Source organism: Oryx dammah, unplaced genomic scaffold (genome assembly GCF_014754425.2).
Source record: "Oryx dammah isolate SB20612 unplaced genomic scaffold, SCBI_Odam_1.1 HiC_scaffold_14, whole genome shotgun sequence".
In the NCBI taxonomy this organism is placed as follows: Eukaryota; Metazoa; Chordata; class Mammalia; order Artiodactyla; family Bovidae; genus Oryx; species Oryx dammah.
The window spans coordinates 12,785,915-12,930,093 of NW_024070198.1; the positions used below are offsets into that span (position 1 = coordinate 12,785,915).

The window sequence follows — 144,179 nt, forward strand, 5'->3', positions numbered from 1 at the left end:
ATTTTCATACCTCCATTCAAAACTTTCAAGCCTCACCTGTTGCAACACCTCCTCTACCCTATGTCTGTTTCTTTGGCTTAGAATTCTCATTCCTTCCCAGCCCGTTATCCTAAACCCCCACATCTCCATCAACTCTTGCCCTCTCTGCTCACCTGTGCAGGCAAACATCTCACCCGGCAAAACCCCAGCCAAGACCCCCCACCTCTATCCCTAGGCCTGCTCCCAAACAGCTGGTGTAGCTGGGAATATCACACAATTGCACGGACTCATCTCCCTTTAAATTAGTCACCAGCAATCTCATATGGCCCAGAAATCCCAATAACTGCCCTGGTAACCTTGCTTTCCTACTTAAAAACAAATTATTTATTAATTTATCTAGGCTGTGCCGGATTTTCATTGCTGTGTGGGCTTTCCTCTGGTTGCAGAGAACAGGGGCTACTCTCTAGTTCTGTGCACAGGCTTCTTGCAGTGCACAGGCTTCTGAGCCCTTCGTACTCTGTGCCAGGCATCTCTTGTTCCGGAGCATGGGCTCTAGGGCTCAGGGGCTTCAGTAGTCGAGGCATGCAGGCTCAGTAGTCGTGGCTTCCAGGCTCTGGAGCACAGGCTCCATAGTTGTGATGCCTGGGTTTAGCTGCTCTGCAGCGTGTGGCATCTTCTCAGACCAGGGATGGAACTTGTGTCTCCTGCATTGGTAGGTGGGTTCTTTACCACTGAGCTTACCAGGTAAGCCCTTGCTTTCCTACTTTTAAAGACAATAATTTCATGTGAGATCATGTCTACCAACTGGATCCACTTCAGTGTCTTGCATTCACTTTTCAATCTCCTTCCATCTTCCCGCTTTGCTGACCCACTCTAATAAATTTTTCATACTCAGGATGCCAAATTCCATAGATCTCTGTCAATCCTGATCATATTCAGCCTCTCAATTGACCATATCCTCCACGATGAAACACCCTTCTCTTCCGATTCCATGAAACTTCACCTCCTTTGTTTCTTACTTCCCTGCTTTCTCTATCTAGGTCTCCTCTTGGATAGCCTTCCCTTCTCTTTCTCATTACTAAAGAGCGTGGAGTTATTCCAGGCCTCTCTTTGGAGGTCTTTTCACTTATAATGGATGATCACACCCATTATTGTTTATTCCAATTTCAACTCTCTGCTATCAACCCCCCCAGATTTTTATCTCCAAAGCAGGTTTCTATCCTGACCTCAAGACTCATATCGCCCCTTGGATATCTCACGAATCTCTCACAGCTAATAATGTTCAAAACAGAACTCATTCTTTCTAAACCTCCTCCATCCAAGCTTGTTGCTCTACCTCTCAGTAAATGACACCTCCTTTAAACCAATAACTCCAACCAGAAATTTGGAAGTTATGATGATTGTTATTTCCCTCTTCCTTACTCCCCAAACCTAACTCCACCAACTCCTGCTGATTCTGCCTCCAAAATATATCTTAAACCCATCTTCTTCTGCTGAGTATCGGGCCTCATCCATGCCACCTCTCTTTCCCTTCTTGACTACTTTTGTAGCTTTCAACTGATCTCACTTTGACTCTTGCCCCTCCCAATCTATTCATTACACAAAGGCCAGGAAAAAATGTTCTTGAAATATATAATCCAAACTCTTCAGTGGCTTCCTATTAAAATTAGTGTAAAAATCAAAAGTCCCCACAATGATTCTACACACTCTGTCTTCTTGTACATTTTAGGCTTCATCTCATATCCTTTTCAATGACTTTTTCTCCTCTAGCCACTCTGTTCTTCTTTCAAGTCCTCAAATGTATCAAAACTTCCCACTTCAGGAAATTCACTTGTGTTTTTCTCTCTACTGAACTGGCTCTTTGCCAGTCTATCTCTTACTTATCCTTTAGGGTCTCGGCTTAAATGTCATTCCTTGAAAGAGGCTTTCACCGACCACCACCACCCTCAACCTCAGTTAGATCTCTCTAAATGAACTTATGGTTGCTAGGGGGGTGGGGGGATGGGGGAAAAGATAGGGAGTTTGGGATCAACATGTACACTCTGTGATATTTAAAATGTATAACCAACAAGGACCTTCTGTTTAGCACAAGGAGCTCTGTTTTATGTGGCAGCCTGGATGGGAGGGGAATTGGGAGGAGAATGAATGCTTGCATATGTATGGCTGAGTCCCTTTGCAGTCCACCTGAGACTGTCACAAGGTTGTTAATTGGCTGTACTCCAAAACAAAATAAAAAGCTTTATTTAAAAGTTTTAAAAAAATAAAAAAGTAAAGTAGGTCTGTCTAGTATACCATCTGGAGAAGGCCATGGCAACCCACTCCAGTACTCTTGCCTGGAAAATCCCATGGGTGGAGGAGCCTGGTAGGCTGCAGTCCACGGGGTCTCGAAGAGTGGGACATGACTGAGAGTCTTCACTTTCACGCGTTGGAGAGGAAATGGCAACCCACTCCAGTGTTCTTGCCTGGAGAATCCAGGGACTGGGGAGCCTGGTGGGCTGCCGTCTATGGCGTCACACAGAGTCGGACACGACTGAAGCGACTTAGCAGCAGCAGCAGCAGCAGCAGTATACCATCTTGTACCTTGCCTCTGTCTAGTTTACCTTGGTTTGTTATGAATCTATTTATATAATTATTTCTAGTATATTTTCCCACTAACCAGATCTTATCCTGCATGAGAATAGGTGCCAGGGAGTACTTGTTTGGCTCATCACTTTTCTATATTCTGCACTCTGCCAGCACCTGGCACGTGATCTTGGGCTTTTTTTCAACAACTGGATTAATGAATACACGAATCGTTGGCCCAAGCCTCACTTCTGTAACTCCCTTCTCAACCACCCTCTCTGCTCCACCACACCAATAGATTTCAACACATGCGTCCCTGTTCACCACCAAGTACTATACCTATAATCACACTGAAAAAACAGCCTCACTGAACTTATTTTGGATTCTTCTTCTTTACTTTCATTTATTTATTTTATTTATTTATTATTTTTGGCTGTGCTGGGTCTTCGTGACTGGAGGCAGGCTTTCTGTAGTTGTGATGAGGGTTGGGGAAGGGAGTAGGAGCTACTCTCTAGTTGCATTGTGTAAGATTCTCATTGCAGTGGCTTCTCTCGTTACAGAAAATGGGCTTCAGGGATCATGGGCTTTAGTAGTTGTGGCACGCGGGCTCTACGTGCAGGCTCCCTGGTTGTGATGCACAGGCCCAGTTGCCCTGCGGCATGTGGAATCTTCCCAGACCAGGGATTGAACCCATATCTGCTTCATTGGCAGGTGGATTCTTAACCATTGGACCACCAAGGAAGTCTTTTGTTGGGGTTATTAAATAAGCCAGTGCTCCATGTCGCTCCTGAGCCTTCACGCATGTTCATCCCTCTAAGTGGAATACTGCTTTCCTCACTTAGCCAAATGATCCAGCTCACATGATTAGGGCCAGTTAATGTTAGAGAATGAATCAAGAACCTGCTCAAATTGTTCCCACTCCCTAGGAAGGTGAAAGGATATCTGTTCCTACCTTCTTAAACTAATCCTTTTCAATGTGGAAAACACATATGGAAGACGAAATTCTAAAATGACCTGCTACTTGCTCCAGAATCACACTTTGCTGCTGAAAAGACTACAGATTTTACTCCATCTCTTACCAGTGGAGGAGAAATAAATAGACGAGTTTCTCTAAAATAGCTTCAAGGATAGTGCCAGTGCTATCTGTGTCAACAAAATTTCAGGTAAAGAAAAAAATCGATGGTTATGTAAGACGAGAGTGCCTAATTTTCTACATGGTCGATTGGCTCTTTCAGAAGCACAGCCTTGAAAGTATCCAGAAATCAATTGCTTGGGTAATGTATACTCCGCAACCTCAAAGTAGACACAGGGCTTAAATCACCAAATGAAAATGAGGGAGGCCTTCATAGGCACTGACCAAGCAAAGATGTGCCTGAGAACAGAGAGAAAATGAGAAGGGTTGACTGGCACATGCCAATACGAACTCAATCAGCAATGGTATTGCATGTCCCATTTTTTTTATACTATCAATGTTGCGGGCATCCCAGATTGGCTCACTTGGCATTCATCTCTACTTTTTCTTCCCGGTTTCCTCCAGTAAAGAAGCTTGGAACACTAAATTAATTACTTTCTCAGCTTCTAAAAGAACAGTTTTGGCTGAAGAAGCCTTCTCCATTCTCCCAATTGCTTACATCAAAAACTGGGAGTCTGACCCCTCTCTTGCACATCCCATGTTTGATCTATTAGCAAATTCGGTTTGCTCCGCTTCCATACTATACCCCAGATCTAACTATTTGTCACCACCTCCACCACTGCTCTCTTCATCTAAGTCAGCATGGTCTATGGCCTGAGCCACTTGCCATAGTCTCTGCCTCCATCCTTGTTCCCTATGATCTATTTTCCAAAGAACATCTCTGAAGTTACCTCTTAAAAAATGCAAACCTCATCATATTACTCCTTTGCTCAAAGCCTTCCAACATCTTTAAAGAATAAAAAACGAACTCCTTGCCATAACCTATAAGGCCTTGTATGGTCTGACTTCTAGCTATCTCATCAATATTCACGTCCACCACTCTCCTACATGCTCACTCTGCTGGCCTCCTTGCTGTTACTCAAACATGTCAAGCATGTTCCTCATTGCTGCTGCTGCTAAGTCACTTCAGTCGTGTCTGACTCTGTGACCCCATAGACAGCAGCCTACCAGGCTCCTCTGTCCATGGGATTTTCCAGGCAAGAGTACTGGAGTGGGTTGCCATTGCCTTCTCCGATGTTCCTCATTAGGGCCTTACTATTTATTGTTCTCTTTCCCAGGAACACTCTATTTTTTTTTTTGTGGCTGTACTGGGTCTTTGTGGCTGCACGTGGGCTTTCTCTAGTTGCAGAGAGTGGGGTCTACTCTCGTTACTGTGCAAGGGCTTCTCATTGTGGTAGCTTCTCTTGTTGCAGAGCACAGGTTCTAGGGTGCACGGGCTCAGTAGTTGCAACCTGTGGGCTCCAGAGCATGCACTCGGTAGTTGGACACACAGGCCCAGCTGAGCATGCACTCGGTAGTTGGACACACAGGCCCAGCTGCCCTGCAGCACATGGAATCCTCTCAGACCAGAGGTTGAACCTGCGTCCCCAAAAATGGCAGGTGGATTCCCAGCCACTGAACCACCAGGGAAGTCCTTCCTGAAACACTCTTCTGCCACATATATCTTTCCTTCATTGATTAGGATTTTTACTCAGTCATCATCCAATCAGAGGCACCTTCTCCAAATATTGTACCTAAAATAGCATTCTGCCCATACTTCTTACTGCATTGCACATATTACAACTCGACTTCATCATTGATATGAATTGGTTTATTTCTTTATTGTCTTTCCAACACTTACACACACTATTCTATTTACAACTGTATCTTCAGCATCTAAAAATGTGCCAGACATGTAGTAGGAACTCGGTCACTGTGTTTGTAAAATTAATAAGTTTCCCATAGACCTCTGCCCAAATTTGAGTTATCCTCTATTACCATTCTTTACCATATCTTCTACTTTTTCTAAGTTAATAAATATGACACACATAGTTTGTTGTCCATCCATCACTTCACCCTCATACCTTATTTCCATAACAATAAAACCCTGATTTTTTTTCAACTATAGAGTTGTTGATCTATCCCAGTCCCCAACAATAAATCATGATTTTCCTAAATCAGTATACTAATCCTATTCCACTTTGGAATAGACTGTTACATAGTAAACATGTCATCTGCTTTTTTTGCAAGGGAGGGGAAAATTAACTAAACTATTTCCCATCTTAAATAAAAAGTCTGAGCCTTACAAGCAACTATTATTTGTACCTGTCTCTTCCTTCCTTCTTAGAATATGGATCTGCAGATACAATGCTCAGAGCTGTGGCAGCTACCTTGTGACAATGAAGTGACAGGCATGAAGACTAAAAGTAGACTCAATGAGAATAATACAATGGAAAGACAGGAAAACCTAGGTCCTGGTGACATCACTGAGCCAGTGAATAAGCCTGTAACTGCCAGCTTCCAGTGCTCTTACTAAGGAAACAACAGATGTTCTTATAATTTAGGCTATTGTTAGTTAGGTTTTCCTTTATTAACAGCCAAATGAAATCTAATTCTTTCCATTCTTTTATGAATGAGTTTGTGAGGACAAATGTGTTTTTCTTTTATGTAGAACAATCTGGATAAGAAAACAGAAGGAAAGAGGGAGAGAGGAAAGGGAATGATAAACTCAGCTGACATGGATGAAATAATCCTGGAAGTGGAGTGGATTACAGGAAGGATAAAGAAGCAAATATACACATGTATTTTCAAATATCTTCCCCACTCATTACATAGTCTCAACTTCCTCCAATCTGTCTTTATCTGAGCCTTCCACTAATACATAAAGATCATGAACTAAGTCACTGCTTTCATAAATCTGTGGTGTGATTTCACGCCATCACACAGTAAAACCTTTAATGACTTCTCATAACCTATCAGATAATATTAGTTAGCATTCAATGATTTTAAAATTCAATCACACCAATTGAATTTATGTCCTATCGTGAATAGTGAAGTCACTCAGTCGTGTCCGACTCTTTGCGACCCCGTGGACTGTAGCCTACCAGCCTCCTCTGTCCATGGGATTTTCCAGGCAATAGTCCTGGAGTGGATTGCCATTTCTTAATTTAAATCTTCCCACTCAAAAACAAATAGATAAGAACAAACTCTCCTTATTCTTCTCCTATTCTTTATTACATCTAAGCCATGATCTCCCCATTCCAAACTGGTGGATAATGTAATAGACAAAGTAAGTGGGTCTTTAAAACACTAGCAAAGCAGAGGAGAGAGAAAATCAACCATAATGAATTTATCCAGAATTTGCAACCAGAAAAATGGAATAAACTGTTTAATTTCATCGTGCATACATGTTTTGTGCTTACAGTTTTAGAATTGTTTTAAATTGTATATGATATACATACATCATAAATTTTTTTCTAAAGGTTAAATCAGGCCTTGACCATTTAGAATGCATTTTCTCTCCTCCTCTCTAAATCTGGCTCCATCGTTTGAACACAAGTCAAAATCTAACCTTCTCCAAGTAACCTTGCCAGACTACAGTGGAGTCTTCTTTGAATGAATTTTTTAAATCTGTAGATCCAAGTTTTCTCTTAAATACATATGTATTTGTTTGTATTGTAAGCTGTTCTACTTAAGTTGTAGCTTACCTCTCTTATTATACTCAGAGTTCACTGCTCACAGGTAAACCCTTAGAATGCATTAAACTTTTTTTTCAGTCTCCCACATCACAGCTAGAACAGTGAGAATGCAATGAACACTTGTTTGAATGAAAAAAGTACACACCCTTGACCTACCAGTTTACATGACCGAGGTGCAGATGAGTGTTTGAACATAAATGTTTTATGTTTCAAGAGTTACCAACAATAGATTGGGTCAAAGATAAATCCTGGGCTAAGCTAGAAAGCAAGATACTATAATCAGCATCAATCAATGAAGACCCTCCTTTGGGAAGTTCTGTAGGACTCTACCAATTTTAACCTTGCAAAGTCTGGCCTAACAGGCAAAGGAAGAGCCACCCAGGCCCACTCCTCCTCCTTCACCCAGCACCACTTCTACCCCAATCACCGAATCAAAAATGCATGTTTTAAATGAGAATATTGACCAGCAATCAATTGCACTTATGCCATACCAAAATTGATTGCCATCCCATGCCTACCTCTTTGCTGCCTATGACAGTCTTATTACCTGCCTCAGTGACAGAAGTGGGCAGCCGATCTGCGTCTCCCTGCACGTCAGCATTAGTGAGCTATTCTGCTCCCTCTCTGTCTGGAAATCAAGGCCAGCTGCCTCCAAAAATGCCAAAGGGAAGGGAGTAGGAACTCTGGCACCCTAATTTTAAAACGATGTCAGTCTATGATGTAAAAGGAAGACTATCTTCTCCTCCAAATGTGGCCACTGTCTATTTCTTTACTGTAGTCATTAGCTGATGTCTTTGGCAGTGAACATATCAAGTAAGCTTTTCCAGGATGGGCTTGTAGCTTTGGAAATAAAGCTTCCAAAACAAAAAGTCAAACTTCTAATTGTTTCTCAGTTTGTACCCACACATCCACCAACACACTTCATTTTTTAAAATATTTTTTGTAGCCAAGAAAACCAAATTCATACTCCATTCTGTCCCCTTAATAATGGCAAGTCATTCAGATTTTTACTTCTTTTGGCCCGTTTACTTTCCCTTCTCAAATTAAAACCAAACAAAACAAAAACAACTTTTTTTGGTCACCAGTCATTACTGCATTTCCCGTTTTCCCTTTTCTGTTCTCTGGCTCCTTTTTCCTGTCCCCCTTTCTGAACAACAGAAATTTTAAAATAAAAACTGAATTGTGAGTAATCTATACTTGAAATTTTATAACTGGATATGAATAGAATTTGACTCAACAGATCATTTATTTCTTTATAAATCAGAGTATAGATGTATTTCGTATTCACTATAAGGTGTTTGGGGTTCTTTGGTAGCTCAGATGGTAAAGAATCTGCCTGCAGTGCAGGGGAAGTGAACTGAAGTGGCTCAGTCGTGTCCGACTCTTTGCGACCCCATGGACTGTAGCCTACTACGCTCCTCTATCCATGGGATTTTCCAGGCAAGAGTACTGGAATGGGTTGCCATTTCCTTCTCCAGAAGATCTTCCTGACCCAGGGATCGAACCTAGGTCTCCCACACTGTAGGCAGATGCTTTACTGTCTGAGCCACCAGGGAAGTTCAATCCCTGGGTCAGGAACATTCCCTGGAGAAGGGCATGGCAACCCACTCCAGTATTCTTGCCTGGAAAATCCCATGGACAGAGGAGCCTGGTGGGCTACAGTCCATGGAGTCACAAAGAGTTGGACACGACTAAGCAACTTTTATTTCATTTCGTAAAGTGTTTTAAGGAGAAATGGAAATTTTTTTTCTCAGGAAACTTCTGTTTTGGAAGGTTGCATACTCGTAGTCTTTAAATATCATGTTATGATATGATAATAAATATGAACTACCATAAACTTTTCTCTGCTGGATTCAATGACACAAGTTTAATAGGTAATCAGAGCCCAAATTTCAGTCAATTCCAATGTCAAATGTCTGATTATCACATGCTCTACCTAGTGAGTAACTAGCTAGAGAGTAAGATCTCAACTTGATTGCAGCAATGATATGTACAAATCACTGGATTTTCTATTTTTAACACAGTTAAAGAGTAACAGATTTGTTTTAAAAGGCCATGGAAAAATACCACAAAGCTGGGAGAGTTGAAAAATGCTAATACTTCTAATTACAAGTTAAGTTCCTCTCGAGATCCTGGGCTTGATTTTTCCTTAGGATCTCGGGAGGATGTAATATAATATATCAAACTACAGCAACAATAAATAGCTTTCACCAGTGTCTATATTATTTAAGCCATAGTTGTCTAGGGTAAGGATTAAGCCAAACAGATTCAAGCATTCCCTTGGTTTTGATTAAGTGTTTTCTCAGAATTAATCAAGATTTGAGTCCCAATTCTATCACTCAAGAGTTACGTGACACTTTGAATGCTTTTCTGGGTCTCAGTTTTCTTTTTTGTAAAATAGAAATAATAACCTACTCCACAGAGCTGGTATAAGAATTAAATGAGAGAATCTATATGAAATATCTATCTCAACGCCTAGAATCTAGTGACTTTCCTTTGACCCTCTCCCCATCTCTAGACATTCTTACTATTGTGAACCAATAGGGATGTATGGGGGGCTTCCCTGGTAGCTCAGCTGGCAAAGAATCCGCCTGGAATGCAGGAGACCCGGGTTCAATTTCTGGGTGGGGAAAATCCCCTGGAGAAGGGATAGGCTACCTACTCCAGTATTCTTGGGCTCCCCTGGTGATTCAAATGGTAAAGAATCTGCCTGCAATGCAGGAGACCTGGGTTTGATCCCTGGGTTGGGAATATTCCCTGGAGGAGGGCATGGCAACCCACTCCAGTGTTTTTGCCTGAAGACTCCCCATGGACAGAGGAGCCTGGCAGGCTACAGTCCATGTGGTCACAAAGAGTGGGACACAACTGAGTGACTAAGCATAGCACAGCACAGGGATATACATGAGCACCCCTTCCCCTCCTCTCCAGCAATGAGCGAATGAGTATCTTTCTGTTTGTAAGTGCTGTTGCAAAATATATTGTTTTGTGTGAACGTAATTTTATTTCTATAAATAGTATCATATATTTCATTCTATTTTTATTTAATTTTCTTTTGGTTTTGGCTTGGAGGAGTTGTTTTTTTTTATTATTTCTTCTTATTGTGGTTTGGGAAAAGCATAACATCTATTAACTATTAGTCCTTCACAATTCCTCTTCAAAGACAAACTCAAAGGCAAGATTTTCTGTCAGGTCTGCCTAAACTTGCTTGGAACAACTCTATCTGAAGAGATGAGATATACATGCAAAGCTAAGACATAATGAAAGGGTGTAGACCTTTTTTTTTTAATCATGTCTTTCTTTTGTTTTGTTTTTTTAAGGAGGTGGGAGGGTGGAATGGATGCCCCAGGTGTACAGGGTTGAGTTAATCCTATTCTTGCTTTACGGTACATTATCATCACTGGTCTGTTCAAGGCCTTGCCCTTATTTTATTTATTTCCTTTAACCCCCTTTCTTCATGCCTTTCTCCTTTATGCCCCCAGAGGCAATCATGCCAATGAGTTGAAAGAGTATCTTTTTGGTTCTTAAGTGCACTTACAAAATATATCATTTTGTGTAAATGATAATTACATTCCATTATCTTTGTATAAAGATAATTTTGATTTATCTAAATAGTATTTTGCTACATCTTTCCATTTCTTTTATTTTTTCACTCTACACTGTACTTTTTAAGTTCCTCTACACTAGCATGTAAAAATGTGCTTAGCTATTTCTGCTTATTCTGATGTGGAACCACATACCCAGCCACTTTCCCAGGAATGGACTCTTTTTTTTATGATAGCATTTTTTAAATTTTCTGTTTATCTTTTTTTAAATTAATTAATTTATTTTAATTGGAGGCTAATTACTTTATAATATTGTAGTGGTTTTTGCCATACATTGACATGAATCAGCCATGGGTGTACATGTGTTCTCCATCCTGAACCCCCCTCCCACCTCCCTCCCCATCCCATCCCTCAAGGTCATCCCAGTGCACCAGCCCTGAGCACCCTGTCTCATGCATTGAATCTGGACTGGTGATCTATTTCACATATGATAATATACATGTTTCAATGCTATTCTCTCAAATCATCCCACCCTCGCTTTCTCCCACAGAGTCCAAAAGACTGTTCTTTACATCTGTGTCTCTTTTGCTATCTCACATATAGGGTCATCATTACCATCTTTCTAAGTTCCATATATATGCATTAATATATTGTATTGGTGTTTTTCTTTCTGACTTACTTCACTCTGTATAATAGGCTCCAGTTTCATCCACCTCATTAGGACTGATTCAAATACATTCTTTTTAATAGCTGAGTAATATTCCATTGTGTATATGTATGACAGCTTTCCTAAATTCATCTGCCGATGGACATCTAGGTTGCTTCCATATCCTGGCTATTGTTCTGTGATGAACATTGGGGTACATGTGTCTCTTTCAATTCTGGTTTCCTTGGTGTGTATGCCCAGCAGTGGGATTGCTGGGTCATATGCCAGTTCTATTTCCAGTTTTTTAAGGAATCTCCACACTGTTCTCCATAGTGACTGTACTAGTTTGCATTCCCACCAACAGTGTAAGAGAGTTCCCTTTTCTCAACACCTTCTCCAGCATTTATTGTTTGTAGACTGTTTGATAGCAGCCATTCTGACTGGTGTGAGATGGTACCTCATTGTGGTTTTGATTTGCATTTCTCTGATAATGAGTGATGTTGAGCATCTTTTCATGTGTCTGTTAGCCATCTGTATGTCTTCTTTGGAGAAATGTCTGTTTAGTTCTTTGGCCCATTTTTTAATTGGGTCTTTTATTTTTCTGGAATTGAGCTGCAGGAGCTGCTTGTATATTTTTGAGATTAATTCTTTGTCAGTTGCTTTGTTTGCTATTATTTTCTCCCATTCTGAAGGCTGTCTTTTCACCTTGTTTATAGTTTCCTTCATTGTGCAAAAGCTTTTAAGTTTAATTAGGTCCCATTTGTTTATTTTTGCTTTTATTTCCATTACTCTGGGAGGTGGGTCATAGAGGATCCTGCTGTGATTTATGTCAGAGTGTTTTGCCTATGTTTTCCTCTAGGAGTTTTATAGTTTATGGTCTTACATTTAGATCTTTAATCCATTTTGAGTTTATTTTTGTGTATGGTGTTAGGAAGTGTTCTAGTTTCATTCTTTTACAAGTGGTTGACCAGTTTAGGAATGGACTCTTACTGTACACCTACTGAAGGAGTCTTTTGGGCCTAGAAAAGAAAACAGCAGTTTCAAAGGCCCTTGCCGAATCATCTAACTTCGGAGAAAACAAAACAGAAATTCAGGTCCCGCCCTGATGCTCCAGGCCAGTTGCATCTATCTGGGACTTATCACCCCCTGTCCAGAAACCTTCCACCCCCTACACCTGCCCAGAAGACTTATCACCCCCTGCCCAACTAAAAATGCCATCTCAACTAAAAAATACCCAAAGCATCCTGCCTGATTAACGTTTCCCTTATCGCTTCCACAAGCCTCCCTACAAATATGGAGCCTCCCTGATCCCTCTCTGAGCTCAGCCTGGTCGTTACGCGGACTGTCGGCCCTCCTTGCTTAAATAAAGGTAACCTACTTCTGTTGAGGTCGTCTTTCCTCTTTCTGCCTCGGCCCAAACTATACCTTACACCTACCGGTACAAATAATGCTGAAATTAAAATTTTTATATGAGTTCCCACATTTACCTATGTGGGATTTCCTCAGCATGCATGCCCAGGAACAGAACCACTATATACTAAGATACATAACTTTTAATTTTATCAAGTACTGGTGGATTATACCTGTATACTGGTTCCAGCAGTACCTGAGAGTTCCTGTAACTCTAAGCTTGGCCTGATACAGCTTTCTAATAAATGGAAACTGATATTTCACTGTTTTAATTTCTCTGATTATTGATGCAGTTAAGTATTTCTTATACATGCATTATATGGAAAATAGGAAAGAGGAAAGTAGAAGAAATGACAGATTTTATTTTCTTAGTCTCCAAAGTCACTGATGGTGACTGCAGCCACGAAATTAAAAAACACTTGCTCCTTGAAAACTATGACAAACCTAGTCAGTGTATTAAAAAGCAGAGACATCACTTTGTCAGCACAGTGATGTCAAAGTTATGGTTTTTCCAGTAGTCATGTTCTCCTCAAAGTCATGAGAGTTGAACCCTAAAGAACACGAAAGAACCTATGCTTTTGAATTGTGGTGCTGGAGAAGATGCTTGAGAGTCCCTTGGACTGAAAGGAAATCAAACCAGTCCATCCTAAATGAAATCAACCCTGAATGTTCATTGGAAGGACTGATGCTGAAACTGAAGATCCAATACTTTGGCCACCTGATTTGAAGAGCTGACTCATTGGAAAAGACCCTGATGCTGGAAAAGAATGAGGGCCGGAGAAGAAGGGGATGACAGAGGATGAGATGGTTAGAGAGCATCGCTGACTCAACAGACATGAATTTGAGAAAACTCCAGGAGATAGCGAAGGACAGGGAAGCCTGGCGTGCTACAGTCCAGAGGGTCACAAAGAGTCGGAAACGACCTTGTGACTGAATAACAAAGCGTTTCTTCATTTGCTTGCTAGAGTTTCCTACACTGTAAGTTAGACAACTCATGTTCTTATCCTTTGCACATTTTCTTATTAGAATTGTTGTCTTAGTCTCCAGAACATTACGTGTTTTGAAAACTGGTCAAATCATTCCCTGCCATGGAAACATTAGGGTCTTTTCAATTAAAATAGCACAATCTCTTTAGTAAGCTACTGCTACTGCTAAGTCGCTTCAGTCGTGTCCGACTCTGTGCAACCCCATAGACAGCAGCCCACCAGGCTCCTCTGTCCCTGGGATTCTCCAGGCAAGGACACTGGAGTGGGTTGCCATTTCCTTCTCCAACGCGTGAAAGTGAAGTCGCTCAGTCGTGTCCGACTCTTTGCGACTCCATGGACCACAGCCTACCAGGTTCCTCCGTCCATGGGATTTTCCAGGCAAGAGTACTGGAGTAGGGTGCCAGTGCCTTCTCTGTTAGTAAGCTAAGTATCTACCAAATAATGCTTCCCAGCTTTAAAATCAGGAGTTTGGTTGCTAGAGACAAAAAAGGGAAGGCAAAATTAAAGAAACATTCAAAATTTCATTTCTCATAGTAAAAAGTTATGTTATAGTATTAGTACAATGTTTGTGCTAAGAGCCATATCAATAAAATTGATACTTTTCTCTTAGAAAGCATTTAGAAAAATTTATTTATTAAATAACACTTGAATTCTGAATATCTGGAATACAGCTATGGAAAGCAATTAGTATCACATATCCAATTTAGAAGATAACTTCACTCTGCACTTGCTCAAAACCACTGAAATTATGACTCACCTCTTGACTTCCCTTGTGGCTCAGACAGTAAAAACGTCTGCCTACAATGTGGGAGATCTGGGTTCGATCCCTGGGTCAGGAAGATTCCCTGGAGAAGGAAATGGCAACCACTCCAGTATTCTTGCCTGAAGACTCCCATGGAGGAAGGAGCCTGGTAGGCTACAGTCCATGGGGTCGCAAAGAGTCAGACACGACTGAAAGACTTCCCTTTTCTTAACTCTATATGTAGAGATGCACATGATGTCTTTATGCATTTAATGCAGAAAATGCATGCTGCAGGGGAAGAAACTACGCTTAGCAACTATTTTGTGCATCTGTGATATGAAATGGAAAATGTATGCTGGATTTATTAATGATGGAGTACCAACTATATTACAGCAAGAGATGTGTTGCTATCCCAATAAAAGAAGCAGCATCTAAATTCAGATCCACAGCACAACAGGAAATCTACATATACCTGGGGGTCTTCACTCATTGTTGAAGAAAACAGTAAGCAAAAAAAAAAAAAAGAAAAAGAAAGAAAATAGTGGCAATTGTGCCAAGGAACAAGAGCAGCTAATGAATATTACTTCAAATTTGCAGTGAGAAGAGATATTTTAAAGAATAAAACTTTTTTCATGCTAAAGTTTGCCAACTGATCACACAAGTGTTTAACATGAAGACTGAGAATAAAATTTTGGTCTAGATTCTGATAATGCTAGTGAACTACATTTTTTAAGGTTTCAGATGGCTTCCTTAAGCTGTATATCTCAGAAACATGCCTAGTATTTTAACTTCCCAGAAACTTTCATTTTAAGATGTTGTTTATAATGCTGGAGTTACGGTACTGAGATTTCATAAGAAATCTGAATTGTAGTGAAAGTGATTCAAAGTCAAGATTTTCATTCTGCCAATCCGTGATTCTTTTTTTTCCTCAAAGAAAAGAATCTATGGTCTATTGGGTGTCTATTTTAAAACTATAACCAGATGTTGCAACAGATTATCAAGAAATATTTCTTAGAGCCTCATACAGTAAAAGAGTGTGTTATTAGACAGCCAAGTGTTTGAAACATTTGAAATGTTAGCATCTGACCGAGAAAAGAACCAAATGTGCTGTTCCGAGAAAAGTCTCTCCTACACTTTTGGATCTCTGTTCAACCCCCAAATTCAAAACTATCTGACAAAGTCAGCAAACATTTGTTCCCACTTCTGATGACTTATAATTATAAATTAGCATCTTCTAATTTAGAAGAAAATAAAGAGTAAAAAAAGAGACTATGTGCATATAACAACCTATAGTTTAAGTCATCCATGATCAAGCCAATCAGAGATTATTATCAACAATTTCAATATGCCTTATTTTTAATGCTAATAGATTTTAAGGCTAAATTTGATGATTTTTCTCTATATATGAGTCATGGGAGTGGGTATTTTTTACTATACTAACCTATTTTTATAAATAAGAAAACTAATTTAGACAAGTAAAATGAGAAGAGTCATGTCAACTTTACACAGAAGCAGACTAAACTCAGGTCTTCTCACCCCTAATTCACACTTAATTCCTTCTCAGAACTGGAGCCTTTGGGGTGAATCTGGTATGTGTGTGTGTGTTAGTCACTCAGTTGTGTCCAATTCTTTGTGACCCGATGGACTGTAGTCCACCAGGCTCCTCTGTCCCTGGAATTCTCCAGGCAAGAATACTGGAGTATTCTTTCTCCAAGGGATCTTCCCCACCCAGGGATCAAACCCAGGTCTCCTGCATTGCAGGCAGATTCTTTACCATCTGAGCCACCAGGGAGGCCCCAAATCTAGTATAGCACAATGTTTTTGTTATTTAAGTCATCAACCTAAAAGAACACTCATCCTGGAACTCTCACTGGGTTGATGACTACTAGCTAACTGAACTTCCGACATCACCACTAGATGCTCATTTTTTAGCTATCATTGTGAAACTTCCTGCCATCCTGAAAAATTGTCTTCTTCCTGTTCCTTGAAAGAGCATTCAGTGCAGCTCAAAGCAATGTATATTTGGGTCCCACGGCTCTCTATTCTAATGGCACTCTATTCCCTGGATCATATACAAAGGATCAGTTTCTCTCCCTACCCCACAACTTGCCTTCTCTCCCCCAGCTCACATAGGAAGTGGCCATAAGATCAGGATGCATCTGAATACATTTTAATATTTGTTTTTAAGCCTCAAACCAGCATCACATTTTGCAGTTGGGCTAAAGGTTCACGTTAGTGTCACTGAGTCACGTCCGACTCTTTTTTGACCTCATAGGCTGTAGCCTGCCAGGCTCCTCTGTCCATGGGATTTCCCAGGCAAGAACACTTGAGTGGCTTGCCATTTCCTTCTCCAGAAAGTGAAAGTGAAAGTCACTCAGTCATGTCTGACCCTTTGCAACCCCATGGATTATACAGTCCACAGAATTCTCCAGGTCAGAATACTGGAATGGGTAACCTATCCCTTCTCCAGAGGATCTTCCCAACCAACCCAGGGTTGAACCCAGGTCTCCTGCATTGCAGGTGGATTCTTTATCAGCCCCAAAGTTTATTCAGTTCAGTTCAGTCGCTCAGTGGTGTCCAACTCTGCCACCCCATGAACTGCAGCACGTCAGGCCTCCCTGTCCATCCCCAACTCCAGGAGTCCACCCAAACCCATGTCCATCGAGTCGATGATGCCATCCAACCATCATCCGCTTCTCCTCCTGCTCTCAATTTTTCCCAGCATCAGGGTCTTTGCAGTGAGTCAGCTCTCCACATCAGGTGGCCAAAGTATTGGAGTTTCAGCTTCAACATCAGTCCTTCCAATGAACACCTAGGACTGATTTCCTTTAGGATGGGCTGGTTGGATCTTCTTGCAGTCCAAGGGACTCTCAAGAGTCCACTCCAACACCACAGTTCAAATGTATCAATTTTTCGGCACTCAACTTTCTTCATAGTCCAACTCTCACATCCATACATGACCACTGGAAAAACCATAACCTTGACTAGATGGACCTTTATTGGCAAAGTAATGTCTCTACTTTTTAATGTGCTATCTAGCACGAGTGCAGCGGCTGCAACGGTGCACGAGTGTGGCCAAGAGGAGCTACCCTGAACCAGAGGTCAGGGGCGGCAGCCAAGGTTCATCAGTTCAGTTCAGTTGCTCAGTTATGTCCAACTCTTTGCGACCCCATGAATTGCAGCACGAGGGTCTCCCTGTCCATCGACAACTCCCACAGTTCATTCAAACTCACGTCCATCAAGTCGGTGATGCCATCTAGCCATTTCATCCTCTGTCGTCCCCTTCTCCTCCTGCCCCCAATCCCTCCCAGCATCAGAGTCTTTTCCAATGAGTCAACCCTTCGCATGAGGTGGCCAAAGTACTGGAGTTTCAGCTTTAGCATCATTCTTTCCAAAGAACACCCAGGACTGATCTCTTCTAGAATGGACTGGTTAGATCTCCTTGCAGTCCAAGGGACTCTCTAGAGTCTTCTCCAACACCACAGTTCAAAAGCATCAATTCTTCGGCACTCAGCTTTCTTCACAGTCCAACTCTCACATCCATACATGACCACTGGAAAAACCATAGCCTTGACTAGGCGGACCTTTGTGGACAAAGTAATGTCTCTGCTTTTTAATATGCTGTCTAGGTTGGTCATAACTTTCCTTCCAAGGAGTAAGCCTCTTTTAATTTCATGGCTGCAATCACCATCTGCAGTGATTTTGGAGCCCAAAAAAATAAAGTCTGACACTGTTTCCACTGTTTCCCCAACAATTTCCCATGAAGTGATGGGACCGGATGCCATGATCTTCATTTTCTGAATGTTGAGCTTTAAACCAACTTTTTTACTCTCCTCTTTCATTTTCATCAAGAGGCTTTTTAGTTCCTCTTCACTTTCTGCCATAAGGATGGTGTCTGAGGTTATTGATATTTCTCCTGGCAATCTTGATTCCAGTTTGTGCTTCTTCCAGCCCAGCGTTTCTCATGGTGTACTCTGCACAGAAGTTAAATAAGCAGGGTGACAATATACAGCCTTGACGTACTCCTTTTCCTATTTGAAACCAGTCTGTTGTTCCATGTCCAGTTCTAACTGTTGCTTCCTGACCTGTATACACATTTCTCAAGAGGCAGGTCAGGTGGTCTGATATTCCCATCTCTTCCAGAATTTTCCACAGTTTACTGTGATCCACACAGACAAAGGCTTTGGCATAGTCAATAAAGCAGAAATAGATGTTTTTCTGGAACTCTCTTGCTTTTTCCATGATCCAGCGGATGTTGGCAGTTTGATCTCTGGTTCCTCTGCCTTTTCTAAAACCAGCTTGAACATCAGGAATTTCACGGTTCACATATTGCTGAAGCCTGGCTTGGAGAATTTTAAGCATTACTTTACTAGTGTGTGAGATGAGTGCAATTGTGTGGTAGTTTGAGCATTCTTTGGCATTGCCTTTCTTTGGGATTGGAATGAAAACTGACCTTTTCCAGTCTTGAGGCCACTGCTGAGGTTTCCAAATTTGCTGGCATATTGAGTGCAGCACTTTCACAGCATCATCTTTCAGGATTTGAAATAGCTCAACTGGAATTCCATCACCTCCACTAGTTGTTCGTAGTGATGCTTTCTATAGCCCACTTGACTTCACATTCCAGGATGTCTGGCTCTAGGTGAGTGATCATACCATCCTGATTATCTTGGTCGTGAAGATCTTTTTTGTACAGTTTTTCAGTGTATTCTTGCCACCTCTTCTTAATATCTTCTGCTTCTCTTAGTTCCATACCATTTCTGTCCTCTATCGAGCTCATCTTTGCATGAAATGTTCCCTTGGTATCTCTAATTTTCTTGAAGAGATCTCTAATTTTTCCCATTCTGTTGTTTGTCTCTATTTCTTTGCATTGATTGCTGAGGAAGGCTTTCTTATCTCTTCTTAGAACTCTGCATTCAGATGCTTATATCTTTCCTTTTCTCCTTTGCTTTTCACTTCTCTTCTTTTCACAGCTATTTGTAAGGCCTCTCCAGACAGCCATTTTGCTTTTTTGCATTTCTTTTCCATGGGGATGGTCTTGATCCCTGTCTCCTGTACAATGTCACGAACCTCCGTCCATAGTTTATCAGGCACTCTATCTATCAGATCTAGTCCCTTAAATCTATTTCTCATTTCCACTGTATAATCATAAGGGATTTGATTTAGGTCATACCTGAAAGGTCTAGCGGTTTTCCCCACTTTCTTCAATTTGAGTCTGAATTTGGCAATAAGGAGTTCATGATCTGAGCCACAGTCAGCTCCCAGTCTTGTTTTTGCTGACTGTAGAGAGCTTTTCCATCTTTGGCTGCAAAGAATATAATCAATATGATTTCGATGTTAACCATCTGGTGATGTCCATGTGTAGAGTCTTCTCTTGTGTTGTTGGAAGAAGGTGTTTGCTATGACCAGTGCGTTCTCTTGGCAAAACTCTATTAGCCTTTGCCCTGCTTCATTCCGTATTCCAAGGCCAAATTTCATATTTCATATTCCATATGAAATTCCATATTCCTTGGAATTTCATATTCCAAGGCCAAATTTCAAATTTCACCAAGGTTCATAGTGAACACTATTTCAGTCTTTATAAAATGAGTAAAGCTGTTTCCACTAGGTGGCTGTCTTTACCAAGAACTGTAAAAGCCATGACCACTGGTAGCAATTTGCAAATTTTAAAGCCTACCTTTTACAGAGAACTATATACAGAGCCATTTAGTAGATCTAATAATGCAAAGCTTCTATGATTCCATTTTTTTAAGCCCCCACTTTGGAAAAAGTCAGTAAATGTTAAAAACATGATATGCTTTTTAAAAAATACATAAATTTTGTTTGTTGCTAGTTGAAATTTTTTTATTTTTTCTAATTGAACCTAAGATACTGTGTAAATTTTAGGTGAAAGTGAAATCCCTCAGTTGTGTCTGACTCTTTGTGACTCTAGGGACTGTAACCCACCATTCTTCTTTGTCCATGGGATTTTCTAGGCAAGAATACTGGAGTGACTTGCCATTTCCTTCTCCAGGGAATCTTCCCAACCCAGGAATTGAACTGGGGTCTCCTGCATTTCAGGTGGATTCTTTACCAGATGGGCCACAAGGGAAGCCCGAGAATACTGGAGTGGGTAAGCTTTCCCTTCTCCAGGGGATCTTCATGGCCCAGGAATCGAATCAGGGTCTGCTGCATTGCAGGGAGATTCTTTACCAACTGAGGTATCAGGGAAGCCCACCAGGGAATCCCAGATTTATGCTGTAAGGTTAATTTGTTATATTGATATATTGTAATACAATTGCCATTGTAGCAATAATTTAGCACCTCTAACACATTATGTGATTCTTTTTAGTGGTTGGATCAGTTAAGTTCCAGTCTCTTAGCAAGTTTGATAATTATAATACAATATTGTATCTGTATTTACCAGACTGTGCTAATGCACAGATTTCCAGAACTTGTTTACTATTCATTGCAAGTTTGTAGACTTAAACAACAGCTGAAAATTTTCTTAAGGAAATAAGGGATTTTACCCAGAATAAAGACTGAGAGACATATATAAATGTTTTCTCTTTGTAATGTTGTTCATATTCTCTGATCAAAAAATACTCGTTGATTATAGAAATTAAGTGTTTGGTATTTGGGAGAAAAGATTGGCTATTGCCATTTATAGTTGACATTCGTTTTACATTTCCCACCTCCCACCCTGGTCAATAAAGATACTTTTAAGTTAAAACATAATCAATTCAGCAAAATTTATCATATGCTTGAATTTCTACTCTGATCATCAATGAGATTGTTTGTTCCCCGTCACATGCTTTGCTATTGATTACTATTTGATTTATTTGATTAGCATAAAAATTGTATACCTTGTAAACTTATTGAACAATAACTAAAAAGAAGTACACAAGTTTTAAGTGTATATTCAATGAAAGTGAAAGTGTCCAACTCTCTGTGACCCCATGGAATGGATCTCCAGGGAATCTTCCCAACCCAAGGATTGAACCCAGGTCTCCTACACTGCAGGCTGATTCTTTACCAGCTGAGCCACAAGGGAAGCCCAAGAATACTGGAGTGGGTAGCCTATCCCTTCTCCAGCGGATTTTCCCGACCCAGGAATTGAACCGGATCTCCTACATTACAGGCAGATTCTTTACCAACTGAGCTATCAAGGGTATGAGTGAGTGAGTGAGTGAAGTTGCTCAGTCGTGTCCGACTCTTTGTGACGCCATGGACGGTAGCCTACCAGGCTCCACCGTCCATGAGATTTTCCAGGCAAGAATACTGGAGTGGGCTGCCATTTCCTTCTCCAATCAAGGGTATAGTCGATACATTTTTACAAAGTGAAATGAATATAAATGTTTTTGTTTAATTGTAGATTTCATCTTTTTAGATTTTGTTTGCTATTTGTTTGGTTATACTCAAGTTATCAGCTCCTAGATCAAGAAATAGAACACTACAGCCACCCAGAAGCCATTCATTCTCCCTGCTGGTCACCTGCCCACAGTGGTGACCGTTACTGACTTCCAATGCTATATATGCCTCTTGCCCGTTTTTAAAGCTTACATGAGTCTTCTCAATTCTTTGGCTTCCCACTGTGTGTGTGGGTCTCATCCATGTTGTTTCCACTGCTGTATATCACAACTTTTTATTCATTCTGTTATTAATGGATACGTATGTGTTATGCCCAAGTCGCGAAATCTCCCAACGACCACCAGGGAGCCGATATCCGACGCAAAAGCAAGAGAGGTTTTATTACCAAGCTCGAGCTGGGGCTCCCACCGATACCACCGCGCGGCTATAGGGAGGAGCCCCGGGTCTTGGATTACATTGCTTATATAGGGAGTATACTTGGAAAAAAGGATTTCTAGGCAGGGGGACGTCTGATTGGTCACTTTCTTTCGAAGGGTTGTGTGTTGGTTCTTGATTGGTCCCTATTGTCTAGGTAGACCACGAGTTCCTGAATGTTAAGTCAGGAGATTTTGGTCTGGGGTCCGATTGGCTCGTGGGTGGTGGGGTGAGGTCAGAGGATTTCCAAAGGCTCTTTTCCCAGAACCTTACAAAATGGAGTTTTTCTGTTAACAAAATGGAGTAGCTTAGATTCTTCAGTATGTTTTTCTGTTTGAAACTATTATGAATAGAGCTTCTATTCAGTTCTTGAATGACAATGCATTTCTTGGGGTAAGTATCTGCCTAGAAGTGAGATTTGCATATGTCATGGGATTTGCATACATTCAGCTTTGAAAGACAATGCCAGTTTACTAAAACGGTTGTGCTAGTCTACACTCTCACCAGCAAGATATAAGAGCTGCCATGTTCTATTTCCTCCCCAGCACTTGGTAGTTAGTCCTTTTATAGTGTAGCCATTCTGATGGGTGATATCTCATTGTGATTTTAAACTGCATTTCCTAATGAAATTATTTATATGCTTATGGATTAAGAATGTCCCAATCTTTTTTTTTTTTTTCATTTCTCTATAGTTTTTTATATCATTTTATTTTATTTATTTTTGGCTGTGCTGGGTCTTCGTTGCTGCCTGGGCTTTTCTCTAGCTGCAGAAAACGGGGACTACTCTGGATGTAGTGCACGGGCTTCTCACTGCCGTTACGTCTCTAGCTACCAAAGCCCAGGCTCTGGGCACAGGGGCCTCAGTAAGTTGCAGCACTCGGGCTCAGTAGTCATGATGTGCAGACTCTAGAGCATAGGCTCAACAGTTGTGGCAAATGGGCATAGTTGCTCTGCAGCACGTGGGATCCTCCCAGATCAGGGGCTGAACCCGTGTCTCCCATACTGGCAGGTGGACTCCTCGTCACTGAGCCAACAGGGAAGCCCTATTGTCATTTTAAAAATTAATTTGCATAAGTTCTTTATACATCTGAGGCTTGTCGAATCAGTGGTCAGATACAAATATATTGTAATCATCTCTTCCCATTCTAGGGTTTAACTTTTTACTGTCTCAATAATCATTGATGAACACAATCCAATTTGTCATCTTTTTTTCTTTATTGTTGACACATTCTTTTTTTTTTTTTTTTTTAATTTTTACTTTACAATTCTGTATTGGTTTTGGCATAGATTGACATGAATCCACCACAGGTGTACATGCGTTCCCAGACACATTCTTGGAGTCCTGGTTTTAAAATTCTTTGCCTATTCCAAATTCATGAATATATTATTCTATGATTTCTTCTTGGAGATTTATTATTTAACTACTTATATTTAGATACAATCTATCTGCAGTTGCTTTTTGTGTATGCTGCCACGAAGGGACAAAAACTCAGTTTTTCACATAGATATCAAGTTGTCCCCACGCCATTTATTAAAATGACCATCATTTCACTATTGTACAATAATTTTGTCTTTGTCACAAACAAACTATATATATTGTTGTTGTTGTTGTTCAGTCACTAAGTCATGTCCAACTCTCTGCAACCCCATGGACTGCAGCATAACAGGCTCCCCTGTCTTTCAGTATCTCCCAGAGTTGGCTCAAATTCACATCCATTGAGTCAGTGAGTCTATCTTAACCCTCCCAGCCTCTGTCATCCCCTTCTCCTCCTGCCCTTAGTCTTTTCCAGCACCAGGGTCTTTTCCAATGAGTCAGCTCTTTGCATCAGGTGGCCAAAGTATTGGAGCTTCAGCTTCAGCATCAGTCCTTCCAATGAATATTCAGGATTGATAGCCTTCAGGATTGACTGGTTTGATTTTCTTGCAGTCCAAGGGACTCTCAAGAGTCTTCTCCAGCACACAATTCAAAAGCATCAGTTCTTTGACTCTTGTGTATGTGTGTGTATCTGTAGATAAGTATGTATATATAATATATACATTAGGTATATATGTGTATATGTTTATTTCTGGACTTTCTATTCTCTTTCATCTTTCTATTTTTCTCTCCTTGGGCCCATTATCTTCATTATGGTAACAATAAAACAAGTCTTGATAACTGGTAGTGTAAGTCCCCAAGCCTTGTTTTTCTTCTTCTAGGTTCTATTGACTGCTCTTGGTCTTTTACATTTGCAGATAAATTTTAGAATCAACTTGTCAATTTCTACAGAGAGAATAAGAACATCTACTGGGATTGTTTTTGGAATTGGATTAAATCAATAAGTCCATTTGGGAGAAAACTGACATTGTTGGTGGCTTTATTTTTTTTTAACTTTTATTTTATATTGGAGTATAGCCAATTAACAATATTGTGATAGTTTCAGGTTAACAGCAAAGGAATTCAGCCATACATATACATATATCCATTCTGCCCCAAACTATCCTTCCATCCAGGCTGCCACATAACATTGAGCAGAGTTCCATGTCCTATAAGGTAGATCCTTGTTGGTTACCCATTTTAACTATAGCAGTGTGTACTTGTCCATCCCAAACTCCCTAACTTATCCCTTTCCCCTATCCTTCTCCCAGGCAACTATATGTTCACACTCTAATTCTGTGAGTCTCTTTCTGTTTTGTAAGTAAATTTATTTGTATCATTTCTTTTTAGATTCTACATATTACTGATGCTAAATGATGTTTCTCCTTATCTGTATGACTTATTTCACTCAGTATGACAATCTCTAGGTCCACCCATGTTGCTGCAGATGGCATTATTTCATTCTCTGTAATGGCTGAGTAATATTCCATTGCATATATATAAAACTCAGCAGTGGCCACAGGACTGGAAAAGATCAGTTTTCATTCCAATCCCAAAGAAAGGCAATGCCAAAGAATGCTCAAACTACCGCATAATTGCACTCATCTCACACGCTAGTAAAGTAATGCTCAAAATTCTCCAAGCCAGGCTTCAGCAATACGTGAACTCTGAACTTCCAGATGTTCAAGCTGGTTTTAGAAAAGGCAGAGGAACCAGAGATCAAACTGCCAACATCCGCTGGATCATCGAAAAAGCAAGAGAGTTCCAGAAAAACATCTATTTCTGCTTTATTAACTATGCCAAAGCCTTTGACTGTGTGGATCACAATCAACTGTGGAAAATTCTTCAAGAGATGGGAATATCAGAACACCTGACCTGCCGCTTGAGAAATCTGTATGCAGGTCAGGAAGCAACAGTTAGAACTGGACATGGAACAACAGACTGGTTCCAAATAGGAAAAGGAGTACGTCAAGGCTGTATACTGTCACCCTCCTTATTTAACTTCTATGCACAGTACATCATGAGAAACGCTGGGTTGGAAGAAGCACAAGCTGGAATCAAAATTGCCAGGAGAAATCTCAATAACCTCAGATATGCAGATGACACCATCCTTATGGAAGAAAGTGAAGAAGAGCTAAAAAGCCTGTTGATGAAAGAGAAAGAGGAGAGTGAAAAAGTTGGCTTAAAGCTCAACATTCAGAAAACGAAGATCATGGCATCCAGTTGCATCACTTCGTGGGAAATAGATGGGGAAACAGTGGAAACAGTGTCAGACTTTATTTTCTGGGGCTCCAAAATCACTGCAGATGGTGATTGCAGCCATGAAATTAAAAGACGCTTACTCCTTAGAAGGAAAGTTATGACCAACCTACACAGCATATTAAAAAACAAAGACATTACTTTGTCCACAAATGTCCGTCTAGTCAGAGCCATGGTTTTTCCAGTGGTCATGTATGGATGTGCAAGTTGGACTGTGAAGAAAGCTAAGCACCAAAAAATTGATGCTTTTGAACTGTGGTGTTAAAGAAGACTCTAGAGAGTCCTTTGGACTGCAAGGAGATCCAACCAGTCCATCCTAAAGGAGATGGTGTTCACTGGAAGGACTGATGTCGAAGCTGAAACTCCAGTATTTTGGCCATCTGATGTGAAGAGCTGACTCATTGGAAAAGACCCTGATGCTGGGAAAGATTGAGGGCAGGAGGAGAAGGGGATGACAGAGGATGAGATGGTTGTATGGCATCACCGACTCAATGGATATGGGTTTGGGTGGACTCTGGGAGTTGGTGATGGACAGGGAGGCCTGGTGTGCTGCAGTTGGTTGGGTCGCAAAGAGTCGGACATGACTGAGCGACTGAACCGAATTGAACTGAATATGTCAATGTATTTGTAAACAAAAACTACATCTCCCATGGATATATGTAAGGCTGAATCCTTTTACTATTCACCTGAAACTGTCACAACATTGTTAATCAGCTATACCGCCAGTACAAAATAAAGTAAAAAGTAAATCTTGCTGCAATTTATGTCAGAGTATTCTGCCTATGTTTTCCTCTAGGAAAACCCAGCCTTACACTTGGGTCTTCCATCCATTGTGAGTTTGTTTGTTTGTTTTGGGTGTTGGGGAGTATTCTGGTTTCATTCTTTTACATGTAACTCTGTAATGGCATAAGGCTTCCCTGAAAATTCAGTTGATAAAGAATCCGCCTGCAATGTGAGTGACCTGGGTTTGATTCCTGGGTTGGAAAGATCTGCTGGAGAAGGGATAGGCTACCCACTCCAGTATTCTTGGGCTTCCCTTGTGGCTCAGCTGGTAAAGAATCCACCTGCAATGTGAGAGACCTGGGTTTGATCCCTGGGTTGGGAAGATCCCCTGGAGAAGGGAAAGGCTACCCACTCCAGTATTCTGGCCTGGAGAATTCCATGGACTGTATAGTCCATGGGGTTGAAAAGAGTCAGACGTGACTGAGCGACTTTCACTTTTACTGTAATGGCATATATGGGAAAAGGATCTAAAGAGCATGGATATATGTGTGTATATATATATGTGTGTGTGTGTGTGTGTATATATATATATCACTGATTCACTTTGCTGTACACCTGAAACTAACACAACATTGTAAATAACCTGTTCCAGTTTTTAAAAGTTTTTAAAGAAAAAACTATATCTCCCAGAATTCCATTCCCTGATTGCTTTGCTTTTTGGTGGGAAAGAGCCACAGCAGACTCTTTTTTTGGCCTGAGACTTGGAGGGCAGAAGTGAGGCAGTCATATTTTTCATGTTCAAAATTCCAGAGCGGGCATTGTTAGAGCTCATGCACAATACCACTTATCCCTTGGCTCATTTTGTTGGGGTGGAAACAGCAGTTCAGCCTGTGATTACTCTAACTTCCTCTGAATCCTCTTTCAGCTTCTCTGACTCCTTGGCAGTGGGCACCAGTATCTCCTACAGGATGCCCACATCATCAAGGTTAGAGGCAGAAAGAGTTGAGTTCACACCTGTGCTCATGTGTTCCAGCTTGTCCTTGTTCTACCCACTTATAGACATCCTCTCTTCTCCTATAGAGATTTCAAGGTCCAGCATGAGACACAAAGACAACAGCTTTACAGAGACTCTTTAATCAGCTTCCACATCATGTAAGGTCAAATTTCTATAACAAATCTCACATATATACACATAAACATAGATACACATGTGTGTATATATAATATGTGTTATTTATTCATCATCTTAGTGATTCTGCTTTTCCGATTGATCCCTGATTGATACATTTTTATAAATTGAGTCTTCCAATTCATGAACATGATATTGATTTCTGTTAACTTGATCATTTTAAATTTCTTTGAATAATGATTTGTAATTTTGTTTATTTATATTTTATTATTTAGTTTTGGCTGCACTTACTTATTTTTGTTGCTGCACACAGGGTTTCTCCAGTTGTGGCAAGCAGGGGCTACTCTTCACTGCAATGCATGGGTTTCCCATTGAGGTGACTTTTCTTGTTGCAGAGCATGGGCTCATTAGTTGTGGCCCCTGGGGTTAGCTGCCCCACGGCATATGGAATCTTCCTGGATCAGGGGTCTAACTTGCGTGCCCAGCATTGGCAGGCGCATTCCCAACCCCTGGACCACCAAGGAAGCCCTGATTTGTATTTTTCAATTAAGGTCAATTCAGTTCACTTTTTTTTTTTTTTTCCATTTAAAGTAAGTTAGAAGTGTTCCATCTTTTGCTCTTTCCTGGAAGAGTTGTATAAAATAGTATTTCTTTGTTAAATATTTGGGAGAATTCACCCATAAGGCCATGTGGGGCTAAAGACTTCTTTATTGGAAGGTTTTAAATTATCGAATCAACTTGTTTAGATGTGAGACTATATAACATGTGTTGTATATATCATCTTATTATATTTTTAATGTTTATAAGATCTGTAGGAATTTATTTTATTCCTGACATTTAAATTTTGTGTTTTCTCTCTTTTTTTCCTTGACTTATCTTGATAGAGGTCTGTCAAATTTACTAGTCTTTTCAAAGATCCAACTATTTTTTAATGTGATTCATTTATGATAAAATAACTTTGCTTCTAGGATTACCAGTGGCCCATGCTTTCTCCAATTCAGGACAATACTTGTCAGCATCTCATATAAACTCTATATTGTCACACCCCATGGTCACATCCCTGTTCTCATCTTACTCATTTTTGACATAGAAGATATTCCTAAAAATAACCTTCTTTCCTTACTTCCTTATCTATTTCTCTCCAACTCACTTGGTGTTTTCTTCCCTCTTCAAAGCTGCCTGGGGCTGATGGTCTCTCATCCCTTCATCTGTAAGCTTTCTCAGTGAGTCGTTTCAGCCCATCATGTGCTGCTGACTCACGAATCTGTATCTGCAGTCCTACCTCTCTCTGGAGCCCTGGTCTTTTACAAACAACTGCACACTTGGTATCTCTCCACAGATATCAGATACCTATATCACATCTAACATACCCCATATATCTCTTGACGTCGTCTCCCAACTTAGTTCTATGTGTTAAGAAACACCAGAATTCACAGAGTTGCTGAGATTCCAAGCTTGATTCAAAAGATCTAACTTTTTGCTCTGTTGGTTTTCTCTATTGTGCATTAGTTACATATTTAATTATTTCTGCTCTTATCTTTATGTACTCTTCTACTTTTATAGGTTTGTTTTGCTGTTTTTTTCTAATTTTTCAAGATAAATATTTAGATTGTTCATTTTCAGTCTTTCTTTTCTGATTATGCATTTAAAATTATATATTTCCCTATAAGCAGTTTAGTAGTAGCTGTGGATAGTAACATGTAATATTTTCATTATCAGTCAATTCAAAATACTCGCTAGTTTCCATTATGATTTTCATTTGATCCATGATTTATTTAGAATTATATTGTTTAATTTCTTAAAGTAGGGGTTTCTGTAGTTAACAGTTTCTTATTTCTAATTGAATTCACTATGGTCAAAGAAAACACTCTGTTTTATTTCAAACCTTTGAAATTTTTATAAGGTAAGCTTTATTTATTTTTTTTTTTAAGGTAAGCTTTATAATCCAGCGTATGGTCAGTTTTGATAAGTGTTCCAAATGCACTTGAAATTAATGTGTGTTATGTTGTCATGTGTGAAGTTCTGTGTATGTTAGTTGTTTTGTTAATCACATTATATACTTACTGATATTGTGTCTGCTTGTTCTAACCAATACTGAGAGATCCCTGTTAAGGTATTTCACTGTGACTATGGATTTTGCTGTTTTGCATGTTAGTTCTGTCAAATTTTTGCTTCAGATAATTTGAAGCCATCTTATTGAGTATACATAAATCTAAAATTGTATTTTCCTGAAGGATTCACCTCTTTAAAATTATTAACTGTTTCTCTTTATTCCTAGTAAAGTTTCTTGCTGTAATGTGTTCTTGTCTGATATTGATGTAGCTACATCAGTTTTCTTTTCATTAATTATTTTTAATTCTTTTAATTTCACATTTTCTGTGCTCTTATATCAAGGTGTATTTCTTTTAAGCAGCATATAATTGGATTTTGCTTCCTATCCAATATGAGAATCTTTTCACTGGAACCTTAAGTTCATTTATATTTAATGTAATTAAATGTACTCTTAATAATTAATATATAATATAATGATGTCTTCTATTTTATAACTTATCACATCTAAATACCCCATATATCTCTTGACATAGTCTCCCAACTTAGTTCTATGCTCTCCCCATCTTAAGAAACACCAGAATTCACAGAGTTGCTGAAATTCCAAGGTGATTCAAAAGATCTAACTTTTTGCTCAGTTGGTTTTCTCTATTGTGCGTTAGTTATGTATTCAATTATTTCTGCTCTTATCTTTATGTACTCTTCTACTTTTGTAGGTTTGTTTTGCTGTTTTATATAACACCCAGATGGTTTTATCTTTCATTTCTTATTTTCGTTTAGTTTAGTCAAGCAATGCTATATTATTTTTAATATTAAATAACACTATATTTTCCAACTATTAGTTACTTATACTTTTAAGCTATTCTTTTAGTGGTTAGCCTAAATATTGTAATTTATTACAGTATGCACTAGTTTCCTAGGGCTGCCATAAGAAAGTACTACAACCTAGATGGCTTAAAACAACAAAAATGTATTCTGTCATCGTTCTGGAGTCTAGAAGTCTAAAAACAAAGGTGCCAGAAGGGTTGATTCTTTCTGAAGGCTCTGAGGGAGAACTATTCCATGCCTCTCCTCTAGATTCTGGTGATAGACAGCAATCCTTGGCATTCCTTGGTTTGTAGATATATCATTCCAATCTTTACCTTCATCTTCATATGACATTCTTCTCATGGCTCTGGGTCTTCACATGACTGTTTTCTTACAAGGATACTATACTAGAATAGGATTCTACTAACTCCAGTATGACCTTATCTCTATTTCACTCATAGTTCTCCAATGACCCTATTTCCAAATAAGATCCCAGTCTGAGTATCTGCAGTGAGCATTTCAACAGATCTTTTTGGAGAAACACAATTTAGCCCAGAACACAGCCTAAAATTAATTATTACTTTTATTATTTCCCTGACAATGCTAAGACTTTCAGTTCAGTTCAGTTCAGTCACTCAGTCATGTCCGACTCTTTGCGACCCCATAAATTGCAGCACGCCAGGCCTCCCTGTTCATCACCAACTCCCGGAGTTCACTCAGACTCATGTCCATCGAGTCAGTGATGCCATCCAGCCATCTCATCCTCGGTTGTCCCTTTCTCCTCCTGCCCCCAATCCCTCCCAGCATCAGAGTCTTTTCCAATGAGTCAACTCTTCACATGAGGTGGCCAAAGTACTGGAGTTTCAGCTTCAGCATCATTCCTTCCAAAGAAATCCCAGGGCTTATCTCTTTCAGAATGGACTGGTTGGATCTCCTTGCAGTCCAAGGGACTCTCAAGAGTCTTCTCCAACACCACAGTTCAAAAGCATCAATTCTTCGGTACTCAGCCTTCTTCACAGTCCAACTCTCACATCCATACATGACCACAGGAAAAACCATAGCCTTGACTAGAAAACGGACCTTAGTCGGCAAAGTAATGTCTCTGCTTTTGAATATACTATCTAGGTTGGTCATAACTTTTCTTCCAAGGAGTAAGCTAAGACTTTAGAACACTTTAACTCAATTTACCATTTCCTGTCTGTTGTATTATTGTTATCATGGATTTAATTCCACATATTTTCAATTGTAAACAACATTGCTATTCTTTTATACACTCATAATCCTTTCATTTATCCATATACTTAGCTTTTTCACTGCCTTTCACTTTTTTTTGCATTTTCTTTTCCATCTTGGAGCATTTGCTTTTTCCCTTAGTCTGATGGAACTATAGTTATATATGTTTTACACCTATGTACTATGTCCTTTATGTTCAGCAGTACGTGAACCGTGAACTTCCAGATGTTCAAGCTGGTTTTAGAAAAGGCAGAGGAATCAGAGGTCAAATCGCCAACATCCGCTGGATCATCAAAAGAGCAGGAGTTCCAGAAAAACGTCTATTTCTGCTTTATTGACTATGCCAAAGTCTTTGACTGTGTGGATCACAATCAACTGTGGAAAATTCTTAAAGAGATGGGAATACCAGACCACCTGACCTGTCTCTTGAGAAATCTATATGCAGGTCAGGAAGCAACAGTTAGAACTGGACATGGAACAACAGACTGGTTCCAAATAGGAAAAGGAGTACATCAAGGCTGTATATTGTCACCCTGCTTAGTTAACTTCTATGCAGAGTATATCAGGAGAAACACTGGGCTGGAAGAAGCCCAAGCTGGAATCAAGATTGCTGGGAGAAATCTCAGTAACCTCAGATATGCAGTTGACACCACCCTTATGGCAGAAAGTGAAGAGGAAACTAAAGAGCCTCTTGATGAAAGAGAAAGAGGAGAGTGAAAAAGTTGGCTTAAAGCTCAACATTCAGAAAACGAAGATCATGGCATCTGGTCCCATCACTTCATGGGAAATAGTTGGGGAAACAGTGGAAACAGTGTCAGACTTTATTTTTGGGGGCTCCAAAATCAGTGCAGATGGTGATTGCAGCCATGAAGTTAAAGGATGCTTACTCCTTGGAAGGAAAGTTATGACCAACCTAGATAGCATATTCAAAAGCAGAGACATTACTTTGTCCACAAAGGTTCGTCTAGTCAAGGCTATGGTTTTTCCAGTGGTCATGTATGGATGTGAGAGTTGGACTGTGAAGAAAGCTAAGCACCAAAAAATTGATGCTTTTGAACTGTGGTGTTAAAGAAGACGCTTGAGAGTCCCTTGGACTGCAAGGAGATCCAACCAGTCCATCCTAAAGGAGATCAGTCCTGGGTGTTCTTTGGAAGGAATGATGCTAAAGCTGAAACTCCAGTACTTTGGTCACCTCATGTGAAGAGTTGACTCATTGGAAAAGACTCTGATGCTGGGAGAGATTGGGGGCAGGAGGAGAAGAGGATGACAGAGGATGAGATGGCTGGATGGCATCACTGACTCCATGGACGTGAGTTTGAGTGAACTCCGGGGGTTGGTGATGGACAGGGAGGCCTGGTGTGCTGCAATTCATGGGGTCGCAAAGAGTCAGACACGACTGAGTGACTGAACTGACTATATCCTATTTATTACTGGTGAAATTATCCTTCTCTCTTTTTTAAAAAAAAATCTTTTTAATTTATTTGGCTGCACCAGAGCAAGACCTTTAGTTGCGGCACATGGGATCTAGTTCCCTGACCAGGGATTGAACCCGGCCCCTGCCTTGGGAGCATGGAGTTTTAGCCCCTGGACCACCAGAGAAGTCTCCTGTCCTTTTCTTAATCTAGTTCTTCCTTCTTTTTCTCTGTTTTTATGACTATATTTATCAATATTATATTAAAATTTTTTTACTAGTATCTATAATTCTGAATCACCTGTCTGATCCTGTCTGGTTTTCCCCTTATGTTTTTGGTTATTGTGTCCTATTTCTTGGCATGCCTAATATTCTTAGTTGATGGTCAGAGATTGTGTTGAGAAGTTGTAAAAATTCTGGATGATGAGGAACTCTCTAGAGAGTTCACGATTTCCTCTGCTAGGCAGGCTGAGTTAGGACTGATCACCTTAATCCAATCACATGTTACCATGTTAATTCACTTCAGTCGTGTCTGACTCTTTGTGACCCAATGGACCGTAGCCTGCCAGACTCCTCTGTCCATGGGACTCTCCAGGCTGAAGTGGGTTGCCATGCCCTTCTCCAGGGGATCTTCCCAACCCAGGGATGGAACCCACATATCTTATGTCTCCTGCATTGGCAGGGGGGTTCTCTACCACTAGCACCAGCTGATGCTGCAGTTTTAAAGCTCTTCCTTCATCACTCCCACCTGAGGGCACAGGCTGCTGTTGTTCAGTTGCTCATTCCTGTCCTACTCTGTGACCCCACAGTCTGCAGCACACCCGGCTTCCCTGTCCTTCACCACCTTCTGGATCTTGCTCAAATTCATGTCCATTGAGTCGCTGATGCCATCCAACCATCTCATCCTCTGTCTCCTCCTTTTCCTCCTGCCCTCAAACTGAGGCCCAGCATCAGTGTCTTTTCCAATGAGTTGGTTCTTAGCATCAGGTGGCTAAAGTATTGGAGCTTCAGCTTCAATATCAGTCCTTCCATTTCCATTCAGCATTGATTTCCAAACCAAATTTCCATTAATTTCATTGACTTGTTTGATCTCCTTGCTGTCCAAGGGACTCTCAAGAGTCTTCTCCAGCACCACAGTTTGAAAGCATCAATTCTTCAGTGCCCAGCCTTCTTTATGGTCCAGCTCTCACATGTGTACATGACTACTGGAAAAACCATAGCTTTGACCAATGGACCTTTGTCAGCAAAGTGACGTCTCTGCTTTTTAATATGCTGTCTAGGTGTGTCAAAGCTTTTCTTCCAAGGAGTGTCTTTTAATTTCATGGCTGCAGTGACTGTCCACATTGATTCTGGAGCCCAAGAAAATAAAATCTGCCACTGTTTCCATTTTTTCCCCATCTATTTGCCATGAAGTGATGAGACCGAAAGCCATGATCTTCATTTTTTGAATGTTGAATTTTAAGCCAGCTTTTTTTACTCTCCTCTTTCACCTCCATCAAGAGGCTCTTTAGTTCCTCTTTGCTTTCTGCCGTTAAAGTGGTATCATCTGCATATCTGAGGTTGCTGATATTTCTCCTGGGAATCTTGACTCTAGCTTGTGATTCATCCAGCCCAGCATTTCACATGATGTACTCTGCATATAAGTAAAGTAAGCAGGGTGACAATATACAGCCTTGAGGTACTCCTTTTCCAATTTTGGACCAGTCTGTTGTTCCATGTCCAGTTCTAACTGTTGCTTCCTGACCTGCATACAGTTTTCTCAGGAGGCAGGTCAGGTGGTCTTGTATTCCCATCTCTTTCAGAATTTTCCACATTTTGTTATGATCCACAGAGTCAAATGATTTGGCATAGTCAGTGAAGTAGGACATGTTTTTCTGAAATTTCCTAGTTTTTTCTATGATCCAGTGATGCTGGCAATTTGATCTCTGGTTCCTCTGCTTTTTCTAAATCCATCTTGTACATCTGGAAGTCCTTGGTTCACATACTGTTGAAACCTAGCTTGAAGGATTTTGAGGATTACCTTGCTAGCATGTGAAATATATATGAAGAATGTGCCCTCATTTTCTCCTGTGAGAACACTAAAATCACAATGATTGCTGAACAATCATTGACAGAAGGATGTTGGAACCCACCAAAAAAGATACCCCAGGTCCAAGGACAAAAAAGTCACAACGAGATGGTAGGGGAGCCGCAATCAGATTAAAATCAAACCCGAAACTCGCCAGACACTTTTGGAGAGCACAGACAAAACCATGGGCACACCAGGACCCAGGGGAAAGGAGCAGTGACCCCCACAAGAGACTGAGCCAGACCTGCCTGAGTGTCTGAGAGTCTCCTGCAGAGGCATGGGTCAACAGTGGCCTGCTGCTGGGACAGGGGCACTGGCAGCAGCAGTCCTGGGAGGCACAGCGTGTGGCATAAGGCCTCCTGGAGGAAGCTGCCATTAGCCCCACCATAGGGCCTGCAGACCTACCATAGAGCCGCCAGGCAAGCGACTCACAAAGTGGACAACAATCATACCAAAGAAGCTCTCACACTGTTGGTAAGGTTCTAGGCCCCACATCAGACTTCCCAACCTGGGGATCCAGCAAAGGGACTGGGAATCCCCAGGGAATCTGACTTGGCAGGTTGGCGGAATTTGATTACAGAACTTTCACAGGACTGGGGGAAACTTAGCCACCTGTCAGAGCTCCCTCTAAAAGCTTGGGTAGTTCCCCAGGGTCCCTCCTCCATGACTTGAACTCTAATCCTTGACTGCTGAGTAGCCTAGGGCAGTCAGAAACTCCACTCTGCTTTTCAGAAACCGTCTGCCCAGCTTCTTAGCCTCCTATATTTCACAGCTTCAGAATTCAAAAAACTGCTTTAAGAAAAAAAAAAACCCTGACCAGTTGGATTCAGTTTTCTGCCCCTTCCAGCTCTAACTTGTTTCTTTAGGTGCACAGGATTATCAAATACTCAGATGGCTGGTTTCTCGGCCTTGCAGCTGCTGTTCTTTGCCCAAGACTTATTGCACATTCAGCCACATTCCCTGAGACCAGAATTGTGAAATATCCCTTGGAAAAACATGTCTGCACAATGTCAGTTCAACTATCCATGGTTTTTCCCTCTCCAGAATCTTGACCTCTCAAGTTCGAAGTTGGCTTAGCAGCTTTCCCAATACCCATAAAAAGATTTTATTTGTTGTTGCTATTTTATCCAACTTCTCTCTAGTTGTTCTAAAAGAATGCATTTTTTGATGTATGGCAAAAACCATCACAATATTGTAAAGTAATTATCCTTCAATTAAAATTAATTTTTAAAAAATGAAATGTAAGAGAAATGAAGTTAAACAAAAAAGAGCAATCAATTCTATCAATAGAAATTCTATGAAATAAATTACAGTAAAATTATGCCATAAAAAGAAAGAATGCATGCTTTCTGCCAAAGTTACTCTATCATGCTAAAAGTAGAAGCTCCAACCAGAGTTTAAGAGCTTCCCCTTCAGTGAAGCTACGGATTATGCTTTAGAAAGTTAGATTGCTCAATAAGAGAGGGTTACTCTCTCTCTTCTTTAAATCAGATATATGATGGTCTCTAAATTTAATTAACTATATAGTAATTAGTGTGTCCTTTGGCAAAATGTGAATTTAAATTAATTAAGAGAAATATTCATTGGACTATTTTCTCAAGAAACAAGTAAGAAAAATAAGTATACAAAATAAAAACAAACGTAATTAATAAAGGACACTGAAAGCAAACTTTATTCAAGATCGAAGCAAAAAGAGAATTTGGCAAGGTTTTCATGGAAATGGAAGATAAATAAATTATACAGTTGGTACTCAATCGGTGTTCAAAAAAAAAAGCAAAATGTTAATTTTATTCATATTGGTATAAATAAACTAAAATATTTATAAAACAAAAATAGAATACTTTTTAAAGTGTTATACCTTAGTAAACTAATAACAGAGGTTTCTTTTTTTACCTCAGGGATATAGAATTGAATTAATATTACTTTCATGGCAAGTTATCATTATCCATCTAAGTTAAGCCTAATTAACATTTTTAATGTATTTATTCTCTTTTTCCCTTATTTCTGTCCCCAGTCTCCAATTCTATTTTCTTTCTACATCATAAGCTCTGTCCCTCATGTATTAATATAATGTATGGCCTTACAGTCTACTTTCCATACATGTATTATCCTTGAAAATATGTGGTATTATTTTGTGTATTTCTTAAATTACAAACATGAAACTATGCTATCAGCTGCACTCTTTCTCAGCTTTTGTACAATCTTGTTTATGAGGTCTATCCATGTTGCCCCATGAAAATTCAGTTCATTCCTTCTGGTCACCACACCATATTCAATCGTATGCATATATATTTTCCTTATCCATTCCCTTATGAAGGACACATAAGTTGTCTCCAGCTCTTGGCTACCATGAGCAACTGCAGAGAACATCCTGAGCATGTCTATTTGGGCCTTAGGTAAAAACTCCTGAAAGGAACTGCTACATCATAGCATATACACATATTCAACTTTATTGAATATTGACAGTCCGCTCTCTAGAACAGCAGCATTGTACCACCCCACCATAAACAGTTTCCTAGTATTTCCACCTGCTCCTAATATTATCTGATGATCTAATGAGTATACATCAATCTCTCATCTTAATTCACATCATAAATGTCAGTCTTTCCCACAATCATTAATCAATAAAAGCTATTTTAATTCGAATTCCAGAATTTTTGAGGAAACAAACATTTTCATAGCCCGCCAGCTTCCTCTGTCCATGGGATTCTCCAGGCATGACTGGAGTGGGTTGCCATGCCCTCCTCCAGGGGATGTTCCCAACCCAAGGATTGAACCCACGTCTCCTGAGTCTCTTGCATTGGCAAGTGGGTTCTTTATCACTAGCACCACCTGAGAAGCCCCAATATATATGTAAAAAAATTAATTCCACATATAGAAAAATCAGTTTTATAAAAGAAAAGAGGAGGAAAGTTAACCTACAAGATATGAAAGTATATTACACAGTTACAATAATAAAAACAGCTGCTTCTATTGCAGGAATAGACCATTGAAAGAGAACTGAAATTAAAAAACAGACCATGGGTATATGGGAATTTTGAAAATAATAATAACAAGAACATATGGAAGACAATATTGTCACAATTCTTCCTTTCATTTTGGCCCTTGTCATAGTTTCACTGGGCTTCCCTTGTAGCTCAGTCGGCAAAGAATCTGCCTTCAGTGCAGGAGACCCGGGTTCGATCCCTGGGTTGGGAAGATCCCCTGGAGAAGGAAATGGCAACCCAATCCCGTATCCTTGCCTGGAAAATCTCTCAGAGGAGCTTGGTGGGCTGCAGCCCATGGGGTCGTCGCAAAGAGTCAGGCACGACTGAGCAACTAACACTTACTTATAGTTTCACTGGGGCTTACCAGATGGCTCAGTGGTAAAGACTCTGCCCACCAGTGCAGGAGCCAAAGGAGACGTGGGTTCCACCCCGGGGTCAGGAAGATCCCTTGGAGGAGGAAATAACAACCCACTCCAGTATTCTTGCCTGGGAAATCCTGCAGGGGAACCTGGCAGGCCACACTCCATGGGGTCACAAAGAGTCAGACGTAACTGAGTGACTCGCACTGTCACTTTCTTTCACTGATTTGGCCATGGGACTTGCTTTGGTCAATGGAATGTGAGGGAATGTGACATGAGCAGAGGCTTTACATGTGTCCCATGGCTTGGCTTCTCTTGTATATCTGCCACCTGCCATGAAACACACACACAGATGATACACATATCACAGAAAGAGCTAACACAAATAGTAATAACCAACACTTACTATAAACTTTTTATTTACCAGGTACTGTTCTAAGTGCTTTAGTTGTAACAACACAATTAATTACTTACCCCAGTCACCTCATGAGGTAAGTGCTATTATTATCATCATTTTACAGAAGAGGCAGCTGAAACATAGAACTTGCATAAGATTATAGAATGAATCGGAATTCTAGGTAATACCACAATACAGAGGGGGAAATGGATTGCTTACTACATGCTATTGGGAAAATAGTTTATCCTATTAATTTTGATAATTTCACATCAATTTTTAAAAAGGTAAATTTGATATTGATCAAAGGCCTAAGTGTGAAATGCTAACAGAATGAAGGAATATATCTCTATGATCTTTGAGAGTGGAAAAACTTGTTTAAAAAGGCCCCAAAAGCACAAATCTTAAAGTAAAAATGAAAGGCTCTGACTACATTAAAATAAAGGATTTTTAAAAATAAGAAAACCATAGAAAAGTTAAACATCCAGGGATCCCATTTGCAGAAGATATTTGTAATGTCAACAACAACAAGGTTTTACCAACTAGGCCAGTGGTCAGCAAGCTTTTCCTGTAAAAACCCAGATATTCAATATTTTAGGTTTTGGGAATCAGACTGTTGCAAATACTCAATTCTGTTATGGTAAGAGAATCCCATGGACAGAGGAACCTGGCAGGCTACAGTCCATAGGGTCGCAACGTGTCAGACACGACTGAAGCAAATTAGCATGCACGCACGCACAAAAGCAACCACAGACAAGCCATAAATGAGTGAGCATGACTGCGTCCCAGTAAAAACTGAACAAGTCCCATATGATATCAGCAGTGCAAGAGGATTCTGGTTTCTGGTTTCTCCATATCATTCCCACATCGAACTTTCTACTTCTGTCATTCTGATCAATATAAAGTGGTAAGTCTGTTGTTTTAAATTTTCTAGTAACCACATTTTAAAAGTAAAATAGAAACTGGGTAAATTAATTTTAATGATAAATGTTCTTTAACCTAATATATCAAAATATTTTCATTTTAACATGTAATATTAATGAAATACATTTATGCAGATGTATTTTAGGTTTAAGTCACATCTCAATTCAAACTAGCTAAGGGCAACCTTAGAAGAAACTCAATGTAAAGTCAGAATTTCTAATTTCTATTACCCTGGATCCCTGAATGACCATGTGGGGAAAAAAAACCTTCCCTCCATACAGCCTGTGTGTATTAGTCACTCAGTTGTGTTCGACTCTTTGCAACCCCATGAACTATAGCCCACGAAGGCTTCTCCGTCCACGGAATTCTCCAGGCAAGAATACTGGAGTGGATTGCCATTCCTTTCTCCACCATACAGCCTAATCACATAGAATTTATGTATGTAAGAAATAAATTTCTATTAAGCCACTGCAGTTTTGATTGTTTGTATCCCTGATGAATATAGAAATTAGAACATGGAAGTTGGGTGTTGTAAAAGAAAATCTAAATTGTATGGCATTGGCTTAAACGTGGAGAGGTAGTGAGGAAAATACTATGATTTGGGGAGAGTGGATATCCCATTCATGCAATGGTGGGATCCCTGGTGGTTCAGATGGTAAAGAATCTGCCTGCAATGCAGGAGACCTGGGTTTGAACCCTAGGTCAGGAAGATCCCCTGGAGAAAGGAATGGCTACCCACTCCAGTAGTCTGGCTTGGATAATTCCATCGACAGGGGAGCCTGGTGGGTTACAGTCCATGGGGTTGCAACGAGAAGGACACAACTGAGCAACTAACATACATACACATAAGCAATAGCAAAATATTTGGCAAACTACTGTCTGAGATACCTTGAAAGACAAACCAGGTATCTATGAGGTCCATAGCTTAGGGGAAGACATTGGGAAAACAAAAAGTTAACTAAATGTTACAGTTCTTACTGATTATATTTAGCAAATTATTAGAAAACAAATGATCTCAGGTAAAATTTAGCTAATTTCAAGCAGAAATAAAAATGAATAAAAAGAACCCAGAATATGGGGCCTAGGAGGATTACAAAAGCTAGACAGAAGGAAATAGGATTGAGGAAACTCTTATGGAACCAAGGTAAGACTTGGCCAGGTAGCAGAGAATAAATTAAGATGGTGGTTCTCCTTCTCAAGTCTTATGGCCTTAATGTAGCTATAATTATATTAAGAGAAAGAGGCATGGCATCAAGGAAGCAAAAACTAAATTAAGATTGAGAATTACGTCTGTGAAAGAATTAGCTGTGGTTACAGGCCCAAGCAATTGACTAGAAGCAAATTGGCCAGAAACCTATAATGTTTTGGAAGGAATTATTTGTCTAGAACCAAAAACAGAGTTAAAAATAGAATCTACTAAAAATGCATTGAAGGAGCTTCCCAGATGGCTCAGTGGCTAAGAATCTGCCTACCAAGCAGGAGACATGGGTTCAATTCCTGGGTCAGGAAGATCCCCTGGAGAAGGAAATGGCAACCCACTCCAGTATTCTTGCCTGGGATCACAAAAGAGCCAGACACTTAGCAACTAAAAACCAACAGCAAAAAGCATTGACTCTTCTAGTCTTCAACCTTACAGTCTTCAAGTTTACATAGGTGCAAGCAGGCTGAGAAAACTATGTAATCCCCAAGAAAAGTTTACTCCTCAACTGCCTCTTCAACTACAGCCGTGAAGGAGGTCTGTGTCTGTGTGTCCTCATCTTTTCTTGTAAGGACTTAAGTGATTGTATTTAAAGTGAAAGGTGAAAGTGAAGTCGCTCAGTCATGTCCAACTCTTTGCAATCCCATGACCATGGGATTCTCCAGGCAAGAATGCTGGAGTGGGTTGCCATTTCCTTCTCCAGAGGATCTTCCGGACACAGGGATGGAACCCAGGTCTCCTGCACTGCAGGCAGACTCTTTACTGTCTGAGCCACCTATCCTAATCCAATATGACCTCAACTTAATCACATTAGCAAAGACCCTATTTCCAAATTAGGTCACATTCTGAGGTTGAAACTGGACATGAGTTTCGAAGGGACAATATCAGTATAGTCTATCATCTGGTTCCTCTGAACTTACATCCATCCCGTGTACAAAATACATTCACTCATCCCACAGACCCCCAAAGTCTTAACTCACTGCAACATTAAATCTAAATCCAAAATATTGTCAACTCATAATGATTCCAAATCTTGTCATCTAAATCAGATATAGGTGACACTCTGAGTATGGTCCATCATGGGACAAAATCCTTTTCTGTCCACAGACCCATGAAACTAGAAAACAAACTGTCTGCTTTCAAAATACAATGATGGAACAGTCAGGGGGTAGAAATTCCCATTCCTAAACTAGGGGAAAAAAATACATTAGGAGTACACAGATTACCTTTCTAAAACAGTTCACCACCCAGAAAGACAAATTATATTAGGTTTCAAGGCTTAAGAATAATCCTGTGTTGGCTTGATGTTCTGTACCCTCAGCCCTTTTAGGTGGCAGCCCCACCCTCTCTGGCCTCTGCATTCACAGCTCTGCTCTGAGAGGCATTCTTCCTTCCTTCACCCTGTCTCTGTCCCCTTCTGTCCAGGCTGGCAGTGTTTCTGTTGGTGCAAAATTCTCCAAAACCTTGTCAGTCTTCCATGAGTGTCAAGAGAATCCATCAAACACAAGGGTTCCTGGATAACCTTGTCTCTATTGCTGGTTGCTGCTGAGATGGTTGATAAGATCCATAAGTCACAGACACCTGATTGCTACAGCAAAGTGTTGTCCACTCACACCCTTGGCCCTATTCCAGAGTATGCTACCTGGGTAGACTAAGAATTTTCCAATTCACCATTTGCAGGTTCTGTTTTCCTTAACCTTTTATGTCTCAAATTTACATCTTCTCTTATTTTGTATGTGTGCATGCTAAGTCATTTCAGTTGTGTCTGACTCTTTGTGACCCTATGGACTGTAGCTCACCAGGCTCCTCTATCCATGGAATTCTCCAGGCAAGAATAATGAAGTGGGCGATCTTCCTGACCCAGGGATCGAACTCTTGTCTCCTGCATTACAGGCAGATTCTTTACCTGCTGAGCCACCCAGGAAGCCCCTCTCTTATTTTCTGTAAGTGAAAAGGCGAAACTAGTCTCCACTTTCTACATGTTGCTTGGAAATCTGCTCATGTTCACCTCTTTTTTAAAAAATGTTGTATTTTTCTTTTTTAAATTTTTCTTTATTTATGCTTTTTTGGCTGTCTTGGGTCTTTGTTGCTGCACGGGTTTTTCCTCTAGTTGCAAGTGGGGGCTACCATCTACTTGCAGTGTGCAGACTTCTCAATGCTGTGACTTCTCTTGCTGCGGAGCACAGGCTCTAGCTCCTGTAGTTGCAGCTCTTGTGCTCTAGAGTGTAAGCTCAGTCGTTGTGGTGCACCAGCTTAGTCACCCCATGGCAGGTGGGATCCTCTCAGACCAGGGACAGAACCCACGTCTCCTGCGCTGACAGGCAGACTTTTCACCACTAAGCCACCAGAGTAGCCCCAAGTTCATCTCTTATAAATTATTTTCACTCAATAGCAGAACATAATTCAGCCAAGTTTGTTGTTGCTGTATTAGAAGGATTAGCTTTCCTATAGTATTCAATAACACATTCCTCATTTACGTCCGGGACCTCACCAGAACTATTCTATCATTCATGTTTCTAATAACATTCTGTTACTGATATCTGTATGCCCTAAGAGAAGAGAAGCTTTCTCTATAGGGTTCTCTTCCTTTTGGACATTCATCAGAATTATGTTTTACTTCTTTTTCTACCAACTATCTCTCAAGGCTATCTAGGTTTTTTTCTAAGATGCACTTAAAAATTCTTCCAGCCTCAAAAAGGCTGGAAGTGAAATCATATAGTCTTTGTCTTTTTGTGACTGGCTCATTTCACTTAGCATCATGTCCTCAAAGTTCATCCCTGTCATAGCATATGACAGGTTTCCTTTTTTTTAAACTGAATGGTATTCTCTTGTACGTAAATACCACATTTTGTTTATCCATGCATCTGTTCATGAACATTTGGGTTGCTTCCTCCTCTTGGCTATTGTGAATATTGCTGCTATGAACATAGGTGTGCAAATATCTGTTCAAGACCCTGCTGTCAATTCTTCTGTGCATAGGCCCAGAAGTAGAATTCCAGGATCACATTGTAATTCAATTTAAAACTTTTTGAGGAAATGTCACACTGTTTTCCTTAGCAGTTACACCATTTTACAGTCACACCAGCAGTGCACAAGGGTTCTAATTCTTCACGTCCTCACCAACACTTCTTATTTTGGTTTTTGCTTTTGGGGTTTGATAGTAATCATCGTTATCTGCTGCATGGCAAAATCACGATGGTGTGATCACTCACCTAGAGCCAGACATCCTGGAATGCGAAGTCAAGTGGGCCTTAGGAAGAAGCCTCACTACAAACAAAGCTAGGGGAGGTGATGGAATTCCAGTTGAGCTATTTCAAATCCTAAAAGATGATGCTGTGAGATGCTGCATTCAATATGCCAGCAAATTTGGAAAACTCAGCAGTGGCCACAGGACTGGAAAAGGTCAGTTTTCATTCCAATCCCAAAGAAAGGCAATGCCAAAGAATGTTCAAACTACCACACAATTGCACTCTTCTCATATGCTAGTAAAGTAATGCTCCAAATTCTCCAAGCCATGCTGCAGCAATACATGAACCGTGAACTCCCTGATGTTCAAGCTAGTTTTAGAAAAGACAGAGGAACCAGAGATCAAATTGCCAACATCTGCTGGATCATCAAAAAAGCAAGAGCGTTCCAGAAAAACTGACAATTCCAAAACCTTTGACTGTGTGGGTCACAATAAACAGTGGAAAATTCTGAAAGAGATAGGAATACCAGACCACCTGACCTGCCTCTTGAGAAATCTGTATGCAGGTCAGGAAGCAATGGTTAGAACTGGACATGGAACAACAGACTGGTTCCAAATAGGAAAAGGAGTACGTCAAGGCTGTATAATGTCACCCTGCTTATTTAACTTCTATGCACAGTACATCATGAGAAACGCTGGGCTGGAAGAAACACAAGCTGGAATCAAGATTGTCGGGAGAAATATCAATAACCTCAGATATGCAGATGACATCACCCTTACGGCAGAAAGTGAAGAGGAGCTAAAAAGCCTCTTGATGAAAGTGAAAGAGGAGAGTGAAAAAGTTAGCTTAAAGCTTAACATTCAGAAAACGAAGATCATGGCATCTGGTCCCATCACTTCATGGGAAATAGATGGGGAAACAGTGGAAACAGTGTCAGACTTTATTTTGGGGGGCTCCAAAATCACTGCAGATGGTGATTGCAGCCATGAAATTAAAAGAGGCTTACTCCTTGGAAGGAAAGTTATGACCAACCTAGATAGCATATTCAAAAGCAGATATATCAATTTTCCAGCAAAGGACCATCTAGTCAAGGCTATGGTTTTTCCAGTGGTCATGTATGGATGTGAGAATTGGACCATAAAGAAAGGTGAGTGCTGAAAAATCGATGCTTTTGAACTGTGGTGTTGGAGAAGACTCTTGAGAGTCCCTTGGACTGCAAGGAGATCCAACCAGTCCATCCTAAAGGAGATCAGTCCTGGGTGTTCTTTGGAAGGACTGATGCTGAAGCTGAAACTACAGTACTTTGGCACCTCATGCGAAGAGTTGACTCATTGGAAAAGACTCTGATGCTGGGAGGGATTGGGGGCAGGAGGAGAAGGGGACGACAGAGGATGAGATGGCTGGATGGCATTACTGACTCAATGCACGAGTTTGGGTGAACTCCGGGAGTTGGTGATGGACAGGAAGGCCAGGCGTGCTGCAATTCATGGGGTTGCAAAGATTCAGATATGACTGAGTGACTGAACTGAACTATGGCAGAAAGGGAAGAAGAACTAAAGAGCCTCTTGATGAAAGTGAAAGAAGAGAGTGAAAAAGTTGGCTTAAAGCTCAACATTCAGAAAACGAAGACCATGATATGTGGTCCCATTACTTCACGGCAAATAGATGGGGAAACAGTGGAAACAGTGTCAGACTTTATGTTTTGGGGCTCCAAAATCACTGCAGATGGTGATTGCAGCCATGAAATTAAAAGATGCTTAATCCTTGGAAGGAAAGTTATGACCAACCTAGACAGTATATTAAAAACCAGAGACATTACATTGCCAGCAAAGGTCTGTCTAATCAAGGCTATGGTTTTCCCAATGGTCATGTATGGATGTGAGAACTGGACTGTAAAGAAAGCTGAGTGCCGAAGAATTGATGCTTTTGAACTGTGGTGTTTGAGAAGACTCTTGAGAGTCCCTTGGACCACAAGGAGATCCAACCAATCCATCCTAAGGGAGATCAGTCCTGAGTGTTTATTGGAAGGACTGATGCTGAAGCTGAAACTCCAATACTTTGGCCATCTGATGCGAAGAACTGACTCATTTGGAAAGACTCTCATGCTGGAAAAGATTAAAGGCAGGAGGTGAAGGGGACAACAGAGCATAAGATGGCTGGATGGCATCACCAACTCAATGGACATGAGTTTGAGTAAACTCCTGGAGTTGGTGATGGACAGGGAGGCCTGGCGTGCTGTATTCCATGGGGTCACAAAGAGTCAGACATGACTGAGCGACTGAACTGAATTGAATTATCCTTATCAGGGTGTGGTAATATCTTGCTGCGGTTTTGATTTGCATTTCCTTAACAGAAAATTAGAAATTCTGTATTTTTTAAAAATGGCGACTAATATTTCTTTGCAATACCACTTACACTCACTATATGGAGTCGTGTCCAACTCTTTGAGACCCCATAAACTTTACAGTCCATAGAGTTCTCCAGGCCAGAATAATGAAGTGGGCAGCCTTTCCCTTCTCCACAGGATCTTCCCAACCCAGGGATCAAACCCAGGTCTCCCGCTTTGCAGTTGGGTTCTTTACCAGCTGAGCTTAGGGAAGCCCAGTTCTACAATACCAAGGGTTAATGAGAACAGAGATTTTTAAAAGTCCTACACTTTCCTGGTAGCCATGTACATTATAAACAATCTCTTTGGAGAACAATTTGGCTTTATTTTGTAAAATGAGCATTTGCTGCCTATGACTGAGTGACTGCTCTCATGGGTAGTCCATTCCTACTCCTGCAGTTTTTCAAACCTTTTGTCACCACTCATTTGTATGTTCTGTGATCACTTAACTGGGAGTCATAACTAGCATTTTTGTAAACACTGAAGAGGTAAATATCATTTCATTATTTTGTGAAACTTTTGTTTTATATATGTGAGCATGTTTACTGGTTGAATACAGCAATCACCTTTCTTATGCTATGAATAATGGTCAAAAAGTTCAAACACTTCTCATTTTACACGTATGCACCAGGAGAATGTGTAAATGTTTGCAGCAGTACTTTAGAACAAAACTTGGAAACAAATCAAATAACCAGTAGACTTCTAAGTCTGTGGTATACTCACAAGACAGCTCTATAAAACAATAATGACTGCTTGAGACTTACAAGCATCACAAGTGAAAAAAGACCTCATAGACTGATACTTTCAGAAAGCTCAAGAACAAGTAAAGGTGAACAATATGCTGCTGAGGAATACACACATGGTAAGGGATTAATAACTACAAATTAATAATTAGAGAATAAGAAAATTAGGGAATACACTTGGTAAGTAGATGATGGCACCCCACTCCAGTACTCTTGCCTGGAAAATCCCATGGACGGAGGAGCCTGGTAGGCTGCAGTCCATGGGGTCTAAGAGTCAGACACGACTGAGCGACTTCCCTTTCACTTTTCACTTTCATGCACTGGAGAAGGAAATGGCAACCCACTCCAGTGTTCTTGCCTGGAGAATCCCAGGGACTGGGGAGCCTGGTGGGCTGCTGTTTATGGGGTCACACAGAGTCAGACACGACTGAAGCGACTTAGCAGCAGCAGCAGCAAGTAGATGAAACATGGAAGAAAAAATGATAGATTCAATACCATTGGTGGTGTACCAGTTCTTTAGGTGGATTCACAGATACTTATCATTATGCAGCATAATTTAAATCTATACTTATCGTGTGCATATATAATTATGTAATTTACACATTTATAAAAATGCCCCCATCCACATAAAGCCTCTACCTTTTAGCACAATAGTGAGTTGATGATCCCAAACAAACGAACGAACACTGAATTTGAAAAAAAAAAAAAAAACAGGTTAAGAAGTTAAGACAACACAGGCGGGAGGCGAGCTGGGGAAGATGCTTGTCTGCATGCCAAGGGTCACATGTACCCGTTAGGTAACCATTTGTTGTTGTTCAGTTGCTAAGCCCTGTCCAACTCTTTGCAACCCCAGGACTTCAGCATGACAGGTTCCTCTGTCCTCCACTATTTCTGGAGTTTGCTCAAACTCATGTCCATTGAGTTGGTGATGCTATCTAACTATCACATCTTCTGCCGCCACCTTATCCTTTTGCTTCAGTTTTTCCCAGCTTCAGGGTCTTTTCCACATGTATGTAACCATAGTTTTAAACAGTTTCTTAAGACCAGGGCATAGGTTAGGGAATGATCATGAACAGCTGTTATCACTTACTACCTTAGGCATGAGAGTTAATTATGTGCTTTTCTTGCTTTTACGGCAAAAAGAAAAGAAATCACAATTAATTACACTTTGTCAGAGATGTGTATACCCAGTATATGCACACTTCAGCCAAGTCAGCATAATATATAGACTCATGACGGGTCCTTTAGTCCTACGCTATTAACTATGGAAAGAGTAATTCATGTAAGCCATACCTCTCAATCATTAATTTAGAATTGGAACAAACTTTCAGTGCTTTCCTAATTTTCTTCACATTATCTTGGGGCAACTCATCCAAACTTCCCATCAAGCAATTCATTCACTTCTGAGAAGTGGTTCACAAAAAAACAAAACGGCAGTTGCGGGGAATGGAAGAGACAGTGGCAGGGAGAAAACCCCAGGACAAAGGGGTTGTGGGAGCTGAAAATATGGAAAATGTCCACAGTAAGAAGTCCAAAATAACATCCAAAATTGGGGGAAAACTTTCAAAGGTTCTTTTCTGTGCAATAAGGAAATTCAGATTAAGAAATCCATTTTTTAATAAAGACATTAAGCAAAACATTAAACTTCAGCAAAACCCACCACAAAGATGGCGATGAGACGAAGCCCCTACTCCACCCGCGGCCAGAGGCGCTCGCCTCACATTTCCCACAAACCCCTCGGCGCGGCCCGCTGGCCAAAACCTGTCCCGCCTGCCTACCACCACCGCGCACGCGCGGCGCGACGTCACGTGCGCTCCCAGGGCTCAGCGGAGCTGGCGGGAGGGGCCTTGCCAGCTTCCGCCGCCGCGTCGCTTCTGAGCTCGAGCGGCGGGTTCTCCGTGCCTCCGCCGCGGCGGGGCAGTCGGGGGTCGCGAGGCCGATCGAGGGATGCGAGGTGGCGCGGCCATGGGACTGCGCCGAGCCCGGTGACAGCAGGGAGCCGAGAGGCCCAGGCCCTGAGCGCGTCTCCTCCGGGGAGCCTCGCCCTCCTGCTCGCGGGGCCGGGGCTCCTGCTGCCGTTGCTGGCGCTGCTGCTGGCGGCGGCGGCGGCCAGAATAATGTCGGGCCGCCGCTGCGCCGGCGGGGGCGCGGCCTGCGCGGGCGCGGCGGCCGAGGCAGTGGAGCCGGCCGCCCGCGAGCTGTTCGAGGCTTGCCGCAACGGGGACGTGGAACGAGTTAAGAGGCTGGTGACGCCCGAGAAGGTGAACAGCCGCGACACGGCGGGCAGGAAGTCCACCCCGCTCCACTTCGCCGCAGGTAAGCGGGACCAGCGCCGCCTTGCCTCGCCCAGACCCCACCTGCGCACCCGGGTTCGCAGGCCCGAAACCAGACACAGTGCTCCTCTCCCCCCGGCCTTTCCCCCTGGGACTCCGGTCCCGGTTCTCTTGATGTAGTCGAATGGGAGGTGAGGAGTCCCCTAGGTTTTAGGGGGTGAATGTGCCACAGTCACTGGAAGTTGTTAATGGTTTGTTTTTTTTTTTCTTGCTTTGTTTTGTTTCGACAATACCTGTACCCACTTCCGGTCTTACAACCCTAAAAGGCCTCTACAGGCTAGAAGGAGTAGGGGACGAAGTAGATAGACCTTGTGAATTTTAAAGGCCAGTTATCTCCCAAACCTATCTTTCTTGCACTTTCCACTATAACTCTTAAAAGTCCTTTGTGTTACATTCTTGAGGCTTTTGTCAAATGCAGGGATGTAATTTAGGAGGATCAGCTTAATGGTCCATTGACACATTAGCATTAATGGGTTTACGTGGGTAGCACTCATTGGCAAGTTTCTGGAGACGAGCTGGAAATAGTCAAGTTTGGAAGAACTGAGGTGTGGCTTAGGCTGGGTGCGGGATGCGTGAGGGTAGTCTCTGCCAGACACAAGTTGGGATGGAAAGTAGTATAATGCCAGCAAAGATGGTGCAGGGACTCTAGCTTGGGTCTAGATTTTAAATCGGAAGTAATCTCGCCTCATCCTGAGATTTAGATCGTTTGAATTACACACATACACACATATTTTTATATATGTTTACTAGGTTCATTTTATGATAGGTGTATTAAGTTTAATTGAAGAATATAAAAACTAGAGATGGGACACAGCTCATTTCTATGAAGCATTTATACTTTTCTCTTGGAAGGATTGTGATTGCACTCTGGAATGATGCGCCGAGAAACAAAGATTTCCTTGTTCACAAGCATTGCTTTTATGCTTTCAGTGGGAAATGTGTTTGTCTTAACCTGTACCTGATTTAGAATGTAAATACTACTGGGAAGTATGCTTTCTCCGTCAATTACAAATTTGTTGGGTTCCCGTTGAGGAGCTTTGGAGAAGGTTTGGAGGACCATTGGTGGGAGAACTAGAAACAGCCTGTAGGCAGTGGAAAGAGAGAAAAATACTAAAGTCTAATCTCACGTTTAGCTAGTTTTGCCTAAAATTTTGATGATCACCGCTGTCTCTGACTTGAATTGTCCTGCTTGTCCATGTAGTCAACATTTAAGCAACTGATTTGGGAAACTGTCATAACGGACTGATACATAATCCAAAGGGTAGTGTTACTCAGATTCTGTTTGCTTGATCTGTGGGATAAAAATAACCAAAGAAGATCTTAGTTGCTACCTTTCAAGAATTTGTTGTATTAATGAGTTCATATCTGAAAATAGTAATATTTAGAGCCTTAAGGTTATGGATTAGCTTCCTATTGACCTTGTTCCTCCCAACCATCCCACCCTGAGCTCTGTCCCAACATCAAAGCACTTTTTACCAAACTGAAGTGGAAAACTTTGTGGTTTATTCAAACTGAAATGGAAAACTTATTTTAGGAACCAGTTACGCCTCACAATTTACCCAAATTATCAGGTACAGGTTATAAGATTAAGAATTTGAGATATAAAAGTAATAAAAATTACTAATGGTCTATATTAAACCAGAGTTTTAAAGCGCTGCATTTAAACCCAGGTGTAAAAGGAATTTTAATTAACTCTGTAAATTCAATCTGAGTTACTACTTAAGATTAATGAGAGAGAAACTTCTTGCTCAAATTTTTAAATAAATGCATCCAGCTGCATTTTTTCTTAATATGTGGAAAATATATTTTATAAGCTCTTTGTAGGTAGTGAGTTATTAGTTATGTTAACATGCACGTCAGCATGTCATTGGAAGTTCAGTGTAGGTGGGATTATGTAACAGCCTGACTGAGCAGTGTCCTGTGTTTGTACATTATAGGGTAAGCTGTAGGGGAACTTTTTTTTTTTAAGCCAATTAAAACTTGGACATTTTATGGGAGGTGGACATTTTATTTTGTCTTTTTGTTTCAATTCCAAGGAACAGGAATGAGAGATCGGTGCAAAGGAAAATGAATCACGATAGAACAGTTTAGAGAATTTGGTCTGTCTTTTCATTAGTTCAGTTAAAGAATAATTGCTAGTCTAAAGGAGTTAAGTTCTTGTGTCAAATGGAAAAAATAATCAGATAAACAGTAACTTTTCTATTATCAGACTAGATTCCATTTCTTAAATAAGTATGTTTCAAGAAGTCACTGCTTGTCAGAAGTTTCCTCTTCAATCCCCCTGCCACCAGCCCCTTACCTATCCCCTCCCCTCAACACATACACACAGGGTGTGAATGAGTTTTTTGTGACACATTACAAAACTTGTAGAGGCAAGTTGGTGGTAGGAAAGCTGCAGCTCTAATTTTGCTAAAAGCAGTAACATCTGAAATTCTTGACAGTATAATCCCCTAGAAAACAAGCAGGTTTCAGTAAAGGAGATTGCTTCTCTGAACTTGCTTCTGAAAAAATGAAGAGGGCCAGAATCTTTGGGAGAAGGTCATCTTTTTGTCCATCATAGCCAAAGAAAGAAATGCACAGCCTTCTCAAGAATCTTAGAACAGGAGAACAGAATTTTCTGGCTTGAGAATCTTAAATATGCTTTAAGATGTGCAGAGAATTGTTCAATGGAAAAAAAAAATGTAAAATATTCAGTTCAAAGAATTCAGGTATAGAGATGGTAGAAAGAGATGATATATATGTATGGATATAGTTGTAGTTGGAGAAGACAAGTTGAAAAATAACTTGCATTGTTAGAGTTCTAGTTAAAGTAACTTTTGTTTTGTACTTAGTATGTTACTTTTCTGTATTTATAGTATGTTACTCAGCCATGTACTTTGGGCTAGTCAGACTTCAGTTGCTACATGCAATTATGTATAAAGTATGTATATGAATTGCATATAAGGTTTCCCATTCCCCCACACCAAGTGTGAACTAGAGCACCTGGAATTTATTTTACAATCGGAAACCTACTTATTCTAGAGAGAAAAGAAGACTGAGGCTAAACAATGTTGCTATCCACATATGTGGAAGAAGTCAAGTAGACAAAGTGAGAGGGTATGACTTGTGTGGCCTTTGCAGTCAAAGCTAGGGGCTAGTAGGTGAAAGGTTACAAGGAGTCAGACTGCCTTTAACAATCTACTGAACTGTGGGATTGGCTGGGAGCCTCCTTACAGTGGTTGAATTGGGCCCTTTGAGAGGTGTGGAAAGGATTTCTGTATAGGGAAGGCAATTGGACTGGTAGGTCAGAATCTGACTTGTATAAAAAAGTGAAATGATTTCTCCAGTTGAAGATGTTAATAACTTAGCTGCCAAGGGGCTTCCCTGGTGGTTCAAATGGTAAAGAATTCGCCTGCAGTGCAGGAGACTCAGGTTCAATCCCTGGGGCGGGAAGATCCTCTGGAGAAGGGTACGGCTACTCCCTCCAGTATTCTTGCCTGGAAAATTCTGTGGACAGAGGAGCCTGGCAGGCTACAGTCCATGGGGCTATAGAGTCAGACACACTGAGCAACTGACACTTTTACTTTCAGCTGCCAAAGACGTAATAGCTTTTGTGATTACCACTGATACCCTTTCCCAAAGTGGTGCTATTGAAGCCCTCCATTAATGTTGCAAAAGCATTTCCTTCTTTTGGCTGTAGGCCAACATCATAATTATGGGAGACCCACAAAAAGTACCCCCATTTCTTACCTAGGGCTAGAATTATAGACTGTTTTCAGGATTGTTTTTTGCTGTGGGGGATAATTCAATCCTGTATCAGTAGAAAACCCCTGTATCAAAGACCAGTCTATTTCAGACTTCAGAATTTTTTTTTTTTTTACTACCAGATCTCTGTTATAGTATATTATCAACACTTGAGTTGCATCTTTTTCCTCAGCTGTTGGTGGATTTAGAGATAGGCAGTAGACTTCAGTAGCAACCACTTTGGAGTACTTGTTTCAATATTTCTGCACTCAGATTGTTAGACTTTCATCACCCCAGAGGCCATGGCATCCTTTCCAGAGTTTCTCCTACTCTGACCAGACTATTTGTCCCAAGTTGAACTAGACAAAGCCTTCTCCTGTGTATTCCTCATTCTCAATAAATATGTGCAGAAAGTACTTCTTTCTGGATCTTAGTAAAGTTATTAGGTGGGTACAAAAGTAATTGTGGTTTTGGGCCATGAAATTTAAATCATCATAACTAGGCTCAAACACATGCCTATTAATAAAAATAGAAACCATTACAATCAACACATTTTTGCCAGTGAGAAATAAGTTTATTCCTGTAGTGTAAAAATCCATACTTAGGGGTTTGATGAGCTTTTGGAAAGCATTTTCTGCCTCCTCCTGATTGTGGAAGTGTTTTCCCTGCAAAAAGTTGTTGAGATGCTTGAAGAAGTGGTAATCAGTTGGCGAGAGATCAGGTGAATATGGCGGATGAGGCAAAACTTTGTAGCCCAATTCATTCAACTTTTGTAGCGTTGGTTGTGTGAGGTGCGGTCAGGCGTTGTCACGGAGAAGAATTGTACCCTTTCAGTTGACCAGTGCCGGCTGCAGGCATTGCAGTTTTTGGTGCATCTCATTGATTTGATGAGCATACTTCCAGAGGTGATGGTTTCAGAAAGCTGTAGTGGATTAGATGGGCAGCAGACCATGAAACTGACCATGAATTTTGGGGGTGCAAGTTTGGCTTTGGGAAGTGCTTCGGAGCTTCCTCTCAGTCCAGTCATTGAGCTGGTCCTCTCCGGTTCTTAAATAAAATCCACTTTTTCAGTCTGATTGAGAAATGGCTCTTTGTTTTCGAGTAGAGTAAGAGAAGAAAACTCCTCACAGTGATGGGCTGTTCTTTTTATTTGCAGTCAGCTCATGAGGCATCCACTTTTTTTTTCATCTTTCCGATTTGCTTCAAATACCAAACAACCATAGAATGGTTGACGTTGAGTTGTTTGGCAACTTCTTGCGTAGTTGTGAAAGGATCAGCTTCGATGATTGCTCTTGCTTGGTCGTTGTCGACTTCTGATGGCTGGCCACTACGCTTCTCATCTTCAAGGCTCTGGTCTCCTTAGCAAAACTTCTTGAACCACCACTGCACTGTGGTTCTTGGGCCATAAGGCATTGTTGATGTTTTGAGTTGTCCCCACTGCTTTATGACCCAGACCCATGTTGAACTTGAATTAAAAAATTACTCAAATTAATTTTTTGTCTACCATCATTTCTGTAGTCTAAAGTAAATATAAAATAACCAGCAAGTAGTAAGTCATTAGCAAAAAAAACATAAAAGAAGACATGTGCGTTAAAATGATGTATAACATAACCACATTTATTTAAGAATGTATTCCACTATCAAATGGCAAAGTTCAACAATGTAAAACTGCAATTACTTTTGAACCAATCTAATAATAGTAAATGAAAAGTATAAAATGATAGCCTTTAAAAAATCTGACAAGAGTCCTGGCTGTGTAAGTCAAGCTGAAGGCTGCTTGATTAAACATTCCCATCTTCTGGATCACAGGAGCCTTCTCTCTTTCATGGCATTTGTTGATATTTTCTTTTTTTTAATGTTTCCTTCTGACAAAGCTCTGTGTGATGCCTTGGGTTGGCAACACATAACTGTCATTGAATATTGGACCAGCTGTATCATCAGTGGCTCATTCTATCTTCATGCTGTAAAAAGGGAGAGATGGGGGCTCTCAGTGAAATTTCCTGAGTCTAAGTTGGTTTCTCTGTAGCGACTTCCAGTGCTTCATAACTTTTTGGAAGCCATTCAGATGAAAGCATGTTTCCAGTATAGCAGGAAAATATGATACTGTTAACAGTAGTCATGGTTGGCAAGACAGCTCGTGGGACTGCAGAAACTGATGGCATCTGGATGGTAATGAAACAAAAGGGAAATTGAATAGACTACTTTCTTAGTTGTCACAAATCATTAACTTCATATTTTCTGTGGAGGTTGTTTGCTTACTGTTCTAGCCAAAGTATCAGCTATACACTAAATAAATGTTTATTAAGTCCTCCTATATATCCAGTACTGGCCTTGTCCAGTGAACAGAAATGAACAGGACATCTTGCTAGCTATTTTATTGATCAGCAAATTTAGTTTCCAAGTAAGCCTGTTTTGTTTCACTGTCAGGGCTCTATAGTGAATTCAAACTCAATGTATGATTTCATCAGGATTTTCATGTTTGAAGATGAGTGCTATTACATAATTGTAAAATAAAATCACAATGTAACCTGAGCAGCCATAACCACTGACTGTAGGCTTCTGATTCCTTTGTAAAGAGATCCTTAGGATATGGAGCTGGTTATCGACTCTAAGGCTCTAAGGATATTCCTGTTCATGTTTTACCTGGCCAGTGAGAGCGTGATCAGAACATACCTTGCAAAACTGTTTTTTTCTTCCAAAAATGAGTACATAACAGAAATGCTTTGAATTGTTCTTGAGACTGTAAGAATGGGGATTGTATCAGGGATTAGCTCTTAGAGTTTGGGAAGCCACTTAAATCTAAAGGTTTAACCAAACTTCCAAAAGTAGATTGTAAAATTTGAAATAGCTCCCTACTGACCCCTTCTAAATAATTCCTTTCATGTCAAGAAGTGACTTCAAACACTCAAACCTCAGACTTTTTATCTACTCTCAGAATAGCAGCATGACCTCTATACACATATTATAGTATTTACACTGTGACTTGGAAAACATGGTGATCTCTCTGTCAGTCTCCAGATGGGTTTCAGACCTCTTAATGGCTAGGAAATCATGTTGTTACAGTTGTTGAGGTGAAAGTCCTCATCCGTGTCTTGGACTGTTGGTAATTATGTAGATAAAATCACCTTAACCCTTTCTCCCCATATCTCCTCCCTAGCTAAAACTTCAGTTTCAGTATTTAATCAAACACATCAGTATTGATTCTCTCTTGTTATCTCTGGTTTGAAGCAACCATCTTCTTTTCTCAGTGGTGTTTTAACAAAAGGCTGCTCTTGATCTTTGTTCAGCTTGCTCACTAATCCTTTGTAACAGATAGCTTCCTGACAGTATCTCATAAAACAGCTAGATGTTCTGCTACAGCTATTTCTGTGCCCACCTCACACCCCTTTTTTGGGAAGTTACTCTGTGAGTCACCATTTTGACTACTTCAGACAACATTACCACTGAAGAAATAGTGATGCTTCTCAGGGTCCTTGAGTACATCAAGTAACTTTCCAAAGAAAGAGATATCTTTACTAACTTTTCTTTATTCTGATTCTTTTTCTCTTATTCCCCAACTGAAGTCTTTAATAAAACCTTTTCTTCCAGGTGGATGCTGAGTGGCTGGAATAGCTGAACTGCTGCTGGGGGCAGCTGGGGGTGGCTCACTTGGGAGGACAGTGTGATCAGCAGTGCCCAGGCTACGATAAGGAATATTCCGGTCAGAGACCTTTCTTCCTGGAAATTTTCCTTCCTGGCTTTTGCAGTGCTATTCTTTTCTAAGTTTTACTTCTCAGTCTCCTTTTCTCATACCATGATGTATTTTTTCAGCAAATATGAACAGATTTTTTTTGTTGCTGTGTGCCAGGCAGTGTGCAGGACACTGGGGAGGTAGGGATGAATTAAGATAGATGTTGACCCTCCTGTTATAGAGTTCAGGAGATTAGTACTGAACAGTAATTACAAGTTTTAATAAGTACCAGAGGATACTGCTGTGAATAGCAAAGGCAAAACCCTTGTGTTTTTTCTGGAGCTTGAGTTCTAATGGAGGAGAGGGGGAAACCAACTGAATTGATTGTATGACTGTGCAGAATGGACCACTTTAGATAGAATGATCAGGGATGGTCTCTTTAAGGTGGAGACATTAGACAGTGAATAGAAATGCAAAGAACAAGGGAGAAGGAGGCCAAGCAGACAGGCAGCATATGCTAAAGTAAGGTTAGCACACTTGGTGAACCGAAAGAAAGCTGGATCATGGAAGTGTAGGACAAAAAAAAAAAAAAGAAAGCTGGATCATGGTTCAGAAAGGGACAAGTGGTTTGAAATGAAGTTAGAGAAGTAGGTAAGGGCCAGTTCAGGCAGCAGGCCTTGTAGGCCATGGTAGCAGGGTTGAATTTTGTTCTAAGAGTGTCAGTGGGAAGCCAATGAATTACCTTAAATGGGGGTATGATATGAGGGTTGTTTTTAAAAGATCGCTGGGAACAGTGAAAATGTGAGGCCCGATTAAGGAGACGTTTGCAGTGGTTCAGGCTGGAGACATTTGGGCGGGGGCGGGGGGTGGTTGGGCAGTGTCAGTGGAATGAAGAGAAGTTAGGGAACGTGTTGAGTTTGAGATGCCTTCAAAATACCCAGGTGAAGGTATGTCTAGTAAACAGTCTGGAATTCAGGTGAAAAATCTGGACTGGAAATTTCAATTTGCAGGTCACGTATCTAGGTGGTGTTTAAAGCCATAGGAGAAGATGAGGGAAAACAGGGAAGAGAACTGAGTCTTGAGGAGTCCCAGCATTTAAAAATCAGGAGGAATAAGCAAGAAACCCCTAAGGAGGCAGGACATGGCCGAAACTTGAATTTCTCACCTTCTGCCACAGAGCTCTTTAGTCTGTAACCTCCCTGTCTCAGCTGATGCTGACCCCACTCCTCCATTCCTCAGTCCCAAAACCTTAGAGTCAGCCGTGACTCCTCCCTTGCCCCCACCTTCTCTTAACCTCCTCACCCTCTCACCCTTAGCCTCGCCCTACATCCAGTCTGAGAGCAAACTATGGTGGCTCTACCTTCAGAGTACCCAGAACCTGTCACTTAATATTCTGACAGGTGCCACCACATTATGGTCCAAACTACCATGGTCTTTCATTGGTTTCTAACCTCAGTTCAGTTCAGTCGCTCAGTCGTGTCCGACTCTTGGCGACCCCATGAATCGCAGCACGCCAGGCCTCCCTGTCCATCACCATCTCCCAGAGATCACTCAGACTCACGTCCATCGAGTCCGTGATGCCATCCAGCCATCTCATCGGTTGTCCCCTTCTCCTCCTGCCCCCACCTAAACCCCCTTAAATCTTGTCTCAACCCAACAGCCAGAGGGTACTTTTCAGATAGGTCGTATCATTTAATTTACCAACTCGGAATCCTACGATGACACTCCCTTTTTCCTCACAGTAAAAAAGCCAGAATGTGTGGGTCCTGAAGCCTCTGTAGCTGGTCCTCATTACTTCTGACCTCACCTCCTCTTCTGCTTCCCCTTGTTCAGCTCCATTTATTCTAGCCTTCTGTCGGTCCGTAGGGCTAGTTCTCTCTCCTTCAAGTCTTGGGTCAGATGTCACCGTCTCAGCAAGGCCTGTGGTGACCTCACTGTTGTACCTTATGGCCCCCTCCGTATACACACTCTGATCCCTTCTTTTTTTGCTGGATCTTCGCTGCTGCTCGGGCCTTTCTCTGGCTGTGGTGCTCGGGCTTCTCACTGCGGCGGCTGTTTGCAGAGCGTGGGCTCTACCTTATGGCCCCCTCCATATACACACTCTGATCCCCTTTTTTTTCTTTTTTTGCTGGATCTTCGCTGCTGCCTGGGCCTTTCTCTCGCTGTGGTGCTCGGGCTTCTCACTGCAGCGGCCGTTTGCAGAGCGTGGGCTCTAGGGCCCTGGGCTCTGGCAGTTGCAGCTTCTGTGCTCCAGAGCGCGGGCTCGACAGTTGTGGCGCGTGGGCTTCGTTGCTCCGCAGCACTGGGTCTTTCTGGGTCAGGTATTGAACTTGTGTCTTCTGCACTGGCAGCCTGATTCTTTACCACTGAGCCACGAGGGAATCCCCGATCTCGTCTTCTCTTTTTCTAATTACCTTCTAACATGCTTACTTTGTGCATTTGTTGTTCATCTCCTCCACCTCCATGGAAGTTCCTCAAAGGCAGATATTTGGTCTGTTCTGTACACTAGTAAGTCAGAGGCACCCCGAAAAGTGTCATCACATGGTTGATTCCCTGATCATTTGGGTTTTTTGTTTGTTTAAGTCTTGATTGAATTTGTCTCAATATTATTTTTGTTTTTCATTTTGTTTTTGTTTGGCTTCAAGGCTTATGGGATCTAAGCTCCCCAACCAGGGATCAAACTTGCACCCCCTGCATTGGAAAGTGAAGTCTTAACCACTGGACTACCAAGGAGATCCCTCCCTGATCATTTGTTAAATGAACAGATGAGGCAAGAACCAGAAAGGTGTGATGACATGGAAACTCAGAGATATTTTTCACAAGAGAGGGATTAGTCAGTTGTCAAGTCAGTTACCAGTTGTTGCTGAGAGATCTAGTCAAATGAGAACAGACGTGTGTCCTTTGGGTTTGGCAACATGGAGGTTGTAGGTGGCCTCGATGAAAGCAGTCATAAAGAAGAAGCCAGACTGGATTTGGAAGAGGAGTAAATGCGAAACAGAGAATTAGGGACAGTCTGTAGGGTTTCCCTGGTGGTTCCGATGGTAAAGCATGTGCCTACAGTGCGGGAGACCTGGGTTCGATCCTTGGGTCGGGAAGATCCCCTGGAGAAGGAAATGGCAACCCACTCCAGTACTCTTGCCTGGAAAATCCCATGGATGGAGGAGCCTGGTAGGCTACAGATGGTGTCCCAAAGAGTTGGATACAACTGAGCAACTTCACTTTCACTTTCTTAGAGGGTTGAATATGCAGGGGAGCAGAGAAATGGGCATGTGAATTCAAAGAGAATATTTTTAATAAAATGGAACATAAAGAACATGCTTAGACACTGTTGGGAATGATCTGGTGGAGAGGGAGAGATTGATGTGGATAGGAATACCTTGAGAAGGTGAGAAAGTGTAAGATGAGAAGGGATTGATCTTTGATAAGAAACATACTTCTTTCAACAGAACAGAAAACTAGTGTTCTCTAGTCAGCTTCGTTTTCTTGCATGGCTTCAAACACCATCTTTACGGTCAAGACTTCAAAATGTCAGTTGTTAGTTCATACTAATTTCCTTAGTTAGAAATACACAGAACCTTCTACTTATTGGACATTTGTCCCTCAAACAGATGTCCAAAAGCATTTAAGCATTTCCAAAAACAAATACTTACCTAATAAACATCCTGTTTTCCTTTATATTTTGGTGTCCGACTGTCATCTTCTTTCCCCAAATTAAAGAAGTTGTCAGATACTGTCAGTTTTCTCTTCTCTTTAGTTACTCCTGGCAACATTGTATGTAATAGGAAAAGAGTAGAAACAACCCAACTATTCATGAGAAAGGAACTAGTTTAATTTTGGTTGTTGTTGTTCAGTCACCCAGCCATATCCAATACTTTGCAACCCCAGGCCTCCCTGCCCCTCAGCATCTCCCGAAGTTTGCCCAAGCTCATGTCCATTGCATCGGTGATGCCACCCAACCAGCCACCTCATCCTCTGATGCCGTCTTCTCTTTCTGCCCTCAATCTTTCCCAGCATCAGGGACTTTTCCAATGAGTCAGCTGTTCCCATCAGATAATCAAAATACTGGAGTTTCAGCTTTAACATCAGTCCTTCCAGCGAGTATTCAGGGTTGATTTCCCTTAAGATTGGTTTTATCTCCTTGCTGTCCAAGGGACTCTGAGGAGTCTTCTCCAGCACCACAGTTGGAAGGCATTAATTATTTGGCAGTCTGCCTTCTTTACTGTTCAGCTCTCATAACCATATGTGACCACTGGGAAGACCATAGCCTTGACTGTCCAGACCTTTGTTGGCAGTGTAATGTCTCTGCTTTGCAACACACTGTCTAGGTTTGTCGTAGCTTTCCTGCCAAGAGGCAAACGTCTTCTGATTTCATGGCTGCAGTCACCATCCACAGTGATTTTAGAGCCCAAGAAGAGGAAATCTGTCGCTGCTTCCACCTACCGCCCCCCCATTTGCCATGATGTAATGGGACCAGATGCCATGACCTTAGTTTTTTTAATATTTAATTTTAAGGCGACTCTTCCACTCTCCTCTTTCACCCTCATCAAGAGGCTCTTTAGTTCCTCTTCGCTTTCTGCCATTAGAGTGGCAGGTTGAGGTTGTTGATGTTTCTCCCGCCTATCTTGATTCCAGCTTGTAACGTATCCAGCCTGGCATTTCGCATGATGTGTTCAGCATATTGATTAAACAGAGTGACAGCAGACAGCTCTGTCATACTCCTTTTTCGATCTTGAACCGGTCAGTTGTTCCATATAGGGTTCTAACTGTTGCTTCTTGACTCACATACAGGTTTTTCAGGAGACAGGTGAGATGGTCTGGTATTCCTATCTCTTTAAGAGCTTTCCACAGTGTATTACAATCCACAAGTCAAAGGCTTTGGCGTAATCGATGAAATAGAGGTAGATGTTTTTCTGGAAATTGCCTAGCTTTCTCTGTGATCCAGTGAATGTTGGCAATTTGATCTCTGGTTCCTCTTCCTTTTCTAAACCCACCGTGGACATCTGGAAGTTCTTGTTTTGCATAATGCTAAAGCCTAGCATGCAAGACTTTAAGCATGACCTTGCTAACATGGGAGATGAGTGCAATTGTCTGATGATGAGAGCATTCTTTGGTACTACCCTTTTGGGAGAATTAGGATGAGGATTGACCTTTTCCAGTCCAGTGGCCACTGCTGGGTCTTCCAGCAGTGGAGGTAATGAATAGATTCAAGGGATTAGAACTTGTAAGTAGTGTGCCTGAAGAACTATGGATGGAGGTCTGTAGTGCTGTACAGGAGGCAGCCAACAAAGCCATCCCAAAGAAAAAGAGAAGCAGAAAGGCAAGGTGGCATCTGAGGAGGCCTTACAAACAGCTAAAGAAAGAGAAGAGAAGAAAACAAGGGAGAAAGGGAAAGGCACATCCAACCAAATGCAGATTTCCAAAGAACAGCATGGAGAGACAAGAAGGCCTTCTTCAATGAGCAGTGTATAAAACTAAAAACAACAGAAGAAAGACTAGAGAGCTCGTCAGGAAAATGGGAGCTATCAAGGGAACATTTTGCCCAAAGATGGGCAAAATAAAGGACACAAACGGTAGAGACCTAGTAGACGCTGAAGAGATGGAGAGAATACATGGAAGAACTGCACAGAAAAGGTTTAAATGAACCAGGTTACTAAGATGGTGTGGTCAGCCACCCAGAGCAAGACCACCTGGACAGTGCAGTCGAGTGGGCCTTAAGAAGCACTGCTGTTAAGGCTAATGGATGCGACGGAATTCTAGTAAAAACCCTAAAGGATGGTGCCATCAAGGTGTTGCACTCAATATGTCAGCAGATCTGGAAGAAGATTCATAAGAAAGGAAATAGTTTTTAAATTGTTTTTTTTTGTTCAGTTGCCCAGTCATGGTCTTTGCGACCCCATGGACTGCAGCACGCCAGGCTTTCCTGTCCCTCACTGTCTCCCGGTTTGCCCAAGTTCATGTCCATTGCATTGGTGATGCCCTAAAACTAGTTTAATTTTGATACTTGAAATCAATAAAATGTGTGGCTATCAGAGTTGATTTGTAGGATATTATTAGCTTTTTTAAAAGGCAGATGCAAAGCAAGGTTTTAAAATATATTCATTAGTAGGCAATTTGCTTGTCCTTCAGTGACCATTCATATTTTACAGCAGTGTTTCTCATACTATTTCTTTGAGATGCCTCTGAAGTAGAGGGATAATTTCGTTTGGGTCTTTGAGGAGAAGAAGGCAGATTCAGCCTGAATAATATTATTTTAAATTGAATTCAGTTAATTTGCAACTCTGTGAGTGCCAACTGTGTACTAGGCATTGGGTATTCTTGCAGCAAACAAGACACATTGGGATTTTACATAAGATTTCATTAGGAAGTGTTCACTCAGAAAGGCTTATGCACCTCCACGTTCACTGCAGCATTTTTTCTTTTCTTCCTGTTTTTTAAAATTGAAGTATAGTTAATTTATAGTGTTGTGCTGGTTTCTGGTGTGCTGCACAGTGATTCGGTTTTGTGTGTGTGTGTGTATATAAATTCTTTTTCATATTGTTTTTCCATTATAATTTATTACAAGACATTGATATAGTCCCTGTGCTATATAATAGGTCCCTGATAATTATCTGTTTTATAAATACTAGTTTGAATCTGCTAATCCCAAGCTCCTAATTTATTGATCCCCGCAATTCCCTTTTGGTAACCATAAATTGTTTTCTTTGTCTGTGAGTGTGTAATTCTTTGCAACCCCAGTGAACTGCATAGCACTCCATACTCCTCTGTCTTCCACTATCATACCATATTTTAGAAGTGATACTTGATATTTGTCTTATCCATTCCTCTGTCAACGGACATTTAAGTTGCTTCCATGTCTTGGCTATTATAAATAGTGCCATTGCAACATTATTTACAAAAGCTAAGACATGGGGGAAAAACCTCAGTGCCTGTCAAGGTATAAATGGATAAAGAAATTGCGGTGTATATACACGATGGAATATAATTCAGCTGGAAAAAAATGATATCTTGCCATTTGCAATAGCATGAATGGACTTTCAGATATTAAGCTATGTGAAGTTAAGTCCTGGGGATGTAATATACAGCATGAAGACTATAGTCAATAATACTGCGTTATGTATTTGAAAGTTGCTAAGAGAGTAGATCTTAAAAGTTCTCATCACAAGAAAAAATACCTATATGTGGTGGTAATGTTAACTAGATTTATTGTGTTCATTTTGCAGTATATACATGAAGGAAATGGCAACGCACTCCAGTACTCTTGCCTGGAGAATTCCGTGGACAGAGAGCCTGGTGGGCTGCTGTCCATGGGGTTGCACAGAGTCGAACACGACTGAAGTGACTTAGTATGCATGCATGCATGCGGTATAGACAAATCATATCACGTTATACACCTGAAACTAATATAACCTTATACATTAATTATGTCTCAGGTTTTTTTCCTAGACAAAAAAAGATTTCCTTTAAGTCTGTTGCCTGAAAGCAGCTTGAGAAACACTGTAGTCTGTAGGACAAAATCCAGATACCACCTTAGTGTGGCTTAAAAGATTCTTCCTTTTTTGACTTCTGCCTACTTGGCCATTCTTTGTCCTAGCCACTATAATGATTTGCTCTTTCACACTTGTGTACATTTTGTCTCTTCTGCTTGAATTGCTGTGTTCTTTCCTTATTTAGCTTCTTCCCACTCCCTCTTTTCTCCTAACCTCTCTTCTCTTCTCACCTTTCTTCTCTCTTCATTCTAGTGATCTCTTCATTTTTAATGGAAGCCTTCAGCTCAAGTGTGGATGATACTGGACTCTTCTCTGGGATTGTCCTTCCTGTTCTCTGCTTTCCACTAATTTAGATAGTCTCTTCTTTGAGCTCTAGTAGCATTTTATATATTCCTCTTTTATGAGTTATAGTATATTGAAATTACTAGTTCTAATTGTTTTTCCACATCCTAAATTGTAAGCTCTGTGAAAATAGGAGATCAGTCCCAGGTGTTCATTGGAAGGACTGGTGTTGAAGCTGAAGCTCCAGTACTTTGGCCACCTGATGCGAAGAGTTGACTCATTGGAAAAGACCCTGATGCTGGGAAAGATTGAGGGCAGGAGGAGAAGGGGACGACAGAGGATGAGATGGTTGGATGGCATCACCGACTCGATGGACATGGGTTTGGGTGGACTCCGGGAGTTGGTGATGGACAAGGAGGCCTGGTGTGCTGGGGTTCATGGGGTCGCAAAGAGTCAGACATGTCTGAGCAACTGAACTGAACTGAACTGAGGATAGGAAGAGTGAAAGACTGAGAACAGGGGGAATCAAAGATACCCATGTCTCTGACATAGAGCTTAGCAATATTTAGACGAAACAAAACAGTCAATGTCTTCAGTCATCTAACTTTTCCCTCAGCTACAGCCAGACCAGTCCCAGATGTACCCCTTGGAAAGATTATGTTTTTGCTTTCTCATTCAACTCCATTTTGGTCTTAGAAGGACTGCATTCAGTCTTGATAGTTGTAAGAATATTCTGGTAAAATTTCAGATGAGTGAAAAGGTCTGCTCTCTCTATCCCAATACTCATATATATCTTCCCATCTGCTTTAACATATATCTGAAGTCCTTTTCCTTTAACAATTAATTGTAAAAAGATTTTAGGTGCTATTATATGTAAGAGATTGAAACTCATCGGTACTAAACCTGTAAACCATTATAAACGAGTTGTCAGACTTCTTCGGGTTTGTTTGGTCCGGGGGCAGTTGCAACAGAACTGTGGGACATGGGTTTTTAAAGGAGGCCTCTTGCTAGGCAGAGTTGCTTGTGTTGTGCAAGTGGCAGAGTAGGCGCTCCTTCAAAGATACCTCATGTCACACTTTTGGCTAGTATCACCTCTCTTTGTCTTCAGTACAAACTTTCTGTTGCTTTCTCATAGTCCCCCAATTCAGTAGAAATGTTTTATGAGATGGGATGTGGGAAAGGGAGTCTAGCAAGAGTTCGTCAGTGTATACTTTGAATACTTGAAAATGTATGCATACAAAATACGCAGAACCCATTATTTGCAATTAGGAATGCTATTGTAGAGTGGGAAACCTTTGAAATTCGGGCTTTCAGTCACTAATTACATAACCTTCCTCTGAAGTTAGTAGTAGTACTGCCTAATGCATCAGAGAGACCCTTTGGCTTTCTCATTAAGATTAGTTAGTGATGTATTTCATCAATGAATTTTTGTATCTGTTAATGTTTTGCATCCCAAAACACTTTAGTATGATGTGTGTTTATTGCTTCTATCTTGATATGTTTTCTTTGGAGAACTTAAATGTGGATGATTTATTTTCTTCCAGGTTTTGGTCGGAAAGATGTAGTTGAATATTTGCTTCAGAATGGCGCAAACGTCCAAGCACGCGATGATGGGGGGCTTATTCCTCTTCATAATGCATGCTCTTTTGGCCATGCGGAAGTGGTCAATCTCCTTTTGCGACATGGTGCAGACCCAAATGCTCGTGATAATTGGAATTACACTCCTCTCCATGAAGCTGCAATTAAAGGAAAGATTGATGTTTGCATCGGTAAGACTGTTTACATTCCAGAATTTTGCAGAAATAGTTTGCAACTATTCTGAATCTAAATTGAATATATTTGTTAATGTGATCAAATTTTGCCAGACTGAATTTAAATATTTAAGAAGACTTAATGATTAACCTAGTCACTGTTTACTGAGTGTCTTTTTGAACGTGGTACTGAGCTTAAAATTTTTAGATGATAGAGTAGTACAGAATTTCTCTTCTTCGGAAGTGTGGGTTCCCTTGGGACTGATACCCACAAAGAACCAGATGAAGGCATGGTGGACGTGAACAGTGTTAGAGGATAATAGTGCAGTGAATGGGCTAGAGTTGAGTCACTCCTTTATAAGTCTTCCTAGGAAGTATTGGGGAGAAAGGTTGCAAAGGGAAGTGTATTGACTACTTCATAAGGAGCTTTGAATTCCAGATTAAGGAGCTTTTTGTGTGGATAGTGTGGAATCATTGATAACTTTTAAGGAGGGGGCAGTGTGATGAGAGCAGTGTATTTAGAAAGAGTGATTTGGTAGAGGGCTGAGTGGGCTGCATGATACTAGGAAGACTAGGAAGCTGTAGAATAACGCAAATGAAGAAGGATGAAGGCGTGAACTAGGATGGTTGTGGGAGAGTAGAAATGGTAGCATAAGTAAAGAAGTGTTTGGAGAAAAAATTGCCAGTCATGTAGGATACTTTAATGAAATAGAATTTGCCTAACAGGTTAATCACTGACAAAAAGTTACATGTGAGAAGGCTGCTTATTTGAGAGTTGTCATTAACCCAGTATTGACTTTTCTGAGCCTAAAGAGTCAGAGATTTTCAAAACAGGGACATTTAAAATCCTTTCTATCTAGAAAGCCAGTTCCATGCACTAGGAAAGGTCTAGGGAACCTATTTTGTTCTCTCTCCCCTCCAACCCAACCTCAAATCACTTTATACGAAAGTCATGAGCTTAGTTTGAATTAGGTTAGGTAATTTATAAAGATAAGAAAGATTACCTAGTAATGTCTGTCCAGTTCTCCTTTCCTATGTGTTACCTTTTTTGGTTTGTTTTTATCTTTTGTGTTATCTGTCCTCTGCTCAGAATCCTTTTCTGTTAATGTGAGTTTCAGGCCTATTGATACTTAGTTTTAATGATGTAGAGTTTTTCAAATGTAGTTATGTATCTGCACGGTCTAGTGTGGGCTTCCCAGGTGGCGCTAGTGGAAAAGAACCAGCTTGCCGGTACAGAAGACGTAAGAGATGCAGGTTTGATCGCTGAGTCGGAAAGATCCCCTGGAGGAGGGCGTGGCGACCCACTCCAGTATTCCTGCCTGGAGAATCCCATGGACAGAGGAGCATGGCGGGCTATAGTCCATAAGGTCGCGAAGAGTCAGACATGATTGAGCTACTTAGCACATACGCACACACGTCCGGTGTGGTAGTTGAAATCTTGTAATGTGGCTAGTTCAAATTGAGATGTACTATAAGGGGAAAATACATACCAGATTTCAAAGTCTTTGTATGAATAAAAGGAATACAAAGTTACCTCAGTTTTGTATGGATTGCAGTATTAATGTACATATTGAAATAGCAATATTTGGGGTATATTGACTTAAATAAGACATGTTAAAATTATCCTCTTTTTGTTTTCATAATCTGGAAGCTGCTAAGTTGCTTCAGTAGTGTCCGACTCTGTGTGACCCCATAGATGGCAGCCCACCAGGCTCCCTCGTCCCTGGCATTCTCCAGGCAAGAACACTGGAGTGGATTGCCATTTCCTTAAGTGAAAAGTGAAAGTGAAGTCGCTCAGTCGTGTCCGACTCTTAGGCGACCCCATGGACTGCAGCCTACCAGGCTTCTCCGTCCATGGGATTTTCCAGGCGAGAGTACTGGAGTGGGCTGCCATTGCCTTCTCCGAATCTGGATGCTAGAAAACTTTAAATTACATATGTGGCTCACATTTTTTTTTCTTTTGGACATTGCTATTAGAGATAGGAGTACAGTGGAATGAACAGGAGCTGAGCTTCCCTTTCTGCATGTATTTACCTGTCTTTCCCCAGCTTTTTTTATAGAGTGTGCTGGAGTATATTTATATAATCAAATAACATTATGTACAGAGTATAGCACAACTCTTCTCTTTTTAATGTGTTTTGAGTTATAATGTGGAAAGCTTTGATTGGGGGCTCATTAACCCTACAGAGTAGTTTTCTCTTTCTCTCCCTCCCCTCCTCTCTTCCTTCCTCTCTCTCTCTGTTTCTTCCTTCCTTCTTTCTCAAATTCCACAAATCCCTATTCTTGGGCTATTCATAGCTTTAGAAAATTCATTTTTGTTATTATGAGTAATCTTTCTGACTTAAGCAGTGTTCTTTTGATATGAGAAAACAGAAAACAAGCTTTCAAGTAAACTTGCCTTTTAATTCTCTATCTGTCCTTGGTCATTTGTTTAACAGAGGAGAATCTGACATTAAACTCAGCAGACATATTTAATGTGTCTTAATACATTAAATAATGGAATATTTTATATAGTTTTATCTTTAAAATACAGCATTTTTCTACTATCAGGATATATAAAGTCTTAAAATAACTTTGAGATGCCTTAGGGCTTCCCTGGTAGGAACCAAAATTTTTGAGAAAATGATTTACTAAAATCATATTGTCAGAATTACCATTTTGAAAGATAGTGTTTCTATTTTGTAGTGCTCTTACAGCATGGTGCTGAGCCAACCATTCGAAATACAGATGGAAGAACAGCATTGGATTTAGCAGACCCGTCTGCCAAAGCAGTGCTGACTGGTAAGTCTGCAAGCTCTCTTTGGGTATTCCGGGAACAGTATAACACATGAGCTTCCTAGATGGACATTCAGTTTCTTGCAGTTAATGATCTCGATTAGGTTTTTTAGATAGTGTCAGTTCAGTTGCTGTTCTTTTCTATATCTGAATAGTTGACATTTGATTCTTGTCTAAGAAAAATAAAGCCTTTTTTTTTTTAATAGCTTTTAAATTTTGTGATTCCTACCTTTACTGGGGCCAGGGGTGGTAGATAATCGTGTGTTAGTAACCATTCTCTTGCATTTCCAAACAAGGTTCTGGGTTCACCAATCTCAGAACCTTGAAGAATGGCAATTATTGTATTCTGCTGGGACATATTGATGTCCTGGGAACCTGTTAAGATATATAAGACTGTCGTCCCCTGGTTTAGGTTTATCTTAGACTGTCAGGCTTTTTTAAGTAGTAATATGAGCTTCCCTGGTGGCTCAGATGATAAAGAATCTGCCTGCAATGCCAGAGACCCAGGTTCGATTCCTGGGTCAGGAAGATCTGGAGAAGGGAATAGCAACCCACCCCAGTATTCTTGCCTGAAGAATTCCATGGACAGAGGAGCCTGATTGGCTACAGTCCATGGGGTTGGAAAGAGTTGGACATGACTAAGGGACTAACACTTTCACCTTTTTTTCATCTACTTCACACATTTCTCCCTTAACAGAGATTTCCTCTGAAGCAGCAACTCTCTGCCATATTAATTTTTGGACTCTTATTTACTGTGTGATTACCATTAAAATTATGTCTAATAGTCAAGAGCCCGAGGGGCTCTGCTGTAAGCTTTTGTGCTTGGGCTGTGATCTTTCTTTTGGTAATACTGAGAAAATTTAGACTAGTCCCCCCAAAAAGTTCTAGAAAAGTGAGCTATTACTGTAACTGACAATTCAATATTTATTTCTTCCTTCCCTGTTCCATGCTATTCCCTATTTGCTTTTTTTTTTTTTTTTAATTTAATCTTGGGGCACCAAAAAAGCATTGCACAGCAATCAGTGTACAATTCATATTGTGGACACCAGTTTGGATTTCATTTAAGTGAATAAATAAACACTATTCTGTTAACTTAAATTATATTGATTTTAAAGTCTTTGCTTGTTTTCATTGGTAAATATAAAAGCTGTAGGCATAAAGAGTTTATATTTAGTCCTGATTTTAATTTTATTTATAAATTTCTTTGATACTGTTACATTTTTATACAGATTTTGTTCTGTTGTGATTTTGAATGAAGTTGTGGAGGCATTTTGTCTGTTAAACAATACTGGTTTTAGGAAATTTGAGGGGCAAAAAGAAAAGGAAATTTTCACCCATAGTCAATCCCCTAAGACACACTTTAGTAAAATTTTGATTTATTTCCTTCTTGGCTTTGCTCTTACTGTGTATATTGTTTTCATATAGTTGTAGTCATGTTTCATTGTATAGCATTGAATCTCTTTTCTTCACTTTTGTAGCAAAGGTATTCCATGTTCTTCATATAAATATTTTAAACTGCAGTGTTCTGTTAATTAACCATTTTCCATTTACTGGAATTTATTTCCAAATTTTTGTACTTTAAACATAGGTCAGTGAGCATCTTTATGCATAAAACTGATCCTAGTTTTGTAATTAATTTTTTTTTAATTTCTGCTCTTCTTCACAGGTGAATATAAGAAGGATGAACTCTTGGAAAGTGCCAGGTGTGTTATAAATGTGTACCATAAATATTTTACCATATAATTTTAATTATTTTATTTTACAATAAGCAAACTCCAAAAGAGAATGAATTTTTAATGGTCACATACATGTCTCCAAATAGGATCTGATGAAGAAAACAAATTGCTAATACATTTTTTTGTATGCTAGGAGTGGCAATGAGGAAAAAATGATGGCTCTGCTTACACCATTAAATGTCAACTGTCATGCAAGTGATGGCAGAAAGGTACTTCCTTTTGCAACTAAGTTTTGTGTAACATGAAATTATGTTTGTCTTTTAACTCAAAACATTTGCTGAAAATGCTCCTTTTAAGCAATAATTTGGGTTAATTCTTAATCTTAGTAAAACTTTGTTAATAATAAATGTTTAGTTAGCTTCCTGTTTGCAATAGTGAACTTATAAACGTGTATACTGTGCTTTGGTATATATGTTGGATTTTGTAAAACCAAGTTATTACTATCATTTAGATAGTAATAAGTTATAAAGTAAATTATAAAGTTTTTTTTCAATTTCTGGTTTTATATTTGGATTTTTACCTTTTTATGTATATTTTTTAGCTATTGAATTTCACTGATTTGTCTGTTTAATATTTCAGTCAACTCCATTGCATTTGGCAGCAGGTTACAACAGAGTAAAGATTGTACAGCTGTTGTTGCAACATGGAGCTGATGTTCATGCTAAAGATAAAGGGTAAATCAAGCATTTGAACAAAAATGAGAATTTTTTAAATGTTTCTGTCCTCATGATAATCTCTGTAATAATCTTGTAAGAATCATATTTTTTACTAAACAGCATAAAACATTTATTGAGATCTTGTAATATGCAGATTGCTCTGAGAGAACAGGGAATTATAAGCCATTAAGGCCACCACCCATAGGGCTTATACTATGTTTTAGGAGGCATGAAAAGACACCTAACAATATAAGTTCTCTTGTAGGTGTGAGGTGATAAATAGAAAGGGCTAGTACTTATAGGAGATTTTAGGAGAGAATGCTCAGTGCTGGGTGCAGTGGTTGAGAAATCTTTCCATGGAAGGTGATACTTCACCTGGACTCAGTTCAAGAAAACAGAGTTTAGGAAACATCACTCTGTGCAAGAGAATGAAGGATCTTAAGCAAGGGGAATGGTTCTTCTAAAAGAGGAGTTTTGAGGAAAGCACTCTGGCAGCAATGTGTTGAATAGGTTGAAGAAGGAGACTAGAGGCAAAAGAACATGAGAGTGAGCATTGGGGGGGTCCAGGCCTAATGAGGCCTGCAGCAGTGGTGGGGGGGAAGGGGAGTGAAAAGAAGGCAGAGCGGCAGGAGATGCTGCAGTGCGAGAGTGTGTGAGATGTGCTGACCATCTGGATGGGATGAGACAGGATAAATGAGACCATTACATTTCATATTCTGAAGCCCAATGCATGAGACCCAGTGGTACACATACTGAAATTCAGGAAAGTTGTTTGTGGGGGAAACCACTGAGTTCAGTTTTAGAAGTCTTGGTTTTATGAGATGATGATGGAAACTCAGGCGGCGTTAGCTAGTAGATAGGGCTCAGGTAAGAAATCATGTAATCAAAACGGTGAGGAAGGCTGTGAGACTTGACAGAGAATTCTGATAGAATCAGACAGACGTAGCCATGAGTGGCCACCTCTTAACAAAGGACATCATGGTGATTTCTGTGGTGATTAGTGAGTGATTCCCAAGGTGGAGCAGCTTAAAGATCTGTCAGGATTTTAAGGTTCTGTTGTACCTTCCTGTTCAGAAAATTCTTCCTCTATTGCCATCATGAAGGAATTGGGTTTATGTTAAGGAATATAGCAGTTTACCTTACAGAATCTTTAAAAAAAGTTTCAAAGAAGACCCAGCATTTGAGTTCTGAGTTTGGAAAAGATAGTTCTGAGTTTGGAAAAGTCAGTGAAAATTGTTCAGTCATGTTCTACTTTTTGCGACCCCATGGACTCTACAGTCCTTGAAATTCTGTAAGCCAGAATACTGGAGTGGGTAGCCTTTCCCTTCTCCACAGAATCTTCCCAGCCCAGGGATTGAAACCAGGTTTCCCGCATTGCAGGCAGATTCTTTACCAGCTGAGCCACAAGGGAAGCCCAGAAGGTGACATAAGCCATTTGCTATTTAAGTTTAAGTATGTAAGCTAAAGCATAGGGAATGTGTAATAATGCAGGGTTTTTCCCCTTCTCGTATTATAGAGATCTGGTGCCCCTGCACAATGCCTGTTCCTATGGTCATTACGAAGTAACTGAACTTCTGGTCAAGGTTAGTTCTTGTATACTTTCCTTACAGTGTGTATATGTTTTTCTTTGTGTTTTTAGTGCTTGGTAGATATAGAAGTATTTATAATCATTATAAAATGTGGAGTTTTGATAGGTCATCTGACTTCTTTGAGATTTTTAAAACACTATACATTTTTTAAATATAAAATAGCTTTCCTGTTTTGTGAATGTCAGACTAAGTGGTTCTTTAATTTGTAGCTAAAAGTGCAGTTCAAAGTTCTTGAAAATATCAGAAAGCAATTTTTAGTGAACCATATATTATTACAACCACTAGTTAGATTTGCAGGGCCTGCCTAGATGTGTTGAAACAGGCTTACCTGGTAAACTTCACTTCTTCCAGTATACTGGGCAGAACGATGGGCGGCTGTTGTTTAACGGACAGGTTCCTAGAACTGGCAAAAAACTTCTTCTTTTGCTCCCTGTTGGATGAGAAGAGAGGCTACATACTCTTTTTGAGAGTGGATTCAAGGATGTTACTCACACCCATTTCTTTTTGTCCCCTAATTTCTACATATGTATTAGACCACATTGTTTAGTCTTCTCTCTGCATCCATTCTGCCGTTGAAACTTTTCCTCATTCTGTCAGCAGCTGTCATGGGAAGGACCTGTGTTTCCAACACCTCTATGCTTCCTCTTGGGCATGTGCTACCACTAAATATATTTTCCCACAGAAACAACTTAATTATAGTAATTAGATACTCTTAAGTGGTCCATAAGCCTTTATAAATGTGACCATAATATTATACATTTAATAGTAATGCTTTTGCTTATTGTAAAACTGAATTGAACTCAACAGAATATTTGGAATGTTATTGTGGATAAGAATGAAGCATCAGATAGATTGCAGGTCTCCCACACTGCATGTGGATTCTTTACCAGCTGAGCCCCCAGAGAAGCCCAATGGTCTCACGGATATATACATTTGTCAAAACTTATCAAACTATATACTTAACAACTATGTATTTTGCCATATATAAAGTATACCTCAGAAAAGGAAAAAACAGTTCTTATTAAATCTGAAGTTTCATTTGTAACTTTTTTAACAATAAAAGAGTTAAATAGGTACTTGTGGGTAGGCTTAGCAACTAGTGATTCTTTTTCTGTGGGAGAGAAATGTATTCTCTTTTTGAAGTAACTGGGTTGAAAAGTAACCTTTGGGGACATAACCTTTTTAAGCTTGCATGATGAAAATTACACAGTACTAATATTCTAAGTTCTCTTAAAAGTTGAGCACTAAATACATGCTTTACCCACCCCACCACCAGCATGGTGCCTGCGTAAACGCAATGGACTTGTGGCAGTTCACTCCTCTCCATGAGGCTGCTTCCAAGAACAGAGTTGAAGTGTGCTCTCTTCTCCTGAGTTACGGCGCAGATCCAACACTGCTGAACTGTCACAATAAAAGTGCCATAGACTTGGCTCCCACCCCACAGTTGAAAGAAAGGCTAGCATGTAAGTATAAAATGATGAATGTTCAGCTAAACTCTTGTACCAGTGACCTAAAACTTTCTGCTGCTTGGGTTTTTTTTGCGGGGGAGGAATTTTTAAATCATAGGCTATTTTCCTTAGCCATGGGTATGTATCGTTGTTCTTACTAGCATATTTAATCATTAACTCTTAAGATGCTGTGAAAGGAAAGTATATTTGTATTTTGCTTTTTTCAAGGCAAATGCTTGTTGTGTTAATCTTACAGATGGTAGGCTTTTGGAAAGAAAGAATTTGAGTTTTGTTCTTGTCTTTGATGTGACTTTCTAGTTATCTGTCATGAAGTTTTTAGGTGTTACTTGTAGGATTTCTATCTTGTAAACATAGTCCCCAGAATGTACCATCTAATATTCTTTGGTATCTGGACAATTCTGTGCTTTTCTGTTTATAACTGAAGTAGAGATAGTGGTGAGAAATAGCCACCTAATTCAGGTATGTATTGTTATACATGAATAGGAAACTTGTGTTAAACTGGAATTATTCTGGAATAATAAAGGAGAATGGGTAGTTTCACAAGACTGATGAATAAAAGAGAGGAATCTTGAGAAAATGCCTCATTTCTAAGTGGCTCTTAGAAATATCCAGCTTGTTTAATCGCCAGTGTGTGAGCATAACCATCTGCTATTGCTGTAATGTTAATATGGGGACTGTGATCTCCTTTTCTTTTATTTCTTTACTGAGAAAAATTCTGTACTTTTGGAAAATTCTCACAACTCTGCTCTGGGAATATATTGCAATAATCCGTATACCAGACCAAAATAGACTTTGAATTGGCCATCTTGTATACTCGTGGGAATGAATTGAGTCATAACCAAGGGGCACTGGAGTACCACTATCTCCCTTTCCAAGGGTTATATTTGGAGACTATCTTTCAAGCTTCAGTCTGGCTACTTTGGTAGATAATTTTGAAAATAAGTTTAAGAAAAATACTATGTCTCTTTTACAAGGTAAGTTTCATAAATTTGATCATTTTTATGCCAATTTAAATGCTTCTTCTTCATCTAGATGAATTTAAAGGCCACTCCTTGCTTCAGGCTGCACGGGAAGCTGATGTTACACGAATCAAAAAACATCTCTCTCTGGAAATGGTGAACTTTAAGCATCCTCAAACACATGAAACAGCATTGGTAATGATTCAGATTTAAGTCTTTAAAATGAAATAGCCAGAAACATTCTAAGTTAATCATAATGCCCTGCTTCTTTTGGTGATACTGGATAACTGACATAATGTCCTACTTTTAATAATAGTATTGTTCTAAAAATCTGTGCTTTTTAAGAATTAGTGCCTCTGGATATATAAAGAAAATATTTCAAACAATGCAGAAAAATAGACAGCCTCATCCCCTCAATGGCAACCCACTCCAGTATTTTTGCCTGGAGAATTCCATGGACAGAGGAGCCTGGTGGGCCACAGTCCATGGGGTTGCAAAGAGTCGGACACGACTGAGCGACTAACACATCCCCTCAAAAGGCAATACAGTTGTTCATTTGTGCATCCTTCTAGACAAAAATTTTATCACATACTGGCATATATTATATGTGACTTTTCTATTATAATCATATCTCATTTGCTTTTTTTATTATAAAAAAGCATAAGTGTTTATGATTGAAAATTTGGAACTCACTGAAAAGTTAATCTTGCCGTCAAGATAAAAACCACCTGGTTCTCCTTTTGTTATTGTATTTTTTTTTTTCAAAATTAGATCTAAGTCTGTATATGTTCCCTTTATAGTTGTGAATAAACTATCTGTGTGAGTAGAGTCAGTTTCCCTGATGGAGGTAATGTCAGCTCTCTGGTTCTGTAACAGAGTAGATGAGAACTGGGCAGTGTATGGAAAAGCAGTAAGAAAAAAACGGAAGTGACTAAAGATAAGTGTTAGAAGATCAGAAGGAGAGTGTGGTAATCAGAGGCTACTTTAGAAGTAGAAATTTAAAAGGAGCAAAGCTTTGTGAGTCGCAGAATGTACTTTCAATGAGGGAAGATGACAATAAGTAAATTAATGTCTTTGGGGAAGATTTAATTGTAGCTTCCTTAACTTTTATGGCTAATGTTCATCCTTATGTCATGATATAGGGCATGAAGTTTATTTAGGAACCTTTCTATAAAGCATTTTAGGCCTTTTTGCTGCTTTACCAAAAAACAGAAATCCATGTTAAAATAAAACAGCATAGTTGCAGACTGATAAGAAGTAACAGTGCAAAATTTAAATCATAACAGCATCAAGATGGTACAGGGGAATTTGGGAAAACTGACATGGGAAATTTGCCAGTCTGGAGAATTAATTCTACATTTTGTTTCCCCTTAGGCTTTCTGCTATTAAACTGCTCATTTTTGTGATTAGCCTTAGAATACAAGGAATTAACTGTTGGTAGACATTGTATTGCAGAGGCAGTGTCTTCTGAGTTTCGAGGTCCCAGGCCCTGCCGGTAAAAGGATGAGGCAGAAGAGAAAGGGTGCAGTTTGAAATGGATAAGTTCAAGAATTCTTGAATAGAAACTATTTTCCATTCTCTGTGCCATCCTGATAGATGTCCTTAGACTCTTATTCAGAACATACCAAAAGAGCTGTATTCACCAGTTAGAAACGATGTTATTAAGGGCAAAGGAATGAGTTTGGTGATAGCAGCAGTATCAGAATGAATCTGAAGCAAAGCCATGAAGATCAGATAAGCTTTATAATTAGCAACAAGTTAAAATCAGACACATTCATGTATACTGTGTTTAGAGGTATGTGCAAGTTACCTTGACAGTTATCCAGAAGTTTTATTCCATAAATTCTCAGGTTTCAGTTTTAACTTAACGTTCATACATTGATTAAGTCATTCACTCACTGACATTTATTGAACACCTGTTGTGTATGAGTATAATCCTGGATGTTGGGGAGATAAAGATCTGCGACATGACCATGCGGGTTTTACTGGGTTTATGACTGGCGAATCCCTGCCTCCTGTCTCCCTTCCTCCCTGATGCATCATAGACATAGATCCTGAAGCCTCCAGCTCAGACTGTATCAATTTCCACCACCAGTTTTACCAAACAGGTAATCCAAGGTCCTTATTCTGCTAGAGCAACTCAAATTGAGAAAGAAATACCACCTAGTTTGTCAGCTGTTCCGGCAGTGTTTTTACCAAGCAGAATCCACAGCTGACAAACACTGTGCTATTTCTTCATTAAAGAAATCCCGACCTTTGCAGTGTTTTATTAATCTTTAAAAAATAACATAAACACCACGCTCTTTGGGAACAGTTTTGAAAGGACTGTTGATCACAGTTTAAGGTTTTCATCACAGCAGTGGTAGCTTTTGCAGAGATGTAGGGCAACTATAAAGCTTGATCAAAATATTTAATAACATATCACCTGGTAAATAGGATTTTCAGGCCCTGTCAGAATTTGGTAATCATTGCACATTCTATCCAATAGAAAGTCTTTGAAGAGCAAAGTTAAGTCAAAAGTGAAACAAAGACATGAAATAACTAACATCTTATTTTTGGTTGGAAACACGAGTATTCTTAAAAATCAGTTGTATAGTCCTTGATTAATGCTGCAATTTAAATTATTTAGCATTGTGCTGCCGCATCTCCATATCCCAAAAGAAAGCAAATATGTGAACTGTTGCTAAGAAAAGGAGCCAACATCAATGAAAAGACTAAAGAGTAAGTTTGCTTTTAATAATTAAAAATTATTGACTCTTTTGTTTTCTGGAAAATACATTCATTGTCCGGCTGACTTTTTCTCTTTAAGATTCTTGACTCCTCTGCACGTGGCTTCTGAGAAAGCTCATAACGATGTTGTCGAAGTAGTGGTGAAACATGAAGCAAAGGTATACTTCATTTTTGGTAATTTTTGGTAATCCAGTGAATTGTTTCTGATTTTGTAGATAAAATGCCTGATTTCCTAAACTATTTACTCTCTCCTAAGTATTAGTTTTTCCCTCAAAATAGTTGTGCAGATACTTTTTTCTGTATCTTTTTGCTAGAAAAATCTGTGGATTTACTCAAACATTATTCCTGTATATCCTTCCTTCACCCTTCCTGTTAATCACACCCCACTGGTCAAGTTATTCTTCTTTTTCTAACAGTAAACTCTTAAGAGTATCCCTAGCCAGACATATTTATTCTGGAATTCTCTTCTGGTATCTTCTGTTCCTTGCTTACCATGATAACTCCTATTATTTACCCCAGCCACAGTCTCTCTTACCCTCTGTTATTTCTGCCAGAGAACATGGAACAGAAGGAAATAAATTATTTAAATAAGTTGACTAAAAAGATAGCTCCTCACTTGTGAAGCTTAGTTAACTAAAAAGATAGCTCCTCACATTGTGAAGCTGCTATTCTATAGTTGGCACTTGTACAAAAAGCATTTTTTAAAAAATCAATCACAAAAGTCATTCACTCCAGAGCATTCAGGAGAGAAATGTTTTCTTTATAAGAGTTACACTTTTTATTAGGAGAATATTGTTTTTCTATTTATAGAAATGGTATACTTAAGTTTAAAGTCAAGTTGATTTCACTGTGTTGGACACCGTAAGCTTAGACAATATCATATCAGCTGTACCTCCAAAAAAAGTTAAGTAGACTTAAAGAAGATAAAGCATTTTATTCATGGAATAGTTAGGTTTTCATCAAGGCTAAAAGTCATCATTTCTTACCCAGGAACTTTAAACAAATGTTCTCAATAAACAATAAATATAGCATCCCAGATTGGAAGAGACAGCAGTCATTTAATTCAACAGTTTTCGGTTTTCTTAGCCACAGATCCTTGTCTTCAAACAAAATCTTGGTAGAAATACATTATATAATAGAATTGAGCTGCTCTGATGAAGAGCGAAGAAAGAGAGATCCCTTTACCCCTTGGGGGCCCCTGAGGCTCTTCTCTAAGTGAACTTTGCAGAACGGTTTTCTAAGCTGTCCTTTCTTGGGTTTCCACTCAAGGAACCACTTCAGATTCTTCAGTGTTTTTTTTTAATGTTGCCTCTCAGTGTCCTAATTTCTCTCTTATTTGGGGGAATTCTTAATAATGTATAATTTCAATCTTTCCTATTGTAAAGTATTTAAAAAATAAAGTTTATTTCTGCTTGACTGCTTGGCATATCTCATTTGTCTGTCTGTTCTATAACTTTTTGTTGATTGCTTCTTTTCTTACATGTGGTGTGTTACTTGAAGACTACCTGGATGCATATTAAATTTGAGTTGTATAACTCAATGAAACAATCTTGGCTAGGGTGACCAACCGTCCTAATCCTCAAACTGAGGGATTTCTGGGAACACAAGACTTTAAGTGCTAAGACCAGAAATATCCCACCCAAACTAGGACAAGTTGGTCACCCTAATATTGACACAGAATGGCAACCAAATAAAGTTTTCAAGTGGATAGAGTTCACATTTCAGTGAATGTGAGTTCATGAATAAATAGATTAGTTGCTCTGAGCATTTTAAGTTGATTTTTCTGATTCTGTAAGCATGGAGACTAGCTTTTCGTAGGTTAGTTTTAGAATTATTGAGAAAGTCTTACTATATAATCCTGTTTAGATGTTCTCCAGTTCCATGAATGTGAATTGGATAGTGAGTGTCTCAAAACACACTAGTGGTCACATAATTACTGCGGGATTTTATTTTTCAGTTATGTTTTGAAGAATTATTTCCCAGGGTGGCAGGGGAGGGAGTTGGTGGGTTGGGAATGAGATAGAAGGGGTCTTACAGATGATTTTTTTTATTATTACTATGAAAAATTTCAAAAATACAGCCAAGTTGAGAGAGTTTTACAGAGTATAACTATATACTTGCCATATAAATTCTACCACTAGCTTTTTACCATATTGTTTTCTTACATATCCATCAATTTTTCCCTCTTATCAGTATCTTATATTTTTAGACACACTTCAAAGTAATTTACAAGTTACTATATACATCTCCCTAAATTCTTTTAATAGGCATCAACTAGAGGTCAGTATTTGTTCACCGTTTTTCTTTGGATGTGGAATTTACGTACAGTGATATATACAGCTCTTAAATGTACATTTACTGAATTTTGCCTGATGCAAACACCTGTGTAACCAAAACTCTTGAAGATAGAGAGCATAACTACATGGCAGAGACAGTGTCCCATCCAAGGCTGTCTCCTTGCCTAGAGGCAACAACCATTTGGATTTTTCCTACAGTAGATTAATTTACCACTTCGGACCTTCATGTCCATGAGATCGTACAATATTCATTGACTCTTTTGTGTCAAACTTTTTTTCACTCAGGTTAATGTTTAGGCGATTCAGCAGTAACAATAATTCTTTTTATTGCTGAGAAGTATTCCATTGTGTGAATATACTGTAGTGTCTTTGTCTTTGTACAGATTGTATTTTAAATGATAAACAAGATAGAAGATTAAGCCAATAGAATAAGTATTTTAATGCTAATTTAGTGTCTGACTTTGTTATCTGTTACCTTGGGGTTAGTCTCCACATTTCTGCACCTTAGTGATCCTTAAAAATATATGCATTAGACTTTCTAGGCAGTGTCTTTAAATGTGATGAATCTATGAGTGCTTTAATGCTAAACACAACTATTACTCAACATCTTAAACTTTTAATCCAAAATTGGGTTTCCTGATGTCAGCCTTCATGAGTTGGTGAATTTGTACTCTTAAGTTTGAGAGAAAATACTTTCTTTGCCACTGGATAATAGTCTTTTATCAGAGAATACTTGGGCATTTTTAAGTTAGTAACAAGTGTTGAACCTGAACCCATAATTAGAGCATTTAAAATTTTGTACCACAGGCTAATTTCCATTTTTTCTGATTGTTAAGGTTAATGCTCTGGATAATCTCGGTCAGACTTCTCTGCACAGAGCTGCACATTGTGGTCATCTGCAAACTTGCCGCTTACTCCTGAGCTATGGGTGTGATCCTAACATTATATCCCTTCAGGGCTTTACTGCCTTACAGATGGGAAATGAAAATGTGCAACAACTTCTTCAAGGTATTGAATACTTCAATGAAATTATTTTTTCAATTAACTTTTAAATTTTTTCATATATCATGTAGGAGTTGGTAGTAAAAAGAAAAATTTTGAAAATTATTGGCTGCTGTTTCTTCTTGATCAGCTCATTGTAGTCAATGCCTACATGTTGTTAAGTCTTTTTCCCAGTAGTGTTTGCTACTGATCTTTGCTGAGTAAATAGCTGGCTCTTAAGTTTTTATATAGAAAGGTTTTAAGAGTGAGATGCAATAGTTGCTATTTCTTTTTAAAGAGAGGAAAACTGAAGAGGGTAGCTATCTCCTAGTAGAGCAACCAGAGCTATAAATAATACTCTTAGAGACCAGTCCTGCCTGTTCACTCCTCTAGATCCTTCACATAAGGCATATAGAATCTGTACACGGTAACCAACTATTTGACTTATGTTTGAATACACTGATATTCATTGCATTTTAAATTCAAATCAACGTTCAATATCTACACATTTGGCATAGGTTAAACATTTCAGCCTAGAATTCCGGTCCCTTCCAATTAAAGATAAATAAAAGAAGTGTGGTCCCATAATTTCAAAGTGTCTTTGCCTACATCTCTGTATTTTACTAGACATTAATAAAACATCTTTGACACCTCAAAGCTCAAAGGAGAAGAAATGTAAGAGACCAAGTGTTCTGTACCCTTAATAGTCCCCCTTGATGATCCTTATGCCTGTGGTTTAGAAGCCACATTTTGAGGAAAACACTGCTTGAATAGATGAAGGCAGATTAATAAGATCTCCTGGGAACTTCTAAAATTCTGAACTACGAGACTGCTCTCAGAATTGCCTTTACTTTCCCATCTACTGTGCATTTGTTTCAGTGTCAGAGTTGAGGGTACTAGCGTTAGTCTGTTCAGTTACCTGGTGATGGACATTTACAATCTTGCTAATTTTATGCTACATGCTACACATTACCTTTCCAGTGAGTTTCTTAAAGTGGAATTTCTGAGTCAAGGTTAACAAAATTGTTAAATCATCTCCTAGAAAGGCTGTTATGTACCATTTTACATTCCTATTAGTAGTGTGTGACAGGACCTGTTTTCCTTGTCAGCCCCAGATATTATGATTCTTTATAATTTCCTTGGGTGAGTGTGTGTGAGTGATTGTGTGTATGTTTGTATTACAGAAGTAATAGGTGCTTTTAAAAATGGAAATTATAGAAGTATTGACAGTGTAACTCCTTCATTTGCTCTTTGTCCACTAATGGATGAAAGAAAAGCCCAGTGTATCATTTTAATTTGCATTTCTAAGGTGTATGCTGCAATATTTTTTCCAATTTTGTTCTTTGTCTATAATTTTGTTTAGTGCTATGTTGTTGTCTGACAGATATTTTTCCAAATCAGTTTTGGTTCTGCCTTAGATGTACTTGCTTTAGGATGCTTTTCTATTTGAAGATAAATATTCAACTATTTTTTTAAGTATTTTTAAGGTTTAATTGTTCATATGTAGCATCTTTAACCCATCTAAAGGTTATTTGTTCTAAGATACAAGGTATATGTTTTCTTCCTTTCTTATGAGATTTAAAATGAACTATAAAACATAGAGTTTCAGACCTGAAAATAACTTCACTTGTTTCTAATCCAACGTCTTTTGTCTTTTTGGAACTGGAACAATCTGAGGCCCAGAAAGTTCAAGTACTTGTTCCAATTCAGATAGCTAGTCAATGGCAGAACCATGGGTGGATGTCTGGCTGTTGCTCTCCTTATTTAATACTTTACCACCAGTCACTGACTTCATTATAGAGTAATCTTTTACCTATTTTATATTCCATTATATTGCTTAAATCTCATAGTTATTATTCATATACATTTCACATATGTGATGTTTCAGAAAAATTGATACTGCTTTTCCCGTACTACTATGGAGATTTCCTACATATTGCCATCAAACTGCAAAAGGAACTTTACTCTGAGATAAGATGCCTCCCTTAAAACTTGGTCCCATCTTCCAAATAGAAGTTAATCACTCTTTCCTTCTGTTTCTTTTTTTTTTTTTTTTTAGAGGGTATCCCTTTAGGTAATTCAGAGGCAGACAGACAGTTGCTGGAAGCTGCAAAGGCTGGAGATGTAGAAACTGTAAAAGTAAGACATGATCTTATGATTTTTTTAAACATTGGGTTTTTATTTTGACAGTGTTTAATGAATCCGTACTGTTAAAATGAAAAAATCTAGTTATTTGTACTGTTAAAATGAAAAAATCTAGTTATTTATATGTGCATTGTTTTTAAAAGGTAAATAATGTTAATTCTGCTCTGCAAATAAGGATCATTGAGTAATGAAAGAAGCTTTAGTATCACACGCATCTCAGTAAATATATCACAGTTATAAATTTAGATAATGACGTGTTTATGGGAATGCATTTTGTTTAAAGAACCTATTCATTTGTCCCTTTAAAAGAATGAGCTATATGAAATTATTGTCTCTTCTTGTTTACATATGGTACATAAAACAGGAAGGGAAGAAAACTAAACAGTGTATCCCTCTGTCTGTATGTTTATTCTGATTTCTTTGCCTCCTCTACCTCTGTGAGGACCCAGTTTTCAGAGCCACTGTCTCCCAATAATCTTCAATTTATCTGGATTGAAGTATTTTTTTCTTTTTCAGAAGAGCCATCTTGAGCCCTTCTGTGGCCCATCTCCTATAATGTTCTTCCACAGAATAACCTTTCCTCAAATTTTGCTTTTACTGTAATACATATGTACTTATGTGATATATAATCATATGTAATGTCTTACTGCCTATACCAGATATTCCTGTTCCTACAGAAACTATATTAGTATATCCAGGTATATAATCCAGAAGATTGACATTTTGAAAGAGCAAGACTGTTTTTCAGGTCAACTAATATAAATTAAAATTAACTCAGCATATTTCATGATTAAATAATTCTTTAGTAAAACAGTGTTAATTCCAATTTCCAAAGCTAGTAGGAGGGAAGAAGCCCTGTTGTGTCCTCCTCCCACAACAGACTTTCAAAAGAATGCTTGCTCCTATTTGAGGGAGCATTGATAGGTAATAAGTTTTATTAAAAGCTAAAATTATTGTTTGATTCATGGCAGAAGTCTCCATTTGAAGCAGTTTCACTATATTTCTCTATGGTGTTCTTAATCCTGAACAGACCTACCCCCACAAAGTAAATTTTAGATTTCTTGAGAATGAAACGATGTGATTAATGGTCTCATCAGAACTTGAGCTATGAGGATATTTATTCACTGTGCTTTCAAGTCAAGAGATTTCTGAAAGTTGATTTTAAAAGTCCGTGTGCTCTTTTCCTCCTGCTTTATCTGTGTAGACAGTACAGCCATCTCCAGGTAACTTCAGATTTCATTCAAGAAGAATGCTATTATGCAGTTTTATTATTTGACTTGTTTTGTAGTTATGTTCTCATGCCCTTAATTAGGAGGTTAATATGGTATTGAAAGAGGGATTTTGTTTCTCTTACTGGCTAATGAATGACTTATAGAAAAACAAATCACTCAAGTTAAGGGTAGTGAGCTGTTTGTTCTTGGAGGAAGTGATAAGTTGTGTTAGATGGGCAGGTGGAGTTAAAGTCAGGTAGCTGATTTTTATGTGTGTTGGGTGGAGGTGATGATAAATTGTAATGCTCATCCATTTACATACATTAAAGAGCATAAAACTATGTTCAGTACACCTACTCTTATAAACCAGACTTTGTTTTCATAAAGATAAAAGAAGACTGTAGGAAGAAACAGATGAAGTGAGGATGAGACTGGGTGCAGGAATTGTACTTAGAGAATGAACTAATGCCGTTTAATTGAGGAGGACCTTCTCTCTCTGTGATAGGTACTAGGCTGTAAGTCACTCACTGGAAGTTTATCTCCGTCAACCTTTCTGTTCCTTGTGCATTGCTGAGACAGTGCCACCTGTATATTTCCCAGTGAACACTTAATTATGTGCGTGGCTGTGTTTGTTTCCTGGTGAGCTGTCAGGCTAGGTACTTAGACACCGACTATTAGAGAACTTCTCTGAGTGGACAAAATTAAACTTGAGAGCTACGGAGTCAGAGTGGCCAGTGATAACTACTGAGTCTTGCAGCAGCACTTCACACGTGTCCCTCGAGCCGACTTCAGACCCACAAAACACACTTTCTCGGCGACAGAACACGGAGTTTGTGTATCTAACAAGCTCTGATGTGGAAAGCCACTGAATAGCTTTATCAGACCTGTTATTAAACCCATTGAGGTAAAACCACTATCCCTGGCTCCTTTGGTTTATTAGGCTTAGCTTATCTCTGCTTTTAGGGTAGGCTAATAAAAAAGAGAAAGGAATTTTACTGATATTCTTTTATTCTAAAATATTCTTTCACCATGATTTATTATCTGTGCTGCTTTCTTTCCTCAGATATTCATACTTTTCATGCAAAATACCCTTGAGTATTTTGAGTGTTACAGCTTTTCTCAGCCAAGCTTCCTCATCTAAACAACAAGAACCAAAAAAACATAAAAACTTCAGAGTGACTTTTCTTAATTCTCCCAAGGATGGTACATAACCAGTAGCATTCTATTCATTCATCCATTCCATATGGTACAGTATAATTCTCTAGGTGTAACTCCTTGACAGTCTGCATCACATCACATGGGAGCTTGTTAGAAATGCAGCTTCTTAGGCCCAGTCCCAGACATCTGGAGACTGGACCCAATGCACATGGAAATTTGAGAACCACTGTTCTAGAACGGTACTCCTCAGACTTTTAATGTGCTTACAGATCACCTGGAGATCATGTCAGAATATAGATTCTGATTCAGGAGGTCGGAGCATCTGAGAATCTGAGTTTTTAACAAGTCCCCGGGTGATGCCAGTGCTTCTGTGATCCAGTGTATCTGTATATATATTTGCCACAAAATGGAAATTACTGTTGCTAACTGGTACTTACATTACCTTTATGTAAATAGTAGTAGTCGTAATAACAAAATTTACCCACTAGCTCCAGCAAAAGAAGATGATTACAGATAAGAGGACCAGAGGGATTGCCAATAAAGGACAAGATGAAATAAGAATAAATAGCAGAGAATGTTTGAGAAATTCGATGAGATGAAATAAATCAGGAATTTGAAATTTCTACTAGATGAATGAAAACAGTCAGTCAGAATATATAGCATCATGTGTATACTGTGTTTCGTCCTACAGAAATTGTGTACCGTTCAGAGTGTCAACTGCAGAGACATTGAAGGGCGTCAGTCTACACCGCTCCATTTTGCAGCTGGCTATAATCGGGTGTCTGTGGTGGAATATCTGCTCCAACACGGAGCTGATGTGCACGCAAAAGATAAAGGGCAAGTACTAGCCATTGCTATGGCCTTTCTGTGCCTTTATCTGACATTCTTAGGAATATCTGAAAACGTTTTTATGAGATGGTGGTTCTTTTATTTTCAGAGAAGTCTGTTCTCCAACATTGGCTTAAATATACTTCTTAATTTCAGTTAAGATTTTATGATTTTTATGAAGTAGCATTTTTATGAAGACTTAGTTGCTTAATGCCTTGTTATTTTATAATAGCCAAGGAGAATGCAACAGTAGTGTGATACTGATTTTTAATGTAGTAAATATTTTAGTTTGCATTGAGGGCACTTGATTTCTTCCAGTTTATATTAATTAAAAAAAAAAAAAAAACTTCTTGGGAATCCCCTGTTGGTTCAGTGGTTCTCACTGCCATGGCCCCAGGTTCAGCTCAGTCCCTGGTCAGGGAACTAAAATCCCATAACTGGTATGTGGCCAGAAGAGAAAAAAAAATTAAAATAAATTAAAATATATAATTCTTAATCCTAGATATTGCAAAATAGATGCTTGTTATGGTCCCTGCAATTTTAAATATTTTAAAAATTTCCTCTCTGCCCTGTCAAAGTAATTCCATTTCTGCTTACAATAAATTTATGTTCTATAAATTAAAATCAGTAAAATTTCTTGTACAGTTCAATAAATTTATCATCTCTGTGTAGTTATTTAAATTAAAATATATCTTTGTGTTGTGTGTTTTCTTTAACTTTTCATTTCAGAGGCCTTGTACCTTTGCACAATGCATGTTCTTATGGACATTATGAAGTTGCAGAACTTCTTGTTAAGCATGGAGCAGTAGTTAATGTAGCTGACTTATGGAAATTTACACCTTTACATGAAGCTGCAGCCAAAGGAAAATATGAAATTTGCAAACTTCTGCTTCAGGTATTTTTAAGTATTTATGAACAGGGTATATAATGTAGAATATTATATTACTTGTAACTCCAAACTTTAATAGTAAAGAGACAGGAAGCAAAACTAATTCTGTACCTAGATTTCAGAATAAATGTCATAAACACTATATAAGCCAGGTTTATTTAGCAGTAATGAAATTGATAATACATTGGTATCTGCAGTGGTACCAGTGTTGGTATTTTACAGTAAAAACAAAACTAGTTAAATTTATACTTTATACAAACATTGAAATGTTCGTGAAAACTAAAAATAGCATATGTGAAAGGTAATTTTTAATGAAATACTTTGTTTTGAACGTAGTTTAAAATTTTGGTTATATTCTTGCATTATGAAAGCTCAGTAATATTTAAGTGTCTATTTTTTATTGTAATTTTTTGTGTATTAAGCATTATTAACACTCCCGTTAACCTTTAAGGTAGAGTCTCTGTATAAAATAGATGGACTGTTTTCTCGTTATCCAAAGGCAAACTTAAGCCAAACCTTCCCTTTCTGTTTTCCACATGCCCAGCATGGTGCAGACCCCACAAAGAAAAACAGAGATGGAAATACTCCTTTGGATCTGGTTAAAGAAGGAGATACAGATATTCAAGATCTGCTTAGGGGAGATGCAGCTTTATTGGATGCTGCCAAGAAGGGTTGTTTAGCCAGAGTAAAGAAATTGTCTTCACCAGATAATGTAAACTGCCGTGATACACAAGGCCGACATTCAACACCCTTACATTTAGCAGGTAGGTGAATGAAGTGTCACAGATTTAGGCTGGTACATCTAAAATTCATTTTACCTGAGTAAAATACTTCCTGTAAGTAAATTTGAAAGATTCAAATCAGGCGTCTTCTAATACCATTATACACTAGAGTGTTTGTACAGGCCCATGTTCTCTTTAGTATAGCAATTTACATTCAGTAAGAATAATTGAAAGAGGCTTTGCCAGTCTCCATGTGCTTTAGAGGAGAAGGCAATGGCACCCCACTCCAGTGCTCTTGCCTGGAAAATCCCATGGGCGGAGGAGCCTCGTAGGCTGCAGTCCATGGGGTCGCTAAGAGTCGGGCATGACTGAGCGACTTCCTTTCACTTTTCACTTTCATGCATTGGAGAGGAAATGGCAACCCACTCCAGTGTTCTTGCCAGGGACGGGGGAGCCTGGTGGGCTGCCATCTATGGGGTCACATAGAGTCGGACACGACTGAAGTGACTTAGCAGCAGCAGCAACAGCAACATGTGCTTTAGAACCTTTATTCCAAGTCGTCATGTTGTTTGAATCATCTTTGGTGAATGTGTTTTCACTATAGAAGCTTTAAAAATATGCCTGCTTGAGTCAGCCTTCCCGATGGGAAGTTAAAATTTTCCATTCTTCTAATGATAGTTGTTAAATGGAAGCAGAAAAAAGTCTTTAGACTTCCAAAAGTTACATAAAATTCTTGTTATTTTTTGTATTAGTTTGTAAGGCCTGCCTTAACAAATTACCACAGACTAGGTGGCTTAACAACAGAAATGTATTTTCTCAGCTTTGGAAATGTTGGCAGGATTGGTTTTTTCTGAGGCCTCAGTCCTTGGCTTGCAGATGGCCACCTTCTGTCTGAGTCCTCACATGGCCTTTTCTGTGTCTATGTGCATCCCTGGTGTCTCTATGTCCTAACTTCCTCCTCTTATAAGGACAGCAGTCATGTTGAATTAGGGCTGACCCTCACAGCCTTGTTTTAACTGAATTACCTCTTAAAAGGCCTTATCTTCAAGTACGGTCACATTCTAAGGTACTAATGATTAGGGCTTCACCATAGGGAATTTGGGGGATATAGTTGAGTACCTAACTTTTGTTCTGAGTTTTCACCCATGAAACTGGCACACCCTGTCTTTGTCTTCCCTGCATGTAGTGCAGCACTGTGATTTCAGTACAGCTTTCTGAGCTGCACTGAAGGTGCTAGCAGGGCTTCCCTGGCAGTCTAGAGGTTAAGACTGTGCTTCCACTGCAGGGGCATGGGTTCAGTCCCAGATCAGAGAGCTAAGATCCCACATGCCTCGTGACCAAAAAATAATAATAATTTTTAAATAAAAATTCATATACCTTTTAAAAAAGAAGAAAAAGTTGCTAGGGAATGGGTTATTAAAAGCACTGAGCTACCAGTCTCTAGTGGAGTTGCATCATAGGCATGTTTGACCCATAGAGATTCATATAAATATACATGGTTTAAAGAGAGAAAAAAGGAATGTAGGTGTTTCTGCCACTTTGTGTAATGTGGGAAGTACTCTTCTCTCACTTCCTTTCAGTCTCACATCGTGAACAACTATGTTCCTAGGGAATTTTTTATTTTTTGGCCATGCCTGGTGTGGCATGCAGGATCTTAGTTTCCCAAGCAGGTATCAAACCCAGCCCCCTACAGTGGAAGCACAGAGTCCCAGCCATTTGCACCAGCTAAATCCCGTAAGAGATCATTTTAGTGTTTATGGTTTAGACCTTTAAATTATGACCCTGTGTGAGTTGGGACCCCACAGGCCAAGGGAAAGAATTACTCCATCTCTGTGTCTTGTAGAGCATTTTGGAAGTGATAAACCACAAATGCTAACAAAGTGAGGTAAGACTTTTCTTCCTCTGGCAATCAGGAATTAGTAGTCCATGTAAGACAAAATGTGGCCTGATCTCAGATTTGGATTGTGCTGTGCATAATTATTTACATAGGCTTTGAATCTTTATGGTAGCTTATCTAGAACACTGAGTATTACTTTGTAAGTCTGTGTGTTATCTTTGTAAGTGACAAACATTGTATACACAGAACGTTTTGGATTTGGTGTATTTAGCTTATGGTAGCTTTGTTTTTCTTGATCTTACTGAATTTTTTTTTTTTTTTGCTTTAGATGTCTCAGCAAAAGGCTGAAAACTGCAATAAAAGTGAATGAATTATATATTTTGAACTATTTTAAAGTTTCAAGTGATAGCTGATTTTATGTTGGCAAAGTTAAATTCCAGATTTGCTTTCAAACTATGATTATGTGTCAGATACAATATATCAATACATACTTTTTTTTTTTTTTTAAACCAGGAACACGTACTAAGATAGCTGTCGGTTCCCAAGATGACAGCTTGGGGGGATTATAGTAGATTTATAAAATACTCAATTTTACTACTTCATGGCTTTAGCAGCAGTAGATTCTGCTGCCCGTAGAGATGTGTACCCTTACATTCTCTCTGGCAAAAAGCATGTCTTTGTGATCTTCTGAGGAAATGGGACCCCGAGACCCACTGATGTGTTGTCTTCTGCTCTGCCAGCCACTTCTGTTCCTGATTTCGCTTTTGTGTGATTGGATGCCTTTTGCTTGCAGCCTTGAGACCGTTTACCTGAGTTCAGGAAGTTGTATATACAATAACCATGAAGGCAGGGACTTTGGTAAGAAGGTTTTAAAAGGAACGATTTAAGTAAATCAACCAATATAACTTTAGAATCTCAAAAAGAAATGAATTTCATCACTGAAAACTTCCAACTTGAGGCCAGTGGGCCATTTTTTTTCATAAGCTAAATCTTTAATAGATTCCATTGGAGAATTTCAGATTTCTATAAAATCTCTTATTTTAAAAATTCTATCTTTTAGAAATAGATATATACACATATGTAGCTGTTTTTATATTAACAAGTAAAAGTAATTTTACTTCTTTTCTAAACTAGCTGGTTATAATAATTTAGAAGTTGCAGAGTATCTCCTACAACATGGAGCTGACGTGAATGCTCAGGACAAAGGAGGACTTATTCCTTTACACAATGCAGCGTCTTATGGCGTAAGTTCTTTCATGTTAGCTTTTAAAATGTCGGAAGTTTTCTCAGTGAAATCAGTATTACAATGCAAAGGAAATTTAGTTTGACTTTCTCGTTTTACAGAGAAGTAAATGTGAGCGCTAAAAATTAAATAACTTCTAAGTTTCAATTCTCAGGCTGTTGTAGCTTGCTGGGAGCTTGCTGTGTAACATGGAACATTTTGTCTTTCGTTATTTTACCTTCCTTAGCACACATCTCTTATTTTCAGTGAGATGTTAGTGATTTTGTTTATTTGTTGGTACCCAGAAAATCCACTGGGATTCATATAAATCTGTTGAGATCAGATGCATTGTTTCAGACTCATATTTAATAGCCTTGAATATTAATCATCAGTATTGACCATCTTCAGTTGATTAATTAAGGAAGGCTGCAGGTTTATAAATTGATGTTTAGCAGTTATAACACTTAAATGAGATATTGTTAAAGTTCCATTAGTTTAGTTTGTTTCTATGTAGTATCTATGTTATCTATTTTCTAGATATTTTCTCAAGTTATATAAATGTCTACTACTACTGTAATTTCTAATTAATAGCCCGTAAATGTTGATGGAGAAAAAACACAGTTTTTCATTTCTAGGGTATAGCTATGGTCTTTTTAAGAACTACAATATAAAAAAGTAATAATTCAGACTGTAACAGGTTTATTTTCTTTTACAGCATGTAGATGTAGCAGCTTTGCTGATAAAATATAATGCATGTGTCAATGCTACGGACAAATGGGCTTTCACACCTTTGCACGAGGCAGCCCAGAAGGGACGAACACAGCTTTGTGCGTTATTGTTGGCCCATGGAGCTGATCCAACTCTTAAAAATCAGGAAGGACAAACACCTTTAGATTTAGTTTCAGTAAGTGATGGGATTTTTGAAAAATCTCAGTGCTTTCCTGACGCTTTGAAAATTCCCTTGGTGTGTGTGTGTGTATATATATATATATATGTATGTATGTATGTATATATAATGTCTTCATGGTGCATGTGGCAAAATCTGGCATTTAGCTTGGTTTAAATTTTGGATCTCTTTGGTATTAAAATATAATAAGTAAATAGTAGAATTATCAGTTATTGTAAGCTGAGTACTTTTAGAAATGGGAAAAAGAAGTATAAGGTATACTGCTTACATTAGTTGGGAAACAAGCAGGCAGGGCGCTTCATGAATGCCGTTCATGGGGCACAAGATAGTATGGGCCCAGGGGTCTTTATGAACTACCCAGCTGGGAGCATTGCCTTCAGCACGCAGCTGCAGAGCCTGGTTTATAGAGATTTTCTTCCCTCCCAACACTGTCTCATCTCAAAGGTTTTATTACATACCCTGCTAAAACCGTTCATGAAACAAGTTTGTTCCTCCGGTTTTGGCGGGAAGTCCTTTTTCCGTTTCCTCTCCTGGGAAAATCCCTATAGGTGTCTCCGTTGTGGCCTCCAGCCTCTGCTGTGGCCGCTGTGACTCAGGTGCCTCTCTTGCCTCTGACCCAGAGCAGTAGAGGGAAAGGGAGAGGAAATTCTTCTTGAGTTGGAGGAGGAGAGTCTGTCCTGCAGATTGCTTTCTACTGAGAGATTCCACGGTTGCAAGTTACATTGAGAAACTGAAATTTAGTTCAGCTGGTTGGATAGAATTTTCTAAGCAGGCTGACAGCTCAACTGTATTTGCAAGATTATTTCTTAAGGGAAATGTCCTTCCAGTTCCAAACTAACTTAGAAGTGAACATTTTTCATTGAATCCACCCATGTGTTAGTCCACTAGATATAATTAAGTGACATTAAAACAGGGTGCCCTAGAGAACATGCTTGGGCTTTAGATCAAACAGACCTGCCTTAGAGTTTTAGCTCTACCACTTAACAGTTGTATGGTTTTGCAGGTTGCTTAACCTCAAAGCCTCAGTTACCTAATCTGTAAAATGGAGGTAAAATGTATTTGGTTAATATGAGAATTAAATGAGGGGATGTACCTCATGCTCTTGGGTACATAAGAGGCATCCAATAAATTGTGCTATTATTATTTTTAAATGTTACATACCAACTGTGAGTGTCATGGGAGTCCTCAGATTCAGGGAAAGAAGGTGAGGATTGAAAAGGCAGTATAAATGACAAGCCATGAAAACAAGTACTGATTTACTTTCTTGCTAAATGTTAATTACTTGATGTCTTAATTGAGCATTGTAAAAGAAGAGGAGTTGTTTAATTGCTAAGTCAAGTCTGACTCTTTTGGGACCCTATGGACTGTAGCCCACCAGGCTCCTCTGTCTGAGGGATTTCCCAAACAAGAATACTGGAGTGGGGTTCCATTTCCTTCTCCAGGGGATATTCCCAACCCAGGGATAGAATCCACGTCTCCTGCTTGCCAGGCGGATTCTTTATCACTGAGCCACCGAAAGAATAGTATTTGTTACTAATTAATATACCAGTAAATTGGGGGATTTTTCCATTCTGGCATATTTGATTAAAATTATATTCTTGTTCCCTACCCTTCCAAATGTTCGATTTTGAGAAAAAATATGTTGCTGGAATTTTTCCCCCAAAAATCAACCATCATTCTGTTTGCTAAAGTTCTACATAGATCGAATTACTTCAGAATGCCTTTAAAAGTTTTCAGATCTTACTTTTTTAAAGTTTATATTTCTAAAATTAATTTCAGTACTTTTCAATCATGATGTCTTAGGACTTTTTTTCTTGCTTTGCCACATCTTACACTTTTATTTTGTACACCTCAGAGTATCTGTTCTATATTATGTTTTACATTTAATAACAGTTTAGCTGAATATCACTTATTTGCTTTACTTTTTAAAATAATCGTTTTTATATAAGCAATTCTAGTGCAAATCTGCTAGGGTTTTGTCTTTTTTTTTTAATGCATTCTGGGTATAGTAGAGTTTTACAACCTGCTTACTGTGGATTTCCTCTCTCTCTGACATCTACTCCAGGCAGATGATGTCAGTGCTCTCCTGACAGCAGCCATGCCCCCTTCTGCTCTGCCTTCGTGTTATAAACCTCAAGTGCTCAATGGCATGAGAAGCCCAGCAGCCACCGCAGATGCTCTGTCTTCAGGTCCATCCAGCCCATCAAGCCTTTCTGCAGCCAGCAGTCTCGACAACTTATCTGGCAGTTTTTCTGAACTATCTTCAGTAGTCAGTTCAAGTGGAACAGAGGGTGCTTCCAGTTTGGAAAAAAAGGAGGGTGAGACATTCAGCCTAAATAACTGATATTGGATTGCTGAAAGGTCATTTTTAATATTATTATTGGAGTTCTAATGAAACTTTCTCCTTCCACGTTCAGACTTGATGAGGTTCTAATGTTAACTACTCTTTAGATGTAAACAACCTTTTTGAAAGCTATAGAAGTCCTTTTGGTTGAGTACTATGCCTTTATTTATCTCTTCCGGTGTATTATAATTTAGAGTTTTTTTTTTTTTTTGAAAAGGAACGGAATTCTGTGGTAGTCCAGTGATTAGGACTTGATATTTTCACTGCCATGGACCTTGTTTCAGTCCCTAATTGGGTAACTAAGATCCCTCAAGCCACATGGTGCTGCCAAAAAAGGAAAAAAAAGACATATATACCTACAGTCTCTACCTTAAGATAGGGAAACTTCATTTTTACATTCAGATATAATTGACATATTACATTAGTTTAAGCTATATGGAAACTTATTTTAAAGATACAATTAAAAATAATTTTTTTTTTTAAAAGATTTCTTTGTAACATGTGAGTGCCTCCTTGGTTAGCCCTTTCTAATGATGACATTTTATGCCCTTTTTTAGCTTTTTTTGGTGTGGCAGCTCATGTATGAGCTCTTAGTTCCCTGACCAGGGATTGAACCTCTGCCCCCTGCATTGGGCGTGCAGAGTCTTAACCACTGGACCCCCATTGAAGTCCTCTTTGTAATTTTGATATTAAGTTTAATATTATATTGTGATGGCTGTTACATTTTGTTTCATCTTTATATTCTTTGTACATATATTGTCACAAAACTTTGCTGTTCTAATGTTGATACACATTATTCCAATGTGAAATTCTGTGCTGTTTTTTTTTTTTCCAGTTCCAGGAATAGATTTTAGCATAACTCAATTTGTAAGAAATCTTGGGCTTGAACACCTAATGGATATATTTGAGCGAGAACAGGTAAGTACATGAGTTGTTTCACTTGGTTTGCTGTTTTGGGGAACCTCAAGGGAAAAATAGAAACTTTTGAAATGCCCTGAACAATTGAACATATTGAGGACTGAAAAGGATGTGTGTTTTTTTTTAAGGACTGGAAATCAATCCCTCTTCTAATTTGGCTTGTTTTTTTTTCCCATTTAGTTTGTTGCTCTTGTTCTTTACTCACTGAGTCATGTTTAGTTTATTAGCATGTAAAAATTGTTTTTTGTGTGGTAACAAAATAGCTGTCTTGAATAAATCTAGCTTATGCATTTCTTAAAGGTAAGTTATCCTTGACCTCAGTTTGTTCAATTCTCTCACATCAGTCACTACCCACTCTAAGCCTGACACGTTGCTAACCACTTTGGGAAGCTATATAGACACACAAACTATATATCTGGGCTTTTCTTGAATAGTCCTAATTTAAGTTGTCTGTCAGAATACATTTACTGATTTTTTGAGTTCAGATGATGTAATTTTTGTAGACTTGTACCTCTAAGGAATTTTAATCTAGTTACGGAGCATAGCAAGAACAGATTAAGAATTAAGTTTTTGGCATAGAAATTCAAATTAAGAAAGAGTTATTACAAGCCGGACTATTCAAAGAAAGCTTCATGAAAGGTTTGTAAATAATACAGAATTTTAAAGAATGCCTTCAGTTTCACAAAATGGGAATCATATATTCAAGGTTAAAAGGGTTAGTTTAAACAATGATGCTGAAGTTATCAGTTAACATAGTGCAGAATCTGTAGGAACATTACATTAAGACATTGTATAAATAGTTAGATATAAAGTGATAGTGGAAGAGATAAAATAGTGTGCCTAAATGTGGTTTAATTTGAAAATGTATTTTTGTTTTGCAGTTTAATTCTACTCAGGTTCAAATACTAAATGAAAATAATGATGTTTTTGGTTAGTTCTTGATTCAACTTTTGTTTAGTTAACTGCAACTTTTCAGTTTTAGTTTAATAGCTGGTATGCTTTCATTTCTATGTTGTGTTCAGAAGTCATTTGAAATAAATATATAAGTCTAATAATATTGTGAGAACACCAGTATATGAATGTCTTCCAAACAAGTCTTCTAAACAGTTTCATTCTCTTTTGTAAGATCACGTTGGATGTATTAGTTGAGATGGGACACAAGGAGTTGAAAGAGATTGGAATCAATGCTTATGGACATAGACACAAACTAATTAAAGGAGTTGAGAGACTTATCTCTGGACAACAAGGTATTTCATTTTAAGTCATTGCTATCGTCAGTTTAACAGCTTGCATTAAGGCAGCCCTCAACTTACTAAAGGATAATTTTAAAATCTGTAATAGTCCACTTGATAAGAAGAGTACTAATGAGGATTCTGGAAACCTGGGGTCAGATCTCAAATCTGCCACTGTTAGGCTTTCTGAACTGCCACCTTTAACTCTGTGAACCTAAGCGAAGTGTCTGGGCCATTCAGAAATACGGGTGTTATTTTAGCTCTGAAGTTTTTTCTATTATTTCCATTCACTCATTTCTGAAGTTATTGTAGCTCAAAAATTATATGGTTCTAAAAGATCTGAAACTTGGATATCTCATATGGTAATATAATAGGTAACGGCTAGGTGTTCAGGCCTGCCCATAAAATAATGTTGTAAATCTCATTTGCTGTAAATAGTTACATTTTAAACACTTACTGTAAAAATACAAGGAAACAATAATGTTGCAACTAAGGAAACATAGTGAAACAAAGTTGAATGATATTTTATTTCTCTTGAATGCTGATACATAAGGAAAATGCAGACTGCATTTGTTCTGCAAATGTTCACACTTCCTGTATATCAGGTCTTGGTATAAAAGATGAGTTATTTTAGTCGTCAGAACCACATTTTAAGTTTCTTGTTCAACTGAGGGAGTGATACACCCTGAGATTAGACATCCGATAATTGAAGACCTGGCTGTACACCTGGGGTTAAAGACAAACCTCCATTAGCAAAACTGAGGGAATTTTGAGGAAGGAATGTATGCTATCCAGGATAGGGTCTATCTCTTGAGGAACAAAAAGAGAACTTTGAAAGTTCTGTGATTGAAGCTAAGGAATGCTTTAAACTGAAATTCTGGATTGGGATTGATTAAAGGTAGATGCACTTTATTTGTCCGATAGGAACTAGGGCAAAGCGTTTAAAATGTGAGATAGTCTTAGATATTGCTAGTATAGAAGATAAAATTTTATAAGATAAAGAAGAGGGCAGACTCGAGGCTTTTTGTAATGTTAGTGTGAAGAGGAACTGGAACCCTCAGTTTTGGACTGCCATTGTGCCTCAACTAGAAAACACTGTGAATCTGGTAGGGAGGCAGTTAAGACTGTTTAAAGGCTCAGGAAACAATGATAGAAACAGATACACTGCTTCCAAGTGGCAGAGGTACGTCCCTCCCTGCCGCCTTTGGCCCTCTGGTCATTCTGATGACATCCAGCTGCATTGAGTAGGAACATTGATTCCTACGTGGAGGAGAAACACCACAACAACACAGAATGACTGTGTCTGATCTAGCACATCAGGGTCACTTTTCCACATAAAGTTACCACCTGCCTTATGTTCATTTGCAGCTAGGAGTCTGTACAATACCGGCATTATACCCAGTTTGCAAATTAGAACCAGTGGCAAACTTCTGACTGTCTCTTACCTTGCTGACAGCCTTAGCTATTACTCAGTGCATCAAGTCAGCAGATTACATGTTCTGATCTTTCAGCACTTACGAATATCTTCTTGGGGCATTTGAAGATGCCTTAGTCCAGTGTTTGTCACAGACTTTATTCTGTTAAGTGTTTTTTCTATAAAATGTCCTCCTCTGTATAGTTGTCATACTTTCCGTAGATTTTATAATGCAGCCATACCTATACATTGTTATTAGGGTTTGGCATGTTTGTGATAGCTCTGTTGTTCAGACCGGAACAGTGCTCTTAGTCTCCAGAGGGAAACTGCCATGCATTAACCCAGCAGCAAAGGACTTATATGCAGAGTACATCATGTGAAATCAGGCTGGATGAATCACAAACTGGAATCAAGATTGCTGGGAGAAATGTCAGCAACCTCAGATATGCAGATGATACTGCTCTAATGGCAGAAAGTGAAGAAGAACTGAAGTGCCTCTTGATGAAGGTGAAAGAGAAGAGCGAAAAAGCTGGCTTAAAACTCAGCATTCAAAAAATGAAGATCATGGCATCCATTCCTATCACTTTATGGCAAATAGATGGGGAAAATGTGGAAACAGTGTCAGATTTCATTTTCTTGGGCTCCAGAATCACTACAGACAGTGACTAGTCATGAAAGTAAAAGACGCTTGCTCCTTGGAAGAATAACTGTGACAAACCTAGACAGTGTATTAAAAAGCAGAGACATCGCTTTGCCAACAGAGGTACATATAGTCAGAGCTATGGTTTTTCCAGTAGTCATATATGAATGTGAAAGTTGGACTGTGAAGAAGGCTGAGTGCCAAAGAATTGATGCTTTCAAACTGTGGTGCTGGAGAAGACTGAGTATTCTTGGACAGCAAGGAGATCAAACCTGTCAATCCTAAAGGAAGTCAACCTTGAATATTCACTGGAAGGAATGGTGCTGAAGCTCCAATACTTTGGCCACCTGATGCGAAGAGCTGGCTCACTAGAAAAGACCCTAATGCTGGGAAAGATTGAAGGCAAGAGGAGAAGGGGATGACAGAGGATGAGATGGTTGGATGGCATCACTGACTCAGTGTACATGAGTCTGAGCAAACCCCGGGAGAGGGAGATAGTGAAGGACAGGGGAGCCTGGCATGCTGCAGTCCATGGGTCATACAAGGAGTCGGACACAACTTAGTCACAACTTAGTGAGCAACGACAAAAGAGGACTCGAGTCCTCCCTGAGAAAACAGTGGCGCTCTGGGGATCTTGGAGAGATTACAGGGGAGTTGTGTTAACAGACACAACAAAGAAATTAGAAAGTCCTGTGTAAGATTCCATTTTAAAAGCTTTTGTGAGAGTAAAAATACGAAAGTATATATGATCTTAACTGTTGACATTCAGAAAATAGGATAAATTCATTGCTGAAGTGAATCTATTATGGGTTAGAATAAGCATTCCATCGTTTATAAGCTTTATGACTTCTTATTCTTGGATAATTTAAAATTACCTATGGCCATGCTAGTTTCTTCTCAGTTTTACAAAAAATAAAGGGACCAAATGCTGAAAGGGCTGCTTAGTTAATAAAGGAAATAATTTGAAGAAGAAAACATATGACACATAGGAGATAAAGAATAGGAAGATTTTCGGAACTTTTCTCACAAAACCCTTATGACTTGTAAGGTCAAAAAAATAGTCATCTAAATGCAGTGTAACTTTCTGGTTTGGATCCTGGAAAAGTAAAAGGACATTAGTGGGGAAAAACTGGTGAAATTCAAACGAAGTCTGTAACTTACTTAATTTTGATACATGTGCTGTGATTGTATAAAGTGGGAACATTAATGTTCCTGATGGTGACTTTAGAGAGTGGAGTGAGGGCACACGGGAACTCCCGGTGCTCTCAGCTTTCCTATAAATCTAAACTGTCCCAAAATAAAAAAACTTTCAAGAACTAGTAATAAGCATCAGATAAATCGGGTGGTTGTATTGGGTTGATGTTTATTGTGGGCTGGGGGCAGGGGGGAGGGTTCTGGCAAGTTTTTTTTTTTTTTTTTTAACCTTCAAATTTCATTTGATAGGTCTTAACCCATACTTAACTCTGAACACCTCTGGAAGTGGAACAATTCTTATTGATCTATCTGCTGAAGATAAAGAGTTTCAGTCTGTGGAGGAAGAGGTACGTTCATACACCATATAAATGTCGGGTCAGCAGCTGAATTTCCCAGAAGTTCCCAGATCTATTTGAACATGTATGTAGCAGGAGTTTTTAATTGTCCCCCACTCTACCACCTGAAAACTTACAAAATCAGCATTTAAAATACACTATCTCAGTAAGCTTTAATTCTAATAATTTGGTTCAGCATTACAATTAATATACAGAATTCTGTTGGAGAAGAGGTGGCTAATATTCCCTTCCTTCATGAAGGCAATTGCAAAGCCCTGTATCTTAGACAAGACCCAGAACATGTGGATGCTACTTATCTAGGAAATGTTTTTTTAACTTTCTTTCCATAAAACTATTGTATCCACCAAAGTCTTAAAATGGCACCCTGCACTTTGAAGAACACCATACCCTGTATGTGTGAGCTGAGCACAGAGATACAAAGTTGAGTGAGGCTTACTTAGTTCTAAGTCTGAGGGAACTCCAACTCTCAGTGAAATATAAATTGTGCTTTATGAGAGCAGAACGAATGGGAACAAATAAGTCATTGTTTTGTTTTGTTTGTTAGTGTGTCAGCTGGTTGGCTTTGCATGTTTGGCTCACCTGTACATTTGCTTGTTTCCTTTTGTTCCAGTAGTTTGCATTATATAATTTTCACCTGTAGGTATTTCTGGATTGATTGTATCAACTATGCACTGTCTCTCGAAAGTAGTTCTTGCGAACTTACAGAACTCATTCCTTAAACAACAAAAATAGTAAGAACCTAATTTGTCTTAAGAGTCATATGAGTCAAGAACTGTGCTCCCTAAATCAGAAAAGACATACAAGCTAATGCACATCTTTCTGAAATGTGTTTCCATCAGATGCAGAGTACAGTCCGAGAGCACAGAGATGGAGGTCACGCAGGTGGGATCTTCAACAGATACAATATTCTCAAGGTAATAAGTTAGTGAAAATAAAGTTCACTGTGACCATAGTTTTCAAAAGTCTGAAACCATGATTAACTTTCATAAGAACATCTGTCCAGCCCAGTCAGTTTTTCACATGGCATCAGGGGTATTTTGGGAAAGAATATGTCCTCGGCAGGTTAAGATCCTCAAGTCTCTGTACTAACCACTAGTTCAGCCTCTGTTGAACATATTTAAGTTTAGAGATTATGCTTTAAATAATCTTCAATCTTTAAGTTTAATCTTTAAACTTAAATATAAGTTTAAAAGGCAAGGTACATGATTATCTTAACTGTTGACATTCGGCAAATATGACAAATTCATAGCTGAATTAAGGAATCTATTATGGATTAGAATAAGCATTCCATTGTTAGTAAGCTTTATGACTTCTTATTCTTGGATGATAAATCCTGTAGGTTTAGGATTTTAAAGATGGACACTACTATTAAGGTACTCTTGCTGACTTTTTTCAGTACTTTTGAATTTTTTATGGCTCTTGGAAGGACTCCCATCTTTACAGTTACACTGTGGTTTGTTTGTTTTCTAGTTTGTCCTAATTGTGTCTATTCCAGGTTTCTGTGAGTCCTCACACATAATACCATTTTTTAGAAATTTTAGTAGTACTCCCCCTGTACCTTTCATCTTTCCAGAAATAGTCATTTTAAAAAATACGTTAAAGAGAGTACTGACTCTTACTAATATCAGGTACTCTCCTCGGCCTTTTCAGCTTTGCTAATTTGCTTGGTGTTTTTAAAAGCTGTATGGCAACCAAACTGTATACTCTACTTGAGATGCATAATGATTTTCTGTTAACTATTCTTAATCATTATAAGATTTAGAGTTATAATGTGGCAAGTATCTCTGATACCTAAATTTTAAATTGAAAGGTGAATAGTATGAAATCTTTCAGTTGTGTTATATTACTGTCTTACAGTAATACACTATTCTGAGTATACCAGTAGATCTCATATTTTAGAGTTACTCATCAAGATAGAAAGTCACTCAGTCGTGTCCAACCCTTTGTGACCCCATGGACTGTAGCCTACCAGGCTCTTCCATCCATGGGATTTTCCAGGCAAGAGTACTGGAGTGGGTTGCCATTTCCTTCTCCAGGGGATCTTCCCGACCCAGGGATTGAACCTGGGTCTCCCGCACTGTAGGCAGATGCTTTACCATCTGAGCCACCAGGGAAGTGCATTTAGAAATAAGATGACATAAAATAAGTACACATTATTCAGGTACAGGGGTATTTCAGGAGCTGTATTTTATTAGTTCGTATCATGGTATGACCTGAGTGACATCTTGAGTTTTCTTTTCATGAACATATGTATAATAATATTTACTATAACAAATAATTATTCCTATTATAGGTAGATTTTAGTCAAGGGCATTTTGTGTGCAACCAGTAACAAAATGTGCCAAGGTTTGTTAAGGGTGAGGGCAAGGAACAGAATATGGGTTTGATTTCTAGAGTTACTGAATTTGGGGGGTATGCTGTTTTCTTTCTCTAGAAAGATATTTTAGTACAATATCTAATACAAGTGTTTTAATTGATAAAACTTTTGTTTTTGTTCCCTTTTTAAAAAAACATTAATGAGCTCTGTTTATGCCAGTCTGTGTGCTTTGATTATGTCTGATGGTATTTTGAGTTAATTTGAACCTAGACTAAAACCATCAGTGCCCAGATGTGTTTTAGGACCAGCAGGGGGCTGTAGCACCCTTAAATACAGCTGAAAGGCAGCACTAGGATTGTGAGTTTTGACCTTAGAAATACTGCTAGTGAAACCAACATCCATCTTAAAACTTTTCTCCAAACAAAAGTTTTAGGAATTGGAGGGATAGGGAAGAATAGAGGAAATATTAGGGTGTGTGTGTGTGTAATTTGTTTGGTGTGGCTATATCAAATATTTTAATTAAAAACAGATAAAGATGGTACTTTAAGCCAGAAAAAGAGTTGGGGGAAAGACAGTATTTTCTTTCTTAAACTTCCATACAGAACTCAGCATGTCTGATTTGGAGATGTTTTAGTAATAATTCTAAAGTGAGAATAGAAGTATTTTAATCAATTAATAGTACTCTTGACCTTTACATATAGCCATATGTAACTTTTTCTCGTCTGTAGTTTTTGATTTCTAAAATGTACGTATATTTTCATCTTTATGGTTGTGACAGAGGTTTTTAGTTGACTAAAAATAGTATGTAATTTGTATTTCAGAGAAAAGTTTTGCCTCTCTTCTGGTCCTAACTGGCCCATTCTTGGTTAAGGTTAACAAGTAGGTAAGTAATTATTGTGATCCAGAGATTTTATTTTGCTGGTTTCTTTTTATAGATTCAGAAAGTTTGTAACAAGAAACTATGGGAAAGATACACTCACAGGAGAAAAGAAGTTTCTGAGGAAAATCACAACCATGCAAATGAAAGAATGCTGTTTCATGGTAAGAGTCCTCTCCCCCTACCTGCCGTCCTCCACATTTTTTGTCAGGTTTGAAATAGTAATGAATCTGTATATTTCTCATATCATTTTTTAAAAAACAAACATTATTTCTATAAATCCTTGCATTTATATTTGTGTTTGCAATCTTCTGAATTTTTATGTTTTGAATGGATATAGTTTATAAATAAGATTACCATAACAGAGAAAGTGTAGGAACGATAATACTGACTGTTCATATTTTCTATTTATATGTAAATATGTATGTATGTCCTTTATTGAGCCCATCTTTGCATGAAATGTTCCCTTGGTATCTCTAATTTTCTTGAAGAGATCTCTAGTCTTTCCCATTCTATTGTTTTCCTCTATTTCTTTGCATTGATCACTGAGGAAGGCTTTCTTATCTCTCCTTGATATTCTTTGGAACTCTGCATTCAAATGGGTATATCTTTCCTTTTCTCCTTTGCTTTTTGCTTCTCTTCTCTGCACAGCTATTTGTAAGGCCTCCTCAGACAACCATTTTGCTTTTTTGCATTTCTTTTTCTTGGGGATGGTCTTGCTCCCTGTTTCCTGTACAATGTCATGAACCTCCATCCTTAGTTCATCAGGCACTCTGTCTATCAGATCTAGTCCCTTAAATCTGTTTCTGACTTCCACTGTATAGTCATAAGGGATTTGATTTAGGTCATACCTGAATGGTCGAGTGGTTTTCTCCACTTTCTTCAATTTCAGTCTGAATTTGCAATAAGAAGTTCATGATCTGAGCCACAGTCAGCTCCTGGTGTTGTTTTTGTTGACTGTATTTCATGCAAAGATGGGCTCAATAAAAGACAGAAATGGTAGGGACCTAACAGAAGCAGAAGATATTAAGAAGTGGCAAGAATACACAGAAGAACTGTACAAAAAAGATCTTCACGACCCAGATAATCACGATGGTGTGATCACTCACCTAGAGCCAGACATCCCAGAATGTGAAGTCAAGTGAGCCTTAGGAAGCATCACTACAAACAAAGCTAGAGTGGAGGTGATGGAATTCCAGTTGAGCTGTTTCAAATCCTAAAAGATGATGCTGTGAAAAACTGCACTCAATATTCCAGCAAATTTGGAAAACTCATCAGTGGCCACAGCACTGGAAGAGTTCAGTTTTCATTCCAATCCCAAAGAAAGGCAATGCCAAAGAATGCTCAAACTACCACACAGTTGCACTCATCTCACACGCTAGTAAAGTAATGCTCAAAATTCTCCAAGCCAGGCTTCAGCAATACGTGAACCGTGAACTCCCAGATGTTCAAGGTGGTTTTAGAAAAGGCAGAGGAACCAGAGATCAAATCGCCAACATCCGCTGGATCATGGAAAAAGTAAGAGAGTTCCAGAAAACATCTATTTCTGCCTTATTGACTATGCCAAAGCCGTTGACTGTGTGGATCACAATAAATGGTGGAAAATTCTTCAAGAGATGGGACTACCAGACCACCTGACCTGCCTCTTGAGAAACCTGTATGCAGGTCAGGAAGCAACAGTTAGAACTGGACATGGAACAACAGACTGGTTCCAAATAGGAAAAGGAGTACATCAATGCTGTATATTGTCACCCTGCTTATTTAACTTATATGCAGCATACATCATGAGAAACGCTGGGCTGGAGGAAGAAGGACAAGCTGGAATCAAGATTGCTGGGAGAAATATCAATCACCTCAGATATGCAGATGACACCACTCTTATGGCAGAAAGTGAAGAACTAAAGAGCCTCTTGATGAAAGTGAAAGAGGAGAGTGCAGAAGTTGGCTTAAAGCTCAACATTCAGGAAACTAAAATCATGGCATCCGGTCCCATCACTTCATGGGAAATAGATGGGGAAACAGTGGAAACAGTGGCTGACTTTATTTTTCTGGGATCCAAAATCACTGCAGATGGTGATTGCAGCCATGAAATTAAAAGACACTTACTCCTTGGAAGGAAAGTTATGACCAACCAAGACAGCATATTAAAAAGCAGAGACATTACTTTGTCAACAAAGGTCCGTCTAGTCAAGGCTATGGTTTTTCCAGTGGTCACGTATGGATGTGAGTGTTGGACTGTAAAGAAAGCCGAGCACCGAAGAATTGATGCTTTTGAAGTGTGGTGTTGGAGAAGACTCTTGAGAGTCCCTTGGACTGCAAGGAGATCCAACCAGACCATTCTAAAGGAGATCAGTCCTGGGTGTTCATTGGAAGGAGTGATGCTAAAGCTGAAACTCCAGTACTTTGGCCACCTCATGCGAAGAGCCAACTCATTTGAAAAGACCCTGATGCTGGGGAAGATTGAGGGCAGGAGGAGAAGGGGACGACAGAGGATGAGATGGTGGATGGCATCACTGACTCAGTGGACATGGGTTTGGGTGGACTCTGGGAGTTGGTGATGGACAGGGAGGCCCAGCTTACTGGGGTTCATGGGGTGCAGAGTCGGACATGACTGGGCTGAGCTGGGCTGAGCTGAGCTGATATGTGTGTGTGTGTGTGTGTGTGTGTGTGTGTGTGTGTGTGTGTGTGTGGTTTATCATGCGTGTTAGGGTCACTGTGGAAAGCTGATGTGTGTTACTTTTAACTGGTTGATTGAATTAAAGGAAGATCTGAAAAGTGCCTCAGAAGAATATGTACATCCTCTTGTGACTGTGCTTCTAAATGTCAAGGGTGCAAAAAGATGATTGTCATTGAATCTGTGGAGTTTTCTGAGAAGTTTTGTTTTATTGAGAGCACCATTACTTGTCATTCTTGAAATTTCCTGTTTATGTTGCAGCATGGTAGGTGGTGGTGGTTGATCTTTCAAGTTTATAGCAAAGATGAATACAGATATTAATGCAGTGTTTATCAAGTCTTTAAGCACATTACCCATGATAGTTCCAATCTGTTCCTTCAATTGGCTTTGATTGCAAAAAATTTTGAGAGACTTGGTAAAGTTCTATAAAACACAGTATTTAAATTTCACAATCCCCTGGAAGAATGGCTGTAGCAGACTGAATTAGTATATAATATCTAAATGGTACTTCTCATTTCAACACCCTAAAAATTGTCATGATAATCTCTTGGCACAGAACATGATATTTATTTATGTATTGACTTAAGGGTTGTAATGTATGACTTTTTCTATTTTATAGTAGAAATGGTTTTTCCAAGTTAATTCAAATGAGTTATTCTATTCTTTAGTATTTCTGTAAAGCGGAATTCAGTGTATTTCCCTTGTTCCTTTATGAAAAGGGACACCAATCTTGATGAATCAGTTAGCTGTGTCATACTGACTTTTCCCAAGCCGCAGCCTCACTGCCCTCCCTGACCTGATCTCCATGCTTCGTACCTCCTGGTCTTTGGCTGAGCTCCTTCTTGGCATGCATGCAAGGAAGGAGGAGAAAGCAGTCAACATGTAGGGAGTGAAGGAACACACCACATTTGCAGATGGAAGCGGAAGAATAGGAGAGAAGTATAAAGAAAAGCATGAACTTGAAAAGATCACTTCAGCCACTTTGGGTATCTCGGAAAAGGACATGGATGGGGATGTCATTGCATGACCTAGTTGCATTCAGCCTGGCCATAGGAGGTCAATTGTGAGACTCTTGATTCTGGGTTGTTACGAATTTGGAGCCGGGAATTTGATAACTCTAGCACTGATGTTTCTTTCAGGTGATCTGTATGTTTTTCCTAGTTGAATCTCTGTGTGTCCTTACTTTGGCATCTGAACCACCACCCTATTAGAAACATTCATTCACATTGCCAGTTCTTCTAAAATAACTAAAGTAGTGAGCCAGCTGACAGTTGTGTTTCGGTTTTGCTCATCATGGTGGTGATACATGTATGATAATTCAGAATTTAACTTCTTCTGATGTCTGTTCCTCTCACTGCTTGGAGCTTAGGTAGTGGGATTTTAGTCCATCATGTATCTAAGCTGACTTGTTTTCACTCAGGGTACCATGGGAATGGGTTGGCTGTAATGCCTTCTGATTTTTGTGGAGTCAAACAATTGAAGAAAAAAGAAAGAATTTAACTTCTAAGACGCTTTAGCTTTTATTGCTTTACTTGTGATTTAAAAATGTTACTTATTTATATGTATTTTTAGGGTCTCCCTTTGTGAATGCAATTATCCATAAGGGCTTTGATGAAAGGCATGCATACATAGGTGGCATGTTTGGAGCTGGGATCTATTTTGCTGAAAACTCTTCCAAAAGCAATCAGTATGTATATGGAATTGGAGGAGGTACTGGATGTCCAGTACATAAAGACAGATCTTGTTACATCTGCCACAGGTAAGAGATCACTTTTCTCATTTATTTTGATAAGAATCAGATAAGAACTGGTTTCATATTGAAATTTTCGGGTAAGATGTTATGTTGGACATCTCTAGGAATCCAAGTGAGGCATAGTTCAGGTTGCTTTGGCACTCTCACTGGTTCTAATAGTAGCTGGTGTTTTTTAAATGGTAAGAGCCAAGCACAGTTATAAGCATTTGATCTGTTCACATCATTCAATCACTGGAACACACAGTGCTTTCAGAATATGGAGTAGAAAATATTGCTGGGCATGGAAGAGATTTTATTGTGGACTGTTTAAAAATCTAGTCTTCAAATGCTATTAATAAAATGGCATTATTTGCTACACTTAATCATTTCATGGTAATGGATGAGAGAATCTCTCTCTCCTCCACTGTGGTGTGATTTTAATTGTCAATTTGTGATATTACGACTCAGAAAAAAGTTATAATAAAGCATATCAGCATGTCAGTCCTTTTAGAAAGCACATTATCAAAGAATTACTTTGTACTTCTTTTTTCCTACTTTTAGTTACCCTAGTGGAACTTAGTTATTAAAATCATTCAAATGACTTGGCCCTAGTTGATAAAATCCTTGTAGGTAAATAATCGTCACCATTTGAAAAATCAAGATTAATTACTGAGATTTTTTCTGTGGTTAGAGCACTGCTTATAAAGACCTAGAACAGTAGCTATCAAACATTAGCAAGTTCAGAACCACCTAGAAGCTTATTAAAACACAAATTCCTATGCCACACCTCCTGAATTATAGATTTAGTAGGTCTGGGGCTAGGGCACTAGAACTTGCATTTCTACCGAGTTCCTAGGGGATGTTCAAGCTTCTGATCACAGATCTAGAAACCCTAGAGCAGTAGTTCTCAGCTGTGGCAGCACATTGGAATTACCTGAGGGGCTTTAAAAACTACTGACTGTGTCCTACCCTCAAGAGATTCTCACTTGGGTATCTGGTCTGGGCATGGGATTTTTAAAAGCTTCCCAGCTGATTTTGAAGGGCTGCCAAAGTGAAGGACTGAAGTCCTAAAGGGAGACAAAGACTATCTGTTTATGTTTTGTTCTTACTGTTTTCCACCTAAACTTAGACTCATGTAGGTGTCTAAAGCCATACCTCCTGGGTATGACTCTCACCCGCTTCTACTTAAGATCATAGGTTGGAATGGCTAGGAGGCTTGTAATTTCTTGAGAGTCTGTAAATTGGACACTGTTATCTTTACTTGTCATGTATCATCTGGAGGCTAGATAGTTCTGATTGTTAATAGTAAGCAGTGTTCTAGTACCTCTTCTCAGTTGTCTTTGAAGTACAATGCTTGTATGTCTGGAAATAAATTTATTAACTTAAGATTTCTGTGTGCTGAATTATGTATTGATTGTGACTATAATAGAAACTTATTAGAAATGCTAAGAAAATTTGCAAAGAGCATATTTAGAATAAAAAATTTAGCCTATCTTCTTTGGAGACAGAATCATCAGGCCACCAAATCTCCCTGTTCTCCTGTAGAAAGAAAAGTAGATTAGAGAGAGAAACAGTTTGTTGGACCTAAGGAAGGCCAATCATATGCCCTTGGGGAGTGAGAAAGTAATACAACCTAAACTTCTGGTAAAGAAACATATTTGAAGAAGAAACATTTCAGCTAAACTTGAAAAATGACTGTTAGCCAGTTGAAGAGTGGTAGAATGTATCATTCTAGATGGTAAAAGAAACAGAGTGTCTGATGGCCTTGGGGCAAGAAAGTTTGGCCTGCAGGAAGAAAAACTAATGTGTCTAGGTGTAATGAACACAGAGTAAAGTTGGAGAGTTTGGGATCATTATAAGAAATTTGGGTTTTCTTTTAGGCACAGTGAACAGTCTCTAAAAGGTTTTAAGTAGAAAAGTAGTGTCATCTGATTTATGGTTTTTGCTGTTTGTTTTTTCCCTAAATCACCAGTAGCTTAGATGGAAAATAAATTATTAGAGTGAGAACAGAAAAGGTAGCTCAAAGGCCATTGTTATAGTCCGGGTAAAAATTTGGGCAATCTGGCCTTAATAGCGACAGTAGAATTTAGAGGAAAGATACATTTTGAAAGTGGAATCAATAGGACTTACCTGGATGAATGTTCAACTTTGTAAGACACTTCATGGAAGTCCCTTAAAACCTCTTCCTCCTCCTCCTCACCTGGGCTATGATTCGTGCTTTTGCTGGGATACAAGCAGGATGGCAGAGTCAGTATCACTTAAAGATTATTATAATCTCTCTTAAGATAGTATTTTATAGTTACAATGAGGATTAATTAAAGTGACAAATTATTTCATTAGAGTAGTAGATATTCTTTAAAAACTCTTTGAAGGGTAAAATGGTGAAAACAATTGCATTTATGTATAAATGCATTCAAAAGCTTATATAGCGTACATAAATAAAACTGTCCTGTGTGGCCTTGTCTCAGGGAAATCTTTTCCTTCTCATGTGTTACAGGCAGCTGCTCTTCTGCCGTGTAACCTTGGGAAAGTCTTTCCTGCAGTTCAGTGCAATGAAAATGGCGCACTCTCCTCCAGGGCACCACTCCGTCACTGGTCGGCCTAGTGTGAATGGCCTGGCATTAGCTGAGTATGTTATTTACAGAGGAGAACAGGTAATTCAGTTTTATTTGTTCATTTTCAACAATACTTTAGAGCTATACTTCAACCTTTTACTAATCTTTTAAATTAACAAGGTAGAGTGCCTTACAAACTGGATTTCTTTTTAACTTTTATTTGTAAATTATTTCAAACTTAAAAGTTGGATAATAGTAAAGAGAATTCCCTTAGACCCTTTACCCAGATATTAAAAATGTTAATATTTTAGCATTCTCTCTCCTTTATCATGTTCTCCCTACTATATGTGTATATCCTTTTTTTTTTTTTTCCCCTGAGCTGCTTGGAAGTAAGTTGTAAGCATCTTCCTTTACACTTAAATACTTCAGGGTGTATTTCCTAAATACACCTAAATTTTAAGGGCATTGTCTTAAAATTGTTAAAATCAGGAAAATATCATTGGTGTAGTAAATCTAACCCACATACCTTATTCAGATTTTGCCAACTATTCTGAATTTTTTTTAAGCTTCTGTAAAATATAATTAATTAGAATCCTGCATTTATTTTAATAGTTAACCTCTCTGTAGCAAAGAAATGTGTAATTCCCGCTTGCTCTTAGTGGCATCGATGCAGTCAGAAGCATCTCTAGAGCAGCATTATGTACTGGGGATATGTATCAGGATAACCTCAGTTCCTAAAGACAAACACATGCTCAGTAGTCATCCTAGACCTGCTGATTGAGAATTGAAGGAATTGCAGTCACGTAAAGCTGTTTTGAGAAGAGGCCCTTTGATTCCGATCTGCGACACTAATTTAGAGCTTCTTCCCTAAAGATAAGGAATCCTTAGAATAAGTCTCCATTCAAAAATTTTATTTACCAATTTTTGAATTAATCTTTCTCTTCCAGGCTTATCCTGAATATTTAATTACTTACCAGATTGTAAGGCCTGAAGGTATGGTTGATGGGTAAATAGCTGTTTTAGGAAACTAGCACCACCGAACCTAAAATCATCTAAGCAGTTGGTGGCCTCGTAAGTTTTACTCCTTTGCTGAGAAAAATCATCTTGTCCACAACCCTGTGGCAAAAGGTTAAAAATGTGAAAGGGTTTTAACATTCTGACTTGATAAAGCTTTAATAATGTACAGTGTTTTCTAAATATTTCCTGTTTTTCAGCACTTTAACAGATGCCATTCCAGGTTAAACTGGGTTTGTCTGTACTAAATTATAAACAGAGTTAACTTGAATCTTTTATACATTATACATTGATTCTAACAGAAACTGTTATTCCCCTCAACAGAACTCATTTTACTAATATAGTACTGTGTTCTTCAAAACACAGCATTTACACTGAATACAGTTTCATTTGTAAAACTGTAAATAAGAGCTTTTGTACTAGCCCAATATTTATTTACATTGCTTTGTAATATAAATCTACTGTTTTAGAATGGCAGCAGTTTACAAATGTTTTTCATATGTACTGCTCATCTGTACTTCATCTTGAATCATCATGATTGAGTGATCTTTGATGTTTGATTCCAGAGGCTGTGTTGAATTGTTAGCAGACACCTTGTCACTTGGGAAAGATTGATCCCTCAGATTTAATTTGCTGATGGAAGCATTTATCTCTCATCGGTAATCTTTCCCATTTAAGAACTTGTTTCATAAATACTCTGGGAGTTTAATTTGTGATAACTTTGTATGTATAACACACATTCCAAAGAGCTCTTAACTATCATGGTCCTGATTATTACAGACACTTCTTTACAAGCCTCACACTCTGGGTTTCACATGGAAAATTTTTCTCATGTTATTTTGTGAAAATTAGAGCAAGAGCTTCTGTTTTTTAGAGAACAATTATAGTGTTGTTTTCATGGAATGTAAATAGGTTGAATTTCAGATGTGGGAAGGGTAATCCTGAAGTTTTTCGAATCTGTTCTAATTACCTTAAATTTAAAGGGAAAAAAATAGCAGATGGGAGTGGGTAGTTTTTCTCTTGTTCTTTTTCTTTGGCCTTACTGTTTCATGTATGACCAGTTTATGCACCATAGGTAAGCTCAACCCAAAACCATGACACCTGGGTGTCCCAGTTCTCTCCTGGCCTGCTGAGTAGGCAGGTGCCATGAGATGGGTGCTTCCGCTTCTGGGTTGCCTCATTGTGACATGTTACACCCACTTGACATGTTACACCCACTTGGAAATACACTCTGTGCATCGCCTGGTGACCAGGCTTGTTTGGCAGCTGTGGAGGGGAATACCATCCCATAAAATGCCATTCCTACTTTTTAAGGTAAAACTACTTTTCCATGAAATTATACTAACGCATCTTGGTACAGAGACATGAGTTACAACTTGGCAATCTGTTGACTCTCATTCTCTTGGAAGTCAAGGCAAGATTGTTACCCACTTAAACCTCTGTTAATGAGGCTGTTCCTGTTCACTCTGTACCAATTCACATTTATTTTACATTTTATTCAGTCTCTAAATTAACTGGGCCTTTGCAGTAATTTGTACATAAAGTGCTAGAAAATCATGTTTCTTATCTTGAGTAAGAGTTATTCACAGTAAATGCATATCTGGAGTTGTTTCTGTTGATGTAAATTGTGATCATTATTTAAGAGGTCAATTCCTGACCATAAAGTGCTTTTTATACAGCTCTCTAATAATTGCAAATACGATCCTAAAGTCGTTTCTTGAAACACAAATGGAGTATGCCAAATTTTATATAATTTTTCAGGTTCTGGAAGCTTCCAGGTTTTATAATTAGAAGATAATGAGATGAGTTAGTGGAGTTTATATTTACATACCTTCTCTCTCAACATTTAGCTCGTATTGCTCACCTTATGAGTGAATCTAGAATTGCTTATCATGTAAAATCATCATGGTCTATGAGTTTACGATTTTGCAGCCTGTGTTGTTTCATCTAATTCATTTCTTAATTAGTGTGTTGCTTTTCTATGAATGATTATATTGTGGTTAATATGTTAGCATGGCATATTTCAGATAGCTTTTTGTTAGGAGCTTAGGGGTGGGAGGGGGACTGGGGATTTCTTTGAAGTTTTTGCATGAAATACTTTATGATGATGGAATTGCTTTTTCTTTTGTCTTATGATTTTTTTTTAAGAGATTTACCTTTTTGTGTGAGTAGTACTATTGTATCCATCTTGAGTGTCTTGTACTGTATCACATTCCATACCCTCCTTTAATTCTTAATAAACTGTTCACTTGTTTTTCTTGGTAGCATGGTAATTACTGAATAGTATAAATGTATTGAATGGTCTTTAAAAAAAATGGATTAAGATTACAATAAACCACAATTGCAGGAAAATAATGTAGTTTTGAGTCTACTAGTGATAGAGACTGCAGTTTAAAATTTGAAATACTGAACGCTGTGACCATACCTCCTCAGATGCTTTAAGATGAAAGTAGCTGTCATATGCTTTTAGACATTTAGTCCACCCAACATAAGTTTTGGCAAACCTTCAAGCTCTTTCCTGGAAAATCTGTCTCTCTTTTTTTTTTTTGCCACACTGTACAGCTTGCAGGATTTTAATTCTCCAGCCAGGGATTGAACCCAGGCCCTCAGCAGTGAGAGAGCAGAGTCCTGACCCCTGGACCACCAGGGAATACCCCCGGGAAATCTGTCTTAACTTATAAAAGAGGCATAGGAATATATTTTTGTCTTCTGTGTCATATAGAAAATTTATGAGTTTACAAACTTTAAAGTTAGTGGTGTTTATTACTCTTAAATGCTAAATGTCTGTGTATATGATCAGTTCCCTGCTTTTGATAATAAGAGAATAGTGGTGCAAATAACTCATAAGTCATTTAGCTTTGAAATACTTTTCAGCAGCTTTCTTACTGCTTGAGTTGGGATAATGTTAACATGTCCACGTGCTAGTTCCTAAGCATGTACAATCCTTTTCTTTGCACATTGATGAGGAAAGAAAATTTGCAATAAATTTCCCTAAGCTTTTGTGATTAGTATTCCTGACCTGCCCTTTTCCTACTGTCCTGTCCTATCAGAGGAGTAGAGTAACAGAGGAAGCAAGTGGTGGTATACATTCTTCACCAGGAGAACAGTCAGATTTGTATAAAGTTAGCCTACTGAATCTGTACCCACCTCCTCCTTCTCATGCTTTACTAGCTGAGGAAGACTGTGACCTAAAATCTTAGTTCTAGCTTCTTAGAAGGTTCTTGCTGTCCACATACAAGCCATCATTGTCAGAAATGTCCTCTCCACTTTGTTACCCATCCACAGTTGTTGTCATCACCATCACAAAAGTCTGCACAAAGCCCTCCAGATGGTCTGCCAGTACACTATAGAGCAGTGCTGCGGGAAAGTGGCCTGCAGACTGTTTGTTTCCAGCCCATGGAGAGATGAAAACAAAAATTGAGAGGAAACTTTGATGGCAATTTGACATTGATGCAGTGTTTTAAATTTCTTTTTTTTTTCCTTCAAGGCCACGCCATGCAGCATATAAGATCTTAGCTCCCTAACCAGGGAATGAACCCATGCCCCCTGCATTGGGAGCACAGAGTCTTAACCACTGGACCAGCAGGGAAGTCCCTTAAATTTCTTTACCTAAGATTTTGGTCTGCAACAAATTGGAAATTAAGAGGAAAACAGAAACTCTAGTCCCTCACAGATAATTTGAAAGGTAGAAGAAAAATAATGTTTGGTTTACCCCTTAGCCCCATCACTTAGCACATGCTGTCACATAATAGTTCCTCAAGTTTTACTTGAGTGAAGAGTTATTAAGTGATTGGGCTCTAGAGTCAGATGAATATGGATTTGAATTTTAGCCTATTCCATACCAGCTGTACAACCTTGAACAAATTACAGAACTTATAGGTTTGTTGAGGAAACTAAATGATTTTCTGTATGTACTAGTAAGTACTGTGACTGGCAAAAGCTGGTTATTGTAATTATATTATTATTATTTCCCTGAATTCCCAGGACCACTGGTTGGGTTTTTTCACTTGTCATGGAGCTACAGAACGTAGAATTTTAAAACAAACAAAATTGATTAGCCACTGGTTCAGATGAAAACCTTTTTTTTCATCTTTGTTCGGATGAAACCTTAAGAAGCTCACAATATGAGGTATGTATGTCACTAGGTGGCTGAAGATCTTTGTTTGAAAATGACTCACAAAAGCACACAGACAGTACAGCAGCCTGGTTGGGGAAAGAATGCATACCCACAGTCTTAACTGCATCATATTGCTGCAGTACAGAAGAAACAAACTCCGCTCACATGATCAGAAGTCTAAAACAGTCCACTGTGAGTACAAGTCAGCAGATAACAACCTTAGAGGTTTAGCACCCCCACAAACTTAATATAGGATAACTATGGAATCAGTTCAGTTCAGTCGCTCAGTCATGTCCAACTCTTTGCGACCGCATGAATCACAGCGTGCCAGGCCTCCCTATCCATCACCATCTCTCGGAATTCACTCAGACTCAGGTCCATCATGTTGGTGATGCCATCCAGCCATCTCATCCTCGGTTGTCCCCTTCTCCTCCTGCCCCCAATGCCTCCCAGCATCAGAGTCTTCCAATGAGTCAACTCTTCGCATGAGGTGGCCAAAGTACTGGAGTTTCAGCTTTAGCGTCATTCCTTCCAGAGAACACCCAGGGGTGATCTCCTTTAGAATGGACTGGTTGGATCTCCTTGCAGTCCAAGGGACTCTCAAGAGTCTTCTCCAACACCACAGGTCAAAAGCATCATAAGAATATTTAAAATGATTGACTGGGAGAGGAAAATATAAAAACCATTAGAAAAGATGACACTGAAAAAAGGCAGAGTAGATTTGAAAGACTAAGTCTTTTGGAACTAAAAATGTGTGATTAGTGAAAGTAAGAGCTTGGTGGACAGATTAAACCACAAATTGGGCATATGTGAAGAGAGAACTGGTAAACTAGAAGATAAGTCAAGAAAGTACCCAGTTATAACAGAGGAAGGGATGGGAAATAGGAAAAAGCTAAGAAGCATGGAGAACAGGATAAGATTCAACATAAAGAATAGGGGAGAGAAGAGGTTTGAAAAAAAAATTTTTTTTCAGAATTTATAAAAGAGATATCTTCAAATGAAAAGACATAACAAATATTTAAAGTGGTGAATAAAAACAAGTGTGCTTCTAGACATATAGTACAATTGCAAAAGATGAGAAAAATCCAAAAGCAACTAAAAAGATATTATCTGCAAAGGAATAATTGCACTGGTAGCAGGCTTTCTCAATGGCAGCAGTATGGACCAGAAGGAAACAAAATAAGTTATAAGTGATGAAAAGAATGGGTGATAGCCTTGAATTCTATACAGAGATAAGTTAGCATTCAAAAGAGAGGCTAAAAAACACATTTTCAGATTTTGCTGTAAGAACTCAGGGTTGTTGTTAAGGAAAAAAGGCAGTTGAATCCAGAAAGGAAGGAATGGACTGCAAGAAGCATGGTGAACAAAGAAATTGGTAAACAGACTGAAATTACACTCGTGTAAAGCGAGAAGAACTTTATTAACTGATACAGAATAGTCTTCAAGAGACAATAAATGAAGAAGCAAGCAGTTGGCAACTGTGTTTGATTTGTTACTCTCATTTGTATAAAATAGGAAAAAGTTCAATATACATTAGCTGCTTTATGCATAAAATGCCTGCAGGATACACACAAACTATTGGGAGGACACCTGGGTACCAAGGGACAGTTTGTTAAAGAGACTTTTAACTGTATATTCTTTTATTCTTTTTGAGTTTTCTAGCAGGACTAGAATCACTTAAAGTAGAAATAGAACTGGAAAGGTGGGGGAAGAAAGGTAAAAGAACACTCCAACAAAAATGGGGATCTTAAGTGATGAACTTTTTTCTCTCCCAAAATATATGAAAGAATCTAGAATGAGTAAGAAATAATCTGTAAAGGGCTAAGAATAGGCAGGACCTTCCTGAAGAGTAAGAAAAAAACCAGGAGGACCAGAGGTCAAGAATAACATTAAGGCTGTAGTAATTAAGCATAATAATGGTGCAGGGACATACTCATCTAACCAACTGAGCAGAGAATGAATGGGGTTTTTGTATACGCCAGAGGTAGCATTACAGATCATGTGGGAAGAAGGAGCTGTTCAGTAAATTGTTATGGAACAACTGGTTATGCATATGGGGAAAAAATGGATATCTAGATGCATACACAAAATCACTTCCAGATGGATTTTATATAGGGCTTGATATGAAAATCAAAGTATTTTAAATGTTAAGAAAGTATAGAAGACTTCCTGATTGGGGATAACAAAGGGCTTTTAACTGAGCTTCAAAGAAGATGTCATCCTAAAAGAAAAGATTTTAAGTTTGACTATATTAAAATTAAGAACATCCTTGTTATCAAATGATTTCTGTAAAGAAAGTAAAGAGGCAAGTCACAAAGTGGGAGAAAATATTTGCAATACATTTAAAGGGCAAAGGATTCATATCCAGAATATATTAAACTACAGAAAAAGTGAGTTAAAAACAGGCATTTCTCAAAATAGAAGACCCTAGTGGCTACTGAGCAGTCAAAAAAATGCTTAGACGTATTGGTAATCAAGGAAATTCAAATTAGCTAACGTAATACCATTTACACCTGCTGAAGTTGACAAAAATTAAAAATTTGACAATGCAAGTATTAGAGGATGTGGATCTCTTACTGCTGGGGGTCTGAGTGCTTTGAAAAACAATTTGACATTACCAGTAAAATGAAGGAGTCTACTTCTGGGTATATGAAGAGGAAACAATAAGAAAATAATGCTGCTGCTAAGTCACTTTAGTCGTGTCCGACTCTGTGTGACCCCATAGATGGAAGCCCACCAGGCTCCCCCCGTCCCTGGGATTCTCCAGGCAAGAACACTGGAATGGGTTGCCATTTCCTTCTCCAATGCATGAAAGTGAAAAGTGAAAGGGAAGTTGCTCAGTCGTGTGTGATTCTTCACGACCCCATGGACTACAGCCCACCAGGCTCCTCCGTCCATGGGATTTTCCAGGCAAGAGTACTGGAGTGGTGGGGTGCCATCGCCTTCTCCGAAAATAATGTTATGTAGGGATAAAATAAGAGTGGCACAAATAGAATACTATATGCCATTCCTGGGCAGAAAAGTTTAGTAGTATAATGATTTGGGGTCTCCTTAAATAAGTGTATACATTTGCCATGATCTAATAACATGGCACCTAAAGCGACTTAGCAGCAGCAGCGATAACTTATGACCCCTGGTGGCTCAGACGGTAAAGCATCTGCCTACAATGTGGGAGACCGGGTTCAATCCCTGGGTTGGGAAGGTCTCCTGGAGAAGGAAATGGCAACCCACTCCAGTATTCTTGCCTGGAAAATTCCATGGACAGAGGAGCCTGGTAGGCTACAGTCCATGGGGTCGCAAAGAGTCGGACATGACTGAGTGACTTCAATGTCAGTGTCAATAACATACTGGATTTACATAAACACATTACTATATATAAAATAGATAACTATTAATGATAAGAACCTACTTTATAACACAGGGACCTCTACTGAGTACTCTGTAATGACCTATATGAAAATGGAATCAAAAACAGAATGGATACCAACTCCAATATTCTTGGGCTTCCTTTGTGTGGCTCAGCTGATAAAGAATCCGCCTCCAGTGCTGGAGACCTGGGTTCGATTCCTGGGTTGGGCAGATCCCCTGGAGAAGGGAAAAGCTACCCACTCGAGTATTCTGGCCTGGAAAATTACATGGTTTTCAGTCCGTGGGGTTGCAAAGAGCCGGACACAGCTGAGTGACTTTCGCTTTCACTTGACATATATGTATAACTGATTAACTTCGCTATACAGCAGAAACTAATGCAACATCGTGAATCAACTAGACTCCACAATTAATTTTAAAAATAATACAACCCTTTTGAGGGAACGGGTGGGAGACTGCACACTGATTGTAAACCTACTGTGGGAAAGGAAATGTACAAGGATTCTTATAAGTTGCTGAGAAGATTTCTGAAAAATATTTTAAAACTATTATTAAAACAGTAATACTGGCACATAAACTAATCACTGAAATGAAATACAGAATCCAGAAATGGTCTGAAACCTACAGTATATGGTAAAGGTAGGATATTGTGAAACTGTGGGAAAGATAATTGTCTTGGCAACCAGCAAGGAGCCATCTGGACAAAATAAAGTTGGACCCTTGTTTCTTACCCCAAAATACTTCAGTTGAGTCAAGTATATAATGATAGAAAAATGAAACTACAAAGTACAAGAAGAAAAACATAGGACAGTGTTGGTATAGTAATGCCTTTCAGTTATAACAAAATCCAGAAATTCTGGAGAGAGATTAAGTCCAACTTTACAAAAGTTTTGTCTGCAAACAAAGTTAAAAGATAAACGGCAGACTGTAAGAAATGTTTACAACATACAAGGAATTTTCTTATTTACATTAAATGTTTGAAAATCAGGAGTCAACAACAACAACCTAATAGAAAATGAGCAGTATAAAGAAAATTAAAACAGCATTTACAGAAGAGAGAGACAGCTTAACTATAACTGCGATACCAATTTTCACCTCTCCTACTAGTAGGAATATTCAAATTATTTAACACTGAGGCACTGGCCAGTCAACAGACTGAAAATTGCTGCTTCTGCCTGGTGTTAGTCCTTTAGTTGCTGGATTTGGGCAAGTTGTGGAGGAACTTCTTTTTTTTTTTTCCTGTAAGAAAAAGACCTCTTGGGATTGGGGCCAGCAGCCAGTTACCAGTGGGTACAGAAGGATGCTGATAGCAGCTAGTGGAGTTCCACTGGTGGCAGAGAATATGTCTCTTGCTTCATTGAGAAACATCATCTAGAAGGAAAGTTGAGCAATACTTGTCCAGATTTTAAATGGGTATACCATTTGAGTAACAGGACCTGTGATAAGGAAATACATTGCGGCATTACTTGGAAAGACAAAGTTATAAATAGCACATCGCATCCGTACACTAGAATGTCTGGAATCATGAAAAGAATGAGCCAGATCTACGTGTACTGATCAAGATAGATTATGGAGTGGAAAAAAGAAAAGGTTCAGAGCTCTGTGGGTAGTAAGTTACTGATGTAAAATATAGAGAAGAAATATTAACACAAAAGCATATTTGTGCTGAGGAAGAGATTCAGGTGGCAGGAGATTTAGGGGTAGAATGAGAGTGAACTTTCCATCTTGTATTTTAGAATTTTGTACTTTGTGCTCTCATTTAAAAATTTTGTTTAAAGATGAGATTTGAGTTAAATAATATCTAAATGGTTTTTTTTTTTTTAAGCTGTATAAGTCTGCAAAAGTGTGACCAAAACAGAACTAGGAAATCCCCCCAAGATGTGGGGATGGATTGGGGGATTGGGATTGACATATATACACTGCTATGTATGAAACAGACAACTAATGGGAAGCCACTGTATAGTACAGGGAACCCAGTGTTGTGTAGTGACCTAAATGGAAAGGAAAGCCAGGGAAGAGGGGCTCTGTGAATACGTGTAACTGATTCACTTTGCTGTACAGCAGGAACTAACACAACATTGTAAAGCAACTGTACTCCAATAAAAACTAATTTAAAAAATTCCTCAAAGCTGCTCTGCCATCAGGCTTCATAATGAAAGCCCTTTCCATTCTTCTGGTTGTAAGTCGGACGTCCTCTTCCCCTCACTGCCTTCCTGCTTTTCACCCTTGTCGGCTAGCAACCTCTCCCTAACCCCACCCCCACATCTCTCAGTCTTACTTCCAGTTCGGAAGCCACCGTGATCCTGTTGAAGCATCAGTCAGCTATGTCAACAAAACTGCAGTGCCTCCCTCCCCATTTCACAGAGAGTGAAAAGCCGAAGTCCTTGAAATGCCCAGCTTGACCCTTCGCGACCTGCTGCTGCACCCCTGTGATGCTGTGTCCCACTCTCTTCCTGGCCACTCCAGCCTTCTTAGCGTGGGTGTCCCCACCCTCAGATCCTTGGCAGGGGCTGTTTGGCAGCTCAGATGCTCTTCCCCAGCCTTCTCCCATGATTCATTTCCCCCGTTTCCTGGTGGCTCAGAGGTCACCTCCTCAGGAAGTTTCTCCGGAACCACCGTGTTTGGAATGCCACTGCATACTCTCCCTTCTCCCCCAATTCACTCCACATCCTCCTGCCCTGCTCTAGTTTTCCCTGTTAAACTAAGACATTCTAGGTGGTGTAGTTACCATTTATTCCTGGTCTCCCCACCCTGAAAGATAGACTTCACAAGGGTGGATTCCGTCAGTGTAGCACCAGTGCCTCAAACAGCCCCTGGCACATCGATGTGCCCAATAAAGTCATTACGTGAGTGGATTGGCTTATATGATCTTCACTCATTCTGTTAAGTCTGTATCGTGTGTGCATTAGTTGCTCTGTCATTTTTGACTCTCTCTGACCTTATGGACTGGAGGCTGCCAGGCTCCTCTGTCCATGGAATTCTCCAGGCAAGAATACTGGAGTGGGGACATCCCTGGCGGTTCAGCGGTTAAGATTTTGCCTTCAATGCAGCGGTTGAGGTTTTGATCCCTGATGGTGGAGCTAAGATTCCACATGCCTTGGGGCCAAAAAACCAAACATTAAAAAAAAAAAATGTTGTACCAAATTCAGTAAAGACTCTAAAAAAAATACTAGAGTGAGTTGCCTGGAGAAGGAAATGGCAGCCCACTCCAGTACTCTCGCCTAGAAAATCCCATGGATGGAGGAGCCTGGCATACTAGTCTATAGGGCCGCACAGAGTCAGACCCAACTATAAGTGGCTCAGCACGCACCATTATATGAAGAAATGGCTAGTAGTAGCATTAGCAGCAGCAACAATAACAAGTTATTTATCAAATCCATTACTGACAACCCCAATAATCATAGTTACCATTTTTTAAATTTACCACCCGTAATAATACCAAAAATCACAGTCACCAACTCACCATCAGTTCTACCAGTAACCACAATTACCATGTATTAAATGTCTGCATCGTAAACCAGATAATCCCACGTGAAGGGAACTGGAGCTCCAGAGTTAAACTTGCCCAAAACCATGGCTGGTAAGTTTTTTCCTTTCACCTGTTTTCTGCAACCCTCCAAAGATGCTGTGCTCTTGGCAGCCAGTAAATCAGCCCAGGGGAGACAGGAGTTTCTCATCTAGGTTCTGGAAATATCACTGGTTGCCTCTACCATGCGGAGATGCAGAGTGGGTAGGTCTTTGCTTTGTAAGTTTCAGGGGAATTAACTGCTGTGTGCCTCTCCTGGAACCAGCTCTCCTCCTCATCCTAGTTGATGTGCAGAATCTGTCAGAGGAGCTTTATAACTGAAGGCAGAAAACTGTGCCAGTATGCCTTCAAAGAGGCTTGGACCTAGAAGGAAGTTGAAATTCTAACTGCTTGCCTCATTGCCTCCCCTCTTGAAACAGACACTGGAAAGGATGTTTTTACTTAGAATTTCAAATCAGCCCAATTGTGAACTGACCAGTTGGAGGAACAGATGAATTCTGGATGAAGCTGTAATCCGGAGGTTGAAACTGATTTATTAGTTTCTTCCCTACCTTTGTAAAGAGAAAATGGGGTTATCTCTTCTGGGGCCATGTTCTGTCCCAGAAAGAGGAGAATGTTTCTGTTCTGAAAACTAAATAAAGGGAGAATGAATCTAGACAGAAACGACCTGCCTGAGGTTTAGTAGATTTCAATATAAAAAGGCTAGCAGATTCCCTGGTAGCGAAATTAGTTTGTGTTTACTGACAGGGATTAAATAAATTTATCTGACAGCAGTCTCTGCAAGCAGTTGTTTGGGAACAGGATAGATCCATCTGTGTGCAAAGAATAGTGAATGAATGAGGATCATGGCTCAGTGGGCAGGCGGGGCATAGGGGAGACCACCAGTCCAGATAATCAGAAGTGCACATTTCCCACAGTTTTGTTCCTTTGTATCAAAACGTGAGATGCTACTTTCCAGTCCCCCACATACAAAGCTCTTTATTGGACTTTATTGAGGCATGGTCTGGGCTGTTTTACTCCCAACTGCCAACCTCAGAAGGCGTTTCGCTTGATGGCATCTGGCAGCTCAGCTTTGCCCCCAACTAGATTTATGAGCTGTGAAACATGGTCAAATTAACACCCTAAGCATCCCTGATAGGATTAGAAGGTCAGAGGCATGCCAGCATTTGCAGTGCACCGTCTCTGCGTCCGCCCAGCCCTCCTGGGTGGGATTCGGAGAGGGGAGTAGGAGGTGACACCCGCAGCCCTCTCCCAGCTGGCAATACAAAGGATCATGGGGAGATTCTAGATGCTGCTATTTGGCATTTAATGTGTTGTAATGGCAGCGTCTCTCTGATCAAGAGGTTGAGCTCTTTCAGGGCTGGACACCATCCATGACTCCCTCTGGGGAGAGAGAGCCAGTATCATCTGGGAGTGGAGGTGAGGGGGATTGACGACTCCAGCCTTCCTGACCAGTACTGGGGGTGGACCTTAAAACATTTCAGTAATTTTAATTACTAATTGTTTTGCTTGTAACAGTAAAGCACATTCACTGTAGAAAATTTGGGAAAGGCTGAAAGATACAGCTAAAAATTGTCTGTCGTCCTGTTACTTTATAAACAGCTTGCCACTAAGATTGTAGTGTATTTATTTACAATCTGTTTTCTATGCATACAGACAGGTAATTTGTTGGTTTTAACAGTCAGATCATATTATTTAACCTGAATCTTTTAATATTGTAGCCAAAGTATAACTCCTCTTGGAAAAGCTTTCTAATGACTGCATCCTATTTCATCATATAAAGTATCTCAACTTAGGTTGCTTTACCCAAAGTAGTATGTTTTACTTGAGGCGACAGTGTGCACAAACAAGTGTGTGTCACACAAACAAGATGGAGTATCAAGATTTTCCCCCATGAATTCACATTAGCTGATACTAAAATACACTGCAAGGCTCTGATAATTAAAACGTGTGCTGTTATTATAAGAAGAGATGGTTAAAGTCATCGAAAGAATGAAAATGGTATTTCCAATCAATAGGGAAAGAATGAATTATATAGAATTACATAGAACGAATTATATCTTCCTAGTAGAAGAAATTAACTATTTAAGGAAAAATTAAATTAGATATTTTACATCATAGTCTAAAATAAATTGCATGTGGATCTAAAAAATACTTTTTAGGAATAGAACTAAAAGGTGATAAAGGCGAATATATAATCTCAAGACAAGCATAAAAGCAAAAGTTGTAAAAAGACACAATTACGTTTAAAATTTTTAATTTTATGTGTAAAAAATATAGACAAAATAGAAATGATGGGAAAAAGTTCACTAGAATTAATAAAATGAAAGAATAAAATGAAAGTTAAAATAACTATATCAGTTTTATCTATCAAATTGTCAACTTTTGTTTTAAGAACGATGCTCTGTGGTGGAGGAGCTAAAAATGGTATTCTTGTGGACTGCAGAAGGAGGTGTGCATTGGTACAGCCTCTCTGGAGATTTACTTGTAGATCTGTGACTCATAAAACAGCATTTTCCAGCCTTTTCAGAGATTAAAAGAAATAATAAATGCCACTTATTGTGTGGTGTTACATAACCAGCTTTTTACCGAAATAACCATTAATTTTCATAGCAGACCTTGACGTTTTATCTGTAATGATCCCATTTTATAGATGAAGAAAGGGAGTTAAATGTTTGTCAGGTGTATGTATTTCATTGTTCTGATGCTAGTTCCCATGTGTTGTTTTTTTTCTTTTGACCTGATTAGACCCCAATACAGATAATAAAAGCATTAGCCCCCACCCCACCCCCAATAAAGTTTAAAGGAAAATCCTTGTTCACAGTTCTTCGTTTGCCTTCTGAAGTCTTCAGAGCTGCCCACTGGTGAGAGAGTGTGCGGGGAGTGATAATCTGCACTGTGAGACCCACTGACTACCGTCATCATCGCAGCACCACATACCCATTCAGGCCCCAGTCATAGAGACAAGGAATGGCAGAAGGTTAACTATGTAGTTGAAATTCCACAGGAGTCCTCTAAGGAATGGATAGAAGGCAAGAAATGCTATGAGAATAACCCCGTGAGTTAAGAAGCTTGGAGAATACTTCTTGATTCCCCAGAACTGCCACCAAGATATTTCATCCCATCTCATGGATAGCCGTGATCTAATGTGCATGCAGAGTTGACAGCCACAATGTTTGATCCCTTGTTAACTGCCTTTCCAAATTGGCTACCAACTCCGTATAGACAGGAACCACATCAGTGTTATTCGTGACTGTCTTCCAGCATCCTGCCCAATGACATGGACATATGTTTGAGATGAGTGCAGTGATATCCCTGGGAGTTCATTGATTCAAGGCCTGAGTGGACTTTTGGGGGGATGCTGAAGGTTCTGAGACCCAGTACAGTTCAGTCGCTCAGTCATGTCCGACTCTGTGACTCCATGGACTGCAGCACGCCAGACCTCCCTGTACATCACCATTTCCTGGAGCTTGCTCAGACTCATGTCCATCAAGTCCGTGGTGCCATCCAACTGTCTCATCCTCTGTTGTCCCCTCCTCCTGCCTTCAGTCTTACCCAGCATCAGGGTCTTTTCCAATGTCAGTTCTTCGAATCAGGTGGCCAAAGTGTTGGGAGTTTCAGCATCAGTCCCTCCAATGAATATTCAGGACTGATTTCCTTTAGGATTCACTGATTCCTTTAGGATCATTTATCTTGCAGTCCAAGGAAGGGACTCTCAGGAGTCTTCTCCAGCACCACAGTTCAAAAGCATCAGTTCTTCTGCATTCAACTTTCTTTATGGTCCAACTCTCACATCCGTACATGACTACGGGAAAACCATAGCTTTGACTAGACGGACAGTTTGAGCCAAGTTTGGAGGTACCTGGAGGAAGCAGGCGAAGATGGCTCATGATAGGTGACCAGGGTATCTGGGGGTTTTAACAAGGATTAGGGGCAGGCTCAGCTAACCTTGAGAAGACTGATTCAGTGTGAAAGGCAATTATTTATCCCTTGAAGGACTTGGGATGTCATCTGTATGAGGGAAGTGGGTTGTGGGGCCAGTTAAGAGTTTGCAATTGAGAAAGAAGCTGGCCAAGCCTAGGGAGATGTTCAGACACCCATGTATAGAGCTGTGCTTATGGTTTCCTATAATTCCAAGCACGAAATTATGCTGTAAATCAGCTCTGGTGGCTCCAGCAGTCTGGGGAAGGCCCAAGGAAGATTGATGAGAATTGAGTAAGGGCGGTAGGTAGGAGAAAGGGGGATAAAGAGCATGGGACAGTTCTGAAGACTAGGATGCTAGAGGAAAGAGATGCTGCCTTGGATTTTCTGCAAATCACTGTTTGAAAGGATGAAGGGAGGCCCAAGGGCTGCCTTCTTTAAAAGAGTTGTTCTGGCCCAGAACCAAGACCATAATGGCCATGCTGGGATAAAGGAGGGGGAAGCCAAGGAGTAATTTTTCATTCATTCATTTTAAAACATGAACTGTTTAATTTGTGGTGCAAGACTAAGGAAACACTAGACCCAAGAGCTCATAGGAACTGCGAACCAAAGTGAAACCCTCCTGGGTCTTGTCTGGGTGACAAGCTACCAAAAGTGATTCTTAGCAGAATCACCAGGGCAATCTGCAGGTTAAAAATAGTCTTCCCAGTGCTGCCCCAGATCCAAGTGAAGTCTAAAAATCCATATTTTTCATGAGGTCTGAGGGTGGTTTAAAAAGAGCTACTGATGGTGAGCCTGATCCCCAATACTAATGGTACTGAAGAAATACAGTGAATAGAAAGAGCACTGTAAGTCAGACAGGTTCAGGGGCAGCTGTTCCCTACAGGGCACTCACCCTAAGCCTTAGTTTCTCACAATGTTAATTGTGGGTGGCAGAGAAGAGGTGGGTGGAAGATCATGTGTGCCCTGCCAACCTCACAGGGTGGCTGTGAGGCTCAGATGAGGTCATGTCAGTGAAAACACTTGGCATATTACAGACTGCATATAGAGGAGGAGGTGTTCCCTCACTGTGCTCAAGAGAAAAAAGATCTATGGAAGAGCCTGACTGACTGATTTTCAGGGCTTAGCAGCAGCTCCCAGCTACCCTTGGTAAGCCTGCTGCAAAATCCACACTTGTTTTCCTCCATTCCTTCTCCTTCCCCGTTCCTGGGCTTTGCCTGGAACTGGCTTCATTTCAGGTCAGCTTCCACTTTGCACAGATTTATGCTGATTGGTTGGTTTCAGAGACTTGGTCTCTTTATTACATCACATATGGGACCACTAATGAAAAGAGTGCTGTGTCTCCAGACCATTCCCAGCCCTGATTGAGGAGCACCTTTGTGACTTGAATCTAGGTCACAGGGATTTTTAATCCCATGGGGTCACAGTTGCAACCAGTACTTGGTTGGGGGACGGGTGGGGGAATGGAATAACACCCAGCCCCTTGGGAAAAAAAAATTCATATTCTGTGGTAACTGATCTACTGAAAACGCCGCCTGCCTCAGTCTGGATTACAAGAGGTTTCTTTCCCCCTCCCTTTTAAAGTGCCCTGGGCTGGCAGCTCAGTAGTAAAGATTCCACCTGCTAATGCAAGAGATCCAGGTTCGATCCCTGGGTCGGAAAGATCCCCTGGAGAAGGGAATGGCTACCCACTCCAGTATTCTTGCCTGGGAAATCCCATGGACAGAGTAGTCTGGCAGGCTACAGTACAGTGGAGTCGCAGAGAGTCCCATACACCTGAGCACACGGGCGCAGCATGCAGGCATGGAACTGCCATTTATATCAGTCAGTCAGTTCGGTCACTCAGTCATGTCTGACTGTTTTTGACCCCACGGACTGTAGCACACCAAGCTTCCCTGTTTGTCACCAACTCCCAGAGCTTACTCAAACTCATGCCCATTGAGTCAGTGATGCCATCCAACCATCTCATCCTCTGTCATCCCCTTCTCCTGCCACCTTCAGTCTTTACCAGCATCAGGGTCTTTTCCAATGAGTCAGTTCTTCACATCAGGTGGCCAAAATATTGGCATTTCAGTTTCAGCATCAGTCCTTCCAATGAATATTCAGGACTGATTTCCTTTAGAATTGACTGGTTTGATCTCTGTTCATTTCCAAGTCATTTATATAACAAGAGGTAAATTCCAAGAGGCTATTTCATGCCCAGGTAGAATAGCATCTCAGAGAATGCTTAACTAGGAGAGCTTGATGGGCAGATCCTGCTCCTAGAGCAGTGGGCAGAGAAAGTGGCCCCTGGGTGGAAGAGCCCTAGCTTCTGCTCCGCATGGTTTACCTCCACTCACTTGGAGGAATATTCTTTCCAGTGGCCTCTTCCTCAGGTTTTTCTTGACAGTTCATGATTAATGTACCCATAACAGCAGATGTGCTTTTTTTTTTTTTTTAAGGGGACAGCCATTTTCAAGATAGAAACAGTAATCCTGTAACTTGTCTGAAGTCAAAGTGTTAGTTGCTCAGTTGTGTCTGACTCTTTGCAACCCCATTGATTGTAGGCCACCAGGTTCCTCTGTCTATGGGATTCTCCAGACAAGAATACTGGAGTGGGTTGCCATGCTCTTCTCCAGATCTTCCTAACCCAAGGATCAAACCTAGGTCTCCTGCATTGCACATGGATTCTGAGCCACCAGGGAAGCCCAACTGTTGCCTGAAGTCGCTCAGTCGTGTCTGATTCTTTGTGACACCATTGACTGTAGCCTGCCAGGCTCTTCCGTCCATGGGATTTTCCAGGCAAGAATACTGGAGTGGGTTGCCATTGCCTATGAAGTGACAGTTACACATCCCCCCCCCACCCCCAGTTGTCAGAATGTTGCATTTTACCTTGTCTTTAGGGGGAGGACCTACCATTGTAAGTTTCAGACCCTAAGGAGTGACAGCTGGCATTCTTTTGGAGTGCCTGGTTTTCTTATACATCCAGATTTTGATTGGCTTTTTCTCCAACTTCAATAAACATTTCCTGAAATGTGTACTAGAGGCAGGCAGTACAGAGGAGAAGCTGGAAGCAAGAACAATGAGTAACAACTACTGCATGCCTGCTGGGCAAACATTTTCCTTCAGGAAACTGAAAAATGTCAGCTTCCCTCCATTTGTCTTAATAATTCCCACAACTTTGCTCTACGTTGGGGTTACCTGGGTTTTAAAATACTTGTTAAAAACACTGTTGCCAGGTTCTCACCTCTAGACATTCTGATTTAATAGGAGTGTGACCTTGGCAACAGGGATTTTTTGAAGCTCCCCAGATGACTTCTTTTTTTTTCCCCCTGGGGTGGAGGGGTGCAGAGGCTGCTCTGGGTCTTAGTTGAGGCATGTGAGATACATAGATGCTCTAATTGCCTGACTAGGCATGGAACCTGGCCCCCTGCGTTGGGAGCCTGAAGTCAGCCTCTGGACCACCAAGGAGGTCCCTCCCCAGGTGAGTCTAATGTCTACAAAGTTAGGGAACCACAGGCCCAACTTCATTCTTCAGATTTCAGCTCAGTATTTCTTCCTCCAGGGAGCCTTCACTGATTCCCCCTTTCTGTCACCTCCGCACACATCCATGAGCCTGACCCAGTTGTATGTCCCTCCCATGGGCTCCTGCAGCACCTGGTACTTAACTCTTTCATAATTCTGGCCCCATCATTCAATGCTCTTCCTCAGGAATACTGGGAGATTCTGAAGCGCAAGACATATTCTGAAGGGCAAGGGTGTCCCACACACTCTTGAATCGCCAGAGCCTGGGGCGTTGTGGGTTCTCTACTAGTTGAAGGAGTGAACCAATTTTCTATTTGGACATTTCCTTTTACTCATTCTGTACATGCCAGTTTACTTTCTCTAGTGATAATAAATGTCACTTTGTATTGCCCACCTAATCACACTTTCTCTAGTTTTCATGGTTGTTGGATAGGTGATAAAAATGAAGCATTCACGTTATTTTATGTTTTATATATTCTATAAAATATTTTAGGAAATATACCCAGCTGATGGTATCAAAAACACAGTTATTACAAAAAGAATAATTATTAGATTTGGTGGAGCACGATATATGATCATAATATATTATTTTCATTTAGGTCTCTCTAGACTTAAAAACCGGTTCTATTTTTTTTTTAAGTTTATATTTTATGAGATGTGCTCTATAAAGTTAGACAAGGGCAAATCGAGAAAAATCTCTTTTGTTTGGTTCATAGGGACTTAATGAAAGGGCACACACACACACATTTCTCAAATTGTAACACACTTTCTTTCCAAAATTCAGACAAAGGAACAGATCTGCAAACACAGGACCTCCTTTCACATCACGGAAGGGTTTAGATTACTAGGCTGGTCGACGACGGGGGCCTTCAGAACCCCGGCAATTGTCTCCACGTCTCTAGCCCAGCATTTCTAGATTCTGCGACGACATCCTCAGACTTCTTAATGTCCCTCTTTGTAACCCCCGTCGGGCCGCGTGAATGGTGGTGAAGATAACGTGACTGCGGAGCGCAGGGTCGCCCCGGGAAGGGCTGGGGCCCTGGCCAGTGGGAAGGTTGTATGCGGAGCGGCGACATCACCCCACCGGAATCAGACCGTCGCCTCCATTCAGTGGCGGAATGTGGGCGGGCATAGGATGCTCGGGGCCCCTCGGCCTGCAGTTAACCCTGTGCGCGCCCGCGGTGGAGCATTCCCAGGCGCACGGAGCATCGCCGGACACGCACAATATGTCATCCGGGGTGCGGAGCATCCCTCGCTCCCAAGGACCATGCGCGGTGCTTTAGTTTGCCAAATTTATTTTATTCTAGATATACTCGTGGCTCTTTTAGTGTTGCCTTCTTTTTTTCCCCACTCTCATCATTTAATCACCATAGATGGTTATATTTCTCAGGACCACATTTTCTCAGTGCAGTTCAAATAATTTAGAAAACATTTTAAGATAATCATGGGGCTAGCTTAGGGTTAGGGTTAGAAAAGTTGAAAATGTAATACAAGAGAAATGAACGTTTCTCTACCCTTCATCTGCATTCACCATTTGTTAGCATTTTTGCCATTAGCTTTATCATATATCTGCATAGAGGTTTCTCTCTCCTGAATTACTTACAATTTCAGATCTAACATTTTGCCCTGAAATAATTCACATGAAGGAATTGGCATAAGGACGTTTTTCTTCATAACCACAATACTGTTATCACACCTAAGATAATTAACTCTGCTTCAATAATGTCACTTAAAATAGAGGCCATATTTAAAATTTATCAATTGTTCACAAAATACCTTTAAGCTAAATTTTTTAAAAATCCAAAATCCAGTAAAGTTTCATGTTTTGCGTTTGCCTTTTCTTTTTACAGTAATTATGTTATACAGTTGTTATTATTTTCAACCTCCCTGGCGTACTTCTGCAGTTTAAATTTGTGCACTGTGCCCACCAGTGCACTGCGGATCTTGACCATACTTCCGCATGCTCTGCGGTAGGACCTTCTGGTTTATCCATATTACACTTTATTTTTTAATCCCTTAGATCACTGAGAATGAATTACTAGTCAAGACTGTGAGAGACAATATCAAATGGAACTCATAGCAGGAAAAAAACTGAAGGAAAAAAGGAAATAGAACATTTTCAGAGCGATCTTTTTATTTTTTTAAACCCTAAACTGTAGGTTAAGACCATACAGAATGTGAAAATATATATATTTAAATTCTTTAATGAATATTTAATTACTAAGTGCAGAAGTAATGACTAATCAAACCAATCAAAAATTTTAAAGAATTATCCATTTTAAATCACAAATCAAAACCTCAAATGCTATTTTGGACTATTACCTGATAAAGAAAATTGCATCCATGAAGTCAGGAAGCTAGATGAAAAAAAAGGAGACCCCTGGAACTTTTGGGGTTGGGGGGGAGTAAGGATCCTTGAAAATGACAATTACATCTTTCCAGCATGAAGATGTTCTTTGCATTACATTTTTTAAACTTAATTTTTTTAAAATTATTTTCTTGGCATGGCATGTAGGGTCTTAGTTCCCCAACCAGGAATTGAACCTGTACCCCTTGCATTGGAAGCACAGAGTCTTAACTACTGGACCACCAAGGAAGTTCCTTTTTGTTTTGTTTTAGCCCTGCTATTCGGCATGTGGAAATCTTAGTTCCCCAATCAGGAATCGAACCTGTGTCCCTGCAGTGGAAGCACAGTCTTAACCACTAGACCACCAGGAAAGTCCTGCATATATGTGAATTCATTTTCTTTGATATTTACCAACTTTCAAACATATAAAAATTATAGTTTTCATATGTATCTATTAAAAATTTTTGTTGTTCAAAGGTATAGTTGAGACAGGAGGATAGACTATTTACTAGCTTGTGTCATGATTATTTACTAACAGGCATTACAGTAAGTGGACTTCCCTCCACTGGAACTCCTGCTCCAGACTCTGCAACTGTTGGAGGAGGACCTAAAGAGGGAAATGCTACTTGGTGTGATGTCTCTGCCTAAATAATCCTCGTATTCCCATCCCTGTTTTCACAGCTCTGAGAACCAATTCTTTACCCCCGTAGCCTCCCCTGGCACATTTCCAAAGAAACTCTAGTGGGACAGACCTTCCTTCAGATGTGCTGGGTTTAGCACAGCCTACCACTCCCTGGGGACCTAGCAGGGCCCTTTTCCTGGGAGTTAAGTGGGAAGTCAGTTTGAGCAAAACCACACCGTGCAGGGTGCCTTTGATCCCCACCAGCTGTTCACCTGGGAGGTTAATAGGCAGCCATTGTTCCCCAACACATGCAGGGTTCAGACTTGGGAACAGGCCACCAACGCAAGTTCACAAACTCATTAACCCTTCTCACTCTTAGAACTGAGCTCTCACTTTCAGTATTTAACGAGGACCAGGAAAGGCTATGAATTTCAATTAGGATCTAATGGCAAACTTTGAGATTAAACAATGGAATGATAAAGAAACTTTTATGCTATTGATACAGAATTTTGTGAACTGGCATTCATTACCAAAATAACACACCAGCCCTGGAAACGGCAACCCACTCCAGTGGCCTTGCCTGGAGAGTCCCAGGGACGGAGGAGCCTGGTGGGCTGCCGTCTATGGGGCTGCACAGAGTTGGACACGACTGAAGCGACTTAGCAGCAGCAGCAGCAGCCTGTCCAAATGGTTATGTCTAAGTTATTTTCAAAATTCAAGAAGATCATTGACATTAAACTATAGTTATTATTTAAATGGCAAATGAAACTTCATGGCTAGTGAAAGAGAAGGCCTCCTCTACTATTTGGAACAAACTTACCATTAAACAGTAGCCAGATTTTGAGGCTGCAGTCCAATGCCCCTGCTGGCCACTTCCAGCCCCTGCCCTCTTACATGCTACCAGCTGGTCCCATGAGGCTAATTATCCCTCCTGCAAATAACTTCAGCTCTCCCAACTTCGGTCCGCCCCCACCCTTCCTAAGCCAGCCAACTTGCTTTCAGGCAAGCATGCTGTCATCTTGCACTGAGGTCCTCCTTCATTCTCAGCGACTCACTCAGTTTTTTTAACGGTGTAGGTGCCAGCCATTCACAGTTACTCAAAATGATTTCACCCTCCAGATTTTACTGAGGGTTTATGTTGTGGATTTTAACAGGGCTTTGCAGGAATATCCAAAGCCATCTAAGAAGCGGGTTGCCTACCCACATGGTAGAAACTGTTGGTGTGAGCTCAGGAATAAAAGATGTGACTGTCCTAACCAGCTTCCTCCTCTGAGGCACACTGCCAGCAATAAGCTTTGAAAGTACTCCAATCCTGTGTGTGTGTGTGTGTGTATTCTGTTGTGTTGCGTGTTCTTTTGCTTTGTGTTTTTAAATATAATTGAGAGCCCTCCCAAGCCTTGAGCAATAATCAGAAGGGAGAAAAGAGAGAAGGTAAAGAGCTGCCTCTAAATGCTGGAAAATATTTCATCCTGTGACACTCCCAAGGAGTACTGACACTTGATGAAATGTAAACTGTGACCTCTCACCCTTCTGGGGATCCCACACTAGTCTTCCCTTCAACCTCTCTACCTACATCTTAAAATCAATGCATAAGGGCCCTCTCCCTGTCTCCAAGTGGAGAAGAATCGTCCTTATTGTGATCATGATGCGTAGGAACAAGAGAACATATGGATCAAGCCAGGATCACATGACCGCCCAGCTCAAAGGCGGCAACTGGCAACTGAAGTGCTGGTTGGTAGTTTCTGGCCTTTTATGGAGAGTCCCCGTGGTTACCTAGAAACCGTGCCCTGACGTCATTTACACTGTTTTGCACTGTGCTGCTGACAGTCCTTTGGGAGATTCTGTATTTAGCCATTTCAAGCTGTGCCCTTAATGAAAGCATTCTTTTTCTCTTCCTCTCTGAAACATATAACCCTGCACCCGTCCAGTCCCCAAATTCATTTTGGTTTTCCTTTGGAACTTTAGAATCAGTCTACCTAGTTCTCACACCACAAAATCCTTTTGGCATTTTGTTGTTACCATGTTTAAATGTGTAGATTAGTTGACATTTTTTTAATATTAAGCCTTCTTTAATAATAGTCATAATCACAATCCATATATGTTTTAATTTGCTCAGGTCTTTCTGTTCTGCCCTCAAGTGTATTTCTGTGTTCTACATGTAGCTCTTGCATATTTTTTCACTGAGTTTATTCTTAGGTATTTTACCTTATGTGTGTGTGTTAGTCACTTAATCATGTCCAACTCTTTGCAGCCCCCCAGGCTACTCTGTCCATGGGATTCTCCAGGCAAGAATACTGGAGTGGGTTGCCATTTCCTTCTCCAGGGGATCTTCCCCACCCAGGGATCGAACCCAAGTCTCCTGCACTGCAGGCAGATTCTTCACCGTCTGAGCCACCAGGGAAGCCCAAGGTATTTTGCCTTGACTAGTCGGAGAAGGCAATGGCAACCCACCCCAGTACTCTTGCATGGAAAATCCCATGGACGGAGGAGGCTGGTAGGCTGCAGTCCATGGGGTCTTGAAGAGTCGGACATGACTGAGCGACTTCACTTTCAATTTTCACTTTCATGCATTGGAGAAGGAAATGGCAACCCACTCCAGTGTTCTTGCCTGGAGAATCCCAGGGACGGGGGAGCCTGGTGGGCTGCTGTCTGTGGGGTCGCACAGAGTCGGACACGACTGAAGCGACTTAGCAGCAGCAGTCATTATTAGTGGCACTTTACATTATCTTAGTTCTGCTGTTGTCTGTATATAATTACTGCTGAATAATTTTAATATGGCTGAAACTTTACAACGGGGAAAGGAGAGCTCTGGAGCCTGTTTTTAACAATTGAAATGGAGAAGAGTTTGAATGTGGTGAGTCACAGGTCACAGGAGGGACGAACTTGGGGTCAGTTCATCAAAGCTCTGAAGTCCATAAGCATCCGGTGGCAAGTAAGGAGAACTGCTCTTTGAAGTTGTAAGAGAGCCATGGAGCTGGGAGGGCAGCTGTGGTCCCCAAGCCTCCCAAAGCAGAAACATTCTCATCTCCTTTCAAGTCGTTGTCATTGAAAGACATCTTGTCAGTCTCTATGTTTTGCCAACTATGTGAAGGATGTACAGAACAGGTAAAAGTTTACATTTTCTAGGGGCTGTTCAAGGAGGGAGAAGTTCAGGAGATATTCAGTATCTGTCAGATTGTTGCATTTACAATTGTTCTCACAATCAGCTCAGCCAAAAACCCTTCTATCTGGTGGTGGCTCAAACGTCTCAGAGGTTGAGCCCTATAATATAAATGAATAAAGTCAACTGAGAAGATGTACAGGAGCAGTGGAAAAACTCAGGAAAATATATCTAAGGGCTTCCCTGGTCGTCCAGTGGTTAAGAATCCGCCTTGCAATGCAAGGGACACCGGGTTTGATCACTGGTCTGGAAAGATCCCACATGCTGCAGAGCAGCTAAGCCCAGGCGCCACAACTACTGAGCCCTTGTTCTAGAGCCTGGGAGCCAAAACTATTGAGCCCCCTTGCAGCAACTACTGAAGCCCACACTCCTGCACCCTGGAGCCCCTGCTCTGCAACAAGAGAAGCTGCTACAGTAAGAAGCCCTTGAACCACAATGAAAAGTAGCCCCTGCTAGACACAACTAGAGAAGGCTTGTGGGCAGCAACGAAGATCCTCCACAGCCAAAAGTAATGAAATAAATAAATCTTAAGGAAAATATATCTAATCTAAAGAGGGCAGCCAACTTCAGCATCATGTTGCCATGTAGAAAGGTGTGTCGAATGTTGTCAGATCTAATTTTACACAAGAATTCAAACATCTGGCTTTTTATATGAAATTATTTAATTTTCAATGCTGGCAACAAATCCCAATTGGGAGGAAGGGAGGAAGAGCAAAAAAATGCTATAACTACATGTAGGGCAAAAAGAGAAATGATAGGGCCCAGGTTTGCCAGTTTGTGATTTTTCCCTTATGCAGACTTGTTACTTCTTGTGTTCCCCCAGCAATTCAAGATATTTTTAGGAACTTAACTTCAACATTTAGTCAGAACTAGATCAAATGCAATCAAAATTTCCATTGTCCTGCCAGTTCTTTAAATCTAGCTATACAATTTCTATTGAGCACCTAATGTGTGCAAAGTCTATTATTACATCTTATTTAAAATGGAATATGTTAACAATTACATGAAACAGATATGACTTCCATTCTGAGATGTGTGCTTACATTTTAGCTGTTTTTAAAAACACGATCAAACAAAGAGAATTGTTTTTTAAAACCAACTTGTATAATTCACTTCTGAATTTGGAAGGTTAATGGGGAAGTTTCAGAATACCAGGCATCACTCTGTTTAAAAGCAATACTTCTAAAAGAATTCAGAGGCAAATCATCTGGAAAATCTTTTCACTGGAGTCAAGTTTGAGCTCCCATTGGCTTTGATCCCTATAGGGATCATCTATGACTAAAGACAGCACCCAAGTTCATTCTAATTCCTAAAGAGAGAAAAAGTTGGTAACCTTGTCAGTCGAGTAGATGAGTAGATGAGAAGACACTGAAAATCAGTCTGGCTCAGGTTATCAATTGTAATATAAATGTGTTAAATAGTGTACGTTGTATCCTGCTTCCCACAGGAGTCACAGCATTTTAGTCACTTTTTCCCACTTCCTTTTTTCAGCCTCTCTCTGTACCCATCTTTCTCCCCAGGCTACAGTTTTTGCACATTTAACGTATGCCTACTTACGTCTGTTTCCACTGTTTCTTCTGCTCTTAATCAGGCTCGACTCAATAATTTTCAACTTCTCTGCTGTCTCAGGGACTGTCCATACTTACCCTTTACGTTCCCATCCCAAGCCCCCCACCCCCACCCCCACCCCCACCCCCACTCTACCCCCGGTCCCCTTCTAGAACCGGGACTCTTCCCCCACTCTCCTGCATCTCCTGGCCTAGGATGCCCTTAGTTTTCCCTCCCTGGCTGGGCATAGACCCTCCCTCCCTCGCCCCCCACCCCTCTTCCCCAGGGTTCCCCAGGCCCGCATCCTCAGCCATTCCAGAAATTGACAAAGAAGTTGCAGAGAGAGTGCCACTTCTCAGCACAGTAGGTGTCCGTGAGCTTCGCGTTCTCGTCCAGCCCATCGGGATCAGGCCCGGTCCCCAGTGGTCGCTCCTCGTCTGGGTCCCAGGCCGCCTTCCTCTTGCCCCCGTTGGGCTTCTGCTCAGAGGGCTTCCTTTTGGGCGGCGCGCTCGGGAGAGGCGGGGCCCCTGCCACGGGGCCGAGCGCGGGCTCTCGGGGCTGCCCCCGGCTCCTGGCCCGGGGCTTGGGATCCCGGGTTAAGCCGGCCGCCGCTTTGGGGCTGACGACCGGGAACGCCTGGGGCACCAGGCGCAGCTCCGCGCCACGGCCCTTCTTGCCGGCGCACAGGCGGGCCTTGAGCGGCGCGGGGTCGTGGCAGGGCCGCCGCTTCCTGCGCAGCCCGCTCAGCACCTGCTTCCAGTAGTGCGAGCGGCGGGCGGCGTAGACAGCGCAGCGCCCGGGCTCTCCGCGGTAGGCGCATTGGTGGCGCGCCCCGTCCGGGCCTTGGCAGCGCAGCGCCAGCTCGCTGCCGGCTTCGGGCCCTGGGGCGGGCGGCAGGAGCTGCCAGCTGCACGAGTGCCGCTCGGGGCTGACAAAGCGGCCGGAGGAGCCGCCTGCGGAGCCCGAGGCCGATTCGGCCGCGACGGCGGCCGCCCCCTGCTTTCTCCCGGCGGCCGCGAGGAGGCAGCCGCCCAGCAGCAGCAGAAGCGAGAGCGACGCTCGCCACCTCAGAGGACTCATGGCTTGTGGTGTCTGCGCTCAGGTCGGCTCTCCAGGGACCCCCCGGGCGCTTCAGCGGTGGCGGGTCCAGGAGAGCAGCATCCTTTGGTCCTGGGGACAGAGGCAGAGACGGCTACTGACAGAGCACAGGCATCTGCCACCCGCCTCCCCAGACTCCCCGGGCGCTGGTTTCCAGGGGGCAGTAGCAGCTTGCGAAAGTCCCTTCTGAAAAGTTTTCCTGAGAAAAAGCCAATTACTATCTAAACAATCTTTTTGAAACTATTTGCGCATTGAGGTTATCTCCCCAGTGCAAATACTGTAGCAAAGCGACGCCTGGTAATTACCACCTTCATCCATTCCCACCCTCCAGTAATTATATACAAAATCGTTTCAAATTATTCTTTGGAAAAATGCACTTTGACTGCACTTTGAACTTACCGAATTCTGGGAGAGGTGGCAGGGCCTTATTAAGGTAGAACGAATTACTGCGTGAAGGATTAGTCTGTTTTAGCCGACTCCCAGTGAATGAACGGAGTTATCAATGGAACAGAAGGGGCCTCCCCCACTACGCCCCTCCCAAACTTCTCTTTCACTGGGAGATTTCCCATCACCGCGCCACACACACACACACACACACACACACACACACACACACACACACGATGGAAGTGTGATATAACATGAAATAGAAATCTTTTTTGATTCCAGGGTTTAATCACGCGAATTTTAACGTCATTCTTTTCTTTCCTCTTACATATTTTTTCTTACTTGAACTGTATTTATTTTAATTGAATTATCGTTGATTTACAATGCTGTATTAGTTTCAGGTGTACAGCAAAGTAACTCAGTTATACATATATAGCGATATTCCTTGTAAAAACTCTTTTCTATTATAGTTTATTACAAGAGATTGAATATAGTTCCCTGTGATCTACAGTAAACCCTTGTTGTATATCTATTTCATATACAGTAGTGTGCATCTGTTAATCCCATACTTCCAATTTATCCCTCCCTCCAAATCAGTTGTTTCAGTACTCTTTTAAAAATAGGCATTCATAAGTATATTTGCAGTAATAGAAAAAAATGTTTGAATAGCGCTTCCTTCATCTTTTAATAACAGCTTTATTTACCACTTTGCTGTGCTTAGTTGCTCAGTCGTGTCCGACTTTTTGCCACCCTACTGACTGCCAGGCTTCTCTGTCCATGGGGATTCTCCAGGCAAGAATACTAGAGAGGGTTGCCATGCCCTCCTCCAAGAGATCTTCCCAACCCAGAGATCAAACCCAGGTCTCCCAAACTGCAGGCAGATTCTTTACTGTCTGAGCTACCAGGGAAGTCCTTTTATACAGTTCACCCATTTAAAGTGTAAAATTCAGTGGTTTTTAATATAGTCACAGGTGCAACTATCACTACAGTTAATTTTGGAACATTTTTATGACCACAAAAAGCAACCTGTACCCTTTAGCTACTATACCCCTTCTCCTTTTACATATTTAATCATTTGGAAACGAAAGTTAAAACAGAAAGATCTGAGTTTTAAGAGTTAAATAAAATGAAATGAAGCAAAAGCTACTGTAAATAGCCTAAACTGGGCACTATTTACACTCTGATTTTTGTATCATCCTGAATTCTTTATTTTCACCCACCATTTCGAATCATTTTTCTCATCCTAATAATATTAATCCTAATAACTGTTACTACTGATAAAAATGTAATATCCTAGTTTATTGACTTATTATATTGTCCAGCATTTCACCCAGGGGTGAGCATTGATCTTTTGATTATTTTTAGGTCTTATAAATCAAACTTAACTTCTTACAGAAATTAGAAGTTTCAGTTCAGTTCAGTTCAATAGCTCAGTCGTGGCCAACTCTTGGCGACCCCATGAATCGCAGCACGCCAGGCCTCCCTGTCCATCACCAACTCCCGGAGTTCACTCAAACTCATGTCCATTGAGTCAGTGATGCCATCCAGCCATCTCATCCTCTGTCCCCTTTTCCTCCTGCCCCCAATCCCTCCCAGCATCACAGTCTTTTCCAATGAGTCAACTCTTCGCATGAGGTGGCCAAAGTACTGGAGTTTCAGCTTTAGCATCATTCCTTCCAAAGAACACCCAGGACTGATCTCCTTTAGGATGGACTGGTTGGATCTCCTTGCAGTCCAAGGGACTCTCAAGAGTCTTCTCCAACACCACACTTCAAAAGCATCAATTATTTGGCGCTCAGCCTTCTTCACAGTCCAACTCTCACATCCATATATGACCACTGGAAAAACCATAGCCTTGACTAGATGAACCTTTGTTGACAAAGTAATATCTCTGCTTTTGAATATGCTATCTAGGTTGGTCATAACTTTCCTTCCAAGGAGTAAGCCTCTTTTAATTTCATGCCTGAAATCACCATCTGCAGTGATTTTGGAGCCCAAAAAAATAAAATCTGACACTGTTTCCACTATTTTCCTATTTATTTCCCATGAAGTGATGGGACCAGATGCCATGATCTTCGTTTTCTGAATGTTGAGCTTTAAGCCAACTTTTTCACTCTCCTCTTTCACTTTCATCAAGAGGCTTTTTAGTTCCTCTTCACTTTCTGCCATAAGGGTGGCGTCATCTGCATATCTGAGGTTATTGATATTTCTCCCGGCAATCTTGATTCCAGCTTGTGCTTCTTCCAGCCCAGCGTTTCTCATGATGTACTCTGCATAGAAGTTAAATAAGCAGGGTGACAATATACAGCCTTGACGTACTCCTTTTCCTATTTGGAACCACTCTGTTGTTCCATGTCCAGTTCTAACCGTTGCTTCCTGATCTGCATACAGATTTCTCAAGAGGCAGGTCAGGTGGTCTGGTAGTCCCATCTCTTTCAGAATTTTCCCATGAAGTGATGGGACCGAATGCCATGATCTCCGTTTTCTGAATGTTGAGCTTTAAGCCAACTTTTTCGCTCTCCTCTTTCCCTTTCATCAATAGGCTTTTTAGCTCCTCCTCACTTTCTGCCATAAGGGTGGTGTCATCTGCATATCTGAGGTTATTGATATTTCTCCCAGCAATCTTGATTCCAGCTTGTGTTTCTTCCAGTCCAGTGTTTCTCATGATGTACTCTGCATATAAGTTAAATAAGCAGGGTGACAATATACAGCCTTGACGTACTCCTTTTCCTATTTGGAACCAGTCTGTTGTTCCATGTCCAGTTCTAACTGTTGCTTCCTGGCCTGCATACAGGTTTCTCAAAAGGCAGGTCAGGTGGTCTGGTATTCCCATCTCTTTCAGAATTTTCCACAGTTGATTGTGATCCACACAGTCAAAGGCTTTGGCATAGTCAATAAAGCAGAAATAGATGTTTTTCTGGAACTCTCTTGCTTTTTCCATGATCCAGCGGATGTGGGCAATTTGATCTCTGGTTCCTCTGCCTTTTCTAAAACCAGCTTGAACATCTGGAAGCTCACGGTTCACGTATTGCTGAAGCCTGGCTTGGAGAATTTTGAGCATTACTTTACTAGTGTGTGAGATGAGTTCAGTTGTGCAGTAGTTTGAGCATTCTTTGGCATTGCCTTTCTTTGGGATTGGAATGAAAACTGACCTCTTTATTGCTGTGGCCACTGCTGAGTTTTCCAAATTTGCTGGCATATTGACCACTTTCACAGCATCATCTTTCAGGATTTGAAACAGCTCAATTGGAATTCCATCACCTCCACTAGCTTTGTTTGCAGTGATGCTTTCTAAGGCCCACTTGACTTCACATTCCAGGATGTCTGGCTCTAGGTGAGTGATTACACTGTTGTGATTATCTTGGTCTTGAAGATCTTTTTTGTACGGTTCTTCTGTGTATTCTTGCCACCTCTTCTTAATATCTTCTGCTTCTGTTAGGTCCATACCATTTCTGTCCTTTATCGAGCCCATCTTTGCATGAAATGTTCCCTGGTATCTCTAATTTTCTTGAAGAGATCCCTAGTCTTTCCCATTCTGTTGTTTTCCTCTATTTCTTTGCATTGATCACTGAGGAAGGCTTTCTTATCTCTCCTTGCTATTCTTTGGAACTCTGCATTCAGATGCCTATATCTTTCCATTTCTCCTTTGCATTTGGCTTCTCTTCTTTTCATAGCTATTTGTAAGGCCTCCTCAGACAGCCATTTTGCTTTTTTGCATTTAAGTTTAAAAAATTGTTATTATAGTATAATATTACCAATTCAAATGATTAATTTTTAAGAATTAACATGTTCTTTTTTTTTCTTTCTCCAATCTTAATTTTTTTAATTTATTGATTTTTTAATTGAAGGACAATTGCTTTATAGAATTTTGTTGTTTTCCACCAAACCTCTACATGAATCAGCTGTAGGTATACATATTAAGAATTAACATGTTATTGAATCTTAAAAATATTTACATTTAAACAAAGCACTTTTTTCTACATTTCAGGATACTTCATTATCTTTTTAAAACTGTTCTCAGTAATACATGTGATATTTTTTAATTCAAGAGTTTATACCTCTGACTAATTGTTTGATACAAGTAAGTATTTTCCTGAAATACTCCTTCAGGAGGTCAAGAAGTCTCAATATACTTCTTAATGTCTTCTTGTGGACAGTATTTTCTGTTGCTGAACTCCCACTGGTATATCTCAACAGTTGCAATTTGATTACTACTATAAAAATCAGAATATTTTAGTATTAGAATGTATTTAAATATGTTTTTGCACAAAGTAAACATCCAATAGTGTATGTTGACCTAAGGAAGGGCATTTCTACCACTCTGGTGAAATGAGAGAGATTAAAGGACTTACCCAATGTCAGACATCATTTAGTGTTAAAGCCAGAAGCCACCTGACTTTATAAATGGTCAAAGATCTTCACATTTCACCTTTAGATTTCACTACTATCACTTGCAAAGTTAGTTAGGT

At 39.9% G+C, this 144,179-nt stretch overlaps 2 protein-coding genes and 1 non-coding gene across 4 annotated transcripts; 2 read left to right on the forward strand and 1 right to left on the reverse strand.

Annotated features, from left to right (window-relative positions):
- Nucleotides 1–49,329: 49,329 nt before the first annotated feature.
- TNKS2 (tankyrase 2) lies at nt 49,330–114,378 on the forward strand. Of its 2 annotated transcripts, XM_040254513.1 has the most exons (27): nt 49,330–49,806; nt 66,530–66,754; nt 69,422–69,517; nt 71,178–71,214; nt 71,381–71,456; nt 71,827–71,921; nt 73,420–73,486; nt 74,769–74,955; nt 75,994–76,115; nt 78,550–78,641; nt 78,730–78,808; nt 81,784–81,955; nt 83,988–84,067; nt 87,134–87,279; nt 88,000–88,165; nt 88,704–88,923; nt 91,853–91,962; nt 92,656–92,844; nt 94,913–95,165; nt 96,027–96,109; nt 97,236–97,356; nt 100,839–100,936; nt 101,785–101,859; nt 104,198–104,303; nt 108,386–108,572; nt 111,043–111,199; nt 112,048–114,378. In XM_040254513.1, exons 1-27 carry the CDS (start codon nt 49,608–49,610, stop codon nt 112,108–112,110), a joined length of 3,501 nt encoding a protein of 1,166 aa, XP_040110447.1. In that variant the 5' UTR covers nt 49,330–49,607; the 3' UTR covers nt 112,111–114,378. The 2 variants fall into 2 exon arrangements, with proteins under 2 accessions (XP_040110447.1, XP_040110448.1); XM_040254514.1 differs by lacking the exons at nt 78,550–78,641; nt 78,730–78,808.
- LOC120874020 lies at nt 108,150–108,291 on the forward strand. The gene has a single exon (XR_005723589.1). It is a non-coding gene; the product is annotated as a small nucleolar RNA SNORA79 (small nucleolar RNA).
- Nucleotides 114,379–138,430: 24,052 nt separating the features above from the next.
- Nucleotides 138,431–139,707, reverse strand: FGFBP3 (fibroblast growth factor binding protein 3). The gene has a single exon (XM_040254515.1). The coding sequence runs from the start codon at nt 139,303–139,305 to the stop codon at nt 138,532–138,534; it is 774 nt and encodes a 257-aa protein (XP_040110449.1). The 5' UTR covers nt 139,306–139,707; the 3' UTR covers nt 138,431–138,531.
- Between the last annotated feature and the right edge of the window lie 4,472 nt (nt 139,708–144,179).

Coding starts and splice junctions, on each gene's coding strand:
- TNKS2 (XM_040254513.1), top strand. CDS start 49,608: ATGTCGGGCCGCCGCTGCGCCGGCGGGGGCGCGGCCTGCGCGGGCGCG. Junction 87,280..87,999: donor GTGCACGCAAAAGATAAAGG/GCAAGTACTAGC, acceptor TTTTCATTTCAG/AGGCCTTGTACCTTTGCACA. Junction 101,860..104,197: donor ACAGATACAATATTCTCAAG/GTAATAAGTTAG, acceptor TTCTTTTTATAG/ATTCAGAAAGTTTGTAACAA.
- FGFBP3 (XM_040254515.1), bottom strand. CDS start 139,305: ATGAGTCCTCTGAGGTGGCGAGCGTCGCTCTCGCTTCTGCTGCTGCTG.